This window comes from Gymnodraco acuticeps, unplaced genomic scaffold (assembly GCF_902827175.1).
Source record: "Gymnodraco acuticeps unplaced genomic scaffold, fGymAcu1.1, whole genome shotgun sequence".
NCBI classification, from domain to species: Eukaryota; Metazoa; Chordata; class Actinopteri; order Perciformes; family Bathydraconidae; genus Gymnodraco; species Gymnodraco acuticeps.
The window spans coordinates 3731209-3875387 of record NW_022991154.1 but is presented as its reverse complement, the minus strand read 5'-3'; the positions used below and the strand labels follow the sequence as shown (position 1 = coordinate 3875387).

The following is a 144179-nucleotide window of genomic DNA, read 5'->3' as shown; positions in this document are numbered from 1 at the left end:
TGGAAATGGGGGACCCTGATGTAAACAAGACGAAAGTCTTTCTCTGGTCTGCATCCCCTTAACAATTGTATGTTTTGAGCTGTACTGTACTGTACCCAATATACAAGCTGTTAATAAACTTTTCAATCAATCAATCAAGGGATCCGATCCAGTCCGATCTGCGGCGAGGTGAGGCAGAAACTGTCAAGAGAAGAATAGCTGCCGTCTAGCAGGTAGTCGGCGTATTTATGGGGGAGTGGATTTGGCAACTGGCGAATGAGATCGCTGATTTTCACTGGGTGCCGGTGTGTCAATCAGCAGTGTCTGTGTCTTTGTTGTGACAGTTCGTTGAGGAGGTTAAACAAGCATGCACATAAAAAGAGTGCATCGCTAAATAGCGCACAACATTAAAATCACAACACTATATGTAACATGCAACAATTATATAAAAGGTTTAACCATCCGTCCCACTGTCTAACATACTGACTTTATTCACTTTGTGACACTCCTCCCCCCTTTAACAGTTGTCGTCCCGACAATCTTACTGTCCATACCTGTCTGGAGGCCTACCCCTGTTTTGCATCTGAGACCTTCGTAGGGGTGATGCATTTCTCTCCTCTTGTGGGGCCACAGGGTCCTCTCCTACGGGACCTGTGGGAGGAGCAATTACTATGGGCACAAGGGTCAAAGGCAACAACAGGGGCCTGGGAAGTAGCGAATTGGGGAAGATTGAGTTTGTTTCAATCTCTGGGTTATGATGTGGTACTTCAGGTGGATCGAAAGGGCAAGGCCTAAGATGGTTACGATGGATTGTCTTAATAGGGCCTTCTTTTCCTTCTGGCTTGATCTGGAAAACTGGCAGGCCGGGGCGTAGTTGATCATGAACAACATAGAGTTGGGGCTGCCAGTGGGGCGCCAACTTTCCCTCCCCTCTGCGGCGGAAATTTCGCAACAGCACCCGCTCTCCGGGTAACAAGGGGAGGTGCTTTGCTTTCCGATCGTACCTGTCCTTGTCTCGCAGTCTGTTTACTTTGGTCCTTGCTGCCACTTGTTTGTAGACTCTCTGCAAGGTCAGGTTATGCTGATGTACCCAGCCTACCAGGTCATGTCTCTGGGTCAGTGGTGGTGCTCTCACCGCAGTTTCAACAGGCAGGCGGGCATGCCGGCCAAACATTACAAAATGTGGGGTCATTCCAGTCGTCTCATGAGTGGTATTGTTATACATTTGGAGCAGAGAAGGCAAGTGGTCTGGCCAGTGTACTTGGTCCGCCAAGCTCAATGATCCTAGAAGAGACAACAGAGTCTTGTTAAATCTTTCACAGGCCCCGTTTCCTTGGGGCCTGTAGGGTGTGGTTCGGACCTTCACACACCCATAAAGGCTGCACAGCTGTGCTACCAGGTTTGACTCAAAGGCTCCCCCTTGGTCAGACAGGATACGTTCTGGGCAACCCCATGGCTGGATGAGGTGTCGCCAGAGAACACGAGCTGTGGTGGCTGCCGTCTGGTCTTTTGTAGGGATAGCCCATCCTTACTTTGTGAAAAGGTCAGTCATAACCAATAGATAAGGGTAAGTGTCGCCATGCCGGCCAAGAGACAGGTAGTCGATTGAGACCATTTCCAAAGGGTATGATGTTAGGATAGGAACCAAAGGTGTTCTTACCTCTGGGCCCTTTTTCTGTTGGGTGCAGCTCGCACAATTGGACGCCCATGTCTGTAGGTCAGTTCCCATCCCTACCCAGTAGAAAGTCTTCCTCAGCAGGGCATCGATCTTGGCTATGCCCATGTGTCCTGAGGCTTGGTGATACTTTTCCCACAGCTCCTGTGTCTTGCCAGTGGGCACCACAATTTGGGAGAGGTTCAGCCCAGTATGACACTCTTGGGTTCTCCGCTTCAACACACCTTCCAGGATGTATAACCGGCTCCATTCTCGCAAGAGACGTTTTAATGCAGGCTGACTGGCTTTCCTTTCCTCAGGTAGTGGGAAGTGTCCTCTTGCCACCCACCCTTTCACTTGGACCAGTGCTTGGTCTCCTTCCTGACAATGCTTCCAATGGTCTTCAGTTTCAGGGGTGTCCTCCAATTCCACCACTGCTGTCTCTGCTTGGGTCTGCTGGGTGGGTTCTGCGTCTTGTGGCAACCTGGACAAATGATCAGCATTCTGGTTTGCAGAGCCAGGGCGATATTTCAAGTCAGAGTCAAAGTTTGCCAGCTGGGCTGCCCACCGCTGTTCAGTGGCACCTAAGTGTACTGTGTTCAGGTGGGTTATTGTCTGTAAAAGCAAGGAATTTGTTGCCCCACAAATAGTCTTTGAATTTCTCAGTGACAGCCCACTTGAGGGCCAAAAACTCCAGTTTGAATGAACTGTAATTTTTGTCGTTCCTTTCAGTGGGGTGTAAGCTTCTGCTGGCATAAGCAATAACCCTCTCCCTGCCATCCTGTACTTGTGATAGCACTGCCCCCAATCCTCGTAGGCTAGCATCAGTGTAGAGATGGAATGGCTTTGCGAAGTCGGCAAAGGCCAAAACTGGGGCACTCACCAACGCACTCTTCAGAGCATCGAATGCCACCTGGCAGTCTGCAGTCCAATCCACGGCATTCTTCCCTTGTCGCATGCTAGCAGAACCTACTAGGAGAGCGTGAAGGGGTGCAGCAATTTTGGAGAAGCCCTTCACAAATCTACGGTAATATCCTACAAATCCAAGGAATGACCGTACCTGCTTGATGGTTGAAGGGGTTGCCCAGTTCCTTACAGCTGCGGTCTTTTCAGGGTCTGTGGATACTCCGTCCTTCGAGATGACGTGTCCGAGGTAGGTGACCTTTTTCCGAAACAAGTGGCATTTATGGGGCTACAACTTCAGGCCGTGGGCGGCCAGCTTTTCGAAAACCTGCTCCAGGTGTTCAATGTGGGTGTCAAAATCAGGGGAGTATACTACCACGTCATCCAAATAGATCAGTAGAGACTCCTGGACCTGTCCTCCCAGGCAGCGCTGCATTAGTCTTTAGAAAGTCGCTGGGGCATTACAAAGGCCAAAGGGCATCCTCTGGAACTCGTAGAGGCCCATGGGGGTGGCGAATGCCGTATTCTCCCGATCTTTTGGGTCCATTTCCACCTGCCAAAATCCACTGGCGAGGTCCAGAGTGGAGTACCAAGCAGCTTGTTTGAGACTTGTGAGGGATTCTTCAATTCTTGGCAGGGGGTAGGCATCTTTGTGAGTCAGATAATTGAGCCTTCTGTAATCGACACAGAAGCGCCAGGATCCATCTTTCTACCTTACCAATACGATGGGTGCCGCCCAAGGGCTGGAGCTTTCCTTGATAACATCTGGGTCCAACATGTTTTGGATGAGGCTCCTCAACTCAGGGTAGAGGGTTGGTGGGATTGGCCTGTAGCGCTCCCGGCTAGGTGGTGCAGAGCCTGTGGGGATGGAGTGGAGGACTGCATCAGTTTGACCAAAATCCTCATCCCCTGCTGCAAAGACATCCTGCCATCGCTGCAACAGGGAGTCCATTTTCTGCTGTTGTTCGGTCAACAATCCCTCCCCTTTTAGCAGGTTGACTGGATGCTGGCCTTCAACGGTGACCCGGTTCACCTGGACATCCACCTCTACTACACCTGGGTCTGAGGCTTTCAGTACAAGGTCCTTTTCTCCCGAATCTGGCTTGGTTCAACCTGGAAGACATTAGCAAGCGGGCGCCGTTGGGGTATTGTGACTGGGTAAGGATTTGGGTTACATACCCTTATGGGGAGCCGTCCTTTCACCACCCAGGCGACGGTGCGGGCTACCTGCCACTCGTCATCTCTTTCTGGTCCTTCCACCAGGGCACAAAAATCTGACTTGGTCTCCGTCCCATACAGCTGTGTCCAGAGCACCATCTCGCTGTTTGGAGGCACAACCACTGATTCCTGGCGGGTCAACCTGGCCACTCCCACCGGTCCATCCGAGGAATCGATTTGTGACACCTTTTGGCAGACAGCAAAGGCACGTTCCCACTCTCCTTTGGCTTGTTGGGACATGGTGGCTCCGAATGCAGTCAGCCCGGGGTGGACACCCTGAAACAGTTCTTTCCAGCAGTGTGAAATCACATTCATCCCTAGTATACCTCTTTCCGCCTTCAGACACTCATCTTTGACAATGATGACTCCTTTTCCTGGCACAGTGACTCCTCCCACTGAGAAATACAGGATGGCGTAGGGGATCTTTAGTCCATTGGCTGCCTTGAGCGTTAGCCAGTGCAGATCTTATGGGTTTCTTTTCTGTTCTCCACTCAACCATTTCTGAAAGAAATTGAACTTTGGGATCCATGGGACACCCATAAACCAAGGCATCATCATTGCATTTACCACAGGCTGACTATTTTCTAGCCTGCCCCCATTTTCTGATGACCCACTGGGCCTTGCGGCTACATATTCTTCATCTGCCATTCTGCACTGTATGGTGTGGAAAAGGAATCCTGCCGACAACGCCACTAATGTAACAGCCTAGTGAGGCCTGTTAACATCACATTTATATTAAAAGATTCGGATTCCCGGCCACACCAATACAGCGAGAAGGACAGCACAATAAGTGTAAAATGGTTTATTTGTACAAAGTTACTTTAAAAACACTCCTTTGATAAATACTTAAAATAACGTAAGGTTAAAATAATGTTCAATAAATATAAACCAGTTACTTAAGAATTACAGTTCTAGCAGGGGTTGATAAAATCCTGTCCACTTGGAAGCTAACTCAACTCCGGGTTTTTGCCAGGCAGAAGTGCAAGGTTCAAGTCCCTTCCAGGAAATCCAGTGCCAGGATTTCCACGTTGCCGGCCCGCCGCACTCTGTCCATCAGCCTCTGGTCGCGGAGCCCTCGGTAAACAACAAAAGGAGACTCAGGGGAGGGGACAACAATGTAACTTTCGTGACGTAAAACTAGACTCCCAAAAGCAGGAGAAATAGCCACTTCCCTTTATCTGGAGTTTGTTTGAGCGTTGAATCCGATGGTTAGAGGAGGGTCTGGTCCAGCCGACAGGAAGAGGAACTGCAGGGGTCCGTTCTTTGCGAGGAGCAGGAAGGATCCGGTCCGGTCCGATTTGCTGCGAGGTGAGGAGGAGGGATCCGATCCGGTCCGATTTGCTGCGAGGTGAGGAGGAGCAGGAGGAGGGATCCGATCCGGTCCGATCTGCGGCGAGGTGAGGCAGCAACTGTCAAGAGAAGAATAGCTGACGTCTATTGATTGATTGATTGAAAAGTTTATTAACAGCTTGTATATTGGGTACAGTACAGTACAGCTCAAAACATACAATTGTTAAGGGGATGCAGACCAGAGAAAGACTTTCGTCTTTCAGGGTCCCCCATTTCCAATTCATCATGTCTTTCCAATTCATCATGTCAAACTCGGTCTAGCAGGTAGTCGGCGTATTTATGGGGGAGTGGATTTGGCAACTGGCGAATGAGATCGCTGATTTTCACTGGGTGCCGGTGTGTCAATGAGCAGTGTCTGTGTCTTTGTTGTGACAGTTTGTTGAGGAGGTTAAACAAGCATGCAAATAAAAAGAGTTCATCGCTAAATAGCGCACAACATTAAAATCACAACACTATATGTAACGTGCAACAATTATTTAAAAGGTTTAACCATCCGTCCCACTGTCTAACATACTGACTTTATTCACTTTGTGACATACACAGACATCTAAAGAGCAGGTACACAAATGATAGATTTCTGCAAAAACATATTACACATCAAAAACAGCATAATTCTTGAAAGCAGAAATACAGAATGGTTGTCAAAGAAAAGGTCATCCCTGACCCATTGCAAAGAACTTCCACCGTTCTAGCGTTCCAATACGTTCTGTACAATATAACATCAATCAATCAATGTTTATTTATATAGCCCAATATCACATGTTACATTTGTCTCAGTGGACTTCACAATTTGTACAAAAATATCAGTATGACAATACGACACCCTCTGTCCTTAGACCCTCACATCGTACAAGGAAAAACTTCCGAAGAAAACCTACAGTTTTAAAGGGGAAAATGGGAGAAACCTCAGGGAGAGCAACAGAGGAGGGATCCCTCTCCCAGGACGGACAGACGTGCAATAGATGCCGTGTGTAAATTGAAAAGATAATACATTTGCAACATAGGTAGTCCAAATGTTTGGAAATGCTTGTGTGTATAATAGGAAGATGAATCCACGAGGATATCCATCCAGGACCTATGATCCAGGACCACAGCCACGACTCAAGATCCAGGGCTCGCGATGCAGGACACAGGACCGCAGGATCATCCATGACTCCGGATCCCAGCGTACATAGACACCAAAAAGAAAGACATTTGGGGAAGCTGGGTTAATCGGAACATGAGAGTACACAGGTATAGACAGAGAGAAGGAAGAAGTAAGATGTCCCCCGACAAACTAAGCCTATATCAGCAAAACTAGGGGCTGAATCTAATCAGCCCTAACTATAAGCTTTATCAAAAAGGAAGGTCTTAAGCGCACTCTTAAAAACGGATAGGGTGTCTGCCGCCCGAACACAAACTGGAAGCTGATTCCACAAATGTGGAACTTGATAAGAAAAGGCTCTGGCTCCCATTGTACTTTTAGAGACTCTAGGAACAACCAACAACCCTGCATTCTTGGAACGCAATGCCCTAGTAGGACAGTAGGGTATAATGAGTTATTTAAGGTAAGATGGTGCCTGCCCATTAAGGGCTTTGTAGGCGAGAAGAAGAATTTTAAATTATATCCTGTGTTCTATAGGGAGCCAGTGTAAGGCAGCCAGAACAGGAGTAATGTGGTCCCTTTTCCTAACTCTGGTTAGTACACGAGCTGCAGCATTTTGAATCAGCTGAAGCGACTTGACTGACTTCTTGGTACACCCTGATAATAAAGAGTTACAATAATCCAGCCTTGAAGTAACAAATGCATGGACTAGTTTCTTTGCATCGTTTTGAGGCAAGATATGCCTAATTTTTGCAATGTTACGTAGATGGAAGTAGGCGGTCCTTGAAATTGATTTTATGTGGGCGTTAAAGGATAAATCCTGATCAAATATAACACCAAGATTCCTTACAGTCTCACTGGAGGCCAAATTAATGCCATCCATAGTTAGTATATCTTTAGATAATTTGTTTCATAGATTCTTCGGGCCAAGTACAATAACTTCAGTTTTGGTCGTGTTTAACATCAAAAAGTTTAAGGTCATCCACGTTTTTAAGTCCTTGAGGCAGTCTTGAATTTTATTTAGATGATTAATTTCATCAGGCTTGATTGATAAATATAGTTGAGTATCATCCGCATAACAATGAAAGTTTACAGAATGATTCCTTATAATATTGCCTAACGGAAGCATATATAATGTGAACAAAATAGGTCCGAGCACTGAGCCCTGTGGCACTCCATGGCTAACTTTGGTTTGCGTGGAAGATTCATCATTGACACGTACAAACTGAGAGCGTTCAGATAGATAGGACCTAAACCAGCCTAAAGCAGTTCCCTGTATGCCAACTAAGTGCTCTAGTCTTTGCAATAAGATATCATGGTCGATAGTATCAAATGCAGCACTGAGATCGAGCAAAACAAGAATAGAGACAAGTCCCTTGTCAGAGGCTATTAGAATGTCATTTGTGACTTTAACCAGAGCTGTCTCTGTGCTATGATGTGTTCTAAAGCCAGACTGAAAATCTTCAAATAAATCATTGTTTTTTAAGTAATCACACAGCTGTTTTGCGACTGCTTTCTCAAGAATTTTTGAGAGGAACGGAAGATTAGAAATAGGTCTATAATTGGCTAAAACCTCTGGATCGAGGTTGTGCTTTTTAAGAAGCGGTTTTATCACTGCTACTTTGAATGATTGTGGAACATAGCCTGATAATAAAGACATATTCATAATATTTAATAAAGAAGTGCTAATTAATGGGAAAACTTCCTTCAACAGCTTAGTTGGAATTGGGTCTAACATACACGTTGATGGTTTAGAAGAGAGAATCATTGAATTTAATTGTTCAAGGTTTATGACTGAAAAGCATTCTAGTTTACTATCTAGTGTAATATTAGAACTCACGCTTCCGGGAGCCGTTGATAACACTATACTGGTCAAAGGCAAGAGGTCATTAATTTTGTTTCTAAGAGTAACAATTTTATCGTTAAAAAAGCACATAAAATCATTACTACTGAGTGCTATGGGAATAGAAGGCTCAATCGAGCTATGGCTCTCTGTCAGCCTGGCTACAGTGCTGAAAAGAAATCTTGCATTATTCTTATTCTCATCTATTAATGAAGAGTAGTAGGCTGCTCTCGCTTTACGCAGTGCTTTCTTATATTCATTGAGAGTAATATGCCAAATTAAACGAGATTCTTCAAGTTTAGTGGAACGCCATATCCTTTCAAGTTGTCTCGACTTTTGCTTTATTTTGCGGGTTTCGGCATTATGCCATGGAGCTAATCTATGTTGTTTTATTTTCTTCTTTTTCAAAGGAGCAACAGTCTAATTTTATTCGCACCGCATCTGTAGCACTATCAACAACATGATCAATTTGGGGTGGTGTACATTTTGTATAAGTTTCCTCCCCTACATGCAGACATGCTATCGAGTTAAGTATTGGTGGAATCTCTTCCTTAAAATTGGCTATAGCACTAACAGAAAGGTTTCTGCTGCAGGAGCTTTTGACTAATGCTTTGTAGTCTAGTAACAGTACTTCAAAAGTTACTAAGAAATGGTCGGATAAAGCAGGATTATGCGGTTCGACTAATAGTTGCTCAATTTCAATACCATAAGTCAGAACAAGGTCGAGAGTGTGATTATAGCAGTGGGTTGGTTTATTTACACTCTGACAAAAACCAACAGAATCTAATATAGAGTTAAATGCAACAGTAAGGCTATTTTTATCATCGTCAACATGAATATTAAAGTCACCTACGATAATTACTTATCTGTTTTAAGTACCAAAGTTGATAAAAACTCAGAGAATTCTGATAAGAATTCTGAATAAGGACCTGGTGCACGGTACACTGTAACAAATAAGATTGGCTGCAAAGTTTTCCAGGTCGGATGCGTAAGACTAAAAACGAGACTTTCAAAGGAGGTATAATTTAATTTTGGTTTAGTATTGATAAGTAAACTTGAGTCAAAGATTGCTGCAACTCCACCTCCTCGGCCCACGCCTCGGGCAATATGAGTATTGATATGGCTGGGTGGAGTGGCCTCATTTATGCTGACATATTCTTCATGTCTCAACCAAGTTTCAGTGAGACAGCATATATCAATATTGTACAACATGTACTGTATATCTAGATTGCTCAGATTTATGTGGAAATGTTTGCATGAAACTATTGGTACACAGCAGAGGCGGATTTAGGATTGTAGGAGATCCGGGGCTTAGCCCAGGAGTCGTTGGGTTGGGGGGGGTGTGTGGGGGGTGCAGGGGTACAGTGCTATTTTTTATAAGTGGGGGGTGGACCGAACATCCTTTAGGGGGGTCGTCGCCTCCTCTCGGGGGGTCCGGGGGCATGCTTCCCCGGGAAGATTTGTTTTTAAATATTGAAGTTGAAAGCATCAATCTGGTGCACTTTGAGAGCAACATTAACCCTACCTTAATAATACCTTAAAGCGGACAAAAGGCACTGGAGAACACTCATTAACACCCTTTAATGAAGCAAACTAATGCCTTAACTCACTCAAATAGTCGTTTACTTATTAAGGTGTAACGAATGTGCGTAGAGTTTTAAAGGATGCGGATAGTCTCACCTTGATTCTGGCGCATTCTTTATCGTTTTATAGATCTATTCTCATCCACCATCTTTGTTTGTGACGTAAAGAGTGTAAGAGTCACGTTTCTGAATCGGACACTCTGAGTGGATGCAGTCACAGCCAATCGGAGTCTGATTCAGAGGGTTGCCTGTCAGTTCTGTTGTTATGTGTACTGAAACGAGAGCAGGTATAATTCCACGCGTGAAAACAAAATAAAAATTGGAATACGTTATTTTAGTGTCTTAAAAGTAGACTGAGTTATAAAGGGTTAACGTTACATTTTAGGATAATTTTTAGTCATGTTCTGTATACATACTAACATATAAGGGTATACTTAGTGTGGTTACTCCATGTTTACTAGCTATAACATTAATGTTACATCACTCTTTTTCACTTCTTACTCAGTCAGCCAGAGTGCAGATATCACCATTAGATTAACAAACCTGAAACATCATCCATTTCTTGACTGCTGGTGATGACATTGTTGTCAGCTGCTGATACTGCTGAAGCTTGTGGCCTGCTTCGATGACAATAACTTTCTAATATCCATATTCTGTATAGCAGTGGCGTAGCTGTGGGTGGGCCCGGGTGGGCCTGGGCCCACCCACATGCACGTCTGGCCCCACCCACATGCACGTCTGGCCCACCCACAGCCAATCAGCGCTTCATAGCGCAGAGCCGGGAAGCCCAGAAGGAAGTGCCACAAACTGCAGTTCATCTAGTGGCCGCCGGATGGATGCAAAAAGGAGCAATTCCCATAGAGCCCCATGTTAAAATGCCCAACTTTACAGCAGAAATAAACATGTTTCTAGCCTGGATCCAATAAAACTTATTCTGGATATAGTTAGATTCCACCTTCATGACAATGGAATAGGGAGTGCATTTTTTTACCGTGAGTTTTTATAGTAAGTAAAGTAACTTTTGCCGTGAGTGAATGAGCGAGGGGGCGGGGCAGTTTACACACACGCAGCTGCTACTGTACATGCAGCAACACACACACACACGGAGGAGATGGCGGAGAGAACGCGCTCCGAGGTGTGGTTAAACTATAGCCGTGTCGATGTGGACAATACTCGTTACCAAAAGAGCAATAAGAGTTCAGCACGTAAGGACGGTAACACGAGCAATTTATTTAAACATTTAGCAAAAGTGCACCACATTCAGACGGAGAAATGCACCGGGTTCGACTGTCTTTCTAGTAGCTCTGTAGCCCCATCCACGAGTAACGTTTCCACGTCAGGTATGTTATGTATGCTAGCAGTAACACACAGAGTTAACTACATTATACAAACATGGGTTAATGATTAGAGGTAACTGAGTTATTTATTTTGTTAAAGTTTCAGCTATTCTGTTTACAATTCTGTCATCACATTATTTAATACGATTTGTTAAAGCATTGTTGTTTATTTTGATGTGAAATATTATGTATTTAATTGAAATAAAAAGCAATGTTAGTTTTGTTCACAATTTGGTTAGTTTACTTTATCCAAAAGAACCGATAAAAGTAATGTTAAAGGACCGGATCGATAAGACATAGACATACTTTATTGTCATTTCAACAAGACACAGAGTGTACTATTAAAACGAAATGTCGTTGTACTGGCTTACAGGAACAGGACAATATAAAAACTTGCTAAAATTGTACATATACATAAATAATAGTGACGTGGTGCTGATAAAATTAAAGATAAAGTGTGTGTTTAAAATATAAAGACTTACTATACATATAAATAAAATAGACATACTATATAAAAAATATGTGCTCTTTACACAGCGTAATGTAATCTCTGTGTTACTGGTCTACTTGCTGTTCAGCAGTCTGATGGCATGGGGGAAAAAGCTATTGCAGAATCTGGCTGTTTTGCTCTTAATGCTGCAGAACCTCTTCCCGGAGCGCAGCAGGGAGAACAGAGCATGGTGAGGAAGAGTGGGGTCTTTCAAAATGTTCTGGGCTTTTGTCAGGCAGCGTTTCTGAGCGGTGTCTCTGATGGGAGGGAGAGAAACTCCGATGATCTTCTCTGCTGTCCTGACCACTCTCTGCAGAGACTTCCAGTCTTTGGCGTTGCAGTCTCTCGACCAGATGGAGATGTCAGCACGCTCTCTATGGTTCCTCTGTAGAACGTGGTGAGGATGGGAGGGGGGAGCTGTACTCTTCTCAACCTGCGCAGGAAGTGTAGGCGCTGCTGTGCCTTCTTAAATAGTGATGTAGTGTGAGTGGACCAGGTCAGACTGCTTGTGATATGCACCCCCAGGAACTTGGTGCTGTCTGTAGTCTTCACTGTTGTGCCGTTGATGTGGAGTGGTGAGTGACAGTGCTTTTTGTTCCTGAAGTCGACAATTATCTCTTTTGTTTTATCGACATTCAGGATCAGGTTGTTGGTGTTACACCAGTCTGTCAGATGTTTCACCTCCTCCCTGTAGGCCTGTTCGTTGTTGTCCCTGATGAGTCCCACCACTGTTGTATGGTCCGCGTACTTTATGATGTGGTTGGTACTGAACCTGGAGCATAAGCATAAGCGCTATCGATAAAAGTAGTAGTACCGTTGTGTACCCTATGTGGATGTCAGTTTTACACACATTCTGAGGCCGCCGTGCCTATGTTTTTTGTTTTCACTGCTAATGTATGCTTATGTTCTATTAGTGCATTAAAAAATCATTAAAATCATTAATGAAGTTTCAGCTCAGACCCCACGCTTAATATGTCTCCCCCTGGCCCACCTACATTTCTCCAGGCCCACCCACACAATAATTCCTGGCTACGCCACTGCAGTATAGGCTATTAGCTTAAAACTCGTCAGGCACTAGGAAGGATCACTTCTTCTTCAGGGCAGGCTACGCAGTACGCAGGCTAATGTCCCACAGTGGCTGCCTCTCTGGTGGACTCCGGTACTGCACATTACTCCCGCGACGTTATAAAAAAAAAAAAAAAGTAAATTAATTTTTATTTTATTTTTTTAAGTGAAACATCCGGGGCTTTTCAGAAAACATCCGGGGCTTGAGCCCAAGTAGCCACCCCCTAGCGCCGCCACTGGTACACAGCATGATTAGTGATAGACATGAAACGTCAGCATTGATTTGCTTTTTAACCTGTTGAACCCCATCCCTGTTTTTCAGGTCTCAGGCTTGAAAATGACATTTCCAGAACAAATGACCATAACTACACTTCTAAAAGGGGAAAATTAATAATCTTTTTTCTCAAAGTAATGATAAACCTGTGAGTTAGATGTAGAAGAGTCAGAATCAATATAGATGTTTTTTATTTTAAAGAAAATGCAGATAGAATATAGTAAAAAACTGTAAATTATAGTGTTCGTCCAAAATTTATTTTTTACTTATAGTGAAAACCAGTGCTGGAATTGGGCCGGTACTCACCGGTACGCAGTACCGGCACTTCTGGTTCTGACCCATGGAGTACCGGCACTTCTTGCTCAGTACCGGCATGCTGGCGGTACTCCGGTACTCATGCACCGTGCCAGTACTCAACACTCTCCCGCCGTTCTTATTATACATCCATATATATATATACAGCCGCCCGGTACTCAGTAGATGCGTCATGAGGTGCCGAACGGACATTCTCATCGCTCTAACCGCTGGAGTTTCACAGCGGCTGTCACCTGTTTACTCCTGTCATTCAAACAGAACGTGCTGGAAAGGGGGCGGGGCTTATCTTCTCCATGTAAATACTGTGGTGGAAACGACTATGTCAAAATTAACCTATTTGACCGTGATTTAATAGTAATACACGTTTCAAAATAATAATAATAATAATGCCGAAGTAACAACATACTGAAAACTGTTAGTAAAACCATGTTTTAATGCTTTACAATTTACATACCTAGATGCACGTGTGTTGTGTTTATGCAGTGCAACTCCCACCCAGTGGGTGGCTATGTAGAGTGATAGAACAGAGCAGGCACGCCCCCGAGAGAAGGAAAGCAAGTCACGTCACAAATTAGCATTTCTAAAATGTTAGCGTGGATTAATAAAAGTGCAAAAAGACAGTGGTTGTCGCCGGAAGAAACTTCAAATACAGAGAATGCTGTGCCTGTGTTGGAAATGGTGTCTGATGGGGAGCTTTCTTTGGTTGATCCTCCAGCTCCAAGTTCTAGTGCATTAGCATTAGCACTAGCTCCGCGGCCTCCTCCAGAGCCTCTAACGTTAGCTGCTGCTGGCGCAACTGCCACCACCAACACCGGGCAAAGCGATGCACCTGACTGCTGGACAACGGACCAGGTGCAATATTTTTGCAAGACCAATGCATGGCTCCTTCTTAAAGATAAGAAGCTAGGATGTCGGATATGCAGAGATGTCAAATCTTTGGGAATACACACTGGACAAGGACTGAAACTGTCAACTGGATGGGGTGAGTGTGCAGTGTCTCATTTCGGTGTTGACAAGGGCAAACAACAAGCTAGCCTGAGAAAAAAAATCAAAGAACATAAAGAATCATAAGCCCATGTAAAAGCTGCTGACATCCTTACATCTGCTTCACGTGAAACTATTCAACATCAAGTGCAGTCTATGCATACATCTGAATTAGACACCACTATCAGAGTTTTTCGAACGGCATATAAAATTGGCAAACATAGCCGGCCATTCACAGACATGCCAATTGATTTGAATGTACAGAAACTGAATGGGCTGAACGTGGGCAGGGTTTTGCACTCCAATAAAACCTGTGGCGAAATCATCGACCACATAGCTCATGAGCTGAAGAAAAAAATGGCAAAAGACATTACAGAAAACCAAAGAAAACTCTGTGTTTTGGTCGATGAATCTACCACTATTAGTGGTAAAACGGTGCTTGTTGTGTGTCTACGCTCAGCATTAGCTGATGCTGAGCCCGAAACGTTTTTTTTGGGAGCTGATCGAGTTGGATGGAACAACGGCTGATCACAAAGGCGTTAATGGAGTGTCTTGGAAGAGATTTTAACGAGGACTTTTTAGGTCAGTGTTTCGTTTCTTTTGCATGTGATGGGGCTTCAGTCATGCTAGGGAAGAGAACAGGCGTTGCTACCCAGTTGTGTAGTAAATTCCCAAGCCTGTTTGTGTGGCACTGCTCCAATCATCGTCTAGAGCTGGCAGTTGGGGATGTGGTCAAGGAGGTCTCAGGGCTCAATCATTTCCAGATCTTTTTTGACAAACTCTATTCCTTGTTCCATGCCTCCCCCAAAAATCAGAGGCAGTTAGCGCAGTGTGCGCAAGCAGTCGGACAGCGTCTCCTGGTGATAGGGCGTGTTTTGTCCATCCGCTGGGTGGCTTCAAGTGAAAGGAGCGTCAGAGCAGTCTGGGAAAACTACCGAGTGCTTCATGATTACTTCACAAATGCTGCAAACGACACGAGCAGGGATTCCAGAGACAGAGCAAAGTACAAGGGCCTGGATGATGTGCTCACATCTGCAACGTTTGTCAGCAATCTGGGACTGATGTACGATGCGCTCACAGAGCTCAGCGACCTCTCTCGGCAACTCCAAAAAAGAGAGATGACACTGCCTACAGCAGATAGGCTCTTAACTTGAGAAATACGAGTTTTTGAATCCATGGTCACCATGCCTGGCCCACACATGACTACAGTTCATACAGCTCTAGCTGAGAAGTCCTTCAAGGGTGTTGCCCTGCGTGAGAATGGCAGGCTTGTACAGATTCATGCAGGTCAGTTTTTCCGCAGTATGGTAGAGAATCTGAGACACAGAATGACTTCCACAACCTCCTCTCATGTCAGCACAAGAGAAATCCCATTACATGGCCGGGAGGCCCGGGACAATCAGCTAATCCAGGACATGAAAGTTATCCATCCTGGAAGTTGGCCTGAAGAGGAGTTAGACGTACAGTATGGGGACGTAGAGGTGCTACGTTTGTGCGAAGTGCTGAAAGTGGACAGAAGAGAGACTGTTCAGGGCTTTCGCGAATACAAGGAAACCAGGGCATCCCGTACACCTGCTGCCATGGAGCCTCTACTGAAAGCAGTCCGAACCATCGCTGTCTCCACTAGTGAGTGTGAGCGGGCATTCAGCTGCATGAACGATATCCTTACTGCAAAAAGGAATGCTCTCTCTGTCAGCCGACTGTCCAGCCTGGTTTTCATTAAATGTAATGGACCATCACTAGGACAGTTCAATCCGGAACAGTATGTGAGGTCCTGGCTGGCAAAGGGAAGGAGAAAGTGCTGATGAAAGAGCCTGTCCAGCTCCAGCCCCTGATACTGATGTCCCCAAGGCCTTCTGGAGCCTTTTCTAACAATGTGAAGTATATTGCAAAGCAGCTCACCCAGTGAGAAGACTTTTGGCATAATGTGCCGATTTGTACAGATCCTGGAGATAGAAGGACTTCAGACCAACCAGGGAGTTATCTGATCAGCTTGGTGTTCAATGTAACTCTTTACCATGGCTCAGACTTTGTTACTTGCAGTTACAGTTTCTCATTTTAGATTGTGCAAATTTTGCATTTGTTTTTACATGTTCTTTGTTCATGCTCTTTATCATTTTTCTGAGTTGGAAAGTTAGATTGCATCATAGTTTACTTTATACATATTTGTATTCTTCAGTGGTGAAGTATATTGCAAAGCAGCTCAGCCATGTGAGAAGACTTTTGGCACTTTTTCGTTTTTCGTTTTCTGAGTTGGAAAGTTAGATTGCATTCAAAATGTACAGAAATACTTAATTTTGTTAAAGCTTTTTATAAAAAAATGCTTCTGACCAGAGCTTTGTTTCCTTGTCATTAATGTTGAACACCACCAGAGGGGCTCTCACCTGAAAGGTGTCTGCTTCATGTGTCTTCAGCAGAAGATCTAGACTTTGATTGCTATATTTTCAGTTAATATTGACCTTACTGAGCTTTAGCCATATCCGCTGCCTATCATAAAAAAGGTTAAGTACAGTGAACCTTTCTAAAATATACAGTAGTAAAGAGACAAACCCACCAGCATTATAGTAGCCAAATTCTTGTTTGTGGGCTGTATATATAAAATTGACTTGAAAAAGTTGCTGATTTTAGAGTACTGGCACCTTTTTCATTCCAATTCAAGCACTGGTGAAAACTACCCTTGGATGATGGGTTAGTAGACTAAAAGCTTTAGAAATCCAAAGTACAACATATAATAAGTACCCTGTATCAAGATTGATGCAAAACAAGTAACATTTGACCTTTTTAGAGGGTTTTAGCAAAAAAAACTCCACCTCTGGGGTGATTTGGGTGGAAATGGGCGTTTTTGCCGTTTCTCTGGAACCCATTGGTCGATTTTGGTGAAACTATCTAACTAACCGTTAGAGCCAACATAATGACACTTAATACCCACAAATGCAGTGTTATTGGGAAGGGAAGTGGAAAGGGTTATGGTAGGATTGGAATGATATATTGTGTTTTCGTTTTCTCCCAGGTTTATCTTGTCTGGCCTGATTAAAGGACAACCAACAAAGAGTGGGCGGGAACCATTGCTCATTTAATTTTTCCTTCAGGGCTCATGAGTCCGTGTTTGATGTCAGATTTCTTTCCTTTGTTGTTTGTTTTCTGATGGGTCCAGAAGTCTTGTTTTATATCTCTTAGTATTAGTATTAATGTTGGCTACAGATAGAGATCTCTGTGTCTTTCCTACCTAATTTTGGTTCAACCCATCAATCATCGGTTGGTGGATCTTGTTCAGTGTTTGCAAGGTGTTCACTTTTACCTATAAATACATGTAATATCTACTCTCCGATTATTTTAGTACTGTTGGGCCACTTCTGTAAAGAGATATATTTTTGCCTTATAAAAGAGTGCTGAGCACCATTCCTCGAAAATAATATGACCACGGCCAATGGTTCAATGTTTGTTTTCTATTTATATGCTAAATACATGAAAGCAGGGTGATAACGAGGGACAGGTGAAAGGAAGTGAAGTATCTGAAACAAGAGACAAACGAGACGCTATACCAAAATAAAAAAGGAAATGTAAAAGCCCCTGCTCATTATCCAATTGAAGCCTGACTCTTTGCTTCACGTCTCCTCGGCATATGAGAGCAGAGGGATGGCTGCTCTTGATGTTGCCTTTGACTGTTTTCCTGACACACAGGACGTAATAACCATAGGTTACTTACGTAACCCCAGTTCTCAGAGTAACATGAAGTGAGATGTCTCACTATGGGATGCGCCTCAACGCGTATTCAAACAGAAGCATCAATCTCATTACGCCAATCCTGATTGGCTGGTGATCTTGACATCTACGTCAGGGAATCCACCCACCCTTTAAGTAGCTTGCGCTACGTCGCAGCATCATTCAAAATAAGCACCTCTTCTCGCTTCGCCTTAGCAAGAAGGGCCGTCTGGTGAGACATCTCACTTCATGTTACTCTGAGAACTGGGGTTACGTAAGTAACCTATAGTTCACATTAGGGATGCACGATATTGGTTTTTTGAAACCGATACCGATAACTTCCTGCTTCTCAAGACCGATACCGATAACCGATAATAATATAATATATATATATATTAAATGTACCTGTAGGTTTTGCACACCTAGTCGTAAAAAAGAGACTAGTAGTGAGCAAATGACATGAGCATTACTACTATGAACAAATCAAAGCCAAGAACAGTTTTGACTCTTCAAAGTGACCATATTTATTTTCCCAAATAAAGTTCTTGCCTTTTTCAAAAGCCTCGTCGATAGGTAAAAGCCCCGGTGCCTTTGCAGATGGCTTTGGATTCGCCGCTAGTTTAGCAGCGCAGGCGTCTTTGTACGCTTTTAACACACCATCGTAGCGATGGCGATGTTTCAGGTGACTAATCAGGTTGGAAGTATTATAGCTCGTTGCCTTTTTCCCTCCACTTCTGCATTGCATTTGTTAATACAAATAGCAAGCGAACTATCTAACTCTGAAACTTTGAAATAGTCCCATACTACCGACGACATGTTTGTTTACTGTCCTGGCTTCACGGCCGCACACCATTTACGTCACAGCCAGGCATGAGTTAGGGAACGCTGGATTTGTGAAAAACTCCCCTCTTCCTAAACCACTAATACCACAGTACTGGCAAAACGGGAGGAGCCGAGTAAAAAACAAGCGCCCCTCATCCCAATCCACCCACACCGCAGTATTTTTTTCTTTTTTTTTACCCAAAAAATATATTGTATATTATCGGGGCTATTAATACTTTTATCGGGTTTATCGGGATGACGTCATAATTCCTAATATCGGACCGATAATTATCGGGCCGATAATTATCGTGCACCACTAGTTCTCATTCATAACACTCCGTTCGATGTCTCACTATGGGATATTGAAACTCCCGTATTGCTAGACATGCTTATCTCGAAAATCACCAAAACAACCAGAACTTAACAGGTATAACCCTGTCTCAACACGGGGCCCAGTACTGCGCGGGCCACACTTGGAGCAAAGACATCTAGCCTGTAAAAGCGGACAAAAGTGAGCAGTGAGGACCAGCTCGCTGCTGCACAAATGTCTTGGATGGAAACACCCTTGAACAAAGCCCAGGATGTAGCCAGTCCACGAGTAGAATGAGCACGCAGGCCCGTTGGTGCCTGCAAACCCTGACTCGTATAAGCCAGAGCAATCGCTTCCACAATCCAGTGGGAGAGCCATTGCCTGGTAACGGGCTTGCCCTTATGAGGGTTAGCCCAGGATACAAAGAGTTGGTCATTGCATCGAAACTCTTCCTCAGAGGAACACAGTGTCGGAGGAAATGCCTCAATGTTAATGGGGGTACATGAGCCAACCACCTTAGGTACAAAGGCAGGGTTGGGCTTCAGCAACACTCTTGTTTGCCCCGGGGCAAACTGAGTGCATGAAGGATGTACAGAGAGCGCATGAATGTCACTGACTCGCTTGGCAGATGCCAGAGCCAGTAACAACACTGTCTTCAGTGACAGGTGTTTCATGTCAGCTTCTTCCAGGGGTTCAAATGGAGGTCGAGTGAGCCCATCTAAAACCACTGCCAAGTCCCATAAGGGCACCAGTGACCTGGAAACAGGGAGGAGCCTGCGAGCCCCTTTCATAAAACAACAGACCAAGGGATGTTGGCTAGCCGTCTTTCCCTCAAAGCCCACATGGCATGCAGCAATAGCAGCCAGGTACACTTTGATCGTAGAGAAAGCTCTGTGTTTATCAATCAGGTCCTGTAGAAATGATAGAATCACCCTGACAGGACATTGAAAAGAGATGTGTCCTTTTTGAAGGCACCACTCCTCAAACACCCTCCACTTACAGTCATAGAGGGACCTGGTGGAGGAAGCTCTTGCACTCTGAATAGTGTTTATCACCTACTGAGGGAGTCCCACTGTATTCAGGTTATACCACTCACGGGCCAGGCCCATAGTGCCAAGCACTCTGGGTGTGGGTGAAAAATCGTCCCCCCCGCCTGAGACAGTATGTCCCTGCGTAGCGGGAGCTGCCACGGCTGCCCGCACAGCAGCTGATATATCTCCGCCAGCCAGTACATTGTAGGCCAGTGTGGAGCTATTAGGATCAGTGTGTGGCGTTGTTCTCTCACTCTGGCCAGAGTTGGGGGTATCAGAGCCAGGGGTGGGAACGCGTACAGAAGGACCGGAGGCCAAGCGTGCGCGAGCGCGTCCACGCCTAACGGTGCGTTTAAATCGCACATTGAAAAGAACAGCTGACATTGAGCGTTTTCTTTTGATGCGAACAGATCCACCGCGGCCCGGCCGTAACGCACCCACAGCTGACTGACAATTATTGGATGTAGAGTCCAGTCTGCATATAATGGTGCACATCTGGACAGCAGATCTACCCCGAGGTTCATCACTCCTGGTACGTGCGTCGCTCTCAGAGAGAGGAGACGTCTGCCGCTCCATAATTTCAGTTTGCGTACCAGCATGTGTAACTGGAGAGAGCGTAACCCCCTTGGCGGTTTATATACGATATTGTGGTCATGTTGTCTGTCCTCACGAGGACATGATGTCCTCTGAGAAAAGGCAGAAAGCGTTTCAGGGTGAGGAACACCGCTAAAAGCTCCAGATAATTTATGTGTGACCGTTGGAGGTCTCTGCTCCAGAGACCCCTCGCAGGACGACCTTCGTATATACCCCCCCAGCCCGTCAGACATGCGTCTGTGGTGACCACCTTCCGCGATAGGACAGCACCCATAGGCACGCCCCGTACTAGAAAAGTCGGGTGCAGCCAGAGGCGCAGTGCCATTACGCATTTCATAGTGACCATCACTCTCCGCGCGCCATGACGCACGGGGTCCAGTCTGAGGGCAGCTACCCAGCGCTGAAACTTCCTCTTGTGTAAGCGTCCCAGTTGTACCACCAGGATGGCTGACGCCATGAGCCCCAGTAACCGCAGACATGATCTGAAGAGAACATATTTGCGTGGCTGGAAATGAGCGAGGCAAGCCCTGAAGGCTTTCACTCTCTCTGCTGACAAATGGCTGTAAAGGGCTGTAAAGGGCACCGAATTCAGGCGTAGGCCCAGGAAGAATAGTCTGGGCTGGGGACAACATGCTCTTTTCTGTGTTTATTACGAAACCCAGGTCGAGCAGGTGTTTTACGAGGACATTTGTCTGCGTAATAGCCTCTTGCTCCGACTGTGCGAGAAGGAGCCAATCGTCCAGATAAGTTGCCAGGCGAATACCCTGTTGTCTTAACGGGGCTATCGCGGCTTCCGTACACCGTACAAACACTCGTGGGCTGAGAGACAGACCGAAGGGAAGTACTTTGTACTCGTAACAGACACCCTGAAAGGCGAACCTCAGATATTTCCTGTGTGGATAATATACTGGGATGTGGAAATACGAGTCTTTCAGGTCGACTGATGTGAACCAATCGTTTTGGCGCACGAGACGCAACAGAGATGTGTGAGTGAGCATTCTGAATTTGTATCTTTTGAGATATTTGTTCAGAGCCCTCAAATCTAGTATAGGCCGAATCCCGTTCCCTCCCCGTTTGGGAACGAGGAAATACTTGGAATAAAAGCCGCTCTGACTCTGTTTGGAGGGTATTATAGATATAGCCTTTTTGTTTAGTAGCGAGAGGATCTCTTGCTCTAGAATATGGGCCGACTCTCCCCGGGCTTGCGAATGCAGAATGCCCGAAAAGTGAGGGGGGGTGACAGCGAATTGGAGTCTGTAACCCCGTGTTATTGTCTTGAAAACCCAAGCAGATAGTTGTACCATGTTTCAACGACCAACAAAGTCAGGCTCTAAGAAAAGAAGAGAAAGGAGAGAAAGACAAGAGAGAGGGACTAAAGGGCGACAGTATGTCACCCAGTTTTTCACAAGAAAAGGTGGGTGTGGTCCATGAGTGGTGGAAATTAGTCTGTTAACTAATGTTTTTTTGTTTACTAAGCTGACATTAAGTACTGTTAATATCTTTACAGAAAATTCAGAGGTCTTTCATTTCACTGCTCTTTTAGCTGATATTTAAAGCTATGGTAGGTAATTCACTTCAGAAACACTTTTTGTTATATTCCATGGAATGCTCTTAACATCCCGATAGCAATGAATATATTAAATGCTTTGACAATAAATACATACAAAAATGTCATCTGTGGAAGCCGTGGCGCTGGAAAAAGCACGACCAATCATCTGAGCTGGCCCGGCAAAAATGACTGGATGGCCTACCTGCCTGTCAGCTTTCCATCTGTGCACAAGCTTATCTCGTGCTCTCATTGGTCATGTGTGTGTTGGAGGAGGGGCTCTGTAAGGAACTCTGAAGGAAGGGGCAGATTTTTTTCGGCTGTGTACTTTCAAATTCTAGCGCACTCGAGCTGGTTTCTCCATTCTTACCTACCTACCTTTAATAAATGCAGGCACATTTTTAGCGCCTATTCATACTAAATCAGTTGTCCCTCCCCCTGGTGCCAGGACCAACAGATCCATCTTTAGGCTCAGCAGCCCTGTCCCCCCATAAGGCTGAACCTGAACCAGCTTTTCTCCCAACTGAAGGAGGTGAGCAGCATTGTGTTGAATGACATGCCACTTAACATATCTGAAGGGAGACTGGAATACAAAATATATATATATATAACAAAAAGCTAACATCTAATTTAAATTATACATTTCAAACACAGTATTTTCCCACATAGCCAATGATCTATATAAAACAAAAAACTGCTTTTAGTCTATTTAGGATGATGGACAGTTTGAAGCATTGAGTGATCAGTCTGTAAACAAAATGTTAATCACAGACATTTTGGTTATGATATTAATACTAGTGTTATTATATTAAAGCAGGGGTGGGGAACCTTCGAGGTAATTTATAAACAAAGTGGCCGGTGGGGCCCAATGTGATATATTTTCATGGGGCCCAAAATCCCTGGCGGCGCCCCTGGCGCTGCACACTGAGGCAAATGTCCGTGATCGCTGCGATTTCGTCCCAAACGGCAGGCTCAGGTTTGATCGTCATGTCCTCGCAGAGCTCCGCCTGGTAGGCGTCAGCAGCGAGGAGACGTTGAGCGCCCTGGCGGAAAAAGCTGCGGCTTTATAGGCTCGTTCGGTCATTGCTGACTGGAAGCGGTCTGCATTTGCCGGTAGTGTGGGGTTCCTGCTCGGTGCCGAAGCCAGCCGCGGTTGGAGGTGGGCTGCCACCAGCGGTTCCATGGGCAGCATGCGGAGCAGGCCGAGCTTCTCCATGTCGACACAGTCCAAAGAGGAGGCACCCTGGATTGGGGCCTTATTGCTGAAAGGGCGGTCTCTCCACGAGACCGATACCTCGTCCAGCATCTCTGGAAAGACTGGGAGAAGCTGCTTCCTCATCCTCGCTGCTTGGGGCAAGTTCTTCCCCTCATAGCGAGATCTGGAGGTCTCCTTGGCCACTTCAGGCCAGGGGATGTCCAGCCTGGACGCAGCGCGTTGGCACACGGTCTGCAAGTCCATACTGAGGCAGGGCGAAGCTGGTGTGGTTTCGCCCGGGGGAGCGGACATCGCCTCCGGCTTGGTAGCCTGGGCAGATGAAACGAAGATGTCATCTTCGTGCTCATCCGAGTCGGATAAGAGGAGCTCAGAGGCATCCTCTTCATCCTCCTCCATATAATCCAGCTGTAGGACATCCTCCGCGGGTGGAACCACGGTGAGGTCCAGTTGGGAGCCCCAGCTTGACACAGCGCGGGGCTCCGCTCTCGCGGCTCTTGCCGCCACCGGGCCCCAGCCTGACACGGCGCGGGGCTCCGATTCCGCAGCTACCGCCGTTGTTGAGCCCCAGCCTGACACAGTGCGGGGCTCAATCTCCGCGATGGTCGCCACCATGTCCCGATTGCCGGCCGGCGAATCAACGGACATGAAGGGGTCCTGTCCCGACAGGCTAGCTTGGCGCGCTAGCCGTCGGCGGAGGCTCTTGATGGTGAAGTGGGCACAATGCCCGCACGAACCGGGGGTATCGATAGCTTCCTGGGCGTGTTCCAGCCCAAGGCAGGACGAGCAGACCTGGTGTGAGTCTGTGCCCGAGATCCTAAACCCGCAGCCGCAGAGCCGAGCCTCCGACTCCTCCCTCTGGTGTGAGGGAGAGAAGGGTCCATCCTCGTTTGCCGGGGTGTCGGCGCGGAGGGACAAGCTAGTAACAGGTATGTTACCGAAAAAAATACAACCTTATCGTTACTCCTACAACAAATACATCAAACAGATCACAAAGACAGCCTTCTTCCACCTCAAAAACATCGCCCGTCTACGTCCATCCCTCTCTCCCACTGCTGCCGAAACCCTCATCCACGCCTTCATCACCTCCCGTCTGGACTATTGCAACAGCCTCCTCTACGGTTCACCTGCAAAAATCCTCAAAAAACTTCAATATATCCAGAACTCCCCCGCCCGTCTACTCACCCACACCCGAATCCGTGAACACATTACACCCATCCTCATCAAGCTCCACTGGCTCCCCATCCCCCAGAGAATTCAGTACAAGATCCTCCTAATGACATACAAAGCCCTCCATAACCTGGCCCCATCCTACCTGACTGACCTCCTCCACAGACACACTCCCACTTGCTCCCTCCGTTCTGCTACTGCCAACCTCCTGTCCCTCCCCCTCCTGTCCCTCCCCACCCGGACCAACCTCAAGTCCTTGGGCGACAGAGCCTTCTCCGTTGCTGCACCCACCCTCTGGAACTCACTACCCCAATCCATCAGAGATTCTTCCTCCCTCACAACATTCAAAACATCACTCAAAACCCACCTGTTCAACACTGCATTCAACCACTGACCACCCCCCTCCCCCCCTATTTTCTGTTCTGTTTATCTCTTTTTGTATTTCTTTGTTATCTATTTTTTTTCTCTTGTCTCTTTTTCTCCTCTTAATTCTCTGTCAAAGCGTCTTTGAGTTTTATGAAAACCGCTATAAAAGTCCCATGTATTATTATTATTATTCCGAAAGGAAAAAATGACGGGGTAGATTTTTCTTTAAAAAATATTAACTGGTGTGTTAATATCGTTCTTATCTCCGTCTCCTCTGGTGTGAGGGAGAGAAGAGTCCGTCCCCGCTCGCCGTGGTGTCGGTGCGGAGGGATAAACTAGCAACAGGTATGTTACTGTTTGAAGAAAAAAATCAAACCTTACCGTTATTTCGAAAGAAAAAACGGCGGGGCAGATTACAATATTAACTGGTGTGTTAATATTTGTTCAATTCTTCTGCAAAGCAAAAAAAGTAACCGGCAAGCGCCCGTCGACCGAATGTTAGCTTGGGTTCAGTCTGTGGACCGTTAAGCTAGCCCGGCTACTGATATTCGAGATGTACTCTGAAGCGAGAAGAGGTGTTTGAATGATGCTGCGACGTAGCGCAAGCTACTTAAAGGGTGGGTGAGAAAGTGAGACATCGAACGGAGTGTTATGAATGAGCACCTTTAGACTTCTCTCTGAGGGGACATTTTGTAAACATGATTTGAATGATAATACACCGGGAGACATCATAATGCAACATTTCATAATTTATATTGCTGTTAGGCCAGGTTTAAATGACATTTCATACTGGGATGGGAAGGCAATTCAATAATCTTTGACTGTTATCTTATCCTAGGTTTCATTCCTCTTTAAAGGTGGGGTAGGTAAGTTTGAGAAACCGGCTCGAGATAGCTAGAATTTGAAAATACACAACCGGCGAAAATCTGCCACTTCCTTATAGAGCCCCTCCTCCCACACAAACGAACGCGCACATGACCAATGAGGGCACGAGATAAGTTTGTGCCCCGATGGAAGGCTGACAGGCAGGTAGGCCAACCAATCCGTTTAGCCAGGCCGGCTAAACGGATTGGTTGTACTTTTTACAGTATTACGGCTTCCACAGATGACATTTTCTTATGGATTTTTTGTCAAAGCACTTAAGATATTCATTGCTATCGGGATGTTAAGAGCATTCCATGGAATATAACAAAAAGTGTATCTCGAGCCGGTTTCTGAAACTTACCTACCCCACCTTTAAGTTATAAAAATAAAAAGAATATTAAGACTGTGAATAAGAAAACTGTGACAAAAATAACCATTTAACCGCAGTTCTGTGAAGCTTATTGACATTTCCCTGTGTTGTCAATGACATTTTGACAATCAATTAACGTGTTTCTCAATGTGTACTGCAGAGGTTTTATCATGAAATGATCTCAGAGAAGAGTTTTGGCCAAATAGTCAAAGTAAATGTGAGTCTCCTCATTTGTAATTTGTGTTAGACTGCTGTGGGATTTTGATGTGGAGTTGATATGTGGGGAGTGTTTTACGATGGGTCTCATAGAGCATTTGAAGGTCAGATTTAATTGTATCGCAGAGAGTAGTATCCTGCTGGGAAGAGCTTTTATATTTGCACATCTGGCCCAAATGTTTTGGACATAATTGATGGTAGGATGGTCACAAGGGTAATGGAAATAAGTGAACTTTTGTCTGAGTACTACATTTATTTTCTCCCTACATCCAGGAAACCAGACATTTTGTTTAGGTAGAATGTTGCTCAAAGCTTGAGTTGGCATTTTTAAATAAATACAACTTAAATGTCTATATGAGACCTTTGGACATTCCATTTGTTTTTATTGATAAAGTGATAATTGGATCTACAAACGCCTAAATTAATTAATATTATTATCAATTTATTTTTTCCTTACTTGAGTTTAAGAGCTGTGTAGATTAAGAGCCTACAGAGGGTTGCTGCTTTGTATGGCGGAGCTGAAGTTTATCTTCAAAATGGGTGCTAAATCCCTGTTGTCTTAGAATAAATGCAAAGCCTGAATATAATTACAATAACTTGCTCTGTTACACAGAAATACTTTTTGGTTTGTTTATTGGTGAGTCCGCACACAGTTCTCTGCACCAGTCAACCTATCTGTCCTCAAAGCCCTAACCCTAACCACAGTGGAGCTGCTCTTGCAACAACAGCATTGTTAAAAAGGAATACGATCAGCATTATCTTCACAAGGACCGACAACAGCAGCAGCAGAAGGTCTGTCCCTGCTGACTGAGAGGAACCTTTCAGAATAAAAAGTATTTTTTCCCCTCTGAGAAGTCCTGACCGAGGTCAGGAGTCAGGATGTACACAGAAAGCTGAAGAGCAAGTTCAGATTTAGAAGACATTCATTTATATGAAGCTGATTTAAGTTTGACATATAGAAACATATTTTATAATAAATGTAGAGGTCAGATAATATGATGTGAGACTAGAAGCTGTGAAGCCTGTCAGTCATTCCAGCAACATTATTCTTTATGTGTGCATGACACTTAACATTGAAAAAAAGACTGTTAAATTGAACTATATGTTCCATCATTAGAATAAAAGCTCTCCCATATAACTTGACCTCTGTTCATAATTAAAAAAAACTTGCCAAAGCTAGTTCTATACAGCTGACTGTAGAAGGGTTAGCAGTTAACAGTCTAATATATTAACGCTGGATCTGAAACAACATCGATCGTCAGATTTTAAATCTATATATCAGGAATCAGGTAATAAAAAAACCTTCTAAGTTCTCTTACCAGCTTGTCATACATTACAAACAATAATGACCAATTTATTACATTTTTCATTTAAACTGATTAGCTATGTTGGCCCTAAGGACCAAAACACTTCTGAGAGACACCAAACAAACTCCCAGATTTCTTTAAAAAAGTAATATACCAAACCAACCTGAGCCCATCCTTAGTTTAAAACATCTGTATCTTGCATTAAAACCCAATGAAAGGGGAAACAAAATGGTGATTCAGTCACCTAACAAAACAAATGTTATCTTACACAAACTCTTGTTGGTGTAAACACTGTACTGTATAGTCTCCAGCCCTGGCCCGACTTGTAAGCAGCTTTTAATGAGCGCATCAGGTTGGAGACACATACACATACTGTAGCTGGCTCCTAATTATAACCCACTCCAAAGCTTGACTATGAGGGGCCGTGTAGGCCAAAATTCAAACTCACCTCACACACACACTACTGAAAACATCTGGCCTTGCACACACACTACTGAAATACTCTCACATTCACTACTGAACACCTCACACACACACTACTGAACACATCTGGCCTTGCACACACACTACTGAAATACTCTCACATTCACTACTGAACACCTCACACACACACTACTGAAAATTAAGCCTCACACACACACTATTGAAATCCTCTCATATTCACTACTGAACACCTCACACACACTACTGAAAATTAAGCCTCACACACACACTACTGAAAACATCTGGCCTTGCACACACACTACTGAAATCCTCTCACATTCACTACTGAACACCTCACACACACAATACTGAAAATTAACCTCACACACACACTCCTGAAAAACATTTTACTGAAAGGTTCTCAGTAGGGAATGTGCATGTGTTTCACCTATGTGTGTGTGAGGGGATTCTTGCTGTAACGGAAGTCATTCTTGCTGTAACGGAAGTCATTCTAATGTAACGGAAGTCATCTGCTAGTGGTCTCTTTGCTAGCCCCGTTAGCTTCATTAGCTCCAGGCTGCTACTCGGACGTGTTTTTTGTGTTGATGCCTGGTGGAGTATTCTTCATTGAAATATCGCACTTATCTTATGGCTCTGCGGTTCAAACAGACCGTCTATGAATGCAGTTTATTCGGTAAGTGAAATTCAAGCACTTTATTTCTTACTTGTCTTTTTATTCAGCTAACAAGCGAGACGAAGCTACATCTGTGCTAACGATGCTATCCGTAGCATACAAGTTAAAACATAATGGAGAAGTGTAAAACATTAAGAAGGATTATACTGTAAAACATAAGGATTCTCGGTGAGGTTGGTAAAATAAGGTCATGCTTGTACATTAGTTAGTTTGCTAGTTAGGTAACTGTATGCATTGTTATTGTTAATTTAAAATAGCTATGCTCGACGATGCAGACAGCTAGCGTCACATTAGTGTTGAAGAGCAGAGTATGCGATTAACCCATAGATTAACCTCACTATAAGATCTGTGTATCTGAAAAATATGAATCTCACATTTCCAGTTGGTTCCAGAAATAACGTTGACGTAGATATTGCAATATGGATTGTTGAAGCTTACTGGTTAACGTTCATCATATTAAACGAACGAACCCAAACGTTGTTGTTTTTAATAATATTATTACCAATACTTACTTAGCATTTTATTATCATTACACTGGAGAAACCGATTTATTGTGGCAGCAGAACGTGAACATGTAACTTAATGCCTGCATTTGAGGACGAAAAATAGCTCAGTCAATGCTTTAGGGACAAGGAAATGATTTGTTTAAATATTAGATATGACGTTATGTGTGCTTCTGTGACAATGAAGCTTATTCATTGCATTACATTTGTTGAAGTTGTTTGTCTTTTACCCTTACGTGTGTGTTACAAATGAATGTGAATATGGCACAGTACAAATATTTAAATTGACTGTCTCATGAAAAACGATTCTAAAATAAAAAGGACCCCAAAGTGAGTCAGCAAAACTTTCAATAATAATCTAAGGTATTGAGTTTTGGGATGTTACTTGCATACAAATCTATAAATGCCTTAAGGTTTCTAAAACATACAATATGTGGTAAATTCAACAGTGGATCCAGCAAAGATTCACATTTTTGCATGATTTGTTATTGATTTGTTGCTGTTACTTAATTTGAATAAATTCAAGTCAAGCTTAGTTACATATGATGGTAGCTATATGCTCTTACCTGTGTGCCTCCTCCGCAACCAGACTGTATTCAAACTCTTAAGTACCAGTTCTATCTACTTTAAACAATTAAAAAGACAAAATCAACTATATTTATTGATATACCAATCTTTATTTTTGGGGCCTCTTCTTCTTTTAAATTAAACTTTCAGACATGAGATATTGAAATACAGTAATAGTTTTGTCTATTTAAAAAAGAATGAGCCATTCCTTACAGTTAACTTCATATTTCTTATTGTCTAAAGCATTTATGACACACATTTCCCCCTCATATTCACAGTGTGGATCAATTGAGACAGCGTGCAGAGACTTTGGGAGAAACCTCAGCATGACGGATGTCCTGTCTGTGGGTTTGGCTGGAGAGGACTGAGGTGGAGAGGTCTTTCTCTGGGAGGAGGCCCAGGCCTGATGAAGAAACCCCCTAACTGCATCTGTGAGCACATACTGGGCTCAGCTGTCACAAACAAATGATGGTCCTGTTTGACTTTGTGTTCACATTAAAAGTGTAGTTTCTTAGTGAATGTCCTGTATTGGTCTTTAATCTGAAATCAGCTTTTCATTTTCTTCTTGCCCCTCTGAGAAAACGGTGAGGCAGTTGTGTCCTTCAGGTATGTCCTTTCCTAACAGAAATGACAAGAAACATGACATTATTGCAGAGCAAGTGTTTTATTTATGAAAGGTTTGTTTATTTAGCGGCTGTAGAAATAATGTATTTTATTTTTTATTTTAATGTGTTTTTTTAATTCATCACTTTGTACTACAAAGATAATCAGATTATGAATGAACAGTCTGCAGTTAATCAACATTAAAATATCTTATTAAATAATATTCAACTGCTCGGTTGTCTCACTGCAAGAACCACTTTTACCACGTCTTTTACAGACAATATATAGAGACAAATGGTAGCAATTCTCACAATGTAAAATAATAATTGCCTTAAATACATTGAAATGTGAAAGCTGATTATAGTTGTTACTTTATCTATTTAAACCAGAACGTTTCTCGATTCTTTGTACAGTATGAAAGGAGTCTCTGTACCATTGAGTCCATGCTGAAGTTCACTGATGTTAGGAATAGGTCTGTCTCTCGTGGTCAGCATCCTCTGGTCTGTCTGCATCACCTGGAAACTTTAAACAAACAGATGTATATGTAAAGTAACAATGTGTTGGTCACAGACTTTTTTTTACATGCAAATGTCATTTGATAATCTTTTTGTTATCCTTAAAAAAAAGTGCTGGATATCAAAGCCCACACACACGTAAGGGTAAAAGACAAACATCTTCAACAAATGTAATGCAATGAATAAGCTTCATTGTCACAGAAGCACACATAACGTCATATCTAATATTTAAACAAATCATTTCCTTGTCCCTAAAGCATTGACTGAGCTATTTTTCGTCCTCAAATGCAGGCATTAAGTTACATGTTCACGTTCTGCTGCCACAATAAATCGGTTTCTCCAGTGTTATGATAATAAAATGCTAAGTAAGTATTGGTAATAATATTATTAAAAACAACAACGTTTGGGTTCGTTCGTTTAATATGATGAACGTTAACCAGTAAGCTTCAACAATTAACTCCAGCTCAACAAACCATATTGCAATATCTACGTCAACGTTATTTCTGGAACCAACTGGAAATGTGAGATTCATATTTTTCAGATACACAGATCTTATAGTGAGGTTAATCTATGGGTTAATCTCATACCGTACTCTGCTCTTCAACACTAATGTGACGCTAGCTGTCTGCATCGTCGAGCATAGCTATTTTAAATTAACAACAATGCATACAGTTACCTAACTAGCAAACTAACTAATGTACAAGCATGACCTTATTTTACCAACCTCACCGAGAAGCCTTATGTTTTACAGTATAATCCTTCTTAATGTTTTACACTTCTCCATTATGTTTTAACTTGTATGCTACGGATAGCATCGTTAGCACAGATGTAGCTTCGTCTCGCTTGTTAGCTGAATAAAAAGACAAGTAAGAAATAAAGTGCTTGAATTTCACTTACCGAATAAACTGCATTCATGGACGGTCTGTTTGAACTGCAGAGCCATAAGATAAGTGCGATATTTCAATGAAGAATACTCCACCAGGCATCAACACAACAAACACGTCCGAGTAGCAGCCTGGAGCTAATGAAGCTAACGGGGCTAGCAAAGAGACCACTAGCAGATGACTTCCGTTACATTAGAATGACTTCCGTTACATTAGAATGACTTCCGTTACAGCAAGAATCCCCTCACACACACATAGGTGAAACACATGCACATTCCCTACTGAGAACCTTTCAGTAAAATGTTTTTCAGGAGTGTGTGTGTGTGAGGTTAATTTTCAGTAGTGTGTGTGTGAGGTGTTCAGTAATGAATGTGAGAGGATTTCAATAGTGTGTGTATGACGTTCATTTTCAGTAGCGTGTGTGTGAGTTGTTCAGTAGTGAATGTGAGAGTATTTCAGTAGTATGTGTGCAAGGCCAGATGTTTTCAGTAGTGTGTGTGTGTGAGGTGTTCAGTAGAGAATGTGAGAGGATTTCAGTAGTGTGTGTGCAAGGCCAGATGTTTTCAGTAGTGTGTGTGTGAGGTGTTCAGTAGTGAATGTGCAAGGCCAGATGTTTTCAGTAGTGTGTGTGTGAGGTGTTCAGTAGTGAATGTGAGAGTATTTCAGTAGTGTGTGTGCAAGGCGAGATGTTTTCAGTAGTGTGTGTGCGAGGTGAGTTTGAATTTTGGCCTACACGGCCCTTCATACTTGACTCTTCTAACCTTTTAGAGAGGCTCATTGATCTCTCCTGTTTACATGTTGCCACTCTAAATAATGGAGCTCGGTTGCTATAGAGTTTCACAGGACTCTGTTAATCAGATGAACAAGCACAACCGTGCGCATTTCCTTCCTTTTTCTGATGATGTCCCGTAATTGAACACTCGAAACCTCTCATTTGTCATCATTATCTCTGAAGTATACGTAAACATGGTTCGTATTCTTTCCATTAGAGTGGCTGCCTTTCATAGTATGATGTGTTACTTTAAGTGTAGCATCAGATTCAAGAGCATATTGCAACATGTGAATGGGCATTAAAGCTCACCACAGTACAACAGCACTGTATACACTTCTAATGCATTATTCCCTCAAACACATGTATGCTTAATTTGATGTGTTTATGGTGGTTTATTTTTTAGGTACTGTGGCTGATAATCACATTGACCAGGCATTCTTTTCAGTCTGAAATCACACTAATATTTGACAACCATTGAACAGATTTCTATACAAATTTGAGGAAATCTGGGACATGAAAAAATGTATATAATAATAATAAAATATTTATTTTCTATCACATTTACCTTTCTAATTGTTGTTTCATCAATGTTGTTTGATTTAGAGTTGTTAAGATAATTTCAACTCCCAAACTGAAAGGCATTTTCATCATAATGGCACTAGATAAAGATTCAAGCAATCACCAGAAGAACTTATTTTCTGGGGTTAAATACTTGTTACAAAGTTTACGGTAAACCCCTAATAGATATTTTCAGAATATAAATATCAGAATATAAATGTCAGTCATGAGAGTTTTTGCGCAGTTCATAGTAAAGAGATGTTTGTGTGGTTTTGTTATAAAGCCATGAATGGACCTGGAGCCTGCTGAGGATCGATCGGTGGTTTTATCCCTAAAAGCCACGTCTCAATGAGCCATTATTGGCAAACTCATCTCTGTTTATTGTGATGGATTGTGATGCAGTGACAGGGGCACTTTCTCCCTGCAGCATGTCAACAGACAGACATATAATCCATCATTATCATGCTTCATGCAGCCAACTTCTTATGACACTTTCTACAGTTTTCAATCAAACACTTCCTCATTTACATGTTGTCTTTACTCCCGTCACATGTCTCAGTGGTCCTGGGTTTTTGTCTGAAGTATAAAGGAGAAAACAGCAATATGGGAGAATTTGTGAAGCTGCAAATGAGACGGCCTTAACCTTTCCGAGCAGCCAAAACCAGCTGCCCCCTTTGTGAATACTTCCTATGACAGTATGGGAGTAATATGCTCATCATGATGGACGTAGAGCACATTCCCACCGGTCCTGGTGACATACAAATCTCAAATAATATCTAAAGATCACCTTATCCACACTGCCGTGAATTATCCCAGACTCGAGGAAAATGCCAAACAGACCTCTGTAATTGACAACTGTATTAGGCCAGTATGTCTGCTTTAATGACACATTTATGAGCACTAATACTGATAAGTAATCGAAAGAGCATAGGCTATGAAAGTCATAATTCTCACGCGCTTGTGGAGAGGCTGGCAATAAAAGCCTTTCTTCTCACGGGAAGAGGAACTGTTTTAAGAAACAGTAGTGATTAAAAATGGACTCCGAGCAGATTTAAGATGCCAATAAAAACACTAACTCATGCGTGACCTTTAATGTAAATGGGTTATTAAAAGGCAGAAGAAAATTAACAGTTCTAATTTAGGTCAGCAATAATACATTTATAATTAAACTAATTCTTAATAAAGCCTTTAAAAGGATAAAACTGAATAAGAAAGTTGCATTGCAACTTAGTGACAATATCAACCACTCAAACGTCTACAGAAAGAGGTATGTAATTGAACACAAGTTGATGTTTCTTGAAATCCAGTTCAGATCTGTAATGATCTATCAGAATCTGTGTCAGTGATGGTAAAAAGACGTCATCGTGACTTCCAGTCCATCAAGACTGATAGCATTTCTTCCCCTTCCAATTAGAAGCTTCCTGACTGCAAACAGCCAGGATGATTGTGTTCAGATCTGAAATAGATAACAACGACTGACAATGTATTGTAGAGCAGTATATTATACATGTCGGAATCTGTGGTGTGTAAGGTGTAGTTTTTCAACATTTAGTTTTTTGGAAAAATAAACTTCTTTTTTGTTGAATTATCAATTATCCTTTTGCACGGAGGTTTGAAACAAGCCTTGACTTGCTTCTATAACACTTTTTTTCAAGCTCAAAGAAAACTGCTCTTCAAACACAGGAAAGCATGTTAACAAAACAAACAACACAACCGCATGCATATACCTAGATAGAGATCTAGATCAAATTGATGAAGTCATTTGTTTTATAAATAACGAATAATCTATAAATGTGAGGTAAGTAGTGGCAATGTATAGGTGCATTCAAAAACCAAAGAGGTTGGCCTTATGTTGAACTTTGAATGACTTATAAAAGGGCAGCTCTGACAGTTTGTTCTCCCCTGAGCTTCGGCAAAGCCTGAGGCTTGACCAGAATTGAGTGGTCAAGGGATCTGAGTGACCCAGCTGGGTAAAAGGGAATTAAAAAAGGTCAGATGGGTAAGAGGTAGCTAACATATGGAATTATTTAAAGACATATCTAAATCTAAAATTGATCGAAACTGGCAGAGAACAATATACATACATCATGGGGATCTGATAAAAATGTGTTTTGCTCATACTGCAACCATAAGAGTGAAGACAGACTGACTCTCTTGTGCAAAAATCCTCACAAAAGTATTGTGCACATGGTTCGGAAAGGATGAAAATGGGCCAAGCCGACCACAAAGATATCTGTTAGATTTAGGTTGGCCAAAAAGTAGAACCAGGGTTTGGAGACATCCAGTCTGAATGTAGTTTCCTTTAGTTTTTACCTTTGTGTTAAGTCAAGTTTATTTATATAGCACATTTCAAACAACAGGCATTTGCTTCAAAAAAGACCAAAAAGGAAAACATCATACATAACAATTTTTTTAAATGTATGAAACATCAGAGAAAAAAGGTATTGGGTATAAGGGATTGATTCAGGTTTTACATGAACATGATACTGTATTTCAAAGTACCATGGACAGCTTAACTCTACATGTGTGTACATTAAGTGAAAGTTATCTTTTTTGCAAGATTAGAAATGTCCTATTGACTTTGACGTGAAAAAAGGTCTGCTGCAAGGGGCTCTGTGTTTTATTATTCAGACATAATCTTCTTTCAATAAACCCAGGAATAGTTCATCTATACTGCTCAAACAAGCACAACTCTCCCTCTATGTAAACAAACACATGCAGGATGTGTACTTTTAGTTTTTGCATAATGATGAATATGTTTGAACAAGCTGAGTGTGTGGGATGTTGAGTTGCAGGGCCGTAGATTAAACACAAGGCTGCTCCGCTAGCTGTATTCGACTGTTGCCCCCGGGTATATAAAATACCCCACCTCATTGCTGAGCACAGCACAGCGCAGCACTCCTACTGTAGAGGTCATCCACAGAGCTGATCACAGCGAGATGGAGAGGGAAACACGATGGACAGCATGATCAAAAGCATCTCGGAATGAAGACAAACTACCACCGAGGCATTGTTTGAAAAAAGATGAGACGTTAGAGCTGAGAAGACGAAATCTTTAATGTAACAATCTTTGGTGCACATTCACGTCACGTACAATGTAGCACTGATCAAGTTGAGCACACTTGAAAGCTGACAAAGCAGCAGTTTGTTGTACCTTAAGTGTGAGAGACGTTTCACATCCCAGCAAGGTTATAAATGTGACTGCGTGCCTTTTGAAGTGTGTGAGGCAGTTCATTTCCTGCTCGTTTCATGTTCCGCTGCTTTGCTTTAAAAAATGCAGCAGTGAAATGTGTGTTTTCGGCAGTTGAGAATTCACAAACAATGGCGGCAAACCCACAACCGGTCCTTATGTCAGTTTTTTGCGGATATGAGATTGAATATGTTTGAGAACGCACAAAAGACAAGAGATGAGAAGATTTTTGGTTGTGTGACACGAATACATTGAGATTGAAATTATAATTTGCATTAAGTAAGGAGTTCAGGCACTAAACTGACAGCTGTTTTAGAGCATGTTCATTTGCATGTCAATTTATGTAGAGCTGCACAAATTGAGGCATCAAAGGCTGCATTTAATGCATCAATACTAGAAGGAAATGAACAGAGACTGGAGGAAAAGAACAAGAAGAGCTTTGGGTGTGGCTTCTGGGGATAAAAGCCACTATTTCCTAGAGCTTCCTAGACCCCAAGCCTGTTTTTCAGGTCTCAGGCTAGAAAATGACATTTCTAGAACAAATGACCATAACTACACTTCTAAAAGGGGGAAATTAATAATATTTTTTCTCAAAGTAATGATAAACCTGTGAGTTGGATGTAGAAAAGTCAGAATCAATATAGATGTTTTTTATTTGAAAGAAAATTCAGATTGAACATAGTAAAAAACTGTAAATTATAGTGTCCGTCCAAAAATTGTGTTTTACTTATAGTGAAAACTACCCTTGGATGATGGGTTAATAGACTAAAAGCTTTAGGAATCCAAAGTACAATATATAATAAGTACCCTGTATCAAGATTGATGCAAAACAAGTGACATTTGACCTTTTTAGAGAGGTTTAGCAAAAATAACTCCACCTCTGTGGTGATTTGGGTGGAAATGAGCGTTTTTACCATTTCTCTAGAACCCATTGGTCGATTTTGGTGATTGACATCTCTTTCTGACCGTTAGAGCCAATATAATTGAAGGGGAGTTTTCACATAGACACCAACGTTAACACAAAAAGGTGGGGGCTTTGCGCATGTAGTTTTGCATGAGAGTGAAGATATCTCTAGCTCTGACATCTGGAAACGGAAAAGCAGGGTTTATTGCTTATGGATTATCAGAAATAATTTCAAAGGGACACAGACACATTGGATTAACCTATGGATTAACTTCAGCAGCGTTTTTATCGTTTTAATGCCATTGAACACCAGTTTTGACCAGACAACGACCAAGGTAGGCCATGTTAGCGGTTTTTGCTATAGCGCCACATGTTTTGATGTCTGTTCTTGTTATTACCTCCGCGAGTTCTTATCTTATCATAATTTACCAAACGATTTTGTGTTATCTCACGATGCGAATCGATGGGTTGGATGTGCAGAAAAGGGTATCGTTTGAATTTCCACGATTCTGATTCCGATTCTACTTTTCGATTCCGGTTCTTAACGGTTCTCAATTCCGATTCTTTGAGGGGCAGGGTAAACAAATTATACATGCTTCTTCCACCAAAAAAATTACATTTATTCGAGAAACTTTTACACAGGTTAGTTTACAGTAATATTCACATTAATCAGTATGTTTATATTCACTGCTATGTAACTGTAACCTGAGAACCACTGAAGCCCCTCCCATTTAAAAACAGTTCTTGTTGAGAAAAACAAGCATATCTGCCTTCTCAGGGATAGGCTACCGGGAAGAAATGTTTGAACATTTTAAAGTAAAATGCTTCAATCTGATGCACTTTAAGCAGAATTACTAGAGACTAGATCTAGGGGGTACAACTCTAAACACCCATATGAAAAAGATCGGTTTACATTTTAATAATTAAATAAGTATGTGAACATAACCCGTAACCTACCATAGCCAATAACAAATACATGTAACGTATTCTATGTTTGTTGTTCATTCATATCTTATTTTACTATTTTATTTATGCATGTTTTTTTATCTCTCCAGTTTAAAACTATATGTCTGGTTTACTAGTATACATTGGAATTATTTCAAACCTGTTTTATCACAATAATTATAAAGGAGTGCCTTGGAAATATGTGTTTACATAAATTGTGATCAAAACGTTTGAGACCCACTGAGATAACTTAGACCAGGGCTATTCAACTTCATTAGCAAGTGGGCCAAATAGGAAAATCACTGGGGGTTTGTGGGCCACACAATACTTTGTCAAGGAATCACTACAAATAACTCTTGCTTATAGTAGTGTTAATAGATACTAATACATTAAATGAACTAGTCAAGTGCATCCCTTTTTTAACTTTAATTGTATCAACAGAAATCATTACAGAAAGCAACCAGTCCATAAAAAAGTAGGAAAGCTTCGGTTACAAGGCTTGACACAAAAGTGCAAAATGTTGCATCTTTAAAACTAAGGAGACATGAGGTTTTTTGTCCCAACAGTTCCATGTCCACTAATGTACAAAACAAGATGAATATAATAAAACGGTATTCATCACATTAACAGTAAGTAGCCCTGTGTATAATATCCTCAACACTTCCAAGCATACATAAGGTGCATTGAAGACAACACAAGTCCATAAAATGTAATACTAAATGCAAATAGAACATAGTAAAACAATAGCCATCAGACTCACAATAACATTCATATCTTGGAAACATTTTTTAATTTTTTTAAACAGTAAGTAGGCTTGTTTGAATGACCATAAAAACAGATCTGCATACATACCATGCATTATACTTCTGTCATGTTTAGCCTGTTTGAGTCAGTGAGCGAAATTACACTGCCTTGATTTAGCTATTTCAGCATAGTTTGGCTCATAAGTGGTAAGAGCAATCCTGAGACACTCATGCAACTTCTCATTGGTCATGGAGCAACGTGCCCTTGTTTTGATTGCATTCATATGAGAAAAGCTAGACTCACAAGTATAGGTAGATCCAAACATTGTCAGTATAAGCAAGGCCACCTTCCTCATTGTGGGATACTGATACTGGCTAACATGGTTAGACCAAAAGTCCACTACACCCTCAGACTGCAGGAGCTGTTTTAAAGCAAAGGAAGACTGCACATCAACCAGCTCCATCTGAAAGAGGCTCTCATCAATGCAAGATATTACCTCTTTTACTTTTACACAGAAGTCTGCATCAGGCTTGATGGAAAACGGGTCACGAGCAAACTGCAATACCTCAATTGGAATGCTGTCAGTAAAGTTATCAGTCAATTTTGTCATGAAGTCTGTCATGACTGGCGTTATGTTTGCTCCAGGTGATGTGGTCATAAATGCATGGAGTTTTGGGAAGTGCAGCAGTTTTGTCATCATTAGGTCTGTTTTGAAGATCGTTAGCTTTGTCTTGAAGGCACAAAGTCTTTCAACCAAATTAGCGATAGACTTTTCGCGACCCTGCAGTTCGCAATTCAAAGTGTTCAAGTGTCCAAAAACGTCACACAGAAAGTAAACATCTGCCATAAACTGTTCATCTAACATGCGCTCCAAGAGGTCTGTAGCTCGTTTGTGCTTACACGTGCGAAGGAAAGACACAATCTCCTGGCGAACGATCCAGGACCTTTCCTTTGCTGAGCCATCTGACATCGTTATGGACGAGTAAGTCCGTGTGTTCAGCAAACGTGTCAGCAAGCAGCTGACGGAACAGGCGGTGTTGTAGGCTGGAGGTTGAGCGAATGAAATTCACAATGTTCATGACAGTGTCCATGATGTTTTTCAAATCACCACTGAGCTTTGTACACAACACAGATTGATGAATAATACAGTGTAAATACTGCATGTGTGGGGCTATGGCAGATAGACACGCCACCAGCCCCTGCACTCTGCCGATCATAGCTGGAGCGCCATCAGTGACCAACAGGCACACTTTTTTTAAATTCAGTTGACGTTCGTTAAAAAACGAGACTATCTTTTGAAAGATAACCTCACCTGTAGTGTGTCCCTCCAACGGAATAAGCCCCAGAAGTTCTTCCCTAAAGCCCCTGTCACACTGTCCCGAAATTGACACCCGATGGACACATGATAAAGGACATGTTCAAATTCGGCTGTGATCGTAGCAACATCGGGCCATTTGTGAGGGCATCTAAGCCATCGTATGACCGCCGGTGGAGTTTCTCAGGCTCCGGCAGCAACTTTGTGAGCGGCAACTTCGTAAGGCACTCGTGAGGGCATCTTGTCAAATCGTGTCATCTTCGTGTTATCATCGGTGCATTCACCCTCACTCTGATCGGGGCGAATGCCCGATGGCACCGATGATAACAAGATGCCCTCACGATGGCCTTTCGAAGGGCAAAATTGACACACGAATTCAACACCAAAATGAACCTTCGCAAGGTCCTTCGGCAATTTGTTGGCATGCCAAAGATGTTGGCACCGCTCACGAAGTTGCTGCCGGAGCCTGAGAAACTCCACCGGCGGTCATACGATGGCTTAAGATGCCCTCACGAATGGCCCGATGTTGCTACGATCACAGCCGAATTTGAACATTTCCTTTATCGTGTGTCCATCGGGTTGTTTTATTGCACAACAAAATCATGTAAACATATTATGTAAATAACCCAATTTGTGTTCTGTGAAACTAAAAAGGATATAATATATTATTTTGAAGGACAGTTGACAGGAAGTTGTTGTTGTTATGGAAACAACATTACGGAGAAAACGTAATATTTTCTACATATAAAGACGGATAAAGTAAAGAACAAAGTCTGAAGATATCAGTACAGTATCATAGTACTGTAATATAATTGTTTTTGTTACTTTCATTGCAGTTGTATGTCTTAAATGTAATGTAAATGTGGCCTTCGTGTGTGGTTCGGGGCCATCTTCGTGCGAAATTCACAATTCCATATTCGTGTGTCCATCGGGTGTCAATTTCGGGACAGTGTGACAGGGGCTTAAAGCAAACTCCATCGAAAAACCTCACATAGATGCACAGCTGGGCCATATCAGTACAGTCAGTTGATTCGTCCACAGCGATTGATATAAACTCTGCTTTTCGAAGGTTTTCCAAAAGCTTCCCCGACACATCCTTTGCAAGTAGTTTGCGAAGTGTTGTTGTGTCTGAGAGAAATACTTTTTTAATGGCTGAAGTGACGCTGTCTTTTACTTTTTGGTTAATAACCACTTCATCGATGACAGCAAGCATGCACTCTTTAACGGTCTCCGCGTCGGTAAAGGGCCTCTTCTGTCTGGCTAGTGTCCAGGCTACTCGCAGGGATGCTATCGTAGCTCTCTCTTGTTCCGTGCAAAAGCGACTAAAAGCCACTTGACTCCGTTCAAATGATGCTAGCAGTCCCTGTACTTTCCTTGATTGATTGATTGATTGAAAAGTTTATTAACAGCTTGTATATTGGGTACAATACAGTACAGCTCAAAACATACAATTGTTAAGGGGATGCAGACCAGAGAAAGACTTTCGTCTTGTTTACATCAGGGTCCCCCATTTCCAATTCATCATGTCATTTAAGACATATAAGACATATTTGACATACAGATGGCTTATTTACAATTTACATACAGGTGGTTTTTTACATACAGATTGCTTATTTACAATTTTCATTTTAGATTTCGTTCTAATACATCCTAACCGGACATTTAAGACATACCAAGTCTACAGATATACAGTCTAAAATGCGAGTATATACATAGATGGGGGGGGGGGGGGGGAAGCTGTCCATTGAACGACAGGTTGAGATTTGTACCATTACCGGGGCCAGTTTTGCAATGCTCTCCCCCGAAGGTGCTCTTTAAGAGAGGTTTTGAAGGTAAGTATAGTTTTACTTTCCTTTACAGTTGTGGGAAGAGCGTTCCACCTTGATGTGGCATAATTGCGAAACGTGTATTCCCCCTTTTTTGTGCCAAATCTGGGTTTCACATGATTTGTGGAGCTGCCTCTGGTTTTATGATCATGGTATTCCTTGACCTTTGGGAAGAATTTTGACATGTACATGGGTACCATAGAGGTGTAGTGGATCTTGTAGACCAGGCCCATTGCAAGTAGCTGTACTCTGTCGTCTACTCTAAGCCATCCTAGGTTGTCAAAGTGGGCAGAGGTAAGGTGGGTTCTAGATGAAAGGTCAAGCAGTAGTCTGACCAGTTTATTTTGCGATGTTTGAAGTTTTATTTTTAGCGCCTTGGAGGTGCTATGGTACCATGACGTGCAAGCATAGTCATAGTACCCTTGAATGAGTGCTCCTGCCAGAGTTTTCAGGGTGTTTTTGTTTACCAGAGAGGAGATCCGGTATAGGAATCTAGTTCTTTGATTGACTTTTTTTATTACATTGGATGCCATTTTGTCACAGGAGAGGTTTGCCTCAAGAATAGATCCTAGGTATGTAATTTCCTTCTTACTTGTGACAATAATGTCGCCCACTGCAACTGAGAAGTCGTCGGATTTGCTGAGATTATGTTTCGAACCGAAGAGAATGGACTCTGTTTTACCCAGGTGTAATGATAATTTATTATCGGCGAGCCAGGTGCAGATTCTGCCGAGCTCGGAGCTGAGGGTTTTTTCAACCTGCAACCTGTTCCTGTCAGAGACCAGCAGGGCTGAGTCGTCCGCAAACAGGAACAAGTTGCAGTCACATGCTGATGACATGTCATTTACATAAATTAGGAACAGTAACGGACCTAATATGCTTCCTTGTGGAACACCACAGCTCACTGGGATGGGGGGGGACAGAGTACCGTTTACCTCCACCATCTGTTCTCTCCCCTCCAGGTAGGATTGCATCCAGCTCACCGATAGTTTATCAAAACCAATTGCTTTTAGCTTGTCAATCAGAATGGGGTGATTGACAGTGTCGAAAGCCTTTTGTAGGTCCAGCATCACCATGCCGCAGTACTTGCCCTCGTCCACCTCTTGTTTGATGTGGTCGCTCAAATAAAGAAGGCATGTGTCAGTGGAGTGGGATGTTCTAAAGCCAGATTGAAATTCATAGATTAGTTTATTTTCCGCGAGGTACTTTTCGACCTGTTCATATACTATTTTTTCCATGACTTTCGAGATGGAGGTAAGTATAGAGACAGGGCGGTAGTTGCCTGGGTCCAATTTGCTGCCCTTTTTGTGCAGGGGGGTTACTCCTTCTCCGTTCCTCTGAGCCCACGGGAAAACTGGCAGAAAAAGAGCCGTGATTTGAGTTGTAGTGTCGCTTTACGTTGTATTCTTTCATCACGGATATAGTTTCGTTGCACAATAAACACAACGGTTTATTACTTGTTGCGTCTGGCAAAGTAAATACATATTTGTCAGTCCATTCATTCTGGAATTGGCGATTTTCCGAATCAACTTTACGTTTCTTGGGCTTGGAGAGAGACATCTTGAAGCTGTTACTCGCTGGCCCGCGAACCTAGTGTGTAATGTGAGTTTGACTGAGCCAATGACAAGTGCGGAAACAGTGCGTTTTTTTTTTAATGAGCAGAGCGCGGCAGGCAAAATAACGGATTCAAAATAATTCAAATGAATGGAAAAACCAGCGTTTTCGCCGCATCGTTGGATTTAGTGTGATCAGACATTAGTTTTATTTATGCTATTACACATATGCCATTTCAATTTGCAGGCAACCTCTTGTGGGCCTGAACAAAGTTCTGAATGGCCTGATTCGGCCCGTGGGCCGCTAGTTGAATAGGCCTGACTTAGACTAAAGTGAACTATCTAAACACTCAGAGTCCTTTACCTCACTGAGCTGTAGTTATCAGCCACTCAGTCTGACTGGAGAGGACTCTCCCTCCACATCATTGTAGAAACATCTTCTTCTTCCGTTAGAGCAGCTAGCACCAGATGCTAATAACAACAGCGCCCTCCCTTTCTCCCTCGCTCGTTCCCACGCTCACTCGCACTTTGGCTGTGAGCTGCGGGTGCCAGATAAGCCAACATCCCCCATTTTCATCATTTACAGCACCCATCGTACAGGGGAAATGAAAAGTGCAACCGGGATGAAAAGGGTGTTACATTTACTTAAATATGAATGTTGTTACATCAAGGCCGAAAATTAGGATGAGCACTAACGGTCAAAACATTTTATTTCCCTCCCAGAGCTGTCAGCGCGGCGCCTCCACAGATCTGGCGCCCGAGGCGAACATCTATAACGCCAGTGCGACGGGCCGGCCCTGGTCCCAGGTTACGCTGTAGGAAGTGTAGGTACAACGCTACATTTCCCGCCCCGCCACAGTCATACAGTAGGCTACGGAGAGCGGCGAGAAACATTTCCTCAGGCATCGAAAAGCAGAACCGAAATTCACATTTCTAAATGATGACGTTGGAATCTAAATGTTGGAACCGGTACCCAACCCTACTTATGAGTAAGTTTCTGTGCAGTAATCTGTTAGCATTTTTCGCTCGTTGCTAATTCAGAGGCTTTCAGTTAGCATTGTGGGTTTAAAAAAAAAAATATATCAGTTAGCTGAGTTTCTTCCCATTACATGGACATAAAACATTCATAGTTTATTACATCTTAAGAAGCCCTCAGACACTTTTGCTTGCAGATGTTGTGATTTTGGCCCCTGCGGCAGGTCCGTGGGGTTTAAGAGTTAAAGGCTTCTCCCCCATTATAAATTACCTGAATATTTCACTCTTCTCACCTGCCAGTGAAGAGCTATTTTAGGAGGGCTTGATGCCGGCGGACTGACCATCAGGACGTTCGGGACGAATCCCGAAGTGGGCTTCAAGTCACTAGAACCCCCCCCCCCCCCTCCGCATGTTACAGTTACTGGGGCTTGTGCAGCCAGGCGATTGGTTCACCACCATCGATGTGAAAGACGCGTACTGTCATACAGAAATTGCTCTGGAGCACAGAAAGTATGTGGTTCTCCATGGCCCTGAGCGACGACCTGCCCTTGGGGGGGGGGACGCGTTTGCACACGAGCCATGGCCAAGGAAGCTGCTCTACGCCTTTCTGCCGCTGCGTCTCATTCTCCCTCTCCTGGGGAGAGTGAGGCGAGAACGTCTATCAGTCATTCTAGTGGCTCCGGACCACGTTGGGGCGCCGCGGTACTCAGAAATGACACAGATGAAGGTGGGCCAGCCCTGGGCGGTTCCCCAGTTCTGGGGGCGATGTCTCAAGAGGCAGGTGCAAGCGGGGTGTTACCCACTCTCGGCCAACCTCTCCAGGCTTGGCTTATGAGAGGGACAGGCTGAGACAGGGTGGATTGTCTGACAGCGTTATTCAGTCTATCCAGGCAGCTAGAGCTGGATCCACCACAGCCTGTTACAGGCCAAAGTGGCTGGGATTCCAGCGATGGTGTGAAGAGCGGAGAATAGAGCCCCTATCTTGTGAGTTAGGCTCTATTTTATCCTTTTTACAGTTATTGGTGGACAGAGGGCTGGCGCATTCAACAGTGAAGGTGTATGCAGCAGCCATCTCGTCCTGGATTTGATGGCAGGTCAGCCTTTAGTCAACAACTGATGTTGCGATTTTTACAGGGGAGGGTGAGGAGGCTGGACCCAGTAGTGTACGTCTCCACCCCACAGTGGGACCTGCCCCTAGTGCTCGAGGCTCTGTGCGACACTCAGACCGAACCCCTCCTCTGTGCCCAAAAACCTAAGGAGTGCGTTCAGGTCGAGGGCTATTCAGTTAGGGGGTTTTAGTCTTCCCCCCCATGATGGGGCCAGGGAAGCTAAATTGCACCTCCTCTGCCCGGTGTGTGCGCTAGTTGTGTGGAGCGCACGGCTGCCCTTAGACGCACTGAACAGCTGTTCGTGTGCTTCGGGGGCGGTGTGATCGGGAACACTCTGTCCAAGAAACGCCTGGCAGGCTGGCTCTGCGAGTGCATTGCACATGCCTACGGACAGGCGGGGAGAGCCTGCCCCACGGGGATTCGTGCACACTCCACACGGGCTGTAGCTCTGTCAACAGCCTTATTCAACGGTGTGAGTGTGGAGGATATATGCACAGCGACGTCTTGGTCGACGCCAGGCCCCTTCATAAGGTTTTATCTCTTGGACATGTCTGACTCTTTCTCCTCATCTGTGCTTGCTGGGGAAACACAGGATTTGTGAGGGCATTTCTCTGCTTATCACAGTGGGTCTCTCATTGAGGTTTGTGCAGCGTGACAAGCTAGTAAAATCCATTAACATTTATTTTTGTGCTGTAAATGGTCAATTATTCCAAGAAATTACACGTCACCTGCTGCCACAGAGTCGGTGGCAGCGTCGTTTAACTAACAGGACAGTCAACCTCGCAGTCACATTGAGCTTTTGTTCATAAACTTATCCAGAATACAGCTGCTCGTCTGGTCTTCAACCTTCCTAAATTCTCCCACACCACGCCGCTCCTCCGCTCCCTTCACTGGCTTCCGGTAACTGCTAGAATCCACTTCAAGACACTGATACTTGCGTACCATGCTGTGAATGGATCTGGCCCTTCCTACATCCAGGACATGGTTAAACTGTACACCCCAGCACGTGCACTCCGCTCTGCATCAGCCAAACGGCTCGCTTTACCCTCACTGCGAGGGGGACTCAAGTTCCCATCAGCAAAAACACGTCGGTTTGCTATCCTTGTTCCAAAATGGTGGAATGAGCTCCCCATTGACATCAGGACAGCAGAAAGCTTACACACCTTCCTGCGCAGAGTGAAAACTCATCTCTTTCGACTCCACTTCGAGCAATAAAAAAAACGCACTTAGATACTAACTAAGCACTTATATACTAACAAAGGACTGGCATATTGTTGATATCACTTGAAATGGTTTTCTTATTGTAAGTCGCTTTGGATAAAAGTGTCAGCTAAATGAAATGTAATGTTATGTAATGTAATAAACACTATTTGTTTAAATCTTTTTATAATGGCATGTAAAATATTTGGATGTTATTTATTATTCATTAAGATATTTTATCCGTGCTTTTAACATGTGATTGATTGGCTATATCCATTATAAAACAAAAGCTTTTGATTTAACCCTTAGAAGAACAAGTTGGCTTTTCCCTGCCATTTGACATTATACAAAGAGAGAGAAGTAACAAGTTATACCCCCATTACATTTGACAGAAAGCCACAGCATGGATCTGAGGTGCAATTACATCCCGTTTTCCTAATAAGGGAAACAATTCCAACCAAGTAATTTTGAAAGTCAATACGAACACATTTTTCTTCAGAAGTCTTGTCTCCCAGACATGTAATACTGTCAGTGTTTGTAATGTTGCTGATGACAAAAAATCAAAGTTTATGTCTTTAATACACTCCTATGTTTATATAAGTGTGGCTATGGGCAATGTGACTTAGGGGAATATGCACTAAAAGAATAACTAAAAGACAGGGTTCCAATAATAAAGCCTAGGAAGCCCACAATCAACCTTTATAGCATTGCAAATTACTCACTGGCAAATTAAAGAATTACTCACAACAAATTCTAATTAGCTTCAGGTCTTGGACTGTATCCCTGCAGCACTATGAATATGACAGTAAAGATGATGTGGTTGAGTTAGTGCAGTGGTTCTCAAAGTGGGGGGCGCGCCCCCCCTGGGGGGCACAGAGGCATGCCAGGGGGGGAGGGGGGGGTGCGAGAGACCAGGAGTAAAAATGGTTATTAAAAAATAAAATAAAATAAAATATTCATAATTTGAAAAATTATTGATTCGAAAATAATATGATGCAGTACAGTATTATTACGTCTGTGTTTCATTAAAGCTCGGCTCTGTGTGTGTGTGGAACGAGCCATTTTGTGGGCGCGAGCGAGAGAGAGAGAGAGCGCACCGGTACCGGAGATCGTTGTTGTTAGCTTCTGGTGCTAGCGAGCTATGCTAACGGATATAAGGAGTTTTTTCAACAACAAAGTGGAGGAGAGTCCTCTCCTGTCAGACTGAGAGACTCAGTGAACTAAAGGACTCTGAGTGTTATCTCAGTGGGTCTCAAACGTTTTGGTCACCATTAATGTAAACAATTATTTCCGAGGTACACATTTATATGATTATTATAGTTTAAAAAAAATAAGAGAATAAATGAAAAACAGCTATGAAATACTATATGACAGTAAAACAAGAATAAAGTTTAAAAGGGGAGTGATTTGTAAAATATCTATAAAGAAATAGAAAATCTATTTCCAGTTCTGTTTCATATGGGTGTTGAGAGAGGTATCTAGATCTCTTCATTTTGCTCTCAAAGTGCACCAGATTGATGCATTTAACTTCAAGATTGAAAAAAATATCTTCCCGGGGGAGCTTGCCCCCGGACCCCCCTATGTTAGGTCCACACACCACCTATAAAAATAGCACTTGACCCCTGCTTACACCTATATGCCATGAGCTGATTATCGTGCCTTCACTGTAACAGTTGCGGGAACACTGTGTATGCGTGTGGGGAGTGTTGCAGTAGAAAATTCCACTGTGGCGACCGGTACATTAATGGGAAACCCTAAATGTTTGAGCACCCTCTATGAAACGTCAAGCTACCCCACAGCACCCCCAAAAGAAATCTCTGGTGCTGCCACTGAGCCCGACTATTTGTGTTGGGGGGGCCCGACTTTTTTTTTTCTCCAAAGGGGGGGCCTGACAGAAAAAGTTTGAGAACCACTGAGTTAGTGTGAGACATTTGCACCAGCAAAGACAGTCAAAGATGCCATGGTGAATTTCATTAAATCAACAAAACATTAAAAATGATATATTATGCTCATTATAAGGTTCATATTTGTATTTTGTTCTTCTAATGTGATATGTTTAATGTTAAAAAACTGCTGTATTTTTCTCATACTGCCTGTCGTGCAGCACCTCTTTCCATCCTCGGTCTGACTCCAGAGCCCAGTCTGCTCTGATTGGCTAGCCGGTTGGCTCTGTTGTGACTGGTCAACCGCTTAGAGATGTCCTGCCCCTTAGATGTCCCTTAGGGACGGGTGGCGCAGTGGTCTGTGCGTTTGATCATCAGATCAAGGGGGCATTGGGGAACTCCAATTCGAAACCCGCTCCCGCCCCACTGCGTCAGGCCGTTGTGTCCTTGGGCAAGACACTTCACCCGAATTTGCTCCTGTGGGTATTGTCCACAGTAGATGACCATTACATGTATGATCTGTATGTGTAATTTGTAAAAGCGCTTTGAGAGTCTTTCATAAAGCGCTATAATAAATATAAGGATTATTATTATTATTATGTACAATGTATTGGAACGCTAGCCAATAGAAGCGCAAGTTTTACATAGTGATGTCATTATGTTACAGAATTAAATAAAGGTGTCCAACGGAGGCTTTTCAAGCAAGAAATCCTCCAGTGCCAGCGAAATTCTGTAGAGGTTCACATAAATATATACTGTATATAATAACTTCAGAGAACGTTCAGGGACACACAGAGGGAATGTGACGTCATTGTCTTTAGATATTAATACTCTGAGTTTATCATTTAAAACCTTTAAAAAACCTGTAAAGAACCTCCAGGAGTACTTACTATACAGTCCAGGTTTCCTTGTGGCTGTATTATACAGTATATACACATTAAGTCATATTGCTTCTGTGCGACAGTTAAGAAAGATATGCAAGATAAGTTCCATAGCCATTTAATTATCTGTTTTATATGAGAACATCAAAAGAAAATTATTTTTGGTCTTTCTGAAAACCAAAGATATCTAAGCATCTATAAATAGAAACTTAATTTTTGTTTATAACCACATATTTTTAAGGAAACATTAATATCAAAATAAAACCGGTGTTTTCCCAATAGAACTTTAAGTTGCATTTATTAGACCGCCACTCTGAAATCATTATTTGGCTTTCTTCCTTGGTAATCTTTTTCAACCTCTACACTCATTCACTTAACATTTGTCACACACATCAGTGATTTCTAGCAATGCCATGATTTTTTTGTGCAAAAATGATTGAGCAAGCGATGTCAGTTTCTGCTTTATCTTCTTAAAGTATCACAGAAAATATAAATTATTTAAGCCTGACAAAACATTTCCAGAAACCAGGGCAGAACATTCTATATATACACATTTTAAATGATTATGTGTGTACTACCACACATTCATAAAAGAATATCAAACCAATCCACAAATCAAAACCCATTTTTACATTTTGTGCAAAAAGAAAGCTATGGGGTGGCGTCGGCTTAGCGATAGAGACACATGCTGGGGCTCTGATACAGGTACATGTAGGCGTCGCAGAAGAGACGTTTGGCCACACCTTTCATGTCTCGAGGCACCTGATTGGCCAGCTCTGCGATGGACATTTCCAGGTATGTGCCGACCTCGGGGCAGGCGTGAACCTCTGGGATGTTGAAGCCGTCACTTTCTCCTGAACACAAAGCACAAATAAGCCACCGAATACATGTGTAAATGTTGTAAAAGTCATGGGCCATTTATCCAAACAGACGGCTCACCTTGTCTGTCTGCCATGCTGTCGAAGAAGATCCAGTCGTTGCTGTTGGGTCCGTGTTTGATGAAGGACACGTAGTGGCTGGTCTCGATGCAGAGCACAGCGAACAGCTCCAGCTTGTCTCTGATCAGAGTATGAGGTTTGCTGCTGGCCAGGTAAGCCTTGGGAATATCCAGTGCGGTGGGTTGATGGGACCTGCGCTGAGGGTGAGAGTGCACCTAAGGAAAGAAACACATGCAGTTAGCGTGCAGCTGATTTTTTTCATAGTATATCAAAAGAAGATTTGGTATATTTACTGAAAGGGATCATCTGGATTTTGTTTTACAGTATGAGATACTTATCCAAGGTTAAGGAAACAATATTATCATAACAAAATTACATATATTTATTAGTACAGTATATAGTATGTATTCTACTGTATAGTTACAATCATATTCTGTTTATCTTATTCTACACTTATTGCTGTAATTTAATTGCATCGTTCGGAGTATTGCACCATTTTATTACAAATTGGTATGTCTTTTTCCTTTCATGTTGAATATATGTTGCATTGTTGCAGGAGTCTCAGACTTAAAGTGAACCTGTTATGCTCATTTACAGGTTAATAATTGTATTTTGTGCCTTTACTAGACATGTTTACATGCTTTAAGGTTCAAACTTTTTTTTCTCACACTGCCTGTTCTGCAGCACTTCCTTTCCCCCTCTGTGTGAATCCAGAGCCCAGTCTGCTCTGATTGGTTAGCTATCTTATAATGTGTTGGAACACCAGCCAATAGAAGCGCGAGTGTTACTTAGAGATGTCACTTTGTTACGGAAAACAAAGTGTCCAATTGAGCGGTTTCAGGGGAGGAGGGTAATGTGGGAGAGAAACTTTGGGATTTGAGCCTTTGCAGACCATTTAAGAACCCATATAACACACTACAGGAAAAGGGAAACCGCCAAAAGCATAACAGGGCATTTTCATAGCCAATAACCACGCAGAAGATGTTGTGCATAGGACAATAAAAGTATTTAAATCTACTGAATAAAATAAATGCTAAATATATTTTAGCCAGGTACACTATATTTAGAATATTTTCACCAATTTCCCGATTATCTCTTCTTTTTTCAAAGCCAACAGACTCCATTGACAAAAAAATGGATTTTGCATTGCAGAACATTGAAGGTCTACCGCTGCTTTCATTTGATTTTTTTGTGAATTTATTGTCCCTTGAGTTAAAAATAACTTCAACTGTTTCTTCCAAAGAAGTCTGCTGACTTCGAATAAAGCATATATAAAAGCTCCAGTTCCCCATCAGAAATGGCTGTGTGACTCGGAGAAAATATACTAAATATAGTGCGCAATTAAACTGACATATTGACTGACTGACATTCTGACATCCATGTTTTTGGAATGGAAGTTTTGCTGATGACCCTAGCTATTGCTTTCTTCCATGCATACTGCCATTTAATACACTGACTGTGGATAAGTACCTTGTACCACCCCACTTAAAGACATCAGAACTATCCTTTTAATTGAAAGTATTTTAGCACTACATGCTTTACTAAGCTACGTACAGTATCAATAGAGGATATGCATGTCATGTTGTTCTATGCAAAATCTTGACCAAATATGTCGAAAACACTTTTTACCTAAAAAACGGAGTAATATAAACAGATTCAGAAATACCTTAGCTACATATATATTTTAACAGAGCTGGTGTTAATGGCAGACAATGATACAAAGCGCACCTGAGTTGAACACTTCCCGCAGAATATTTTGAATCCTGTGTGGCTGAAAAGGGACTCTTTGAAACAGTCGGAGCACTCGAGCTCGGCCAAGTCTCCGCACAGCATGCACTGCTGAAGACCTGTAACACATGCAACATGTTGAGTCCATTTTTATTAAATCATGTCAGTCTATGTGTTGTGTGTGTGTTTACTGGTACCTTCACAGAGGAGGTCAGTAATGTCCAGCTCCAAAGAGGGAATGATCTTGTCAAACATCTTGAATTTCTTCCCAAAGCGAGGCATCTGGAGGATGAGGCAGGATGGTGCCTGCAGTCAATATAAAAATTAAATAATGAAGATTACACACACAAATGTACTTGTTCCAGGAGATGAGAATATCTGACCAACAGAGACATCTACTGGAGAACCAAAGGAAACATCAGTTTCCCTGACGAAAGAAGATGAAGAATACGTATGTTATTTATATTTTTTATTCAGGAATTGAGCTGTCATAGTATCATAAACACAATAAATAATATTTATCTTAAAACAAATAGTTGCTTAATTGGTTACACTATAAGTTATTGTTCGACAAAAGTATCAATACCCAAAATAATTAGGCTATTACAGCTTTTACCACTCAAATAAACCCTAAGCTACAATTGTTGTTGGTTTAAAAAGTGACCAAAAGTCAGACTATGTCCAGATTTACTAACTAACAACTGATGATTACTTCGAGAAAAATGGATGGTGAAAATGATCCCTACCATTTCCCTTGTTTTAATATAAACATGATTAATTGAAACAGGCTGAAAATAATGACAGGGATGTAGGTAAATCACAATACAAATTGCTAAAGTCGTACTTTTGTTAATAAAAATGCATTTAAACCACTAACTAAGCTCTTCAGTGAAGTGGTGCAGGAATGAGTCTTGGCGAATTTTCCCACTACAGCGCGGAGCACGGTTTAAGCGTGCCGTGCCCGGCCCGTTTTTGGTTGCGTTTCCACTAGGCGTAGTTCCGGCTAGCGGGTACTTTTTCTGGCTCTCCAAAATCGAGGTTCTTTCCGGGCCAACAACCGGGCTGAGTATGCTAAGCTAGTGAGAGAATCGCTTGCAACTACAACAAAATGAACATATTTGACCGTGATTTAATTGTAATACACGTTTCAAAATGATGCAGAAGTAACAACCATGAATTAATGCTTTGACAAGTCTGCAGACAGACGGCAGGCGAAAAACCTTTTAAAATGCGTGTTTTCTGAATGGATATCGGCTAAGCTAACGCAGTATATGCTCCGACCGTCCATACTCACAACAACGGCCTACAGACATAAATAAAGCAGCGACTGTATTCACCATGACACAGACAGTCTGTGGTTTGTACTTGTTTAACTTTTGTCTAGTTTGTGAACAGATATGAGGACAGACCCGGTGCTAGAACAGATCTACAGAGAGGGCCGGCCAGTGTCAACGCCGGATATTTTCTTTTGGGGGTGCTGTGGGGTAGCTTGACGTTTCATAGAGGGTGCTCAAACATGTAGGGTTTCCCATTAATGTACCGGCGCTACAGTGGAATGTTCTACTGCAACACTCCCCACACGCACACACACACAGTACACCCTCGACTGTTACAATGAAGGCTCGATAATCAGCTCACAGCATATACTGTATGTGTAAGCAGGAGTAAAGTGCTATTTTATTTAAGTGGGGGGCGGACCTAACCTCCTCTAGGGGGGTCTGGGGGCATGCTCCCCTGGGAAGATTTTTTTTTAAATATTGAAGTTAAAAGCATCAATCTGGTGCACTTTGAGAGCAACATGAAGTGATCTATGAATACATCTCTCAACACCCAGATGAAACAGAATTACTTTTTCTTCATGGATATTTTACAAATCACTCTCCTTTTAAACTCTATTCTTGTTTTGCTGTGATATAGTATTTCATACCTGTTTTTCATTTATTACTCTTATATTACTATCTGACATCACATACATCGTAGCATTAAAGTTCACAGTTTATTTATAATAAAAAATATTTTAATATTTTAATTTTTATAACATATTATAAAAGTGGTGTTAATATGTGGAGATTATCCTGCTATCCTAAATGTGTGTTTAACACAGATCTTATTTCCTGCCATAATCCAAAACCCAATAAAAAAAAAATCCCATTGATTTTTTTGTCAAGGGTGCCTTTGCGATGCTAACTTCCGGGTTGGCCTACAAAAAAGATGTCACTACTGCACGACTCCATACTGTGGACATGTGTGGACAGTTTACCTCTGCCAGCTTGAGAGCTGCAGTGTGGAAGGAATGCTCCAGTAGCTGCTGCACGGTGGGCAGCAACAGGCGGTTCTGGTCCAAGAAGATCTGATAGCAGTAACTCTCCTGCACTTTACCTCCTGTTGAGCTAAATGTGAGAGGGAGGAAAATGTAAAAAATCGATTGTAACTTTATTTAAAAGTTGAATTGTATTCAAGCTATGCAAATGTGGTGTAACTGTACAGTTTGAGTAGAGGATCCAGAGCAAGAATGTGGTGCATGATGACAGTAAGGAACTCCTCTGGATCTGAAAGACAAAAGCAAAGTCACGTTAGAAAAAACAAATCAGGTATTTAAAAGCTTCCAGATCAAACTGACCCTTCTCATCCGTGGTGAAGGAGTGACTGTAGCCATGTTTCTGCAGCTGCTGCCGGAGCTTCATGATGTGACGCCCTTCCACAAAGCCCTTACTGCAAAGAACACAACAACAGAATTGATACATTAATGAATAACCGTAAAGAGCATTCACTGCTCTGCTAAACAAATGCAAACACACACCTGCGGAGGGGATTAACAATGTCCTGGAGCAGTGTTCTTTGAATCGGGGCGTCTTGAGGTTCTGTTGATTTAAACAGCATGGAGTCCAACACAGAGGAGCAGGAAAACAAGCTGAGAGCACACACAGAAAAAGGGTTTTTTATATTTAAGTATGTATAAAAACATGTTTAAATACATAAAAGGTACTCTTGGAGAGATCTGAAACTAACTTGAGAATGGTTATAAAGGACAGTAAACAATACTGTACATGATTTGAAACGGCAGAGGTAAACAAACAAATGTGTCGCAGGGTTGTTTTATTTTTTAAATAGAATTATTGGCTTTCATGACTCACAAATTATGTTGAAAATCAAGGTTTTTTGCAAGGACTATATTCCAAGTTCAAGCATACTGTACGAGTAACTTCGAACACATAAAGGAATAAGAAATAAGATGAACCCAGCTGAATTTCCCATAAAGACCATACAATTATTTATTCTTTTACTGTCTTGTTTTCATGGTCCTGACCTAAAGAGCGCAGCGTCCATGTAGCAGGAGTTGCAGTGGCCTTGGATCCCCTTCATCCGTCCAATCAGAATGTGCTTAACCTGCTCTGTGCTGATAGGAGGGACAGTCTCCAGCTTCCCTGCACTGTGCTCCGTCTCTCTCTCTGAAAACACACACACACACACACACACACACACACACACACACACACACACACACACACACACACACACACACACACACACACACACACAACACACACACACACACACACACACACACACACACACCCACACACACACACACACACACACACACACACACACACACACCACACACACACACACACACACACACACACACACACACACACACACACACACACAACACACACACACACACACACAGACACACACACACACACACACACACACACACACACACAGTGTTGACTTTTCACTTGTGAAACGTAATGGAAAAATCTAAAACACAAACATGAGAACAGATAACCAGCGCTTGAATGCTGCTGCAGTGTTTCTAAATGTATATGTTCCGTCTGCCTAGACTGATTTAAATATTAACATTATTTGGTGGTATTTATTTTTTATCTAAAATGCATTCTATTTTAATATTAATGGTATCTTATATGCCATTCTATTCCTGTTTTTATGTTTATTTGAGGTTTAAAAGATATATTGTAAAGCTCTTTGAGCTGGATTTTATGTATACAAGGTGCTATACAAATAGGGTTATTTTTTAATTTTTTAATTAGTATAATAATCATAATGGGTGTGGACTATGCAGGTTTTTTTATTTTACATTCTAAAATGATTATTTATCTGAAATGATTGAATGTAGTTCTATTAGATATGTAATAAAATCTAAATCAAATAAATACTATTTAAAAAACAACCAAAATATTCCAGTTATGTGGGACTGGAAATAAAACATAAAAATATAATTGTTTTCTGTCACTCGGTCACAGCATCAATGTGTCCACAAGGGGGCACTGCCGACTTATAATCGTACTTTAGAGAAATACATGGATTTTCATAAAACAACAACATAACACCACTCTAAGCAAGGACATGCTCAAAACTGAACTAAAATCACTTCATCTGTGTTGTTCTGACCTGTTTCTTCAAGTTTTGGCATCTTGTTGCAGGGATCTGCAGATGCGCTCTGAAATCGTGAGTCAGGACGGCAGGACTGCAGCTTCACAAACAGAGCTCTCTTGTTGGGACAACGGAAGAAACGTTCACTAAAGATAGTACCATCACTCACTCCTTTGTCTTCCTCCTGGAGACAGATACACATAAGAGTTGTCTTAATACACACACAATGAAATGGAAAGCAGTAACATGCATTAGAACCTTTACAAACTGTCCCAGAAAGGTCAGCCTTTAACTTTTGATTGGAGATTATTTCAATATAATATTATGAGTTTCCTTTACTTGAACAGATGGCACATTTCAAATAGAATTGGGGCCTAAAATAAGAATAATATTGTTTATCGCAGATATTTCTGTGACAATATATCTTCCAACAAAACATTTTAAAGCGAAAGGCCTGGGTATAAATATTACCAGCTCTAGTCCAGCCATGATTTCCTGTCGACCCAGCGGAGTGCCGATCCAGCGGATGATTCCGTAGGAGTTGCGATCACCCAGAGTCACCTCCACCACAGAGTTCACGCTGAGATCCGTATACAGATCCTCAGTGTCTGGTTCCTCTGGAGGTGAATCAACAACCATACTCTCTGGCTCTGCGGTGAAACATACATTTGGGTCAGAGGTTTGACAAATGTGTGTAATAGTTTCAAAGTTGATCATATAAGGAGTGGCTCGAACCTGCAGGCACCTCCCCCTTAACAACCTCATGCAGTGGAACTTCTACTTCGCCCCCTCTCTTTCCAGACTCATCTTTGTCCTGAAAAAACACAAAATGGTAAATGTAATGCAAATTGCTCACTTTGTACTTAAGGAAGTGACACTTTTCTTTTTTATTAGCATCCCCTTTACAGTATACACAAAGAACCAGGAAGCTACAGTGCTATGAGGATCCCTGGTGATAATAAGATCAACTATATACATATTGATATAATATGAACACATATTAGGAATAAGTCAGCGTGACTGGTGTCTTTTATTCACCAGACGAGTAGAGCACTAAGGAATGGCTGCATTTTTAAACAACATTTTAAAAAGCAGCAAAAACATATCACATATTTAAAGGGGCCCTATTGTGCTTATTTTTCAAATGTGTATGTTGTGCCTCTACTGTGACATGTTTACATGCTTTAATGTTAAAAAAGGTCTTTATTTTTCACTATTTGTTCACCCTCTGTCTGAAACGAGTGCCTAGTCTGCTCTGATTGGTTAACTGGCCGGCTCTGTTGTGGTTGGTCAACTGCTTAGCGTTGTCCCGCCCCATAGCTAATCACGTACAGTGTGTTGGAGTGCTAGCAATAGAAGCGCATTTGATACATAGTGATGTCACTAAGCTACAAAAGTTAAAAAAAGGAATGCTATATTACTTACTGTAGAGATCTTAACAGAATCTCCCTGCAGATACAGCACCATTCCATGTCGACATTTCTCATCGATGAAGTAGGTGACTCTATCCCCCACGTTTAGCCCTTCTGCTTCAGTTTGTGCAGAGTGCTTTGGGACGGAGGGTGACAAGGAGCTGGGAACCGCAGGTCTGACTCTGGAGAATGCGGCAAAAATGCCTGAATATTTCTCACAGGGGAAGAAGGTTGTGTTTCTGTAGGACACATCAGTGTGCCCATTCCCTCTGTCTTCCCCCTGGGGAGAAAGAAGCATAGCAGCACTGCTTAATAGTATACCTTACATTTTCAAATTCAATACATCTATAAATGGATCTGTACATTTGACTGTTAATGATTGATAAACTATATACAAGTTCAACCAAAAACATCCACTAGTGGTATCAGCCATTAATCTTTATCTCTGACATAATCTAAGGTGCAAAATCACCATATGTAATCACTTGTTTTTCTTTGCATGTAACACATCCAATTCCATTGACCTCCATTGTTGAGTTGATGCTTTTAATATGAAAAGTATATATCTAACCTAAAATACAATTGTATGAAAATGGGTATTTCAGCCAGGGACAGCAGGAAAGAAAATACATGATCTGGTTGAACAGACATCCTTAAAGTCCCACCTGCAGTTCAATGCCAAAGAACTTTCCTGAAATGAGATCCAATGGGGTCTCTGTAATCGGTCCAATGTAGCGAATGATGCCTCTGAGCTTCTCTCCTCCTTCCTCCACAATCACAGGACTTCCCAGTGTGAGTCCCAGAGCTGTTTGAAGAGCTTCTCTCTCTCTGAACCAGGTCAGCCTCTCTTCGTCCTCAGGGAGGGCCAGAAGCAGCTCCACTTCCTGTGCACTCAGCCTATCCATGTTACTCACCTCTATTTCATAATCTAAGCTTGAAATTGAACCAAGAAGGAAGACGGGCAACTTTGCAGAAGATGGAGACCTTTCTCTGACTGTTTTTTTTTTATTGTAGATTGATTCCTTGATGTAGCATATTTGGCCAGCATTGATGTGTCCTGGGAATTGAGGTTTTGTCTTTACGATGAAGTACAGGTAATTTGTTGACGTCATGGTGATGAGCAGGGTACTGTAAACACACACACACACACACACACACACACACACACACACACACACACACACACACACACACACACACACACACACACACACACACACACACACACACACACACACACACACACACACACACACACACACACACACACACACACACACACACACACACACACACACACACACACACACACACACACACACACACACACACACACACACACACACACACACACACGTCACTACAATGACAGTACTTTTAATATGAATTGTGTCGACAACAACAGTCAAGCTAGCTCTCTAACTGACGTTAGCAACAACACTGAACTAGCTGTCGGAATCAAATACACGTTTAGGGGTGCGTCACAAATGATATCTATACTACTTTCTCTCTTAGTCTCCCTGTCGAAACGCCACCACCACAAATGGGTTTAACACATTTGCCCAAAACGGAGTCCAAAACAAAGAAAAACGAATACAAAATAAACCATATTGGTCAAATATTAGCATTAAGTATGTGAGCAATTACGGACTATTTTCGTACTTTCAGGAGAAATATTGGCAAAGTAGGCCTTACCTTCACTTCTCAAGCAACTTTAAGCCTTGCTTTCTCTTCTATCTACGCTCTTTTTGGTTTATGTCCAAACCAGCAGCTTTAACTTTCACTTCCCGTTTCATTTCACTTCAGTCGTCATCAGCGTTTTACCCTCATCGATAAGAATGTTGAATTGTACTTGAACAACCTTTTGGCAATAACGAAGTTCTACGAAAGATATAATTAATGTCAGAAATAAAATAATAGTGACGCCGTTGTTTTGAAATCATTTGACAGCCAGTTTACACAAGTCGTTTACAAATGATGATTGGACTATAGAGCCCCCAGTACGGTCTTACAGACAAATAACCATTCACGTGGTGCAGTGTGTAAATCGGTTATATAAAGTCTCGCACAATTGCGTGTCTGTAAATGCAGGGAGAGGGATCCCTAACCATTCTCTCTCCCGGAAGTTTCTTCAATTTGTTCCCACTTTCATTTTTTTGGGGGGGGTTAGGGTTAGTTAGGGTTCTGTTTCTGTTGGAATTGTATTCTCATAACAGTCCTGCTTACTGGATTCTTATTATTTTTGCGTACAGTTTTAAACATTTTACAAAACAAACGTATCTTTTTAGAATTACTGTATTGCCTCAATCACACTGAATAATCCACTGGCAGATATGAGAACAGTTTTCACTTGAACAATCTTCTGTGGAAAAAGTTCCACTAGCTAGGTCTGTGATATTTTTCTTAACAAGACCAGAACGACACTTACGCAACTTACGTTGCATTTCAGCAAATGCTGTGGACCTATAAATACACTCCATAACTTCAAGATAACTTCTTATTTCTGTTAGTATTGGTAAATTAATTGGCTGTCACTTTACAATGCATCTAGTCTAAATTACTGTGGTTTTGATTGACTGACAACTCATATTTAATGACACAATGAAACATTGAAAATAATAATACAAATACACTTTAAAATGCCTTCTGTTCATTTGAAGGTTTTGTGTTGCTTTAACTACAATATCAAAGTAAATTCCCCAAACAATTCTATTAACCATATCAAATAAAATCGCAGACAATTACAGGGCACTTTGGCAACAATCTTACCTGTAAGACAAGACAAAGGGCTGGTAAAAAAACAGTATCCGCTCTGAAGGCGTTCTGTGATTGGGCGGTTTAACTGACATCATCCAGAAGTGCCTGTTTTTGTCGTAGGTTGATGACGAAGACATCCAGTAGTAAACATGGAGGAGAAAGAAGCACTGAAGAGGGAAATTGAACTTTTACAAAGTAAATTCCTCGTTTTAAACGTTAACAGTTTGTGACAAGGCGGGTTAGGAAACAGGTTTCAATTGTTGTCTTCTTTAAATTCAGAGCTGTCTTGTGAATGTTGCGCGTTTTTAAGCATTTAAGAATGAAAGTTTATCGTTAGCTTAGCATCCAGTTCGAAACGCACATTCGTCTTAAGACGACACGTTGGTGCTTTTTATCATGTTATTATCTTATAAACAACATTCAATGATTTAACATCCGTAATATACTGCACGTGAAAATATGTAGCATTAGTTAGCTAACTAGGGTATTAGAGTTTGATGTTAATAATGTGTCAACAGGTTAGTTTAGCCAAATCTTCAGATGCAAAGCTTTACGGTAAACGGTCGGTTCACTTAACTGATGAACGCTACAGGAAAAAAACCAGCTTTGTTTTAATTAACGTTACATTTTACAGTATGACATATTGTTTTGGTGCTTCGTTTTTTCCCTTTTATCTACAAACTAAATCCTATCACTATAAAGAAAAAACAAATGTTGTGTATAAATCCAACTCTTTACAAGGTCTCTGTTTTCTTTTTCTTTTTTTATAAATCTGTAATCTGATTGTACAACTGAATAACTTATTTTCTCATTCTCAGATCTCATCAATACTCACAAGAGTGTCCATGGAGACGCTCCATTTGCAAGAGATGAGCATAGGCGTCCAGAAGCTCCAACATCCGCCCGGGGAAGAGGTCACAGCACATCTGTCCATCATCATGACAGCTCCAGAGGGAGACAGTTAGCTCCTCACAGCCGTGGAAGTTGGAGGAAAACATACTCCCTGAGCAACAAGAACCCCCAGTCCTCTGTAGTACACACATCAGCTTCTACCTCCTCTGTTGGACAGTCCCAAAGTGTATCTCACAGCACCTCACTGCCCAGTCACAGCAGAGGAGAGAAGAGTGATACAATCACAACTGCCGCTTCATCATTAGGGGAAGTTACAACAGAGAAAAAACACAGTGATACTCTTAGAAAAACCGGTGCAGCTGTTTATCAGCACGAAGATGAAAAAGGCACTAGTGTTCAACACGAAAAGCTTCAGGGACGGACGCCAGCAATTCAGGATAGGACCGAAACCAGGCGTGTTCTCCTGCCTAAAGAGAAAAATAATGCTTCTGCCGAAGTGGCGCCTTCAGTTGAGTCGAACACCCTGACCAGTTTGCAGAGCAACCCTCAAGCACAGATCAAACCCTCCCTGACGAGCAAAACCAGCACTGGGACTAAACTGACTGCTACTACGATAAAACTAGCAACTCTTACAACTGCTAATGCCATACCACCTCTCTCTGGGCTTTCAGAAGTATCAAAACAACCGTCTGTCAACCCCACAAATCAATCCAGCAAGGGCCAGGCGGGTGCATCTTTTACGGAAAATTCCAAATTCACTTGGATCAAAAGCCAGACGGAGAAAGAAGTGGAGCCCAAACAAGCTAGCTCCATTCCGTCACCCAAAGGCAAATCTGTGACTGTTGCCCCGCCATCAATTTCAAAAGCTGGGGTCGCAGGTGCAAGCCCCCCCATTTTGGCAATCAGTAAGAAAACGCCTACTAAGAAGTTACCTCGAAAGATAAGCTCCGCCAATATAACCCCAAAGACTTCCAAGTACAAATGGGTGTCCTCCTCGGCTGGAGCCCAGGCTAGAATCCCTCGAAAGTCACTATCGCCAAAATCCATGTTTGTAGCACAGAGAGCCGTGGAGAAGGGAGAGACGACCAAGAAACCCAGAGCAGCCTCCAATCCCTCTCCTAAGATCAAAAAGGGAATTGCGGGCTCCTCTCCCAACTCCTCACTGAGCAGCCGTTATCGCTGGAAGGCTGGAGGCTGGAGTTCCTCTGCTGCAGCGACTGGAGTGGCGGCAGTAGCCCGTCGTAGATCTGCCTTCCACTGGACGTCTGAAAAAAACAACAAAGGTGTGAAAGGAGGGCTCGTTGTCTCCCCGTCTGTAACCCAACGCACCTCCCTGATGCCCTCCTCCTCACCTGCTGGGTTCAAGCTCCGCAGCAGGATGAAAATCATTCGGAGGTCTGCTACTGGGTAAGTTATAGTAACGTGTGTCTTAGCTCTGCACCAAGACCAAATGAGACCTATCCTGGTTAAATAAAGGTCAATGAAAAATAAAATGTTTAAGAATAACTGTCTTAGGGCTGCACATTTTGGAATAAATAACTAATTGCAATTATTCAGATTGGTATTGCGATTTGATTCACATTATTGGAGGGATCATTTAGAAATATTATCATTGAAAAATATATAAAAATGATCATGGGGTGATTTAATATTTTAAGATAATCTCTACCAATCAAATATATTTGTTTTATTTCTCCCCAGCTCCTTAAAACTTGATTCAAAATGGTTTATTAACACACATATTGCCTTAAAGACATATTGTGGTTTCTGCTATTGGAAAATTGCACTTGTCCATATTGCATTTTTCAATACATTTTATTTATTTATCATGCAACCCTAAGTCTTTAGCCAGATGGAGGTAGTAAAGTATGGCATATACTTTAAAGGGGACCCATCATCAGCAAAATGCACCTTTTGATGTCTTTTATACATGAATATGTGTCTCCGTCCGGTGTGTCAGGGAACTCACAAAGTGTCAGAAAACACAACCCTCTCTCTTTTCCTCCATACCCACATCTCTAAAAACGGGGGTACAACGGAGCCGATCCAGATTCGATAGGTCCGAAATGAGTTAATATCGTAAATGTGGACCCACGGCACTGTCAGAAACGTTGCTATCAGAAACATTGCCTGACTGTTTTGGAAGTAATATGGTATTATCAAGCATCGCTAACACTCAGAGCTAAGCTGGAGAGAGTATGTGTAAAAGTGCAGGAAATTAAAAAGGAGCTCACCTTGTGGTAAACCCACAAGAGAAAAAGCATTTGAGCTCCATACTGTTTCAGAAATAATCCTTGATGTGGTTTGGAACATGATATGGCGTTTAATCACGGCAGCATTTAGCTGAGTATCTCGTAGAATTCTGAGCAGGCATTTGCTCCCCCTCCTCTTTTTTTTTTTTCTCAAGCTAAGGACCCAGATCAGCACTTCTCTAACAGGGCTAAACCAGAGGGATATGAGGGGTGTCTAAAATGCTTGATCTGTTTGGTATTTTGTGCAAAACACATCATAGATATGTTTTTTATATATCTGAGACACATAATATATGCTTAAAAATAGACCTTTAATTAATTGTATTTTATTCAACTTAACTTGGATAAAAGTAGCTTCTGATGTTTTATTGATCACATGTTTCTCTTCTGCCCTCTGTCCTGTAACTACAGTGGAGCTGGTTCAGAGAAGGGGGGCAGCCCGTCAGCGGTGAAGTACTCCCCCCGCGGTCGGACGCACAGCTACGCCAGGAGTCCCACAGGAGGACGGAGGACGCCCTCCAGGGAGCTGGTGTCTTTTGGTAGGCACAAGTTGAGGCGGCTCTCCCCCACATCAACAAAGACAGGTAGGAATCAGACACCTATGGTTACAATCAGTCAGGTTCATTGGGAATATTTAGACATTTATTTTGTTATATAATAGTTTTTTTACCTATAAAGACGGGACAATTCACTTGAATTGACACTTGGTTACATAACTTAATGTAATGTGCCAGATTTAGCTTGCAGGTTGATGGTATTAAAACAAAGTATAAAGGAGCACATAATAAAGAAAAATCCTCCACATAAGCACAATAACAGCACGTAAGCAGTCAGCGCACACAACAACACACAATCACAGCACATATTAAAGCAGATGCACCATTAAAAGCACATTCATCCAAATCCTTTAAAACACAACAACTGCAAAAGCAAGCACGGATAAAAGCTAATAAGCATAGAAAATAAATCAAATACAAGGAATTTGCTTTTGTTTGTAATGGTCCACGCAAAAACACATTAAGAGTAATAAGGTTGTAAAAAAAAATTGCTACAATGTAGCAATTTTACAACTATGAAAAATAACCATAAACAAATACTATAAAAAATGTAAAGAATAAGAAGAAATGTTTACAATGAAAATAAATAAACAAATAAAATAAGGACGTTATGACAAATAACTTGTGCAGTAAATAGGAATGTGCAATGTTAACAGTATTGACAGTATTGAGTGTTATTAAGTATAGTTCTGCTCATTTCATTAGGTTGTTTTTTAATGGACAGTTTTCCCTGTTATGAGTTGCCAACCATATGCTCCTATATTGCAAATCACATTACATAGTTTGAGGTTACAATTGTGTGCAATATTTGATAGAAATGTAAGAACCATATTAGGCGCTTTCACACCAAGTACTTTGCCGTACTTAGTTCCCAGTACTTAGTTCTGATGAACTAAAGAGCAGATCGCGTTCACACCGGAATAAATCCCTGAGGGAGGATTAGGCAAATGAAGCCGCTGACGTCACTTGTTCTTCTTCTGCTTTGGGTTTACTGGCAGGCCGCAAACAACTTCACGGCGTATACTGCCGCCCAAAGTCCCCGGCCAGAAGTCCCTGGAGTTGGGGACTGGCTTCAGTAGAAGCTGCTGGGAGTCCCAGCAGCTTCTACTGAAGCCTTCCGAGTAAATCACCAGAACACCGACACCTCCTCATCTCCACCGCTCCCATGTTTTCTTTTGTGTTGCCATAAGTTGGTCTCTCTCTGTTGGTGCGCTGGGCTAATGCTAATGCTAATAATGCTAATGCGAGGATAATAAAATGGTGGCTTCACAAAACATTTTGGGAGTTTTACGGGGCGTGGTTTGCAATCCGCCCAGCCAATCAGACATAGGAACCTTTTTCTCCCACGAAAGTCACTGCTCTCTAGCAGGGACGGAAAAGGGGGTGAAAATGGTTCTGATGAACTAATTTTAGTTCCGGCTCTTTTTGGTGTGAACGTGACATTTCGGAACTATATCGGAACTAAAGTGTGAAAAGTACTGCGGTGCAGTGGCGTTTTCTCCCGGAGGCCAGGGGAAGCCAGGCATCCCCTGTTTTTTCGGATTGTAGTTATAATTTAAATAAATAAATAAAAACACTTTGTTTTGTTTCGATAATTCTCCTTTGCTGTGTGTTGCTGCCGGCCCGTCTCTCCCCCATTCTCATTGAGTATTTTACAAAGAGTGAAACAAACAGCGCCCCTCTAGATGTTATGGTGAAACAGTAGATTGCACTCACTGTTGCGAGAGGAGGCCAGCCGAATCTGGCTTCCCTTGGTGAATTTTTTTGGAGGGATTGACCAATCAGATGAGGCTCACGTCATGCCCCTGCCAACCTGTGATTGGTCAGGGCCATGCCAAGGGAAGCCAGAGGCGGCTGGCTTCCCTTGCCTCACAATCCAATCAAATCGCATCAACTTAGTGTTGCAGTGACGCATCCTAAAATCCGGAAGTAAACTGCGCTCGGTTTCCCTCAACAAAAAAGCCATGGGAATTCTCCATAGGAAAATAGCTCGAAATAAGGTCAGTGGAAAACGAACCTGTTAGATAAATGCAAGTTTTGTTCAGTCGGATAATATCCACATGTCTATCCTCAGAATCATAAATCTAATCGATAGAAGATAGATAGCGTCACTGCATCACTCTCACCGCCGTTAGAAAGTAGCAAGCAACTGAAGCAAGTGCAATTATGGAGGGTGGAGATGTGGAGTATTTCATCAAAAATAATTGTACTAAACTTTTGCTACAGCAGCAACAACAAATACAATCTGATGACAGGCCGATGCCCAAACTGGAGCTGTGTACAGCGAGGAAAAAAGGAGCGAATCGGACGTAAAACGTTAAAGGTCTCCTGATTTAGTTTGTGAATGAATGCTTATTAGAGTTTGGGCTGGAGAGTGCGTGCGGACATGTCGGTTAGATAACAGGCGTGTGTAAGTCCTGCATCTGTATGATACAAATGTGTGTAAAATGATACCGGGTGCTGTAATCACTCATCTGGTTACGTTATTACATTGACCACCAGACCCCCGACCCAAAAGAAAGGACGTATTATTGGCTTCCCCTAATTTTTTCCCCACGCCACGCTACTGCTGCGGTGTGAATGCGGCTATTGTTATTTTTTTATTCTTTTAAAAAAATATATTCCTTCTTTTCTCCCTCACTCACAAGCATGGGGAGCGCAGCAACCATACAGTAAGACCCACAGCAACATAACTTTGTATATAATGTTGATTTCCCACCCACTCTTTAGTTTAGAGTTACACTGGATGGCCAGTTGGTGGTGCTATTGCAACTTGTTTTAGCCAATAACTCACCAACTGTCCATCAACCACTCAACCACTCCTGACATTAGGACCAAATGAGTGATTATTGAGATAATTATTAGTTTTAGGATTTGATAATATTATGTTTTGTTTCACTGGTAATGGTTCTTTTGCAGAATACTGCATACTTGTAGAACGTATTCTGTATTTACCAATATGCTTATTGTCGTAGTACATTGTTTTTGCAGTTAGTTTCCAAAAACCCCTGTATTCCACCAGAAAGATTTTCTTAAGATTAAGGCTGATATAAATATGTTTTAAAAAATATTCATGGATGGATGGAAGAATGGATGAACGGACAAATCCCAATTAGGAACAATATTTTGTTGCCGGTTATCAAAACATTGCAAAGGAGTTTAAAATAAAATAAAAGATAAACAATTTAATAATGCAAAAAAAATAACATTAATACAGGCATGCAAAGTAGGTGCAGTTTTTTAATTTACTTTAAATGTAATGCAATGAGATAGGGTTAGTCTAATATATGCAAATTGCGCAGCGTTATCAAAAGAGCAAAACAGTGGAGTCTAGTATTTACCGATTTATACTTGTTCCGCTGTGAACACACCACATACTCATCACTTGATTATAAGCTATGTCTTATTGAATTGAGAGACAACTAATTGGCCCTTCAGCCATTATTCCAGCTGTCTCCAGTAGAGGGCAACAGCTCACATCCGAGTATTCCTCCTTGTCTGGGCTTTGTGTATCTGGCTGTCACTAGAGAGGCTCACAGGCACTCTCTAAGAGGAGGTGAAGGGGGGGGGGTTAATTGATTGCCCAATTCAGCCGTGATGGCGAACAAGTGCCGATAGCGGGTAATTTGCAGAGGTGGAGGCAGGCAGCGCCACCGCTATCAAGCCCTGGCACCGCTCTCCTTCCAGTAGATAAAAAGGAGCTAATGCATAATTATCCTTTTGCAAATTGGATTGTTTTAACGAACTGTAGAATATAGGCCTAACCTGATGGAAAGCAATCATTGTTTTTACAGTCCTCCCTCCCTTCTCCGTCTCTCTCCCCTCCTCCCTCCCCCTCCTCTTGCCCCTCCAACCCTCCGGTCGTTCTGCGTGTACCCTACACGCCTCATGCCCATCTTGGTGTAATCTCCCATACTCAATGAAGTCAGAAGACATTAGAAAAAGCCATCACTATTAACATTAGGCTTTATTCGTCCCCATGGCTCTGTGTCTATCACTCTGCCTTTCCTTTTCTGATTCTGTAACTTTTGTGCACGTCCTTTCCCCCCTTCCTTTCCTCTCCATCATTTCTCCGTGTCATGTGGACACCTTGAACGGCTTACAGCAGGAACACATGCGTCTCTAATTAAAGAAGGGGATTCAGAATCAAGAGGGTGGAGTGCAGAGGAAGATGGAGTGAGGAAAGCTGCCCACCGTGGCCCGTCTGTGCCTCCGATAAGAGCTGCTAATAAAGCGCAAATTGAATTACTAATGATGGGAAGCAGAGTCCCTATAGATGAGCCCGTTAAAAAGCAACCTTATGACCACTCACACATGCATGATAATACACTCCCAAACAATGTTTCTTAATTTCCTCCTCAATGGCCAGCTTTAGCCTCTCCTCCCTTCTGTTTTCCCGTGGTTATCTGTGGTTTAATTTAAAGAGGGCATAAACCTAAAGTAAGCAGTTAGTGCTGTAATGAATCGAGAGGTGCGCGTGAATGTATGTATCTGCATGTGCGTGGGCCAGCATGAGCCATGTAGCCCAGATAATCTAATAAAGCAGATAAATGTCAGGAGCAGACAGACCTACAAGAGGAAGTGCTGAGCAGTGCGACTTCAGGCCCCATGTGACGGGCTTCGGGAGCGTTTTAGGTCTCTATCTCACTCCGGTTTTTCTTTCCTCTCTCACGCAGTCTCACTCAGTCTTTTTCCTCTCTGTAGCTGTCTTCACCGTTCTGCTAATATGCCTTGTGACTTTTTAAGCCCACTACTGCATATCACTTTGCACACTGCAGCCATTTTCTTCATAATCTTATTTCCAGGTCTGAAGTTTAATGTCAAAAGAGTTCTTCTGAATTTTTAAATCACTTTATGGAAAATTCAATCGAAACAGCTAATCAAAATCATCACACGATTGATTTTTTTTTTTTTAACAAGGTATTCAAATGTTACAGTTCGTCAAGTTATATAACTCCTGGCTGCAAAATAACAATATTGTTATTTGAAAATGTCGGCAAAAAATGTCCCTGTTTCCGGTTGTCTTTTTATTTTATTTTTTACCAACAGTGCAACATGTGTACAGCTCTTGGAAATATTAAGAGACCAATACAGCATTATCAGCTTCTCTGGTTTTTACTATTTTATAGGTATGTGTTTGAGTAAAATGTTTTTATTTGTTACCTATTTATTTGTATCCTTGCCAATTTCTCTTGTTGTTAATTGATTAACCAATTTGCAGTTTCAATAGGGATTACGCAGCGTCCACACAGCAGCGTGCGTTGAAGCTTGCCGGTGAGCTTGTCTGAAACTCGACCAACAACCAATCACATGAATCTCCCGCCCCGGACACACAAGCACGCGGTTTGATTAGCTAGAGCTTGTACTGGCATATGATTTGATTGGCTGACGCTTCCGCCGAAGCTTCAAAAGTTGAACATTGCTCAACTTTTGAAGCGAGAAAAGCGAGCAACGCGAGAAAAGCGAAGCGACGCTCCCACAATGCAGTTTGGCAAAGCGTGATGTCACCCAATTCAAAGTGAATGGGCAGAAGCGTTGAATCTTCAACGCGCGCCGCCGTGTGGACGGGCCGTTAGTGACAGCTTTCGGCAGATATGCAATTATTTGAAAAATACGACTAAACAGACTTTAAATATAGATAGAGGTATATGATATTGTAAATATACATATTATAACACTGTATTTTGGTTTCCATTAGTTTCAATCTGGTAGACTATTCTTTTATTTTTACGTCACCTTGTAGTCCTGTAACTGGCTTTGCCGGAAAAAATGGCAATGGTTCTGAAACGTACAAAAATATCTTTTGTCATTCGTAGGTAGAGTGGAAAGAGGGTTCAGGGTCAAGTTCACATGCAAAAACCGTAGTACTACATATTCTGTGTCAGTATGGACTCCCATTGATTTACAATGGGAAAGTAAATGAGTGGATCATTTGTTTTGAGGTAAATCTACCCACTTCAGCAGCCTGTATAAAGATCAGCAGGTTCTAAAAGTTGTAAAATGAGCTAAAAGACAAATGTATAGTTATTTTCCCTAACCATTTATTTGACTGAGCTGATACTGGCCGTATCGGAGTGAATTGGAGGCGGTGCTTAAGAGCGCATGTTTTATGAACCTAAGTCTCCATACTTGTTGTTCCTAAATTCAGGCCCTTTCTGCTATCCTGCACCACTGAGCAACTTTCTTAGGAATAAACAGGCCCGACTCACACGCTGAATCCAGTTCTCTTTATACATCCATGCTCTGTAAGGCCTCTCTTTGCTGGAGGGTTTACGTTGCTTGCCAGTCATGTTTCAAAGACTGCTTTTGCGAAGATAAGGGTCTGCATTTGTAAATGACAGCAATTTGCTATTCTGACTGAATGTAACTCGCCCCGCCAGTAGAGGAATGTTAAACACCTAGTGAAAAACTGTTCACAGATACAGACATTTTAAGGGACATAAATGTGAGTAAAACAATTTGAATGGAGGGAATATTTGACTTTTTATATTGTGACTATCAAGACTGAGGGAGAAATCCTTTTTGGTGTAAAATAGTGTCTCATACATCTTATAGATTTATCACTAAATCAGGTCCTGTTATGTATCGTTTGTCTTCAGGTACCAATGCAGACTACTTTTGTACTTATAGTGCAGGGCAGGTCTTAACTGTAGCATGACTCTATCTTCTTACTGAGTTAGTATTTAGAAGCGGATTCTCCCATTGGCTATTCGAGTTTTACTGCTCAGCTGTAAACACACACACACACACACTTTTACAGTGGCAGTGATGCCACCTTTGCTCTCCGCATCAGCTTACCAACATGCTGCCCCCCCACCCCCAGATACCATGGAACCATTACAATCACAAAAGAATCCCACCTTCCTCACCCCCCCCCTTCGGGGATCCCGTTACTGTGCCTACAGTGACCCCATTTCTTTCTCCACAAATCATACGTGCTGCTTTGCATCAGGGTCCTGCTGTCTCGACATTTCCCACTTTCTCCAGTGACATGTACGTGCACACTACTGTATGGACAGACATGCAAACACACATGAAACAAACAAGCAGCTGTATGATAATGAAGGGACATCATAAACCATTCGATGGGGGCAGAATGTTTCTCACTCCGATTTCAGTAAACCATAAATAAGTGACACTTAAAGAATATGTGGTTGCCTGCTTTAAAACCTTTTTTTATAAGAAAATGTGTTTTCTCTAAAAGAAAGACAGAGCAGTGATGTGTTATACTGAAGAGCAACGCAACATCTAAACTCCTGCATCCAGTTGTTCTAGTTGTTGTGCAGGTTATTGTTCTTCATTAATGAACTGTTAGCCTTTGCAGACCATGTGCATGCACAAACAAATGATACAACGCACTACAGGAAAGGAAACTCCTTAAAAGCACAATAGGGCCTTTTAACTTAAATTGTCATTAAAGACTGACCCTAGGTAGACACTACTGAAGCAGTGCATTATTGAACATATAGGAAAGTAATGGTTTATCCCAACCTTTCACTTTTAGGAATTTTGGATGTAAAATCCTTTTAATGAACAGTTAACAAAGTCATTTCAAATGTTAAAGACATTCAAATGTTGATATTATGTATGCTTCAGTTCATATAAAGCAAAGAATCACACAGCCAACAGTTTGTCTTTGGACCGTAATCCTACCCTTCGGTGATTTCTTGTCTTGGCACGACACACGTGTGTTTATTTTTGATAGTTTCTTTGCATCACTCTCTGGTTCACACTTGCTCCAGTTTCTCCCACTTTTCCTTGACACCGCAGACACTTGTCCGCTGCTCCCTTCTCACTGACACACACACGCATGCAGAGGCAGCATATAGACAATGTTAACTCACTGTTGTTTGTTTTGGATACACAGCACAACATGGGTGTTGCTATGTGTATACGTCACTCTATATCTATTGTGTATTTTGACATTATCTGAACTTTTTATTGGTCAAAGGACTTTTATTGGATTGTTTGTCAGTGTGTGTGCATGAGTGTGCTTCTCCCATCAGCTGCTTTTCCACATACCGTTCTCTGAATTCCATTCTCCAGTGCCACCATAGTATTATCAGTTGGGCAACACACACACATTTGCATCATGTGGACCTTAACCTAATACACACACACACACACACACACACACACACACAAACACACTCTTTCACCAAGTGGACCTTAACCCAATGCATGCACACACACATACACACTGGCATTCTGCTCATTCCTAGGCACTTTCTCAGGCTCTCTGTGTCAAACAGGTGGACCTCTGTCTTCTTCTGTCTGAGTTCCTTTTCTTCCTTTCTCTTTAAATCTGTCACCATTTGTCTGTGACACGTGCGCCCACACACATGCAATGAATGACACATCCAGAGTTGTTGCATTTACCATAATAATTTAGGCAGAAGAGCATTTAGGAGGAAAAGTAGCTTGCCTTTACACGCATGTATCGTTGTGCCTGCTATTAACAGTGTGCCTATTTGGTTACGTGAATGATTTAGTTTCTCCTGTTAGGTGGTGTCTTGTGCAGGACCGGCCCAGTATAGCTCTCTGCCGCGGTGCACGGTAACATTTGGCATTTTGATTAACCTCTGTGGACCTTGGGAGCCGTGCAGGGCTGTGACCAGACCCCTGTATCTACAGTACGTCCACATGAGTTACTCCTACCCATTCGTGTTGTAAGACCCCTCCTCATTCCAAGTACGCTCATAAAACTGTCAACTGGCCATCATTAATTTCTGACTCGTTGGAGATGAACATGCAGATGGACCTTGCGTGGCCTCGAGGACACCAGGGAGTAGTGAACTCTGCTCAAATGACTTGAGAAGGTCTGTACAACAAGATTCAGATTGCTACAAAAGGTTATACTAACTCCAGGCTAGGTTGCACTAATCATTTAATTTAGGATTATTTGAACCCAAATTTAGCAACATGTAAATATGAATAAATCGGCAGAGATAAACATTTTTCTCTTTGAAAGAAAAATTATCTGATTTTTAAAGGAGCAACGTCAACTGCTTTTGGGTTGAATCCGTCCCATAACTTTTGTGAAGGAACATGATTATTTTACTCAATCGATATCAAAATGTCAGCCATTTAAAAAGTAAAACCTCCTCAAGTGTACGGCTATAATCACAATTGATGAATTAATGAATCCAATCCCAGCCTTATGTTCCAGCAGTCTTTAGTGTTGTTTTGATGGATCTCTAAGAATAGCTCAGAGTGGTGTTTGACACTGTGCGGGCCATTATTTGTATCCTACACATTTATGAGGAGGGGGTCTGAGCGGCATGTGTTGAAATGTGTCATCATGAGTCCCGAAACTTTAGCCTGCGATTACTGTGACTCCTTCCCAGTTAAGGAGGTAAATGTTTTCTTGGTATCCAGAGGAGTGGTCAATGTGCCAGCCTGTCTAAATAAATCAGAAACCCTAACAGCCTTACTAATTATTTGAGAACACATGGCAGGCAGTGTGTCATTAATTGGTAAATGGCTTGTGGGGGGCGTTGTCATCTTTAACTTAGGGATATGAATCCTGATGATAATCAATCTTTTCAGTATTTAAGAAGGTGCATGCCAATTCCCCAAAAGTGTTATTTATTCTGTTCAAGTTTTGATTACAATTATGAATATTCCCCACTGGAAAAAAAAAAAAACCCAATAGCCATGATGCAAAATCTCACCTCAGTATTATTATTTTTTTGGTTTTCGTGATGGTTGCCCAAATTAAGAATAAAATAAAAGTTAAAGTGGACCTATTATGCTATATTGGAAAAATATATTGTAGGGCCATACCTATACAAAACATGTCTGTGAAGTGTTTTGCTTAAAATACCAAACAGATCCCCCATTGTAGCCATGCCTCATACTGCTCATACCCCACTTTTGCAGCCCTGTTAGAGAAACACAGATTTTTGGGTCCTTAGCTTGAAAAAAGGGAGGCGGGGCTAATGCCTGATCAGAATTATACTGGAGATAAAGTTAAATTCTGCTGTGATAAAACGCCATCCTGTTCTAAACCACATCAAAGACCATTTCTGAAACAGTATGGAGCTCAAATGCTTTTTCTCTTGCGGGTTTATCACAAGGTGAGTTCCTTTTTTTATTTCCTGCTTTTTAAACACATGTGCTCTTCAGTACAGGTTAGCTCTGAGTGTTAGCGAGGCTTGCTAATGTAAACAAAGACGAGATTACGTCCAAAACACGTCAGACATTGTTTCTGATAACAACTTTCTGTGGGTCCGCTGCCGATTTGACGTCATATCGGCAGCAAATCTGTATCCGCTCGTTGTTTCCCCGTTTTTGGGTACGGAGGAAAAGAGAAAGGGTTTTATTTTCTGACGCTGCGTGAGTTCCCCGACGCACCGGGGAGGGGACACATATTTATGTATAAAAGACATCACAAAGTGCATGTTGCATGATAGGTCCCCTTTAAATAACAAAATTGGACAATCATTTTTTTAATTAGATGAATTGAAATAAAATAAATATATTTATATATAAACTAGGGCCGGGACTTTAACGCGTTAATTAAGATTAATTAATTACACAAAAATTAACGCGGTAAAAAAATTAACGCATTTTAATCGCACTTATTTTTGCACCGCGGAACGTTTCTCACTGGATGAGTTTCAGGCGTACCGATTATACTGGAGCACCAACTAACGTTCATGACTTCAGACAACAACAAACCACAGTGAACAACAGTGGGAAATGTTGTTTTAAAAAACGGACGGATGGAAGCGTCGATAAGAGCACGGTTGTGTGCAAATTATGCAAAAAGGAATTCGCATATCACCGCAGCACATCAAGCCTCAAGTATCACCTCAATGCAAAACATATAGCAGCTAGCGTGGAAGTTAGCCTCTTTTATCGCATTCACACCAAAAAGAGCCGGTACTAAAATGAGTTCATGAGAACCTTTTTACCCCCACGAAAGTCCCTGCTAGAGAGCAGAGAGCTGCTAGAGAGCAGGGACTTTCGTACGGCTCTCTTGTGAGAAAAGAGCTATATGTCTGATTGGCTGGGCGGATTGCAAAGCACGCCCCGTAAAACTCCCAAAAAGTTTTGTGAAGCCGCCATTTTATTATCCTCGCATTAGCATTATTAGCATTAGCATTATTAGCATTAGCCCAGCGCAGAAACGCAGAGAGACTAACTTATGGCGACACAAAATAAAACATGGGAGCGGTGGAGATGAGGAGGTGTCGGCGTTCTGGCGATTTACTCGGAAGGCTTCAGTAGAAGCTGCTGGGAGTCCCAGCAGCTTCTACTGAAGCCAGTCCCTAACTCCGGGGACTTCCGGCCGGGGACTTTGGGCGGCAGTATACGCCGTTTGCGGCCTGCCAGTAAACCCAAAGCAGAAGAAGAAGTGACGTCAGCGGCTTCATTTGCCTAATCCACCCCCAGGTTCAAAGAGTTCTCATGAACTAAGTTCCCATGAACCTTTGTGGGAAAAGTACTGCGGTGTGAATGCGCCTAATGGTATACTAAAATCCATGTGAAAAAAATTGCTTCTCACTGTTCTCAGGTCAAATATTTATGTGATTAAAAATGCGATTAATTTCGATTAATTAATTACAAAGCCTCTAATTAATTAGATTAATTTTTTTAATCGAGTCCCGGCCCTAATATAAACATAAAGTAACATTTATTCACAATAACATAGCGTAAACCTTTTTCACCTTTCGTCAGCTGGAGAACATGCTGGTATCATTGCCTAGTCCCTCAGCCTGCTGTACCCCCGTCCCAATGACAGTAACCCTATATCTACACCCCCCCCCCCCCCCCCCCCCAGCTCTTCTCCATATGTCTGCACACACTGACGTGATACCATAATAATCATTGGGGGTTTTGCCGTTTACGTGGGAAGACGAGCACAGAGCCTGAAGAGCGCTCGGCATGTTAATTATGTCCCACACACACACATGCGGACATGGACACATGGTAGAGACCGGGGCAGGGGGTGGTGATACTGGTCGTTGGTCATTAAGGCCTCGGCAGGGTTATCTGGGCACTGGGCACGGCTGTTGACACGAAGGATGCTTTATGATCTAAGAGTTGTGTTGAGCATTTCTAGGAGCTTTATAAATTATTCTGTTTAATCACGTAATGCAATCTTCTTTTTAAGGGGTTCACTTAGGGACTTCCTATAAAGGCTTTACAGAGCCAGAGTTTAACTGGATTAATCTCAAACAGTATTCAGAGAAGAACCCTCCTCGTTTTCCCTTTTTGGTAGGTGGTTTCATTTTGAGTTTAGAAAAAAACCTTTTTGTATTGACTGTACTCTAGTCAACTTTAGACGGGTATTTTAAAGGCCATGTAAGAAACTACATTGAATTGGTGCTATTAGTTCCTACACAAACACAAGCTTTCTTGCAGTCTTGGTTGTTTCACATGAGATTTTTCTGAACAATTGTTTGTTTTCTAGATTTTCCCGCTTATCAATCCACACCCACAGAATACCCTGCAAAAGCATTTTTCTTGCTTATAGCAAAAAACGAGTAATACTGTAGGTGTCTTGGTGTGGACAGTGGAGCCTTTGTGTTGTGGTTTCATATCCCTCGTCTATACCACAGTCTATGGTTTGAAAATGTCCGCAGAATGTCATTGGTATAGATGCCGTTATTTGCAGTTGAAAAGCTCAGAAGAATGTACCTCATTCCAAACGAAAAATAATCCCCCTTCCCCAATTATATTCGTGCTCCGTTTGAAAGTATTATGAGGAAAACGGCTGTTTAAAAAAAAAATTGTTTTAGGATTAAAGAAAACAAATTCCCCGCACGTAAAGGATTTAATTGAAAACATTTGTATTAATGTAAGGAGTTTTCTCAACTTTTTCCAAACATGTCACGCTGATAAATATCCCTTTGCGTGTAAGCCAAATGCAAATGCTTCAAAACTTTAAGCCTACGATGATAATAGTAAATAATAATAGCTATAAATAAAATTCTAGACAATCTGTAACTCTTGCACAATTATATGGATCCATCACTTAACTATGCTTTCGCTGCCAAAATTGCCTCAAGTGTGATCATCTTATTTTGTAGACCAAGTATTTGGACCGTTGTCTAAAGGGGTCAGGGGTGTCCAGGCATTAGATATATGTTGTTGTGCCAGCACTGCAGAGCTCACACTGGCCACACACACTCCGACACTGCACAAGCAGTTCTCAATGCGATTCCTCTTTCTGGTCTTCTATCTGCAGTCACTCACAGTGTGTGATTGCTCACCAGCACCATCACTCTATTTCTTTACCTCCTCCCTGCCCACCGCTAATAAACGTATTCCCCTAATTAATGTCTTGGCTGCAAGTCTCAGTGTGCCGGTGGAGCCAAGTAGGGGCCAAGACCCATATTCCTGTAATGCTAGTGAATTCTGTATGGCCATGTGAACTGGATCATCCCTTCTAGCTCCGTACTCAGCTTTTACGACCATAAGCTCTTATCTTTTATACTTCCATCTTTCTATTTCACTTTCAATCTAATGCCCCCCAAAAAAGGCTCCACCTGGCTCTCCATCCTAACTTGAGAGCCTGGGTCTGGGCCCCATGCGAAGGAGTAACATGATCCCTTATCTTCTTGACGTTTTTCTTTTTTTCATTTTTCTTTTTTTCAGCCATTCCAACTTTCCATTTCAATCATACTGGCCTGGACACCCGAACCCCCAAAAGTCTATTCCGGTCTTGTTGAGTTATTTAGTGACTCCTTACTATCTCCCCCCACCATTCCCAAGTACTCCTTTTCCCTCCCAACTAAGTACTTCCTTTCCTTTATCCCCCCTTTGCATCTGTGTCCCTCTCATGGGGGAAGTTCAGTTTTGTCCACTCTCCCAATCCCCCATGGGTATTTGACTTTGTGTCTCCAGCCATGATTGGCATGCATACCTCTGAGCTCGCAATGCCCAGACTTTCCCTTCTGTCCCTGACCTCCCTGCTTGCAGACAGAGGGTATGCTTCTTAATCCCACCACAACCTCTCTACAGGTGTTGCCCAGATTTAACCATTAGGAATAATGTTGTTGTTGATGGGAACAAATGTGGAGCAGATTCTTCAGCGGAGACATGACAGACAGGTGTAAACTGAATGATAGATTGGACCTGTCAGCCACTCTCCACTTCAGAAGGATAATTAAAATATTACTAAAGGATATTTCTCCCTCAAAATAAAGTGTTTTTGAAGTTGAATTCCAGTTTATAAAATCTTGGGTCTTATTTTTAGTTTGTAGCCGGCCAGATGTTAATCGTTTTTTGTATTGGAAGAAGCACAACTATAGATTTGAAACATAATGCAGTGGACATTGAAATTGTTAAATTGTGAAATCATATTAAGTTAAACTCCTACAGAGTCTTATTGCATGGCTCATATGCCTTTTTAAATGCTCATATATTTATTCATTTGGTAAAAAGGACCTTATCAAAACAATTAGATTTGCATCTGTAAAAACCTCTAAGAAGGCAATTCTTCCTTTCTGGCAAAAGCAATTGGACGAGCGTTGCTTGTGCCAGAAAACGATTATGGAGCACATTTGTTCCCTAATGGTTTAAACACATTCCAAGGTTAACCAATTTTAATATGAAAAAAACAGAGATTGAATCAACAGACAAATGATCACACAAACTGCTTGTTCACAGTTTTGCAGACTGACTTTGACCAAGTTTACTTACTAAAGTTTAATATCAAATGTTTCTTATGCGTTTGTTTATTTAAGATGTACCTCTAAATTTATAGTGATGTGTATAATGAAGATACACTGAATTTTTGTACAGAAACTCTTTAAACTTAGATTAACAAAAGATGGCCAAAAACTAGGAAAAGATCTAAGTTGTAAGCATTTATTTGACCTTTTCTTTCCATTTAATTCACCTGTTAATCTCTGTCGCTAACTGCCCCTCCTCTTATACCCTCAGTGTTTTCATGTGTCCCTCCCAGTTTTGGTATTTAATAATGGATGCTTGTTTGTGTTTGTCAGTCAGCACGCTCTCGTTAAAACACTTTAAGATAACTGCTAATTCCAGCAGGCCGGTATTGATTAGCCGCGCTGGGTGTGGATTGTTTTATAGCCTGAGAAGAGCGCCGCATCCCCCCTCCATCACCCTTCCTATGCTCCCCCAGTACCCTCTCCCTCACCCCCCTCCCCTCGTCAAGGGTCTCTCTCTCTCTTTGGTTGAATAATTAATGCTTAACCTATTTAATTAGTGAGATCTGCTCTGAACAGAAGCAGAGTAATTGAGTCTTTGACTGCATTTGGGAGGAAGTGTGTTTGTGTTTAACTGTGTCCGTCACACGTACTGCGATTGCAGCAAGTGGCTCACTTCCTCGTATGATTTACAGCAGCAACGTGGCTTCGTCGTGGCTGTCAGAGAGTTGGCATTAGCAGAGGTGTGACCGATTTGGTATGGCAACTCCAGTGCTGGTCCTTTTTAAGCAGCTGTTCTGCCAGTGGGGTTGGCATGGAGAGCAATGGGGGGTTAGCATCGAAAGGTGGAGAGCTCTGACTATGAGCTCTAGTGGGGATATTAAAGAAGTAGGATTTGTTAATCATCTTTGGTCAGTGTTTCCCCTACCATTGTCTTGGCGGGGCGCTGCGAGGCTCAAGGTGTTTTTTTATTTATTTTTTATATAAAAATTATATATATATATATATATATATATATATATATATATATATATATATATATATATAGCACCAAATTGCAACTGAAGTAATCTATCTACGGTCACTTTTCACATTGAACATGTTATGAACATGAATTGAATTATGTTATTTATCCAATGTATGTGCATGTTTCAGTGTCCACTGCTTTGCGTATTCACATTCTCCCTCCGCTCTGTTTCTGAAGGGAACACACACACACGAATGCACACACTCACAATCAGAGACAAGAGCGGAGGAAAGGAGGAGAACAACAAAGTATAAAAAAGTCAAACAAATCTGCATTATTGCCCCGAGCTCTGCTGTCTGCCCGTTTGTGTGTCTCTCCCCCCCCCCCCAGTTTCAAATTTGTTTATTATTATTTTTTAACCTCAAGCCGTTATCGTCACGGGAGAAGTACACACAGCCTGCCCAGGTGGACGCGCGCGAACGCGACAACGAACGTAGCGTGTGCATTCTAATAATAGCTCACAGATGGTGAGCAGGTACCGCGGTTTTGAACCAGCGGCGCCGGATTCATTTCAGAAGTGGGGGGGCCAAAAAGTGCGTGTGTATGTGACAGCCTACTTGCCAACCCTCCCGATTTTCACGGGAGACTCTCGTTTTCCTCCCGGGGTCATATTTATCCCGCATTTCTCCCGATTTCTGACTAAATCTGATTTGTTTCATTCTAACATAACGCACCAAATGTTACTGTTTCCACTCAGACTTCAATACAGCTACACCATTGTTTGGTTTCCATGGTAACGTGTCTCTTTAGTAGCGCAAGCAAATTAAAGTCTGAGAGGGTCTTCAGGAGGAAGATAGTCAGAGAAAACAGAACAAGAATGGACAACTCAACCCTCTGCTCACTCCTTTCCTGTAAATTAAACTATACAGACCAGCCCACACATATGACAGCGCAGTTGCTCATTTCATATCTTCTTTTTTCCTGCTACGCTCTTGTTTGACAAGCTGAATGTTGACTGGTGTTTGACTGAAGTAAGCTCTGTGAAAAGTTCCAGTTATTAACTCGGTATTTACAAAGCTGTCATCTCCATATTTGGAGAAAGTTACAAGCCGTTTGACAGCAGCACATCTGCATATTTCACAGAAGGCTCGTTTTGCAAATAAATAACCACTCTCTGTTTTTGTACCATTCTGCATTGAAGTACCTTCTCTTTGCCCAAATAAGCTTTTATTTGCCCGTCACAATGTCCCGACAACAAACCTCCATGCAGTCGGAACCAGCCTGTTTCGGTTCAACGATGCCGGCGGCGGCGGTTTTGACAGCCTCTGCGGCCGCAGAGCTGCTGCTGGGGTTCATCTGGTTGCGCTGGTTCTATGGTTGAAGGGCCAGGCTCCGGAGCTGGTTCTATGGTTGAAGGGCCAGGCTCCGGAGGTGCCGATGTCAGGGATGTGACATTCAAGTTGTTGAATTTCAGTTTAGTTTGACAGTATTCAGTTTTCTTATGCGCCGGTTCTTCTGACATGTTTGCAAGTTTATCTATCTAGGTTAACGGCTGACACACACAGAACAACGTAACAAATAAAGTAAACAACGTAACAAATAAACACATCTAAGCTTTGTTATTGGTTGTAATTTCCATAGATACATTTGAATGGTGTGACAATGTCCTATTTGATTGGGTTAAAATGTACATATTCTTCCTGTTATGTCTGCCTGCTGTATTTTACCTAATGCAAAGTGACCTGCTCCATCGAAATCAGTCGCATTGATCGGAAGACACATTTTGAGTTGTATACACTGTTGGAAAGAGGAGATTCCTAGCTTTCTAATGATATCTGGATTGTTGTTGTACTCCAAATATTAAGCAAAAAATGTCACATTATATAATGACTGTTACAGAGTCATCATTTTGAGAAAAAGGCCTTCAAAGTTTTCTCTTCTCTGGATCGATCTGATTGATTATTAGCAAATGATCAAAATACTAGTGTGTGTGTGTGTGTGTGTGTGTGTGTGTGTGTGTGTGTGTGTGTGTGTGTGTGTGTGTGTGTGTGTGTGTGTGTGTGTGTGTGTGTGTGTGTGTGGTGTGTGTGTGTGTGTGTGTGTGTGTGTGTGTGTGTGTGTGTGTGTGTGTGTGTGTGTGTGTGTGTGTGTTGTGTGTGTGTGTGTGTGTGTGTGTGTGTGTGTGTGTGTGTGTGTGTGTGTGTGGTGTGTGTGTGTGTGTGTGTGTGTGTGTGTGTGTGTGTGTGTGTGTGTGTGTGTGTGTGTGTGTGTGTGTGTGTGTGTGTGTGTGTGTGTGTGTGTGTGTGTGTGTGTGTGTGTGTGTTGCTTGCTGTGATGTCAAGTTACTCCGTTCTCCGCTTGTGATTATGCCGTTAAAAGCTTCAAAGCTGTATTTATCATCTGAATTTTCCGAAACAAGTTTAATATTCTGAAAGCCAAGACTTTGTTTATTTGAAATCAGATGAAAACAAACTGTAACGGACCCTGTGGTGTTATCTATGATTACTATACCTTACATTCATAATGTCAGCGGAGGGAGGGGAAGCGGCGCTGTAGAAGAGCAGAGTGGAGTGAGAGGCGAGCTGTGTTCTTCCCTTTACAAGCTTCAAACATGCCTGTAGCTAATGAGATTGAATATAACAATCAGCAATAACAAAATATACACAGCTAGATCAGATGGCGTTTTAGATGCGACTTTAGAGTAGAGGGGAATTATTGAAACTGATTTGTACAGTGTTCCGCGGCATCTGCCGCTGCGAAAATTTGGGGCAGGCCTCAAAGTTGGGGGGGCCAATGGCCCCCTAGCCCCCCCGCTTCCGGCGCCCTTGTTTTGAACTGTATTGAATTTGACTGAAAACAACAATGAAACGCCAGCAAAAGAATTGTCTAATGAGTTGGGTGAAAAAAAAAGACAGGAGATGTGAGTCGGTTTATTCAGTAAATTAGCTCAGGATAATTAGATGTTCTGTCTACACCTGTTGATGTGAGGCTAATGCAGGATTTGCTAGCTTGATGCTACCGGCATTTAGCGGCAGTGACTCAACAAATTGCCTCTTAAAATGTATCGTCAGGAATGTATGACAAGCAGACTGCTTGTTTAATGTTAGACTCACACCAATAGCTCAATAGGATCATAACACGATTGCTTTCATATCAGAGATCAGATGAGGTGGAGCTGCCTCCAGCAATAGATGAGTCGGAGAGAAGCAGCAGCACAGGGTTGCAGCAGGTATGTTATATGCTGTAGTCAGGTGATTTAAATGTATCAATGAAAGGAAGAAGTGTAGGCTACATGATAAGAAGGCAATACAGTTTGAATAAAAGTAATACAGTACAGTGTAACACTGTAGCCTACTTTTTACTTTTTAATGTACAAATACTTTGTTACTGTACGATATCAATAACAATAATCCACTGCTCCTCTCTCTGCTCCAGAGGATCAAAAAAATGCAACATTTAAAAAAAATGCTCGTTGGGGGAGGGGGGGCCGAGCAGCACCCTGCCAAGGCAGTAAACCTATGGGAAACACTGGTCTTGTAATTGACGCTCAACACTTTGACCCTGCGTTCTGATCAAATGGACTGTTTGAAACCCTGATCTTTTCCCTTCAGCACATGATTTTTTAGATTTTTGCGTCTTTCATGCTTTTATTGACCTTTTGGCGTGCTCTAACAACAATGTTGTAATGGGGAACACAATGTTTTCTAGTATCCGAAGTAGACCTCTACAAATAACTTGCCTAGCTGTCCACAACCCAGAGATATTGAATTGGAAATTATATAATTGGAGAAAAGCACTTTCAGGCTTTTTGTGTGGCGTTTATAATCTCTACAGGAGCTGATTGGCTCCAGCCCTCCTGCGACCCTCTATACATGAGCGGTCACACGTGATTGATGGATACATTAGGAGAGAAAATCATATTTTCACAATTTTGAAACTAAAACCTTACCCCCCCCCCCCCCCCCCATTTTCGACTCATTTAATACTGAGTATATGGCGTTATATTAAGTTGTCTTTTTTTATAGTTGTTGGTGTTTCATTTTCTTTTTTGATACTAATACTTGTAACTATATTAATTACAACATGTTTTGATAATTAGTTGGGCTGTTGGTAATTTAAAGCCTGGCTCATGGTTGGTTATTAGTGGTAAGAGTGTGCTGGCAGTGAAAAGTATCTGACGGTGATCCCACATTGCGCGACAGCACTATGCTCTGAGCTCAGAGATGGTTTTGATTCCATCACGGCTTCCAGCAGAGATTTGGCAGGAAAACCAAGAATCAGGAGGCAGTACTATTTATACTCACCTGTTAGATCAGGGTGTTCAGCCAGATTTTGGACTCACACACGGATACGTGAACGCACACCTGCCTACTTGGGCACACGTGCATGGGCACCAGCAGAACCTGCTTCTGCATTTCTGACAGTGAGCTGCAGAGGGGGCTCTGCACATGTGTAGTGCTGGCTCAGCAACCTGAGCAACTGGTGAACTCCTGTCCAGGTTCACAACGTCACATTAACACAACATTCAGAATTCAGAGGTTTACTTCCTCTATGCATACACACGTTTCCAGAGATATGCTTTCGTGTCAAATATAATCATTGGCAACCTTGTCAACTTTCAGAAATCTGTAAGGCATTTAAGGAAGTTGAGGGTGATGACGAAGGAGCAACGCTATTTTTAAGGCAATGGAAATACAGAATTGTTTTCAGCGGTTTAAAGTGATGCATTCCCCCATTCTGTTGGTTCGGTTTCAGTTAGCGATATTTTGAGGTTTTTTACTTTGTCACTGACAAAAGATTAAGAAAAACATGTAAAAAGCAATCATAATATATAGGAGGTAAGAAAACAAAACTATTACAAACTTACAATAAAAGCAAACACTTTGAACTGGCGCACACTGCTTCAGTCTAACCTTATTAAATAATGGGACCCTGTATCTCGATGTGATGGTAACAATTCATATTCACTGTTCAAGACATGGTTGGGGTCAGAGATTATTTTGTTGGCCAGCCATACTATGTTATCATAGGTTGATTCATCTCTCAAAAGCTTGACCTACAATCTTCGAGCAGATTTTCAATTTGTGGAGCACAGTTGTTAAACCCAGAAGAAGAATTTGTCTACTCGCCCGGAAGACCTAAGGCAACAAAAAATTCACATTTACGGCAGGTTAAATACAAAATATTATACATGGACAAAGTTGTAGTTCAAAGTATTACCAAGTAATTTGGAGTATTGCTATGATCTACACAATTGAGTTGCAGTGTCTTTATATCCCTCTGTGTGGTTGTTTTTTTATATGTGGCCATGTTGCTCCAGGTAAATTGGTTTATTCATGGCAGCAGTGATGTTGAGTTGCAGCGTTTAAAGCAGGTTGAGCTTAAACTTAAAATGACAGATAACCAGGCTGTGTTATGAATGTATTCATACTAGAATGGTGTTACGTGCTATACCTGCATCTTTATCAGCGCCCAGGATTCTCACTTTAAATACTAGGGTTAGGGCAGTGGTTCTCAAACTTTTCAAGCCCCACCTGTTCCTCATCGCTCCAATAAAATGGTAGGCCACGCTTAAAATGGTCAAATGTATCGTTCTACAACAGGGGTCTCCAACCTTTTTTAGGATGAGAGCTACTTTCAAAAAATAAAACAAGTCGTGAGCTACTTTTACTCCTCTTTTTCTGTTTTTTTGCAGTGTATATATTTAGCACATTTAAACATTATTATATGCTTACCTTTAACCTTTGTGTGCTGTTTGGGTCTGTGGGACCCGTTTGCAGTGTTTACTAAAAACAAATGTATGCAATTTAATTATTTTAACCTGCTTTATTTGGGGGTGGACCTCACCTCCTCTAGGGGGGTCCTCACCTCCTCCAGGGGGGTCCGGGGGCATGCACCCCCGGGAAGATATTTTTTTAAATGTTATAGTTAAATGCATCAATCTGGTGCACTTTGAGGACAACATGAATTTCTGGTTACAGCTCTTAACACTCAGATGAAAGGGAGATGTATACTTTTCAATAATCCAAATATCTTTAGAATACGATCACAACCAATAACAAATCATTTAAACTTGTTTATTCTTATCTTATGTTACCTAGTTAGCATTCTTTCTTTTTATTTATGCATATTTTACTAATTACTCCCTTTTTATTTTTTTAATGATGGAATGGAATGATTTCTTACTTTATTTTTTACATCTATATTAAATGGATAAAGGTGTACTCTCTCCCTCTCGCTCATAGAGGCTGTGTGCTCCTCCGTGGCGATGACGGCTTGCGTTAAAAAATAATAATAATAGGCCTATTTGTAAAGTGGGGGGGGACCCAAACGGGATTTCGAAAAGTGTCACTGTTAAACTCCTTAAGAAGTGGTGAGGTGCCGCCCCACATTGCTTTTCTTCGTCTGTGTGTGTGTGATTTTTACATTTGTCTGTAAATTATTTTGGTTTCAGTTGTGTGTGTGTGTATGTGAGCAGGCTCGGATTGGCCATCGGGAGATTTGGGACTTTTCCCGGTAGGCTGCTGCCATCGGTGGGCCGCTGGCTCTGGCATAGGTGGGACGTGGACTTTCACAGCGCTGGTACCGCATCCGCTGCCGCAAACACCCGGCGGGTCCGGCGCAGCGGCGCTGTGAAAGTCCACCGCCGTTGCGAGTCTCCGGCTGTAACAGTCCACTACCGCCCGCGAGGACCCAGGTTTGATTCTGGCCTGACGTCCAAAAAATGTATTTAAATAAAACATTTTAAAAAATCTCTCGTTCATCGCGTCCGTTTGCGACCCACCTATTACATCCCTGCGCGCCCCACACTTTGAGAAACGCTGCGTTAGGGTTAGAATAAGTGTAAAAGAACAAGTGTTTACATAAGTATAAAAACTTAATGCATGTAACCATTTAATACTGAAATTCTGATTCAAACCTAAAATTGTCTTTTTCACAGATACACAGCAATGTGGGGCCATTGCTGTGTATCTGTGTGGGAGAGCAGAGCGACTGTGTGAGAGAGAGAGTATAGTATTGATCTGGGGCAGTTCATTTTCTGCTGTCCCCGGTGAGTTGCTCTGGGGGAAATGGCCAGTTTGTCTCCTGTCATTGTAGCTTCAGAGTTAAAGAGGAGTACAAAAAAGAAAGAGCTGGGGGAAGAAAGCCACTTGTCTAACAGGGACAAGAGCATCACAACCATAAAGACTTCCTCCGTCACAGAGGAAAACCACAATCAAACTCTCCTCATATGGTCCTAAAAGCTTGTGTTTAAACAAAATTGACATACCTGCACACGTTAGTGTATGTTTTGCTCATGTATTTGTGTTAAATGTATCTACGTGTGGGGCTAATATTGTGTGGGCGCTCCTGAAGAAAGCGATATTGATCATTTGCCATTTACTGTCCCCTGCTCCCTTGTGAATTGCTCTGTGTGAAGTGGTTAATTTGTCTCCTGTCTGGGGAGCTCTTTCATATGTGTGTGTCCGCCACTAGTGTGTGTGTGTGTGTGTGTGTGTGTGTGTGTGTGTGTGTGTGTGTGTGTGTGTGTGTGTGTGTGTGTGTGTGTGTGTGTGTGTGTGTGTGTGTGTGTGTGTGTGTGTGTGTGTGTGTGTGTGGTTAATTTGTGTCCTGTCTTTGGGGGGCTTAGCTGTTAAATACTTCCCTCTGTCTCTGTGGAGACACTCACTGATATCATTGACTGTCTTGTTGGATGACAGTAATGCTGGACTGATTGACAAATTGCCACCATTCTACATAAACTCTTATGTGAACGCAGAATTGTAATAATGATGTAGACTTCAAAAACACAATAGAGATCTTATGTATTTATACCTTTTTTATATAGTATTACCAAAGTTAACCTGTCCACCGTCAGGTATTTGCATTTTACCCACCAACAAGCACATTTTAAAGAAACAAAGTTAAATGACATCTGTCATCCCCTCATCACTTTGCAGTACAGCCCATAGAAAGTCAAACCACAGAAGCATGTTTACAGGGACAGACCAAGACAAATAAACGCATAAATCTACTACAAGAGACCTATGCCAAAGCCAATGATGCAATCACATGCTCCTCTGATGGTCCCATTTTCGAGATGGCTCTATGGACAGAAAATAGAACGCTTAAACAACTTGTTGAAATCTGTTTCCGGGTTGTTGTTCTGACTTGTTCACATGTCACGTTTCCCATTCAGAAACCAATTTAATTCTAATGACACATTAATGCAGCACACATCTGGCAATATTAACGGAACATGCCCTATGATTTTGATCTGCTCCATAATTTAATTGGTTAAGTATTATGATAATCCAAACTGTAGTTCTTCCTTAATCTTATTTTGCTGACAAAAGAACGATAACATACATTCCTTGGCAGTGAATAAAAGTACTTAATTACTTACTTATGTATTAATACTATTAATAATATATTTATTAATAATCAGATATTTATATAATATATTTGTATCTGATATAGCGTTTGAGAGAACAGTAAATGTTTGCCGATTTGATAAGAACATAATGTTTTAAATAGCCTCGGAGTTGTCCACGTGGGCAAAAATCCATTACATGCTATATACCTACTGCACCAACTGTAAAGTCTAACGCCTTTATGTCAGAATTATACTCCTTGACCATGACATAATACTTCGACCTGACTGAAAGGTCATGTCATATAGTAAAATATAGAAGTTGCATACTTCCATCCTGTTTCTGTCTACGGTTCTTGCACAGAGACATCAGATCCTGCTAACACCTCCTGTTTACAGCTGTCCATTTTGGGACACTCTATAGTGTGTACTTGAGGTTTATGACCCATGGTGTATTTTCGAAAGGATTACCATACTGCTATTTAATCACTAATACTTCACACTGGCTCATCTGTCAGTGTGTTCTAGCTTTAATGAGTTTGTAGATATACATAACAACATGGGTTGAATTACCACAATGATTTTACATACTCCCCTAATATGAGTTATGTCAAGAGATGATAAACTCATCAATGATATTGCCACCATTTTGGGAAGTTGCAGTTATTTGAATAATTCTGTTACATTAGCTCAGTTACAATTCCGAGTCGAAGTATGCAATTGTATTACATTTGTTCCCATTCCGGCTTCCTTGACTATCTTCTGTCTGTGCGATTTGTTCAGTATGTGCTACTGGTTTCAAATGACACGGCATAAAACAACACAGGAGGTTACACTTAGTTTGCTTACCTACTGGCTAATAATATGACACCACCCAGCAGGCAATCCTTATTTATTCAACTAGGCTAGAACAAACTGCGAATTATTGGCAGGTCAGAATATACTAGCTAAACCTGGAATCATTCTTGTGAGAGAAAAACATGTGATGGAATGTCTTTAATGTCATTTTCACATTCATTATTTTGTAGTCAAGCAATGTTCACTTTATGCATATTTTCAGGAAGTCGTTTATTTTTTCTTCAGAAAGCTAATTCGGCAACTAACATAGGACATTAGGATGATTTCAGACTTTATGTAGGAAATGATATGACTGTCGTAAATCAAATCTCAATGTAATTGACCATAGGCTTTCAGCTCCAGTGACTTTGAAGGACCTTTTATCTACATATGCTTCTGTGTATATGTTTTTGTGCGGACCACGCCAGTGGTTCAGCAGCGGTGTGCGCCCCGAGCAGATGCCCGCTCCTCCTGGTTGCGATCAGCAATTTAGCGGGCCGCTGCCAGTTCTCTTCTGGCCCAGAGGGACCAATTAGGGCCTGGCAGCTGCACCCAGAATGCCACCATGGAATGAGGGGGCTGTGGGTGGGTGAGGATGCTGCACAAGAGAAGGGCAGACACAGCTAAGGACACGCTAGTATTACAGAAAGGGTCCGCAACTGAGACTGAGAGAAGACAGTTTGTGAGCAGAAAGCAAGCCATTTTTGTATTGCGGTTGATAAAGAAGAGAAAGTTGCAAAGTAGTTGGTAGGACAGTTTGTTTCTTTTGGAGGATGTTTTCTCTAGAGCACCTGCTGTACTTCTAAAGGATCAGAAAGAGGAAAGTGGATGGCCTTTGACCCCCTGCCCTTACTAAATTAGCACCCAAGTGCCATCACGCCATCGTCCCCCTTTCTCCCACCTGACCTTTAGTCCCTGAATCCTCACTTTTCACCCCGGTAAATACAGTGCCATGTCAAGAGCTGGGCCCCCCTGTTACTGAGATGAGCATGGCCCCTGACAAATATAAACAGTAAGACACAAGTTCTGTAGCAAGTCCAGTAGGCAATTTTCATGACATCCAAACTCAAAGGTTAAATCTATAGGTCATCTGCAAGTATACTCTATACATTATTTGACGCAGAAACCTTTACAGTTATTCAAGAAAGCCCCCCCTCCCGTTAGCTCCCGGTTAGCTCACACTGCAGCGGCCGCTCTAAAGTATTCACTGTCCGACTCACACAAGCAGCTGATACATATCCCCAGTTCCCCTTAGCCTAAGTGAATGTGTGTCAGTCTGAGTTGACGCTGTTTGGTATCACAACGCTGTTATGAAAGTTTCTCTGGTACAAAATGGGTGATGTTAGCATAGCAACCGAAGCTAAACTGACTACTTGCTATTGCTATCCTATTGCGGCATAAACCGTTTTCTACAGGCACATTTTACCGGCGTATTTGTATTATGATTCTACTTGTGATAGTCGGACACGACAACCTGTGCAGCCCATGTATTGATTCCATCCGATAGCTGCTATAATAAAAAACAAAACGTCTGCCTCTCTCCACAATGATTAATAACTGAACGGATGGTCAAAGTAAGGTACAAATAAACAGAATCACACGAAGCCTGGTTAGTGTTGCCTGACTTTATAAAGTGTGTTTATAATTACTACTGCTTGTAGGCAGGCATGACAGTCGACCCATGTTCAGGGGAGGTGGGTTTAGTTTCCTGCACGCCTCGACGTAAGAGAGACGTAAGCGACGCCACCTCTTAGCTCCGAAGCTCTTGCCTCTAGACCGACCATTTTTTGGAGCTGGAAGTGAACCGGATTCCGGAGCTAAGAGCCGGCGCCGCTGCGGTGTGAACAGGACAAAACGGCACTTTTCAGGATCCAGCGCCGAGCCGGAGCTGAAAACGCGTTGGTGTGAAAGGGGCAATAGAGGGCTGTCAATGTTGTAAAGGGAGTAGAGAAAAAACAACTGCCTGGTAGATGGCATGTTTTGTTTGAAAGCCCTTTTCCAGAAAGTTTCCAATGATGGCTAGCTCGGGGTTTTAGATAAGAAAACAAAGCATTCTTAAATAAACCAAATGAGTACAACAATTGACTGTGTGGGTAAATTATTCTCTGAAAAGGAGCTGTAAACATAAAAGCTATAGCTTTCCAATTCCCTTATAGGCTATAGAGACCAATAAAAAAAAGAGGCTGATCAGAGCGCTTAAGTGAGTGATGTGCACTGTGTTTAACGATGAATATATCTAAAATGCCTCACCTCAAAAGTATGTGGACATTCAAACATTATTTATGTGATTAGACATGCTATGGCAAAAACCATGCATCTGCCTTTTCCTTTTAAGGAACACTGTGCCCAAGGTTTTGTTGTAAATTGTGTAGGATTAATTAAAATAATCAACACATCTAATCAACATTTTCCCTGTTGCAAAATCAGATGGTACTTAAAATGCAAAGATTAATTACAATTTAAGACACATACAGTGGGGCAAAAAAGTATTTAGTCATCCAACAATTGTGCAAGTTCTCCCACTTAAAAAGATGAGAGAGGCATGTAATTTTCATCCTAGGTACACTTCAACTATGAGAGACAGAATGGGGGGAAAGAATCCAGGAAATCACATTGTAGGATTTTTAATGAATTAATTGGTAAATTCCTCTGTAAAATAAGTATTTGGTCACCTACAAGCAAACAAGATTTCTGGCTCTCACAGACCTGTAACTTCTTTAAGAGCCTCCTCTGTCCTCCACTCGTTAACTGTATTAATGGCACCTGTTTGAACTCGTTATCAGTATAAAAGACACCTGTCCACAACCTCAAACAGTCACACTCCAAACTCCACTATGGCCAAGACCAAAGAGCTGTCAAAGGACACCAGAAACAAAATTGTAGACCTGCACCAGGCTGGGACGACTGAATCTGCAATAGGTAAGCAGCTTGGTGTGAAGAAATCAACTGTGGGAGCAATTATTAGAAAATGGAAAACATACAAGACCACTGATAATCTCCCTCGATCTGGGGCTCCACGCATGATCTCACCCTGTGGGGTCAAAATGATCACAAGAACGGTGAGCAAAAATCCCAGAACCACACGGGGGGACTTAGTCAATGACCTGCAGAGAGCTGGGACCAAAGTAACAAAGGCTACCATCAGTAACACACTACGCCGCCAGGGACTCAAATCCTGCAGTGCCAGACGTGTGCCCCTGCTTAAGCCAGTACATGTCCAGGCCTGTCTGAAGTTTGCTAGAGAGCATTTAGATGATCCAGAAGAGGATTGAGAGAATGTCATATGGTCAGATGAAACCAAAATAGAACTTTTTTGGTAAAAACTCAACTAGACGTGTTTGGAGGAGAAAGAATGCTGAGTTGCATCCAAAGAACACCATACCTACTGTGAAACATGGGGGTGGAAACATCATGCTTTGGGGCTGTTTTTCTGCAAAGGGACCAGGACGACTGATCCGTGTAAATGAAAGAATGAATGGGGCCATGTATCGTGAGATTTTGAGTGACAACCTCCTTCCATCAGCAAGGGCATTGAAGATGAAACGTGGCTGGGTCTTTCAGCATGACAATGATCCCAAACACACCGCCCGGGCAACGAAGGAGTGGCTTCGTAAGAAGCATTTCAAGGTCCTGGAGTGGCCTAGCCAGTCTCCAGATCTCAACCCCATAGAAAATCTTTGGAGGGAGTTGAAAGTCTGTGTTGCCCAGCGACAGCCCCAAAACATCACTGCTCTAGAGGAGATCTGCATGGAGGAATGGGCCAAAATACCAGCAACAGTGTGTGACAACCTTGTGAAGACTTACAGAAAACGTTTGACCTCTGTCATGTCATGTGATCTGTTTACAGTCAAGTGTAAAGAACACCCATAGACTCCGTATGAGCAGCGCCGTCGTCCTGTGTTTCCTCCCCACACTCCCATTCCCCCGTTCTCCTCGACAAGTGCTTGGATTCTCTCTTACCACTCGGACACATTTGTGATGCTTGTGTGTGTCCCGCCGGCGGGCTTGTACACCACCTCCTTGTCTCTCACTCAGTGGCTGAAACAGAAGTAAAGGGGCCGCCGTTCGACCGTCTGACTCTGGTCCATCACTCACAGGCCCAAAAGAATCAGCCGCATGATGGATGGAGTACCGCGCTGGTATTTGCAACCAGAACCTCCGTCCTGGTTTAAATCTACACCACTGAGACCATCTCTGCTCCCTGTGTGTTTGTGGTGACTGACGCACAGTCTTGTAAGGTCCTGCATGTGTCCTAAACCCATCACTCAGTATGATGAAACAAAGTCAACCAGCTCCTCTTTCTCAATATTACTTTAATCCAATTCAAGAATGTTGTCAACGAAGACATCCAAGACACAAAGTATTTCCGGGTGTAACAACAACGCTCCTCTACAAAACACTAAGTCAGTTCAGAGAAGTGCAAGTCTGTTGACCTGAAACAAGAGGAGCTCAACCAAAAAATATTTGTTCCTGATATCTGATATCATTAAAAAAAAGATTATACCTGCTAATATTGTTTTAGTGAAAATCACGTATCAACACTTTTGACAAGGACTACCTGCATTTGGATTATAAATAACTGGAATAAAGTTAAGGTATGCATGTAAAGTGGAACAGCTAATAATATTGGTCATGTTGAGGCTCTAGATAGTGAAAGCTAAATAAATGAATACATCATTTACTTGTAACTAAGTACTAAAAAAGTGTAAAGTAAGCAGTGAGGTTAACATTATTTTGCTACTACAAATACATTACTACAATAAAAATCATACATTTTGACAATAGTTTTGTCATTAACACTTCCATTTATAATTTGGAAGTCCGGAGAGCACAAGGCCAATGGTGCATTCACATGCTTCTCAAATTGGCCTTTTTTCTGTTTTCATGAACTTAATTGTCAAATCTGGTTGTTTGTCACTTAAATGAGAATATAGCTGGTCCACCTTAGAGGTCAGTCCACCTTTGTTGTTGCTAGCATTATCCCCTCCATGTTAATCAGCAGGTAGTTGGCAAGACACGGGAGTTGAGAAGTTTTATTCTTTATTCACGGACAAATACGCTTTTTACACAACGCACACCCACCAACGTTACACAAAAAGCAAGGCTATCTGAGTGTGCTATTAACGATTGCAAACCAGCAATATGTCTTGATGATTTCGCTTTGAATCATTGATCATTGTATTGATATATTGATCCAGATTGATGGGTTTTTGCCCCCTTAGTGTCCTCCCGGTAATTCATATCCAAAATTCAATGGGTTCTACTTTAGCCCATGCTTCACCCTTCTGCCAAGATTTGTTAAAACTGGACCAATGCTCTAAGGTAAAAAATCTAAATCAGAACATTTTAATGTAAATGAATGTCTTCAGACCCGTTGACAAGCTACTTTTTGTCCAAATGTCTTTCCCTTCTTTCTTTTCTCTTCCTCACTCAGTCTGCCTTCTCTCTGCTACCCCCCCACCCCCCTGCAAGCTTACTTGCTTGGGGGTCTTGACGTGTATCAGTCAGAGCAGAGGTTCACATCCCTTGTGGAATCTTGTGTTGCCCTTAAGGGATGCACTCACTTAACCTTCAAGTGCCCCAGTCACACTTGGAAAATGTTTTTATGACCCACGCTTACCCACCAAGCTTTTCCCCTCTTGCAAGGACACACACACACCTGCACTTTCTACACTTCCAAACAAATGCACATATAATATGTAATAATGGCAGTTCTTAAGTGGACAAAGCCCCAGGCTCTTTCTATTGATGCGTCTAATGGGATCTGCTGATTGACAGCCACAGTCATCCATTTGACCAAACACGACACTGTTTGTTTGACACACACGTCATGGGACACACATGATGGATTCCTGATCACAGCTACATATTTTGTCAGCTCTCTGGGGTCAGGGTCAAGGTGGAGTTCACAGGAAATGCATGTTTTCAAATGTCTTATTTACGTTATTGATGCATGTATACGGCTCAAGCGCATATGGCTACTCTGGAAAAACACACATAGGCGCTATGATCATTCAATTATTCATCAAGGATGTTGTCATGTCTCCTTGCATATTATTCAACATTAGGAAAAATACTTTCCTGTCCAGATTGTGCTCTTGATATGTGGAATAATTGTATCCAGATTCTGCAGTCTTTAAAAACATATAGATTGATATTTTTATATAAACTTGAATATAATTACATCTGGTCATTGGTAAAGAATGGTAATGTGTGGCCCCTAAAATAAACGAGTGACCTTTCTAAACCTGAGGTACGCTAGGTCAGCTGGTGTATGTCACAGCTGATGGCTCTACTGATGATAGACGAGGCCACAGGCTTGTCGCCCCCCCCCCCCATCACTACCACCACAACACTCTCCTTCCTAAAACCCACTCTTCCTCTTGAACAAACCTCTCTGTGGTGACATCACCACCACACAGGCTGACAGCTGGTGTCATGCACCAGGGGCCCCCTGTATCAGTATGTGGCCCCACACAGCCATCAGCCTGTCAGTCTGCAACTATTCATCCACATATTGGAAATACTTTTTTAAATATAATAATGTTTATTCTCTTGCATGTTACTTGAAGCTAAGTGTTAATTTGGTCACGACACAGACCAGAACTGAAGAGTGATTTATTAATGTTAAGCCATATGTCTGTCATCACACTAACAGTTATACCAGTTCTCTGAAAGAAGTTCTGTTTTTAGTCATATATAAACGTCATGTGCAGTTACACTTTAAAGGATGCATGTACTGTATCAAAGTATAACTACATGTTTTTTTTCTTGTAGTGATGAACCCATGAGAATGACCTCAGACTCTGCAGCATTGCAACACTTTTTAGCCTCTTTGACTAAGATATATGCTGAGCATGACATTTTACATTGAAGAACGACCTTATCAGCATCCTTTGGTGGAAAATTACGTAATCATCAATGTTTGAGGAAAATGTGTCCTAAATTGAATTCCCGAGTGGCATTAAAAACTCTTCTAAATCTAACTTTCTTTTAAATACTTGGAAAACTAGATAAGTTAAACTCAACTGATTTTGAAACACATTTGATTTAATACTGCAGTTCTAAATTAAACTATAGACATACAATTAACTCGACAAATCTTCCTAGCAATGCAAATCTGTGACTTTAGTGACATCGCTAGCATTTGGGATTGATATTATTTAAGTGTTTTAAACATGTAATGATATCTGTCATCAATCTCCCCAAAGCAAGTTGTTTTACTGTTCTACATGCAAAATGTACTTCTTACAAAGCACACACTATAATCATTATCTAAGAGTACATGACATACTCCAATGCATTCACAAGATGCTGAATTTTTAAGGCATTTCAATGCACTTCTCTGAAGGCAGGGTGGGCCATCAAACTGTTGACATCTCTGGGTAGCGTCAGAAAATATCACTGGGTGTCAAACTCACAGAGATCGTATTATCATAACCAACACTGGCTTACAGCGGGTTATTAAATTGTGGTAACTTCCTTGTTAAATCTGATGTTAGCATGGCACCGCTGTCTTCCTTAAGAGCGAAGGAGCAGTGGGAGTCAGAAGATGAGCCCCAGGGGACGGGAACATGGGCTGGCAGGGGGAACAGGCCCTGTCAATAATAAGATGTATTATCCATCGGGTCGTCACAGGGAGGGGGCAGATGGGGGACTGCTGTTCCCTGGAATTAGCCGTCAGGTATGGAGGGTGATCACTGGGGGATCCCTAAGAGGATGGAGGAGGTGCAGTGGCCTGTCAGTAGCCCCAGTCAGAGGGCTAAGGCTAGAGAGAGATAGAACATGGAAGTATGAAAGCTCTGAAGTAGCAGCCAACTTTACTCAAAGTCTAGTCCATGCTTTAAATGAAGCTCAGTCATCTTAGGGATGGGAATCTAGTTAAACACTTCCAGATCCACTTATGTGATGGTACATCTGCCACTTTATGTTGAATAAGCAGCATCTACATTAGTGATCTGTCAAAAGTTTTGAGCGGATTCCTCAGTTGGACTAACAGAAGAGGATCAGACCTGATCTGTGTTACGGAGAGGATAAGGGTGGGAAAAAAACAGATTTTGGTTTACCCTTCTGACATTTGGTAATGTTTAGCAATGCAGATCGTGGTGGTTTTATTTGTATCTGCTTCCACCTTTATTACAACTGAGATGAATGTAAACCTACACAGGTCGTAAACAAAAAATCAATTCATTCAGAAAATGTGAACCATTTATATTAAAGCAAATACAAATGGTTTATATCTAAAATGTGAGTAAAGGTCCCTATATTCACAGGAAAACTGTGATCTGTGATGATTACAGTTTATCATTTAGAAAATAATTTAAAGCTTTGCCTTTGTTTGAGCCCTAAAATTACATTTAAAGATCTGACTGAATGGGGTTCTTATCTTGTAAAGTTTCTGCGTTCTCAGTAGGGGTGTAACGGTTCACAAACATTACCTCGGTTTTTAGGTCACGGTTCGGTACGTTTTCGGTACAGCAGAAAAAATTATCACAAAACATCAAATATTTGTTGTTTTGTTTTTTTAAATTATTATTAAACTGTGAGTAATGTATTCACTCAAATACAAAATAAAATAATAATATAATATGTGCGGGTAGCGGGGCGGGTTCGGTATTGCACGTCGCGGGTGCGGGGCGGGAGCGGGTCTTGAAAATCAGACCCGTGCAGGACTCTGACCTAAGCAGCCAGTTTGACATTAGGACTTGCTTGTCATTGTATTTTCATGTTTTTTTAAAGAAAAATTAACTTGTCCACATTGCTTGCCGAAAGGGCAGATCTGCTGGCACTAACAATGTCTCCTGCTGTGGAGAACACCCTCTCGCTAGGGACAGAGGTAGCCGATACAGCCAGGTAGCGCTTTGCTAACATGGTAACATAAGGATATGTGGCGTTTGTAATAGCGTTGGCTCGGTCTAAACTTTTTGCGAGTGGTGGAGGCTTAAATGCTAGTGGGAGTTGGGTTTGCACTTCAGCCTTTTTTCTTTTGGTTCCGGGGATATTCATGTTCGGGTGATGCCTTTTCAAATGAGTGTGCAAGTTTGATGTATTGCCAGCCGCGTAACCAATGTTAGTTGAACAATGGCGACAAACAGCTTTGGTTCGGTCCACCTGTCTTTGTCCGTCAACCTTGTACGTAACTGCGAAACCAAAATGTTCCCAAACCGGAGACTTCAATGATGCTGGAGGATTTTCGAGCTCAACTTTATCTGCGTTCGCCATTTCCTCATATTACTGACTACATTTGAATGCATCCCTCTGACCAGCTCTCATAGTATGCCTCTCGTCCAATGAAATGACTTGGTCGCTCTATGACCCGTTGAACCCAATGTGAGCAAATTACTCTGAATGCTGTGACGCAACACCTGAGATTACTTCCAAAAAGTTGTTCACGTTCTCAATTTGTTACGTTTAACGTTATATTCGTTCGGTACACTTCGGTACACTTCAGTACACACGTGTACCGAACCGAAGGGCCCTACTAGGGCTGAACGATATACCGTGTCATGGCGATAACCGCGATATGCGCATGCGCGATATTCACACCGCAGGGACGTGCGGTTTTATTCTTTTTTTTTTTTTTAAATACTAACGCACTTTAGCACAGAATTCAAAATAAAGATACCCTTATTACTTATCGAAACTGCACATACAATATATCCGATAAAAGCTGAGACTCCACAGATTATTTAGGTATATAGTATCATCACTGAGCGATCCGATCTCGCGACAGGGGAAGCAAACACAGACATCACAACACGTACCTTTTACGGAGCTTTTACGGGAGATTGTCTCACTGTAGCTGTCAATCTGATCAAAATACGTGTTCAATGGCATTAAAACGAGAAAAAACGCGGCTGAATCGGTTGATCCATAGGTTAATAATGTATCTGTGGCTTTGAAGCAATTGTTTATAATCCATAATTCCATTTTCATGTAAAAATCGGACACAAAAGTTAGCTGCTAATGGTAGCCACCAGAGTGCTTCCGGTTTTGGCTCCGCGTCACTCTCACTCCTTATTTGGTAATGTGTGTATTAGACTGCCGCATTTCCAAGACCGGAAGCAGCAGCCACTCTGGTAGCTACCATTAGCAGCTAACTTTTGCTCTGCGATTTGACATAAAAATGGAATTATGGATTAAAAATGAAATAATGTTTTTATACAGAGACGTTAAAAACCTATGGATTAACCGATTCAGCCGCGTTTTTTCTCGTTGTAATGCCATTGAACACGTCTTTTGATCAGATTGACAGCTATGGTGAGACGATCTCCCCTAGAAGCTCCGTAAAGGTACGTGTTGTGATGTCTGTATTTGCTTCCCCTGTCACGAGTTCGGATGACTCAGTGATGATACTATATACCTAAATAATCTGTGGAACCTCAGCTTTAATCGGATATCTTGTATGTGCAGCTACGATAAGTAATAAGGGTACTTTTATCTTGAGTTCTGTGCCAATGTCCGTTAGCATTTTTCGCTAAGGGGTCATTTAGATGCTTCTTATGAGACTTGTGTTTTGTTTTGGTAAAAATGGTTTGTATCGTCAGTTAGCTGAGATTATTTCCGTTAATCTGGTATAACACATTAATAGGTTCTTAAATATTAAGATCCCCTGAGACACAGTGTCGTGGAAAAAAAAAGTAAAGTACCCGCCGGGACTTTGGGGCTTAACAGGTTAAAAAAACGCAATATATATTGCAGGGGAACAAAAAACCGCAATGTTAGTTTTTTTCAATATCGTGCAGCCCTAGCCCGTACCGAATAATTTCAGTACGTATACCGTTACACCCCTAGTTCTCAGCTCATAGCATTAAAGATTATACCAACAAAGATTATCATAAATAGGATGTTTATTCCTTCTGACATCTGTTGGTAGAATTTTGCAATGTCATATTTTTAAAGGGTGTCCATGTGGATGCACCAGTCCAGTCCAACCTTTTCTCTTCTGATATTATATACCAATCAGATATATTATACCAATGCTCTCTTTTTTTCATAAAAATGTGTAGCTACCTCCTGAGAAATCGAAGGGTTCATGAAGAAAGGGAATGCTGCGATACTAAAAGCTGATACAAACACTAAGGAATATAGTAATTTAAGCTGAAACAACAAGTCAATTAAAGCTCAATTAACAGAAAACAATTGATTAATAAAAAGTAGTTTAGTCCGCTTTTTTAGGCAGTTTGTTGATCTTTTAAATGAATGTTAATATGTTCTGATTAGTGAATCCATAGGCATGATTATCACAAACAAACTCACCCTCTTGTATTGTATTGTATTGGTTGCCCATATCTTAGAAATGGATGTCTCACTACTTGATCCAAACATGGTCAAAACTCTCTCTATGGATGAGACTCTGAGGCTAACAAGCACTCTACTTGCAGAAGGAGCGTAGTGTTCTGCGCGTGGCGACTAGAGTAGATTATCTGTGGATTCACAGTGGCGAGTCAGAAAGATGGATGGATGGCGTGCGAGCTGCATGCGTCTACAAACGGTGTCTTCGCCTCACAAAGCGCCACTTGGCTCGCTCCCCCCACATTGCAAGGCAGGCCACTGTCAAAGGACTATTAAGGGAAGATTGAGACCCCAGGTGTATATGTGTGTGAGTGTGTGTGCTTACATGCTCATTGGTCATGGTCCTGTAGTGGAAGATTGAGACCCCATTGCTCCCAGAGCCACTCAAGCCACACAACCTGCAGTGGTTTACAATCAGAGCAACACCGTCCATCCATCCCTGCTGACACACACACGCACGCACGCACACACTGAGGGAAACACACCAACAGTACAGCTCACTATAGATGTCATTAAACACAAGGTGGAACAGCTGTGTGACATCGTCATGGACATTGCGGGTGTCATGATGTTGGACCGAGGGATTTTTAGAGGCAGATTGAGGTGCAGGTTAGGTGGATGTTGGGGTGGGGGCAGGTTTGTGAGGGGGGTGTTTGAGCTTGCAGGGTGGGAATCGAGGCAACTCCTTTGACAAGCCCTATTTGTCAAATGCCATGACGCCCAAATAACTCTGACTACAATACGGATGGATTGTGGGAGAAAAAGTGACTACAAGCCAGGCAACTAATCCTGTACAAACCCCCCTCCCCACCACCTTTACCCATATATTCTCTGTTGTTCTTGTGCTGTCTCTCTTTCTTTCATAACACAACATACACCCCTTTTCACCCACATAACTAGTAATATGGATGATATCAGTAACGGAACAAAAATACCGTTTTATATAACCATTGACCTTGGGCTTTATGATCATCCCAGTTAATCATAGCCTGTCTCTTATTTTTGGCCATCATTCCTATCAGCTTTGAAAACATTATTGGAGTGCGGTAACATTGCTAAAAGGAACAATCAGAACAAAGCAAAACAACAAGTTAAGCCGTTGACTTCAAATGCAAAGTGAATATGCATAACACATGAGGCACATTCACACCGCAGTACTTTTCCCACAAAGGTTCATGAGAACTCTTTAGTTCTCATGAACTAAGTACAGATCGAGTTCACACTGGAATAAGTCCCTGGGGGTGGATTAGGCAAATGAAGCCGCTGACGTCACTTCTTCTTCTGCTTTGGGTTTACTGGCAGGCCGCAAACCACTTCACGGCGTATACTGCCGCCCAAAGTCCCCGGAGTTGGGGACTGGCTTCAGTAGAAGCTGCTGAGACTCCCAGCAGCTTCTACTGAAGCTTTCCGAGTAAATCGCCAGAACGCCGACACCTCCTCATCTCCACCGCTCCCATGTTTTATTTTGTGTTGCCATAAGTTAGTCTCTGCGTTTCTGCGCTATGCTAATGCTAATAATGCTAATGCGAGGATAATAAAATGGCGGCTTCACAAAACTTTTTGGGAGTTTTACGGGCGTGGTATGCAATCCGCCCAGCCAATCAGACATAGGAACCTTTTTCTCCCACGAAAGTCCCTGCTCTCTAGCAGGGACAGAAAAGGGAGTGAAAAGGTTCTCATGAACACATTTTAGTTCCGGCTCTTTTTGGTGTGAACGCAACATTTCGGAACTATATCGGAACTAAAGTGGGAAAAGTACAGCGGTGTGAACGCGCCTATTGGTAATAATCGCCCCTAGTCACCTTTTGCATAGAAAACTTTTCAGTGCACAATAAAGCAGATTGATCAAGGATGATGCCCTAAGAATGGCATCGTTGAAACACTTTTTTGAAGTTATTTTAGAGATTGCCTTTGTGTTCTTTGTCTTATAAATTTAGTAATCCCGCGGTTTGTTTAAAACACAACTGATCGTCTGATAGCTCTTGTTCCTTGCTCTGTTTTTCTTTTAAGAATGATATTGTGTTCTCAGGTCCTAGATTGTTGATTTGCGGGTAATATATTATTGTACCCAATTAAATAATGATCAATCCTGCAGAGCCAAAGTAAATAATAATGTAATAATACATTCATTTGGAAAGCGCAATACAATAAATAACAAAGTAATACACAAATAAAGAATGGGATAATATTTATAACACAGGATTTTATTTTCAAAATAAAATTAAGTGTGTTTTGTTGAATGACCCTTCTACCCAATCAGAATGGTATAGCCATAACCTATAATTCTAACTCGATGTAAACCCTTCATACATTACATTACATTATATTACATTGCATTTAGCTGACGCTTTTATCCAAAGCGACTTACAATAAGTGCGTTCGACCAACAAAATACAAACTTGAAGAAAACAGAATCATATAAGTACATCAGGTTTCATAGAGCAAAAACATTTCAAGTGCTACTCAACTGGCTTTAGGTAAGCCAGTCCTTTATTAGTATATAAGTGCTTTGTTAATAGTTCTATCGCTCGAAGTGGAGTCGAAAGAGATGAGTTTTCAGTCTGCGCCGGGTGTACGGTTTAACCATGTCCTGGATGTAGGAAGGGCCAGATCCATTCGCAGCATGGTACGCAAGTACCATTGTCTTGAAGTGGATTCTAGCAGTTACCGGAAGCCAGCCATACACATTTGTATGCAGGAGCAAAGCCCAGTGTGTGTGTTTTAAATCTATGTGTGTGTTCTCAACAGTGATTTGTTCAACAGTAAATGTTTGTCTGAGATGAATTCGCCATCTGATCCAGGGCTGCATCCTGGCTGACAAATTAAACGAGTGAGGGGGGGAGGAGGAAGAGTGAGGGGGTAGGAGTGGGGAGAGAAGCTGGAATGTGTAGAAGTGGAAATCGAATCATTTTATTGTTTGTCACCGCGACCCTCGTGGTCACGGTCTGTTATTGGACGCTAATTAAAACGGCAACAATCCTGACAATTGGCAATTAAAGACTTGTGAAAGAGGTGATAGGAAATGAGCTCCTCATCGGGTGCATAAACTCATTCTTTATCCCTCTTTCACACCTCTCTTCCCTCTGTCTTTTCTCTACTCATTAGGAAGACAGAGTGCTGTCACTGACCACCATAGTAAATGATTGGGAGAAAGGGAAGAGGTAGTACAGATAATTACATGCAAGTGTTTTTTTTGGGGGGGGTGGAATAATTTAAATGAATGCGGGGAGCAACTGATTCATGTTGCATTATGTTTTTTCAGGCTGTGGTAGTGGAAGGCTTTTTACATTTTCATGCAGCGACATGAGGCTTGTGGCAAATATAATTTCTAAAGGCTTTTTCACAAAGCTTTTTACCCAGGTTTCTAAAGCTCGGTGAGGAGTATATTTCTAGTTTACTACATCTTGGTACCATAAGGCGTATTCACACCACAGTACTTTTCCCACTTTAGTTCCGATATAGTTCAGAAATGTCGCGTTCACACCAAAAAGAGCCGGAACTAAAATATGTTCATGAGAACCCTGCTAGAGAGCAGGTACTTTCGTGGGAGAAAAAGGTTCCTCTGTCTGATTGGCTGGGCGGAATGCAAACCACGCCCCGTAAAACTCCCAAAAAGTTTTGTGAAGCCGCCATTTTATTATCCTCGCATTAGCATTAGCCCAGCGCACAAACGGAGAGAGACTAACTTATGGCAACACAAAAGAAAACATGGGAGCGGTGGAGTGATGCGGAGGTGTCTCTTTAGTTCTCATGAACTAAGTTCTCATGAACCTTTGTGGGAAAAGTACTGCGGTGTGAAAGTGCCTATAGTCTTTATATAAGAAGTGGGCGTAGCCATGGTGATGTCACACATTGGTTTATGGGCAACTGTTTTAAATCCATGCATTTTTTGGCCATCTTGATCTTTGTGTTTCGGAGCCAGAAATGACAAGGCCAGGTTGCAATGCACATTTTAGTTAACGATAGATAGCTTACTTGGTAAGCAAGGTGCATCCAATGGTAATATTTTTTTGAATGCTAATATTGATAAGCGGGAAAGCAAACTTCTCCTTTGGGTTTCTCTTGGCACAACTGGATAGCTAACAGTTCTATATAATCGGACTCTGATTTGTGTCAGTTTGGCCACTATGTCAGTTGGTAATACTATTAGGCCAGGGGTGGGCAAACTTTTTAGCTCGGGGGCCACTATGAGTTTTAAAATTTGAAAGACGGTTCGGGCCAGTAGCAGATCGGTGAAAAAATATGTAGCTGTCCACTCATTAAACACTCAATGTCGACTTTTATTTTCTTCCACTCATTGTTACAGATGCAGGTTCAAAGGTGAATTAGGTTCAAAGGTGAATTATTGCGTCATGACGTAACCGTTTACGTGCCTTCTTATTACCCACACAGCATTTTACGTCACTGATTTTCTCCGCAACACCGCTCACAACATCAATAGAGGACTGTGTCGGGTAGTTTTTAATCATACGAAGCAAGATTAAATTAAAGAACTACTTCTCCAACCTAATACCTTTCTCCAGAGTGTCATTGTGCATTGTTTATTAATGTGGTTCAGCTGCATTACCGACCGCTGGAGCATTGCTCGTCCACCAGAGTTTAATCTACTGTTAACTCACGGCAGCAGCCGCTGTAAAGTCTTCACTGTCCGACTGTCACACAAGCAGCTGATAAATATCCCCAATTCCCCCATCAGTGAATGTGTTTGTCTGAATTGACGCTGTTTGGCATCACAACGCTGTTATGAAGGTTTCTCTGGCATTCTACAGGTGATGTTAGCATAGCAACCGAAGCTAATCAGACTATCTTGACTACTTGTTGCTATCATATTGTGGCATAAGCCGTATATGGCCCGCAGGCCTTAGTTTACCCAAGCCTGTATTAGGCGCTTTCACACCGCAGTACTTTTCCCACTAATCAGAACTTAGTTCATGAGAACTCTTTAGTTGGGCACTGGCTTCAGTAGAAGCTGCTGGGACTCCCAGCAGCTTCTACTGAAGCCTTCCGAGTAAATCGCCAGAACGCCGACACCTCCTCATCTCCACCGCTCCCATGTTTTATTTTGTGTTGCCATAAGTTAGTCTCTCTGCGTTTATGCGCTGGGCTAATGCCAATGCGAGTATAATAAAATGATGGCTTCACAAAACCTTTTGGGAGTTTTACGGGGCGTGATTTGTAATCCGCCCAGCCAATCAGAAATAGGAACCTTTTTTTCCCACGAAAAGGCGGTAAAAAAGTTCTCTAACTAATTTTTGTTCCGGATTTTTTTGGTGTGAACGCAATATTTCGGAACTAAAGTGGGAAAAGTACTGCGGTGTGAACGCGCCTATTGTTCACACAAAGATCAGTTTTAAGAAGTGGGACCGTTGTGACATCCTTCAACAAAGTCAGATGCTTCAGACAGGTCATAGGTATAGGAAAAGTTGATTTGTGGAATTTTTCATTGTCTTTAACCAAATCAGGATTTCAATTTTACAAAGGTTGTTATTATGCAATGAGTCATAGGAATATTGCTTACAGACGTTGTGGCAAATTTTGATTGGTTGAAGAAAAACAAACTCACCTCAATTGAGTTATTTTGATCTTGTTCTCAACTTAATTTGTAATAGATACAAACCTCTACAATTACCCACATTGGGCTTACGAACCGATGTGAACAGGGACTTAGACGGCTCACAATGCAAATGCTTCTTTGTGCGAGTAAGTCAGCCGGCATAGGACATCATAAAACAACATGATGGATACACAGCCATTGAAATAAATAAATAAAAACACTTTGTCCTCTTTTTTTTAAAATTCCGATCTCTCTACACTTTCGCCTCTTCTCTGATGGATCTGTAAAATGATATAACGAATGAGACTTAAAGTGAGAAGGAGGGAGGGAGGGAGGAAGGCCAGGCAGGAGGGATGAAGGCAGCGAGTGAAGAGACAGAGCATATGATTTATTAGGCTCATAAAAATTCTGCCTTTGTTATTCCCCCTCATTTTTATCTGTGAAGCTTATTAAAGAGCACACCTGCCAGAGTCCTCAGAAAAATGTGTGCGAGCTTAACGCATTCATAAGATGTATATTTGTTCCCGCACTGACTGGATGTTAAACAATTTCTTTCGTTTCTGTGTGCTATCAGATTTTAATTTGCAGACTTTCATACTGATCTGCCAATTTTGCTACTCCCAGGTCCCGCCTCCTCCTCTCACCGTAGCCCCGCCTCTACTCGGGTGTTCAGGACACGCTACAAGATGGTGACCCGTCCGGGCTCCGCCAGCACGGCACACACCCTCCACTACAACCCCGCCCTGTCTTGGAGAGCTAAGAGGATCCAGTCTGCCAGGTAATCCACATTCACAAATACACACACACCTCCCGCAGGTCCGGGTTTAATGTGTCTCAGTGGCTAATATCCCTCAGTGCAGAGCAGCGCCCTGTCTTTAATGTCAGTGTCACGTGCGGCATGAGTGGAAGAGGTCGGGAATTTATAGCGCTCATTTTTACACAGTAGATAACCCAGAGAATAAACCATTTACAACAGCGTGCTCCTCACATTAATTTACAGCAGAAGCGCCTTACACCAGAAGGATATAGAGGGAGGGCGGGTGGGTGGATCTGTTTCTTATGTCATTACAACTCCTATCTCCTCTTTCTCCCAACCCCCCTTCATTCATCTAACTTCCATCTCCCACAGCCCCTCTATTATTCTAGCATTCTCACACAAGGTTTAATCCACCAATGAGTCTCAAATACACAGTGAATAAAACGTGTCAAATGGGCATGCAAGTAATGACTAACTTAATTTAAGGTTAGTCTTTATTATTCTTTTTTTTCACAAATGTAGTCCATACATAAGATAATAATTTGTCATCTAAAGCTCAACATTGAGTTTTGAAATTGCTTGTAGTTTCTAAATCAAAAATACAAATGCAAGCATTTTAAGATTAAATAAAACAAAATCCAAAAATCACAAATTTGAGACACTGGAAGAAAATGTGTAAAAGAAAATTGTGCACAATAAATTATTACAACACTAGCCTGTAAAGGAATCTGAAATCTCATATTCACTTGCATATTTAGTTGTGCATAAACTCCCTTGCTGTGTAATATGCCAGGTTGTGGTGATGATGTCCTTTCCGAGTAACCTTTCACGTTAAATGTGTTGGAGTGCTAGACAGAAGCGTAAGTTACATTACCCTTCATACATTACATTACATTACATTTAGCTGACGCTTTTATCCGAAGCGACTTACAATAAGTGCATTTGACCAACAAGATACAAACTTGAAGAAAACAGAATCATATAAGTACATCAGGTTTCATAGAGCAAAAACATTTTGTGCTACTCAACTGGCTTTAGATAAGCCAGTCCTTAGTATATAAGTGCTTTGTTAGTATGTAAGTGCTTAGTTAGTATGTAAGTGCTCTTTATTTTGTTTTGGTGTTTTTGGGTTTTTTTTTCATTTTATTGCTCGAAGTGGAGTCGAAAGAGATGAGTTTTCAGTCTGCGCCGGAAGGTGTGTAAGCTATCTGCTGTCCTGATTTCAATGGGGAGCTCATTCCACTATTTTGGAGCCAGGATAGCAAACCTATGTGTTTTTGCTGATCGGAACTTGGGTCCCCTTCGCAGCGAGGGTGCAGCGAGCCGTTTGGCTGATGCAGAGCGGAGTGCACGTGCTGGGGTGTACGGTTTAACCATGTCCTGGATGTAGGAAGGGCCAGATCCATTCACAGCATGGTACGCAAGTACCATTGTCTTGAAGTGGATTCTAGCAGTTACTGGAAGCCAGTGAAGGGAGCGGAGGAGCGGCGTGGTGTGGGAGAATTTAGGAAGGTTGAAGACCAGACGAGCTGCAGAGGTCGGATTGTAAGTGTTACGTAGTGATGTGACTCCCTCTGGAGGGAACTTTGGGATTTTAGCCTGCAGACCATTTACATGCACAGAAACCTATAACACACTACAGGGAAGGAAACCCCCCAAAAAGCATAATAGGGCCCCTTTAATTCATCTTTATGAGGAGGTTATTATTGGGTGGAAAATGTCAAAGGTCACCTATCATGCTTTTAGGCAATAGCATAGGTCTCAGATATATAAAAAAATGTCAATGAAGTGTTTTGCTCAAAATACCAAACGGATCACCCATTCTAGCCATGCCTCATACCTCTCTGTTTCAGCCCTGTTACTAAAGTGCTGATTCTGGGTATAAAGCTTTAAAAAAAAAAAAAAAGAGGTGGTGGAGCTTATGCCTGCTCATACGGGAGATTCTACCGGCAGATTGTCAGCTAAATGCTGCCGTGATTAAACGCCATATCATGTTCCAAACCACATCAAGGATTATTTCTGAAACAGTATGGAGCTCAAATGCTTTTTCTCTTGTGGGTTTACCACAAGGTGAGTTCCTTTTTATTTCCTGCTTCTTACACATGCTCTCTCCAGTACAGGTTAGCTCTGAGTGTTAGCGATGCTTGATAATGTAAACAAAGACCATATTACTTTCACAACAGTCGGGCATTGTTTCTGATAGCAACGTTTCTGATAGGGCCGTTGGTGTAAAGCCAGCCCACGTCTCAGATATTAGGTCATATCGGCAGCAAATCTGGATCAGCTCTGTTGTTCCCCCGTTTTTAGAGATTTGGGTACGGAGGAACCGAGAGAGGGTTGTATTTCACTTTGTGAGTTCCCTGATACACCGGGGACACATATCTATGTATTAAAGACATAAAAGTACCTTTAAGTAAAGGCCTTGATCCTAGCTTTGTCATTAAGAAAAGACGTGGTGTTGAGCTTGTTTTCTCCTTCAGTTGCATGCTGTTTGAAGTTTGCGATAGCTCAGAACAGTTGTCCTGGTTGGTATTAGATGATCTGTTAATCTGTAGAGTAATAATAAGCATCCTGTTATAAAAATAACAGGATGCTCTTCCTGTAAACTGTATGTGGTATGACTACACTGTAACTGACACTCTGAAACACACACACACACACACACACACACACACACACACACACACACACACAAGAACTGAGTTCTGATAAACATGAAACTGATTGTAATATAAAGGAATTGGAGCTGCTCTAAAACTTTATTGTGTCCGGTCTAGGAATTAACACAAAACAAATTGAGTTCTTGCAATTTAAGTTCAGTTCACAGAGGCATGATTGTGGTCGTTGAGGGAGAGCAATCAAAGGTAGATTCACAGTACTGAGTGTGTTTTGATACTACGTTTTTAGAGACTAGAAACACCTCATTTTGGTTTTGTCCTCCTGGCCGCCAGGAGACAGCTCCTAAAACTACAAAACCTCAGCATATGTATCTGCTGTGTTTTCTTTTTAGTTGGGCTGAAGTTACATTAGTCTTTTGGTTGTGTCTGTTGTGGAAGCCTGTTTATGAGTGAAAGAGTTTTGGGCTTGTTTTGTGTGTGTGTTGCTTCATTTGTGATATCCAGATTTGGTTAGACAGAGGGGCCGGACTGTGGCCGGACTCAGCCTCTGGTGACTTATTACTATTCATTTAGCTGCTGCAGTAAATATTGATTCATCAAGGGATTTTCAATTTGAGCCCCGTGACATCTTGTGAAATATCACCATGTGTGTAGAAGTGAGGAAAGAGATAGGGAGAGGAGGGGAACAGGTCGGGTCCCCAGGGATGGTGGATTACCCCCCCTCACCCCCACCCATGCGCTCCTTTCTCATGCTTATCTTTCTGTTTAACTCCAAAGACCCTCCACTTTTATCAGTTTGAAGCTATTGAGTGGAGCATGAGCTCATATTCTCTGCTCTTAACTACTGAGTGCTGCTCTTCATCTTTGGCCTATCAGACCCACTGATCCCTGTCCTCATACGTTCTCTGCTCTTATCTCTGTGCCTGTTCATAGCTGAAATCCACACCCGGGGCCACGCTTTAGGGAAATAAATACAAAAAACAGCCTTGCATGGTGGTCCAAGGGTTCCCAAATTCTGGCAGGTAATAAGCAGATATTTTAGGATTATTAACGCCAACTGAGAAAGCACTGGGGGGCTTTTTGTGCTTCAGTTTCTTCATTTAGTGGGCCCGATTATGCTTTTTTTTTTTCTCTCCCCTACACTACCAGCCTGAAATGCCTCCATTGGACTCCTTTGTCTACTTCTGCGACATAGTGACATCAGTACATAACACTCACGCTTCTATTGGCTAGTGCCCTAACTGTCTGATTGGGCAAGTTTATTTGTATAACACTTTCCAATTACAGAAGCTATACAAACTGCAAAAAAATAAATAAAATGTCCTTAAACAACATTTAAAAGCACACATTTAAAGACGTACTGAATATTGATAAATTCAATTAAACATTGAGATTAAAAAATACCTTCACTAACACCACAATTCATCATTTACCATTCCAAAGGAAGAGATGTTTCCCTACCCAGCATGGCATGCTCTTACCTGTTTCCATCCATAACAAGCGTAGCCGGTGATTTAGTGCCGGACGGTCGTTTAAAGGGGCGAGGGAATCGTCTACAGTATTTCAACCCAAGCCACCAGAAAATAGATATAATCTCAACATTAACTCCATTAATAGTAACAGGAGTTGAATTAAGAAAGCCGTAAAGCATGCACACTGACGGATAAATTACAGCCCAACCCTCCCCCTTATCCCTGTCGAACCCTCCATATTTTTCTCCCTTGTAGTCTCTTATTTTCTATACCCGTGCATTTGCTCTGTTGCTTTCTTTTTCTTTTCTGTCTTTTTATTCCTTATTTTATTGTCAAATACAAATCAATTCATACTTATTTTTAATCCAAATGTCTTGGCTTCTACTTGCGTCTTTTTCTAACTTGCCCCTAACATGGCAGGACCCCCAAATAAGTAGACAACTTTTGACTGTATATATCTTCACACACATACACACACGGTCCAGGCGCTCATCTCCTTTAGTGCTTCAGTATCGATCAGTACAGGATGTAAGAGACTGGGCAATAAAGTGAAGCAGCGCTCCCTCTTCTTCACTTCTCTCCTCCTTTTCCCCGCATTCACTCCCTCATTCATCCCCTTTTATACCCCAATTCATTCATTTACTCATTACTTATCACATAAGTCATCTATCCGTCACCTACAGCCGAATGTTGTGATCTTCCTCGGCTGCTGTTCACACTGTAATCCACACCAACACTCTTTAGGCTGCTTTTTAATGTGTTACCCACCATAAGAGAGGATTCTGCTCATTACATCGGCTCTCTTTAAGTTGGATTTGATAGGATCGTGATTGCGTAACGACATCACTTTGGTTTCCTTTAAGTGCCCGAAGAATAGCAGCAGTCCTTACTGTTGGAATTAGCCAGATGACTGTTTTTGCTGTGCTCTGTTTCAAGGGTAACTGTTTCCCAATATGAGCTTACTAATGCTTGGGTTGCAGACAAATAGACAAGGGCAGCATTATTCGGAGCAGTCGCGCGACCCTCCAAATTCTTCCCTGTCACTAAAACAAAAGTCGGATCATTCATCAACAGCGGCGGTAGTGCTGAATTGCGCTCTCCTTTATCCGTACATCGCATGGTCAGAGCAGTGCGCAAACACGCACACAACCACCTTTAGTATACGCATGCAGACTAGTCACAGGGGAGTTTCTGCATGCCCTTGCACCCTCCTTCATTTCTTCCTTTTCTCAATATTTGTACCTTTCTTTTTCTTTTTGGAGAGTCAATGTTCTTTTGTACCGCGACCTTTTATTTATTTATTTAATCGTTTATTTGGCAGGGACAATGCACAGTAATGAACACTTAAAACATTCAAATGTATCAAGCGTAACAGTGCCAGATTTAGCTTTGAGCTAATTTCCATCCGCATTGCCTCACATAAAACATTTAAGAAATGTACATTTTACAAACATAGCAAAAACAAAATACATGATGTGCAAAAAGTGCAAAAGAGCAAGAGCAGCATACACAAGTATTTATGACATGGTAATACATTCAGGGTTTCCCACACATAGACTATACTTGGGCGGGCCGCCCAGGTATATTAACGGCCGCCCAAGTATATTTCGCGACCCATTTAGGTTTTCTTAGGTTTTAGGATTCAGTTCCTAAAACGATATTTTCGTAGGAAAGCCGAGAGGATGTTTCTGACTCGCTATCATCACTGGATACCTCGTACAATCCTTCTTCTTTGTCTGGTATATTTGCCCTTCCACGTTCATTCTGCATAGACGCCATGGTTTGTTATCGTATCGTCTTCCTAAGTTTTCGTCACTTCCGGTTTGGCTGAATCGAACATTTCGTTTCTAAAAAACTTCGGGGAAGCTGCAATAAAGTGCTTCTAACATGCGTAAGGCAATTATTATATTTTTTTAATCAGGTGTGATTGTTTTGGTACGTAATTATGCTTGTATATAAGTTAAAACGAAACTATTTGAGGTTCCATTTCCACTATCCCTTTAAGGACTCTGAGTGTTTAGATAGTTAACTTAGTCTAAATTCTCAGTGGGTCTAAAACGGTGTGGTCATCATTTATGTAAACACATATTTCCATTTGAGAGGGTGATTGGTCTAATGGATAGTTAGGTCGGCTGAAGATCGGAAGGCTGTGAGTTCAAATCCCGCCAGGAACACCACCACTAGTGTGCCCTTGAGTAAGGCACTTAGCCCTTAGTTACTCCAGGGAGAATGTCCCTGTAATCCAGTGCTTCTCAAAGTGTGGTCCGCGGACCACTGGTGGTCCGTGAGCGCCCCCTAGTGGTCCGTGAGTATATTGGTAAAATTTCACATTTTTAATTAATTAATTAATTTAAGTTTTCCGCACTCTCGCGGGAATATCTCCGCAATAGAGCGAGCTTAAGTTTCACTTTCGATTGCATGATATAACCCAGATAAACACCTTCATCACACATGTTGCCACTTGTTTGTACAATTTTCAGGCGATTTGTAAAAAACTGTGTTTTTGGATATTTGTGGAGTTAGGTGGTCCTCGAGTGTTTTTTTATTGGTTAAGTGGTTCTTGGTATGAAAAAGTTTGAGAAACACTGCTGTAATCGGTCATGATAAGTCGCTTTGGATAAAAGCGTCAGCTAAATGAAATGTAATGTGATTAGTAAAATATGCATGAATAAATAAATAAAAAGTTAACTAGGTGAAAAAAGGTAAGATACACTTTTAAAACTTGTTGAGAGAAAACTAGTCTTTGCTGCTGCCTCAAAGAGGAGCAGGGGGGAGAGGAGGGAGACAGGAGAGGCTGATTCAGGAGCACAGACACACTCACAACTATAAATGAACCAAAAATAAATTAATAAACAAGTTTCAGTGTTTTTTTCATATTGGAAATGGTATGTTATTGGTTATGGCCATGATTTTATGAGTATTTAAATGTATACAGTTCTGTTTAATATAGGTGTTTCCATAGATCTAGTCTCTTTATTTCCCCCTCAAAGTTTAACTCCAAAATAAAATCTTAACGGGGGGGCATGCCCCTGGACCCCCCCTAGAGGATTTGAGGTCGACCCCCACTAAAAATCACATGGATAGGTTCCTAAATACATTGATAAATACATTTATTTTTAAAATAGTAACCCATTTCCATATGGTCATGTGTGGGTAGTAGATTTAAACTATAGGGCTATCACTATGGGCCCTGCCTGTACCTGTTCGCTCTGCCATCGCGTGAAGGGTCTGCTAACAAGCGACCAACAGAAAGGTTAATGTTGTTGCACGTCACCTCAACCCCCCCCCCCCCGCTACCACCATCCCCCCAAGTATATTTCAGATCTGTGGGTAACACTGATTATATAATACAATCGAGAAGCTACGACATATAAAGTGCAAGAGAAGATACAAGAGCTGACTAAAGTGCAAGAGGAGATACCCCTGTGTTAAAGTGCATTTAGCGGTGATCGCACGTCTGTTTGTTTCTCATCCATTCTTTGAGTTGACCTTTGAAGCTATTGAGAGTGGGACAATCCCGTATCTCAGTTGGGAGGCTATTCCAGAATGAGTTGCCCTTAATTGAGAGTACATTTTGTCCAAAAGTGGTCCGTCTACGGTGGACCTCACAGTCTCCTCTGGTTTCTGACCTAGTGCAGCGTCCAGTGTGTTCTTTGTGGATGAATTCCCCTAAGGGGGGGGGGGGGGGCAGTCCATGTAAACATTTATAAATAAAACACATACTTTTAAAAGACTTAAAATTGTCAAAGCTCAATAAATTGTGTTTTTCAAGGATGGTACAGTGGTGGTATGAATTTGGCTTTCTGTCAAGCACCTTGATAGCTCTCTTGTACAGCTGTTCTATTGGTTTCAGGTTTGTGGCACAAGCAAACGACCAGTTTGTAAAACAGTATTCAATGTGGGATAGAGTCATACAGTGGCGGTATGACTTTGCAGCATTGACAGTTAAGAAGGGTCTAATGGCGCATTTCCACTACAGCGCGGAGCTAGCTTTAAGCGTGCCGTGCCCGGTAGGGGTTTCACAACTACCAATATTTACTAGTCGACGCGTTTTTCAAAATAGCAGTCGACTAGTCGGTACGTCATAATAAAGACACACAAAGAGAGGTGTACAACTGTATTTTATATTGGAACTCATACAGTTACATTAAACACTGCATTTTAATTTGTGTTACATGGCTGAGTAAATAACAAACAGTAACTGGACTTAGTAAATAACAAACAGTAACTGGACTCACCAAAATCGACAGCAAAAAACTCTGTTTACTGAAATGCCACGTAAATCCAGTGCGCAACAGCGCATTGCGCAACACTTTACTCGCTATCCTCCACGATAACGTCCACCTTTCCAGGTTTTTGGTTTGCGTTGAGGAACACCAACGCATCGACATGTGAGGGAAGGAGGCTTGACCGCTTTCGGGTGACAGCGTTGCCTGCCAGGGAAAAAACCCTCTCACTCGGGGTGTCTGTGGCTGGAATAGCCAGGTAGCTCCTCGAAAGCTTGGCTAAACGGGGGACGCGGTGCGCGTTTTCTGCCCACCACTCCAGTGGGTTATTCATTGTGGGGATATGCAGTGTCCGCTGGCAGTAAACCCTAGCTCATCATCCGCATCACTGTTGACCCGTTTTTTCTTGCTGCTCGTCTGCCTCTGTCCTGTGCTGACGCCGGTCCGTTGCTCACTGGTGCTAGCATTACTGCTAGTGCTAGCTGTCGGCAGCGGGTGTCTCATCTTCAGATGGTTGCGCATAGCAGATGTATTTTTGTTGTACTTCAGTACAGCTGTACACAACTGACACTTCACTGTGGAGTTGGTTACATCTTTGTTGAAGTACTGCCATACATAAGAATGTCAGACGTGTTTTGAAGCATTTTGCAGCACCTCGTTTACCTCCATTTTTCACACGACTAGTTGACTAGGGCCTACAGCGCCGACTAGTGGTAAAGGTAGTCGACTAGTCGATTAGTTGGTGAAACCCCTAGTGCCCGGACCGTTTTTGGTTGCGTTTCCACTTGGCGTAGTTCCGGCTAGCGGGTACTATTTCACAGTTTTTCTGGCCCCATAAAATCGAGGTTCTTTCCTGGCCAACAACCAGGCTGAGTCGGGCTGAGTATGCTAAACTAGTGAGAGAATCGCTGGCAAGGGGGCTACAACTACAACAAGATGAACATATTTGACCGTGATTTAATCGTAATACACGTTTCAAAATGATGCCGAAGTAACAACATACTGATACCGGTTAGTAAAAACCATGAATTAATGCTTTGACAAGTCTGCAGACAGACGGCAGGTGAAAAACCTTTTAAAATGCGTGTTTTCTAACTGGAGATCGGCTAAGCTAACGCAGTATATGCTCCGACCGTCCACACTCACAACAACGACCTATACAGACATACATAAACCAGCGACTGTATTCGCCATGACACAGGCAGTCTGTGGTTTGTACTTGTTTAACTTTTGTCTAGTTTCTGAACAGATATGAGGAGCTGTGAGCTTGAGTGCTAACAGCTAACGGCTGATGTTGTTTTTCTCGGGTGCTCATTGAAGATGACGTCACTGCTCCGCCTACACTGCGTTACTATAGTTACTGCCCCAGCTACTAAACTGTAATGGAAACGCAGCATAAAGTGAGCCAGTCCTAACAAGGCCTAGCCATACCGAGCGAGGCCCTGTAGTGGAAATGCGCCATAATTTAGCTCAAGTCTTTGTCTTCGTCTCACAACACAACTAAGTGAATGTGAAATACAGATGTGGTTGAAAGCAATTTGAATGGCAAGACATTTGATTTATCATCATTCGCCAAGTAAAAATATCTTTCTTTGGAACTTTTCATAATGTAGTTTCACCTTCAACTAACTACTCTGTTTTGTTTCATCGTAATTTGCGGGTCAATTACTTGTGGTTAGAGCATAAGGCATTTAAAGATGCAGCTTGGGGCTACAAAGGAAGACATAGTCTTTTAGATCAATTGATAATTAACTTGATTTCGCCAAGGCCAGATGTCCAATTTTGCAATGTTATCAAAAGTGTCAAAATACATTGAGTCTGACCTTTGAATGGTGTACGATGTGAGGGGTCTAAGGACAGAGGGTGTCGTATTGTCATACTGATATTCTGTACAAACTGTGAAGTCCACTGAGACAAATGTAACATTTGTGATATTGGGCTATATAAATACACATTGATTGATTGATTGATCCACTCCAACATTGAATCGATTCTTCCTTGGCTAAGGCAACACCTATTTACCAAATTTGATGAAAATCGGGCCAATAGTTTATAAGGGAAAAAGCCAAACCGCTTGTTTTGGCGGCAGACTGAACCGTACAGTAAATTGACCTTAAAAATAAAACCAAGAGTTATAAGAGGTTAAAAACGGTTGCTAGTTTCACATGGGCTCATCACAGTAAGTGAAACATTTTACTTACGCCTACATTTTGTGATTGTATCTTTATAAATACTGATGAGTGCAGCTTTAAATAGTCAAGCAAGTTGTATGATGACTGTATAGATTTGATACTCAGGCCTTGTAGCAGAAAAATAGACATCACCATTGAAGTGGTCCTTGGTTGTCAGCTGAGGAGGATTTGTGCATCAGATGGGCCTGGTGGGTATCTGATAACAGATATTACTCCAGGGGTCAAGGGCATCACTGGGAACAGGCCAAGGAGAGTCAGGAGACAGATAAAAACACCTGCTCTATTTTAAAGGGTATTCTGCTGTCCGTTTATTTTCTTCTACATTCTCTCGCTTTTTAATTAGAGATATATTACCCTATTGTAAAGGTAATGTGCTCCCACAGAGGCTGTTTGCACTAATATTGCTCGGCCTGCGGGGGTAACTCATTCACATGGCTGTATGTACAGTTTCGCAAAGGTCTGAGAACTTAATTTGTGAAGAAATGAGCTTCAGACAAATAAAGAAAAACACTAATATGTTCGTGGTTGGTTCAACTGTGCTTACTGCCTTCTGCAATGAAGTTATGTTCTCTTGTCAGTCTGTCCTCTTGTTTCTGTCAGCAGCATTTGGAAGAACTACTGGCCTCATTGTTGTTGACATAAGTCGGAAGATCGACTTCACAAATGAAATGAAACAATTCATGGAGCATGTAAATGCACCTTTGTTCTTAGCAAAGGTCTGCTCTCTGCAAATATTCTCTATAGGAAATATATCTCCCTTTTTAACTGATGCTCCATATAGAGAAACAAAACTTTTAATTATTGCACTATGCACACAATGAGAACCATCGTTTGGGTGTTTTTTGGCCCAGAACCCTACGCCTATCTGATGCTGCTTGGAAAATTGTAAGAGCTATGTCGTGTTTTTCCTCACAAAAAAATAAAATAAACTGCACTTTGTCCGAGAACAGCACTTTGAGCGGTATTTTGTCTAGTAATTCAGGTAACATTTAATGTGTGAGCCTTTCATCAAAAAATCTCTATGATGTTTGGACTCTCACAGTGAGAAAGCACCCTAACAGACTGGTTGTTACACCCCCCCCAACATCACTTTAGACCTGTGTCAGGGTTAAGCGACGTCTGTGTTAACCGTTCATGTCATATCCCCATTAACCTCCATTGTGGCTCTCGAGGCCACCCGGTCCTTGTTTAAGCCTCCCTTGGTGGCAGTCAGCGCTCCAACATTAGCCTCCATTACAGCTCCCCTGGCTGCAGTTGCCCTGTGTAGGGCAGCCACTGATCTTGTATCAGTGAAACTGAGTGTCTGTGCCGCTGAGTTATGACGCGCGGTCAGGTAGAGCGTGGTACGTGAACGCATCTTATAGTTGATATTGGCTCCGTTTTTTTCTTCTTTGCAGCAGTGCAGCAGCTCTCCGCCGGCTGCAGCGCGTTAAGCTTCCGTGTCAGTTGTTTTGTGCGCAGCGTGCATTCGGGGTAACCCTCTCTTTTCTCTGTAATGGGGAGGCATGAACTCTCGCTCTAAACCCATTTCCAGCCCATCTGAAATACGGCAGCAAATTACCTCCAGCGGCACCCTGCACACCAGCCCCAATCCGCCCCAAATAGAAGTGACAGGACAGCGCAATTTATCGCCATAACCCCTGCACCGCCCCACCACCACACCACCCAGAAGCCCCGCACACACTGCCGGCTCGCACGTACGCAAGTCTACTGAGTGACTTCTGAATGCGGGAGCATGCGAGTGTGGAGGCCTGTGATTGTGTGTACTGTATATACTGTAGCAGGAGTGTGTTGTGATACCGTGTGTGTGTATGTGTGCGTGTGCGTGTGTGGTCTCTTCGCTCCAGTGTAGGGGCCAACCTCGCTGCTCTGGCCCCCTGCCCTGCCTATTATCTCATTGATTTCCTCCTCTCCTCTTTTCAATTCTCTCCATTTCCACACTGCCGTCCTTTCCATTAGAGGAGCAATTTAACAGAGTGCTGTGACATGGGAGAGAGAAAGGGAGGGAGGAGAGACTGGAGGATGGGAAACATAAAGTGAGGAGGGGAGATATAGGGGAAGAGCTAAGAGAAGACAGGCAAAAGAGGGCTGGAACTGAGGGAGTGGATGGTATCCTCCCACCTCAGAGAATGACTGTTTTGAAACTGATCGTAATGGATAATTATATTAACCATTGCAATAAAACAGAATAATCCTTTAAATTAATATATAACTTTCAGGGTATTTTCCAAATGTTTTTCTTATCTCTAATTTCATCTTTCTTTCTGTTTTTCTTCCTCTGTCCCTTGTCCTTTCAGGAGTTTCCTACAGAATAGAATGCGAGCCCCCCACGACAGACAACCGTCACCCAACCAGCACTGGAGAGGAAGCAGCATGTGCTGGATTCGTGGTTCCCTGTACCGGGTGTCAGCCAATAAGCTGTCCCGCACCGTGGGATCCAACATGTCCATCAACCGAACAGGTACTATCACGGTCACTATAATGGTCATTGACAAAAGTGATGACAGATTTCATGCAGTCCCACAATTTACTTCATGTGCCACTGACATCTCTCCTCATTCCACGGTGATAATTACACGACTCTGATCATTTATAGCTCACATATACATTTAGATACTCCTTGAAAGAAACATATTTAATCTGCAAATCAAGTTTGTATAGAGCCCCAAACATACCGGGTGGATTTTCTCTGAAATCCTTTTGTGTCCTGCAAAACCCATTGTATCCTCTTTGATACATACATGTATATATTGGGATGGGATGCATATATTATATTGTTATATATTATGTAGTTTACATCAACTGGTTATAACCACAGTGTGTGTGAGGGTACCATCAGCTGTTCTTGGCTTAAGTATGATGTTTTCTGAATGTTTTCATTTAAAAACTGTGTTGTCATTTATTGGCTACACCATTTAATTTCAGTTTAATATAACTAACACAATGTGTGAAAAGGGATTCTCAATGTATTATTTATTCTCGCATTGTACTGAAGTCTAGGAACATTTTAATCTGGTAATATACAGTATGTAAAATGTGTCTTAAAAAGCACACCTTATCAAGGGGTTCTGAGCTTATTAATATTAGGTGTTTCAAACACATCAATTTGAAGTTTGTTTGATTTTCTTTTTTGCCAATACTTTATACTACCCGGTACGTTACCAACTCTTGTCCTTTTTTTATTTTACAAATTCCTTAATTCCTAACCCTTACCTTAACCCCCTACATTAATTCCTTCTTTAATTTAACAAAACATCTTGAATATCCTCTACACACAAGCAGCTAGACAAGAACATTGCCTGGACAAAACGCAACATCACTTTGGCAAAAATCTAAATCTAAATCTAAATCAAGCCAACACAAGTATGAACTGGTCCTGTAATTAATACCAGCGTTAAAGAGTGCTACAGACACATTTCAGTCGTTACCAAAAATGTCCCGAGGTTTGATACCCAGCCCTATTCTGGACATGGGTTTAAGTAGTGTGTGTGTGTGTGTGTGTGTGTGTGTGTGTGTGTGTGTGTGTGTGTGTGTGTGTGTGTGTGTGGTGTGTGTGTGTGTGTTGTGTGTGTGTGTGTGTGTGTGTGTGTTGTGTGTGGTGTGTGTGTGTGTGTGTGTGTGTGTGTGTGTGTGTGTGTGTGTGTGTGTGTGTGTGTGTGTGTGTGTGTGTGTGTTGTGTGTGTGTGTGTGTGTGTGTGTGTGTGTGGTGTGTGTGTGTGTGTGTGTGTGTGTGTGTGTGTGTGTGTGTGTGTGTGTGGTGTGTGTGTGTGTGTGGTGTGTGTGTGTGTGTGTGTGTGGTGTGTGTGTGTGTGTGTGTGTGTGTGTGTGTGTGGTGTGTGGTGTGTGTGTGTGTGTGTGTGTGTGTGTGTGTGTGTGTGTGTGTGTGTGTGTGGTGTTTATTCATGTTTGTGGCTGCAGCTCTGCCCACATGCTCTCTAATAGACTTACGGGAGCTGGCTGGATTTGCCATCTGAAATAATAAAATTGTCATCTGTCAGAGCAGAGAGGGGGAGGGTCTGGAGAACTGGACGGTGCAGATTAAAGCCCGGATCTGCCTCCACCTCCTACGCACTTCTCTCCTATACAGTACACATTCTGTAGCAACTACACCTGCAGGCCAAATTGAAGAGTTCCATTCTGTTCAACTCGTGACCGGCATCCCAACACACTGATCCTGCCTCCTCCAGAAACACACCTCAGGAGCCTTCCCAGCAGAACTTTTTGTTTCACATCCTTCCCCAGGGGAGCTTTTTGGTCTGGATCCACCAGCCTGTAATTCTGCTCTTCTTGAATCCCAACAGGGTGCACTCTTAATACTCTTGAGAGTATTAACAGCCAAGAAAAAATATCCAGAATGAGTGTTCGGTTTAAGGTGCTGCACTTCGTCGTCACCCCTCCGTACACAAACACCTTTCCCACCGGTGTTGTTGAGTGCATTGGGTACATAGAGTTTATGATGTTCTCAGACCGAGCTGGATGTCACGTTTGGCTTTGGCACCAATGTGTCAAACCACCACAATATAAAGAACCAGGCACATATCAGACTGCTATTGCATCTGACTAAAAAACACACTCGGACAGCTACACTTTGGTCATACCTTAATAATTCTAATAGTGTTTTTAAAAAATTTCAATTAGGATAAAGCAATGGCATGCAAGATAAAAAAAATAAATGAAAAGCACTTTTAAATATTTACCTATCTCTTTGTCACAAATGAATTCCTTTTTAATATTGTTGTAACATTTCACAGCATGTCATGTTTTTTTTTCTTCCACGCTCATCAGCTCAAGGAGCATTCAAGTATTTGAAAGATTTTTATATGGTAGTGTTTATATAAAAAAATGTAATTATTAAAATAGGCTACACATACTGTCAACACTTTAGTAACATTGCCCAACAACAAGTGACAATAACTTATTCAACATAAGGAGGGAGGCTGTGGCGCAGTGGGCTGGTGCGTTGATGTTCGGATCAGGGGTCACAGGTTCAAACCCCACTGCAGTCAGCATGTCGTTGTGTCCCTGGGACTTCACCCCAAATGGCTCCTGTGGGGATTGGCCACAGTATTGAGTATGTAAGTCGCTTTGGATAAAAGCGTCTAACATGTAATGTAAGTAACATGTATTTAAAATCTAGGTTTAATTTCTCCATACAACAATATTGGATCTGCAAAGAAAACCAACTTGAACATTTAAAAAATATAGTAAAGAGTTTTTCAATCCATCTGTAATTTCAAAACTTAAATATAAATGTAACCAGAAAAATATATGTGTATATAGGACAGAAATAATTTCTTCAAAAACAAATATAATATCTAATAATTTCGAATGGTCAAATTGTTCAACAAAGACGGGAACATTCATATAAAAGAAGAAAAACATAATATTGATATATTTTACAGAACAAACCACATTTTGTAGGAGTTTCAATCAATCAACCAACTTAACCAATTCATATAGCCCAATATCACAAATGTTACATTTGTCTCAGTGGACTTTACAGTTTCTACAGAATATCAATATCATGGGTTTAAGTTTACGTTGGATTGTACCAAAATGTCGCCCTCATTGTTTGGGGTGTTTTTACATGATTTGAATCTGGACAATAACATGAAATGGCATGGACTTCATCTCTCCACTACTGCTGTTGACTTCCTGTGGAAACATAACACCTTTTGAAATATCTCCCTCTGTCCACATGTAGGAAGGTCCTTCAGCCCTGCCCAGGTCCCATTAACGAGTCCAGCTTTCAACAGACCCTACAGTTCTCGTAATTTAGCCAGGTAAGGTTAAAACACTGCCAACGTGTTTCATCTGTTCTCATGAGAAGCATTTTTGCATACATATCCATTTTTTTTCTTTAACAGTTGTATGTGAGCTATCCTTCTGGCTCTCTTCATTAAACAGCACTATTTTGAAATCAAATCCAGCCAAGACTTTTGGATTTGATCCTCCTCTAACATTAACTGCCTTTCATCAGTGTCACTGAGTGCTGTAAAGCCAGAAGTCATCTCATAAAATTAAAATTAGCATACGGTGGAAACCTTAACCCGAAGCTCCTCACATGGTTGTGAGTTGAAACTTTATTCCTGGCACACTATTGTCTTCTTTAGTTACCACAAGCGGTTTGTTATTGATTTGTGGATCCTAATGGTCTGTCTGTGTTTTCTGAAACAAGCCGTGCTGTCCAGCGCAGCATTGCCATAATCAGAAATGCTCGTCAGAAGAAGCAGCCGAAGCAGTACTGCATGTACTACAACCGCTTCGGCAAGTGTAACCGTGGCAACAGCTGTCCCTACATCCACGACCCAGACAAGGTTGCCGTCTGCACCAGGTAAAGAACAGTTGACACACAAGATCATGACCTTTTTTAATACATAAGGCTCAGGGGGAAGAGATGAGTCTTGGGATTTTTGGTCATCTGTCAACCCAATAGAGTTGCAAAGTAAAAGTTGTTATTTTTCGGCTTCAAGGTTTAAGGAAGTAAAAGTGGTTTCATTGCTCAGTGTTATGCTGTGTCTGGATTCGGACACTTCACGGTGTACACTGTGAACACTAGCGCAGTGTGTGAATTTCAACCAGGTAATGTTGTCTCAAATGGCAAACTGCTGTACCCTCACATGAAGTGACAATTGCCACTGTTGGCTAGCAACTAACTAGCTAATTAACATTCCTTTCTAGCTATCAAGCAACATTATGTTTCGCGGCAGCAAATCATTATACACAGCTGAATTAACCCAATAAAATGTGTGCTTTTTTTAATCACCAGACTAGTTGAACTTCAATGAAAAAGTGAAAGAAAAACACATTTTATTTGTGAGACGCATAGGGGCATTTGTTAAGTGAGGGTTGGGAAGTGTAACTCAAATGTTTGCCCATTATGAATGTACCACACTCTCATCCAACTGCAATGTCCCATGGTTGGCTAGGAATATTTGTTGTCAATCATTCCCCATATATCTACCTATTAACGTCCCGTCACATCCTCAACTGTCACTTTCTAATAAAAGCATAACAAATCATCTTCAACTTAACTATGGTGGGCTTGCTGCTTTTAGACTCATTCATAATAGCAAACTGAGGCAGAAGTTGTATTTTTTGTAAAATAAATCTGAATAGTTACATCTGATGGCGATAACATATATCTACTGTTACATTTTCCCTGATATGCTGTGTTTCCCTGTTGAGTTCAATTAAGGATATCTTAAAAAGAAGCTTGTAACAACTTCCAGAAACAGCAGCTCTTCTTACTTTGCATCTCTATTAGCCTGTGCGTTTTCCCACCTGTTTCTGTGGTTTATGTACAGGTTTCTCCGGGGGACGTGCAAACTGGCAGACGGCTCCTGCCCATTCTCCCATAAGGTGGCAAAGGAGAAGGTAACGTGCTTCCACACATAACCTAAGCGGTTAATAACAGTTGTATTGGTTTTTATTGCAAAGGCCATGGTTGTGTACATGTGTTGGTATAAGATGACACCATTGGGTACAGTCATCAAGGATCGTATTTGTGCTCTTGGAACATCTCCATTTTCCATGACATGGGAAGGAGCAAGGAAGACTTAACCCAATGGGGGGGGGGGGGGCTTTTGGGTATGGGAACATCCTAAAGGTTAGAGCTTGTCATTTTTTGGGATCTACACCCCAGCAGGATGCATAATTGCTTGTTCTGCCTCGTCAACTCCTTTTTATCAAAGAGTGTATAACTATGAGTGAGCATTGCTGAAAACAAAAACAAAGTGGCAAAAGTGTAAGTTACCACAGATCGGTCTCGCTCTGGTTTGCACATAAATCAACATGGAACATTATCTTCAGCGCAGACCTGTGGTAGAATCAGCAACTCAGTCAATGTTAGGTGACATGGCTGCATTTAAATATGACGACATTTATTCAGTAGATAAAAAGATTCATTTTGATTGCAAATTCAAACTTCCACAAGATTTGTTAATTTTGGAAATGTCTACTTGGGCTCTGGAAATAATGATTCACATTTTCGACAAGCTAATGTACGATTATTAATTAAATTGCCATAATAATAAACAATGATAATATTTGTAAGTTGGAATACTTAAATTATTAATACCATTTCACCGTGACCCTGATCTGTTTATCATTTGAACTTCTTCTTTTTACAATATCAAACCACTGAAGTGCATGCTTATTGTGTGCGTCTAACACTTCTGAAGCAGATTTCTAAAATGAAAAACATATTAAATGTTATGATCTATGTACTTTAAAAAAATTGGCAATCATTTTGGTACTTAAGATTTGACCATCTAAACTGTTATACTGTAATAAACTGGTGCAGGCTGACTTAAAAGATGGGTACCAAACAAGTGACTTTGGAAATAGTTTACAGCTATTGAACAGACAATACAAAAAGAAAAACAGTCAAACAGTAAGGGTTTACGTGACACTTCCTACCTTTTGGTTGTGCTCTTTCGACAGCAGTGTTCTCTAATTCTCTCAATGTGCATACTTCTGTAATAACATATGCTAATTTGATATTCATAATCATTCATAAATGTGTCCCAATGGGAAGCATGGCAAAATGCACACATAACATTTAAAAAGAGCTTTTTGTGGAATCCTGGACACTTCCCACACTCAACAACTGTTATATTTGTTATGTAGCTGACACATGTTTGAATTGTTCTTATTATAATATATATATATACACACATACATACACACACACACACTGTTTAAAAAAAGGGGGACCCTACCCGCCTACCGGAAATATTGGACAACTGGTCACCCAAGGGTAGATGAAAGTGTAGCTACTCAAAAAGGGAAAGCTCTCTTTAACTTCTTTACCCCCTTAAGACAAACAACCCTACAACAGATGCTCTGCCTCACCCTCCACACACACTCACAATGCCCTGCACCTGTGTTGGCTGTCACACACTGCGGCCTGTAAGTGCTGAGAGCCCAGCTGTCTGTTTGTAATGCCACCTCTCCTACAGCGCCCCCCTACCCCTCACCCTTTGGCCCATCCCCCCAGAGGATACTCCCGCTCTTATTACATGTGGACCCCTTAAACAGGACTGTATGGGGTTCCTAGGCAGAAGTGAGGTGAACTCAAAGGGGGGGGGGGGTGCGAGGTTATGCACCCATGCACCCGGCAGCCCTACGAACCCGATCTGGGCACTAGTGTGGATAGGTGAGCCCGAATGTTGAATCCTGCACCCCCCCCCCCCCCTCCACTCTCTGGGACCACTTGCCCAGTCTGTGCACACATCGAGAGCACATAAACACATCATGAGAGAGCCTGGATACATATTTCTGTTGCAGTTAATTAGGTTAAACTGATCCCATCCCACCAAGGTGGAGTCCCTCTCACACTCCGCCTCCCTAAGTCCCCCCCCCCCCCCCCAAACTCCCCAACACCCCCTTCCTTCTTCACCGAATCCCCTTCAGAGGTATATTTAGACCGGCATCCACTAGGCTCGCCCTTGCACACCAACAAGTAGATATCTCTGCCCACACACACGCACACACACACACACACACACACACACACACACACACACACACACACACACACACTGCGCACATGCTGTCAAGACACACATTCACTCTGATTCTGCTGCTGTCAACTGCAATTAAGGTCATTTAACTGCTCAGCTTGATATATTGCTTGGCACACGGGACATGTCTGAACTCTACATGACGGGGTTTTTAGAACAGCATGTCTGTTAACAAACTTGTATAATCCCATGTCACATTTAACACTGCTCTCTGTGGGTTATTTGTATTTATATCGGCTACTTTCTAATTTGACAAATTAAGGAAGACGATCATGAAGGATAAAAGTCAAATGGAAAATTGAAGATTAAAAAGAAGCAAAAAAATAGCAACAATGTATTTTACTGATGTATTTGTGTACGCTTCTCTATGATACAAAACCATTTTAACCTTTTTCTTTATTGGCCCAACTTTGGATGTCAGACTTTTTACCAGGAAACTTTCTTAATCTCAATGTAATGTCTGATGTTTTTGAGGAAGAATGCTCAGGATCAATAGTACTTGATTCTGTCTGATCCAGATTGATGCCCACATTTTAATTTATTCGACATTTTGCCAATAATCTGGAAGACACTTCAGCCCCTCCATATAACAGATCAGTCATTTTATTTTTGACATATCTAAAGAAGAATCTACTCATATTCCCCCATGTTCGTCTCTGTGTTGGTCTATGTTATTATTTAAAGATTCATATAGTAGAATGTTTGTAATTGTTGATAGAATACCTCTTTTCACACTCTCTTGGTCAAGTAATATGAAACATTTTCCAGCCTTAGATTGCTTACATAAATGTGTTTGACTCTCCAGATGCCGGTGTGTTCCTACTTCCTGAAGGGAATCTGTAACAACAGCGACTGTCCCTACAGCCACGTCTATGTGTCCCGAAAAGCCGAAGTGTGTGAGGACTTTGTGAAAGGCTACTGTCCTGAAGGAGAGAAGGTAGCACACAACACACCAGAAATATTCCATCTGAGGCAGGCTCAATGTGACATTACTTTATGAGCATTTCTTTATCCAGGCATGACCAGAGCAAAAAACTTACAATCAACCAATTATATCAATTGTTTTGTTGTGAGTTTGTGGGTGAAGTTTGTTACAAAGAAAAAAGTCCCTCTTTTAAACTGCTCAATAACAATCTAGTTCCATTATGTAGTATAACCCATTCATATGAGAAAGATGTCACAGGGTACCCTCCTGTTGTCACATGTGTCAATGTAGAAGATGCTCTGCTAACAAAAAAGCAAGTTCAAAGCACCACATAAAGAAGGCTTTCACTTTCACAGCTCCCTCTATTCCAAGTACACACACCTGTTCACCATCTGACCGGCGCTCAGTCCAGGTCACAGCGGGGTCTTGGACACTGGTCAGCTGACACGTGTTGAACCAGTTAGACTGTCGTCACCTGTATCACTGTGGTATAATGAAATACACGTGACTGCTTCCGCTCTCGTTATACAATGTCTATTGGTTTGACCTCACTAGGATTTTAGTGAACACTTTCTGTTACGCCCATGTTCACAATGCATTTTGTTCCATTTATAGAACTATATAATTACAGTTAAAGACACTGGTGATGAACACATTATAATCATAAATATTCATATTGACTGTATAAAGGTTAAGTGAGGTGACGGTGACGTTTTATGATATTTTGCAGCACTTTTTCTGCAGTGTGCAGAACACACAAAAGTGAAATTATTTTATGATCACTTAAAAAGCGACTTATAAAACACACTTCAATGCATCATTGTAATTATTAAAATACATTATAAAGGGATTATATTGTATTTATTTTTGTATAATTCACTATGTTGCTTGCAAAAACATATCCGTGTGACCAGAAATTGTGGAGTATAATGATACTTTAAATTGTTGTCATAAAGCATATATTACATATATTAGTTCTCAAAACTAGTATTAAACAGTTCTAAATCCAGATTATAAAACATTATGGGTATGTCTCTGATGCATTATATTCATGGGTTTCATAGAAAGTGTTTCCGAGCTGTATTTAGCGCTGCGTAGATGCCAACACTTAAAGTACAATTATTCATCTAAGCTGTCTTCATTTGAACGTATAATTATATTGTACAACACGTATACAGTTCCACTGAAGTTTAACTGAGGCTTAGGTAAACAAGTGGTTTGGTAACCAATCCTCCCCACACACACACACAAGCACACACACATGTACACAGGCAGCAACAGCTGCAGAGGGTGGTGGTCCATAATGGCATAACTGTAGTGTCTGAGTGACACATTGTGGGCCTGATGGGTAACAGAGAACCACCTACACATGACCCCCCCTGACACACACAAACACACTGTCCCTGTGGCCACCTCAAACACACACTCCACTCCTCCCCCTCTTGGGTTTTCACCTCCCTTTGTCTCCCCCCTTTCCCCGCTTGTTTTTGGAGCGCGGAGTGTGAAACAGATGCTTTTTCACACTGTCAGACCTCATTTAAATAGTGCATGGGGAAATGAGGGTATCGAAAACAAAAGGGATATTAATATTTATTCTATTAGCTGAAGTGCTTAGGTCTGTGATTTTCCCCCCTGTGTGTGTGTATGTTTGCGTGTGTGTTTATGGAGCGCTGTGCTGTGAGGCTCTGGTGGCTCTATGATGGATAGCAGGCAGTAATTATAGATGGGAAAACTGCTGAGGATGGCACTATGGGCCAGGCAGACACTCCGGCAGCTCAGGGGTTAAGTCTGCTCCTCGCCTCCATCCTCCCCTGGCTTTGTCTCACGCTCACCCTCCACCTCCCGGGATCCATCTCTGGTATCCTAATTGTCCCTTTTTTCTTTTTCTTTTTTACTTCACAGCATACATTTTCATGCTGTTTTTTAATTATTTCCAATTTTCCAATTTACTCAAATGGGGCTTCGGTATCAGGTCCATTTTCTCTTATAGTTTTTGACACGATAAGCCGACAGTCAGCCATCAAAGAGCGTCTGTGGCCAACTGCCATCCATAGTTTTGGCCATAGTCATCTCTTAATGGATTTTATCAATGGCCATTCGACTGATTCAGCATGTTGAACCAGGAATAGAGAGCTGTCAGATTGGCTGTTTAGCCAAATGAATCTGTAGTTTTCACCCTTCTTAAAGCAGTTTATCTTAATTGGACCCCTCAAATAGAAATGTCACAGGGCCTTCTTAATTTTTTGAAATACATATTTTCAATTGTAGGCAGTTTGACAATAAAGAACCTTGTTTAAACTAAATATTGTTCTGTAAGTGCACATGCATGACTGAGAGTTACTCCAGCCATTCATATTGTCCCTGTTATTTGAAAGCCCGCTAATTTCTATGATACACAGCTCTGGATAATTAAGAGACCACTGCAAAATGATCAGGTTTGACTATTTATAGGTATGTCCTTGAGTATAATGTACATTTTTCTATTTTATTCTATGAACTACTAACATAATTTCTCTGTTTTGAAATTCCACAAACACTGGATTGTTATGGATGCCATACATGTAGAGATTGAGATTTAAGAAACATTTGGAGTGGTCTCTTCATTTCCAGGGCTGTACTTAAACATCCTTTTCACATTCACATACAGGAAACAATATACCCGCTTCCTATTCCCCTTACATTTAAACCAACTAACCTCACATCATCATTACCCTTCTTTTTATTTTCTTTCACTATGTGTACAATTATTTAGATTTACTATGTAGGCGAGTCAACTTTGTCCAACAATGACATAAGTAGGCTGTATTACAATTTCAGTTACATGTTCAATGAATATTAAGTACATTACAATAGATGTTTATAGATAATTGCCGCAAAAGCTATTTTACGGTCATCAATGAAAAAAGAACACTGATCATTGAGCCCAACGCAAAGCCTATTACGCGGCCACATACTAAATACTCCAATGTCTTGACTCACAATATTGATTAAAAAGGATTTTATTGACTTAGAAATGATTGTATTAAAAAAGAGTCCATTCCGCCGCGTGCCAACTGCTTGAACTGCGGCGACAGCAATGTCATTTAAAATGACGGCATCACTGATGGAAGTTTTCTGTTGCAGTCCAAGTCTGCTCACATTTTCTGTTCCATTAACCAGTCTTTAGACAACACCAGAGCCCATACTGTGTTCCTTTAGTGTTTACTTCCTGTCTGTCTTCTTCTGTCGATTTCTCTGACATCCAACGCTCTGTCTTTTCACCTCTTTCCTTCTCTTGCACTGATTTTTCTTTTCTGTTTTGTGTACAGTTTAGCCATCATGAATCCAAAAGTTTGGTGCTCAAATATAAAAATGATGTTAAATCGACAACTTATTTTTGTGGAATGATATGACTACAAGAATTCCCTTGATCCTCCTTAGCCACGGTCATGTTATCCTAAGCAGCGTTGCGTTGGCAAGTATTTACAACCTCTGACTAAGAACAAAAAACAGACTGCTAAAGGTCGGAATTGTTTACGGGTCTCTGATTTATAATCCACCCTCGTCCCCAATTCTGGCTACCTGAAGTAAAACTTTGTTGGGTTCGGGAAGATTTTACACAACTCTGGTGCTAATAATTCACCAGCGGCATCTGTGTCCATTCCCCATGCATCAATAGCTGTCTCATTGAAATGAATGAGGATGCTGCCTTTTTTGATGCAATGCTAATATCAGTCTGAACACGACCTAAGATCTACTGACAGTGTGAACTTTCATTTTCTTAACATTACCATCTCTTTGTTGCTGCTCTAGCAACCTGAACTCATGTATTGTTCTATTGAACCCACTGGAAGTTGCTTCAGACGAGAGTGTCGGCTTAATGCCCAAGATGTAAATGCATGTGATGTCAATTTTTTATGTTACTGTCTTTTCTATCTCCCTCCCTCCCTCCTTCCCTCTTCCTTTCTTGCTTCTTTTGCTCATTCTCTGTCTCGTTGTAAATGTGCTGACTCCTCCTGGTTTTGGCACAGCAGAGAGCTCTCTAATAGGCCCCAGAGACATCCCAGCATTCTTTAAATCAAGTGGAAAATTGTTAACTTGGTGTGGGATAAAGATGTTCTGTCCACTTTAGCTTTTTCTTCCCATTTCCCAGCTCTCTCTCTTTTTATGAAAATGAGGATGAATGGAGGTGTAGGGAGAGGACTGAGCTTTTACAGTCAATTTCTCTTCCAATTTGTTTATCACACTCAAAGTGCTTCAGCTTTGTGAACTCCTGTTCCCTTATCTGTTGAATAGAACGCATACATCTTTTAAAGTAAAAAATGTAAAGGTGCACATCAACATTAAAGTGAATATTTTAGGTTTCCGCATAGCAGCAGCTTTCAAAGTATTCTCTGCACGATTTTTTGATGAATAAGTATGATACGCACTCCTGTTGTTGCTAATCATAACAGTCAGTTTTAAGATTTGCAAAGTTGCTTTCAGAATTGTGAGGTTGTACCGCGACACATTGGACTGCATGGTTATCAGAATAATGAGAAGCGCAATACTGAGATCCCAGTTTGTATTCACTACAAGACATCCATCTTTGAAAGTGTGCAATTTTATAAAAACAGCAACACGTGTTAATATTCATTGATTTATCTTAAAGCCATACATGACTTAAAGATGATTTTATAATAATGTGAAGGACACAGCTTGCAATTAATAAATTAAATGAATATAGAGTTTTTGATCACAGAATCAGTTGGAATATTTAGATTTTTCATTAATTGTACCTGGGGCCAGTAAATGCTTTTTTTAATTGCACCTCAGTGGAGGCAAAGCATCAGTATCAGCAGATCAAGTTGTACAGGTCGCTTGTGAGTAAAAGCCAGGATCACATTTATCCTATATGGAAGTGACACAGGAACTGTAACTTTAAACAACAGTAATGAACAGTTAACAGAACTCATCGGATATCGCACTTACGTCACTGTCGCCCATTGCCATTTGCACTCCATACACTGAAGCCATACACTCCAGCATGTGCACATGCTCTGAATCAACTCAACTCACTGTTTGCTTTCTGGGCTTCAAAGACAGCCAAAGAATACACATCTTTTGTCAGAGACTCAAACCCCACTAAATTAAAACTAAATAAGTTGTCGTATATACTTGGATGATTTTTTTGGAACATGCACCAGGACTTAAAATAGTTTGGCTTATTTGAAGCTTATGTACATGCAGGTTTCTTGCTGTTCTGACTTTGTATCTTTATGACTTTTGAGTCAAATCTAATGTTATGTTATTACGCTACTAAATGTTACTGTTAAGATGAATCCTATTTACGATTTATTTGGTTTCAGAATGATATTGGTGTTGGCAGATATCCAAAGACGGATCGCAGTATCGGATCAGAATTTTGGCTTCTTTGAAAACTATCTTTTTATATATTAAGTAAAATATGATGATTAATACAGGAAAATAATAAACATTAGCGTATTTCTTAGCCCTGTGTTGGCCTGACAGGCTCAGTAGCGATGTCAGACATCAAATATAAAATCGACACCGGCATGAGGTCTGATTTAAGGAGCGAAATGTAGTGTCAAAACCGCAGCCCTATAAGATGATCCAGAGAAACATTTGGCCACGAGCTGACCCTGGGCCTTCCTGGCACCCAGGGGTGCAGAAACACAGGTGTGAGGACCCTGAGAGGGGCTCTGGTGGCAGCGAGTCAGGGCTGCTGGGCCCCAGAGAGAGTTTACTAAGAGTCCACGGTGTCCCAGAAAATCGATCTCCAGATCCTTTAAACACGCACACATCCCCCGATACACACTCTATTTCAGGACCAATCTGCTCCCCAGTACCACACTCCTCACCCCTGCACACACACAGACACACACACATACACACACTCCTCGCAGCCTGCACCCCAGAGTGAATATAATTAGCTTTTCTGACAGATGGGAGGGATCGGATCTCGTGGAGAATGAAGCTACCAATTTACACCCGTATTACACTGTCATACACTCAAGTTGCAAACATGCATGTGAAAGCTCAATCGCTCATGCACAATACTCGCCAGAATGACGCTAACAGTGACCCGCTTTGCTCAATGTGCATGTTAAAGGACAGGGTGACTGAAAGAGTATCTTTTGAAAGTAGAAACTTACAAAAGAATGGATGGAATACGAGGGAACCAAATCTCAAATACCTAATCAGGTTATGTCCTTCGTTTCCAAAAACAGTCACACAAGTGGGAAACTTAGTGGGATGAGATCATTGGTAGAAAACCTCTTTGAGGGAATGTTTTTTATGGTCAAGAACATCGTTCTAAAAGGTTGGGTCGGGCGTTGTTAAAACTTTTAAACCAACCATTGCCCTGAGTTTCACGTGGGTGTGTGTGAAATATTCATACCATTTTTCATCTTTAACAAAAAAAATACAACTGTACACCAATGACTAGCTTAAATGTTAATGCATCATAGAATACGCCACAAAGTGTTAAATTATTTGGATTAGTCCTTCCCTGTTTCCCAAGAATTCCCAACGTTTTCTCCGGGCGAAACCCTTAATTCAACAATTTTTGTATTTAAAGATGTGACGGCTCTACTCCCTGTTTTTCCCTGGTTTCTCCGTCTTCTGTTGCCTTCCTCTTTGTAGAACAGGCATAGTTTCACGTAGCCAGACCTTTCGCCACACTCTGTTTGACTTCTGGGCCAGCTGACGTAAAGCAGTTAACTCATTCTTTAGAGTCACACCATTAAATTAGCACGGGAAAGTGCTCAAAATCACCCCAAGACAACAGTACCATATCATTGTCCAATCGCCCAACGTCTGTATCTTTTATTTAGTGTTTAGATCTGTGACTTAAAAGTGCTGCACTCCATCCTTGTTCTGATGAAACCAATGATGTTATTATATCACAAAGGGGCATGAAGGGTGGCTGTTGCTCAGGAAGTAGAGCAGTTGTCAACCAAACAGAATTTGGTGGTTCTACCCCTAGCCCAAGTCTCCTTAGGCAAGATGCTTCACTCCAAGTTGCTCCCAATGGCATGGCCAACTTGTGTGAGTTTTAGAGAAAGTGTCTAGAGGTGACACAAACTGGAAGGCCATTATATAAATGCAATCTATTTATGTGTTATGATTATAAGAGCACACTTGTTCTGTTGGTTGCAAATGGTCTTGGGAAAAAAGGTTATTAACTTGGCACAAGCAGCTTCCAGCCATACGTTTGAGTATTAGCTGAAACAAGACTAACCTGTGGCTTTGTGTCTAAATGTGCCCGTCTCTAACCCCCAGTGTAAGAAGAAACACACTCTGGTGTGTCCGGACTTCTCTAAGTCGGGATCCTGCCCTCGAGGAGCCCGCTGCAAACTGCAGCACCGCCAACGAGCCAAGAGAAGTGCCAGCAACACCTCCAGCACCGCGGCCAAGAGAGGCCGGAACAAGGAGCCGGCTAAGAGGTGAGGGAGGCAGAGATTACAGATATCACTCATAATTGGCGAGAATTACAATTGAAATGAATTGAATACGTTTAAGGTGAAGCGCTGGAGGAGAATAGGGTAAACACTTTATTTACAAGATACCACCATTAAACGTATTCAGTTGTTTACTTACCTAAAGACAATAATGTTGTTTTGTTACAAGTTTTGCAAATGAGGCATTGCTTTTATTGTTAGAATAGAAATGCAAACATTGGATGGCTCAGAGTACGAGAAAAATACTGTTTTTGAACAAATGTTCCTGAAAGATAAGTATTATAACATTTTGCAGGTCGAAACGGGTAAGAATAAAGAACTATTATATACCAGCCTAAAACATACTTACATTTGGAGAAATTACACATTCTCTGAAATGTTAAAATGTACAAATGACGCATTATCTAATTCTTACTAAGTACATTTAAGAACATTCTACAGTGGCAACTAAACAAAGTGTCATAAAATAAACACTCAAGTATGTATTGCGGATGTTTCTTTTCCCTAGTCTAAATTATCGATTGAAATTGGCCAGCGGTAGTATCTTTTTTATCTATTTTTTCATTCAGTTTCATTATACATACATGTTCACATTTTGGTCAACAGTTTTTCCATTTTCATTTAGCTGTATCTACATAGCCAACATAAGAGAAGAAGAAAAGTACAAAAAGAGATCAATACAAATATCTTTAGTATCTTTTAACATCCTGTTTAATTAGTTGTTTTCTTTTGTTTTTGTTTTTCCCTAGGCCCCGCCTGTCTGTGGTCATCCCTCAGGACTCTCAGGGAGATCCAGGGACGCCCACCAAAGGTCCTCTGGCACTGCCCTCTTTCATCTCCCTCTCCAGCTCTCCAGAGGATGCTGATGCCCCGGTCACGCTGCTGTCTGAGACCTCACAGGTTAAAGGTGACCGAAACACATGACCCCACAAACCATAGACCACCTCAGATTGTCCCAAGGTGTACGCAAAAACAATCAGGCCAACTTTGACATTTTTTTTGTTAAATGAATTCAACTTTATCCTACCCTACATACAATTGTTGTTCACACAGTGTGCGAAAAAGCACACGTCCCACCGTCCGGGACGTGTTATTTACGATATCGGACAAGTAGATCTTTCAATTGACTTGTCCGGTGGAAAAGTGACGTTTTTCGCCGTTATTTATTGACAAATTATTGATAAATTCTGTTTACAAAAGGCAGAATTCATTCGCAAATTGTCCGTGTCCGCCATTGTTCGTTTAGAAATGTTAGTTTCGGGTTCTGCTTGTCGATTCCTAAGGAAATGCATCTCGCCGCTTTCTGTACTGTTAGACGGGGGCGGGGCGGGACCATGGATGTATAATGAGAACGACGACGTGTAGCACAGTGGCAGAGTTGGGAAGCAAAACTCGGTTCCGAGTAAGAACAAATAACAATTGTCCAGTACCGGGATTAATAAGAGTTGTGAGGACAGGAGGCGAGGCCGAGCCCCGCGGACCGCAGCTCTCTCTCTCTATGCTCCGTATCAGCTGATCGCTGCACGGTGCAGCTCAGCGTCTCTCTCTCTCTCTTTCTACACACAGCGGATCCGCTGCCCGTTTAACAGTCTCATCTTTGTCAAACTTTCTTATGTTCTTTCTCTAACACGTAATGAAGTTTATTAAGCGTTTTAACTCCTATGTTGTTAATATTGACCACCATTTCCTTTATGAAGTGAAGCCTCCCTGTCTGTGTCCTCGCGCTGTCCTCACATCCCCGGACCCCCAGACTCGGAGGAGCACAGGGATGTCAGTATTGTTTATGAAGCAAGGTATAGAAAGTATCTACATTATTTAAATGAAAATACTATTTATTTACTTTTACAAACAGTGGGCAGCTGCAGCATGTGTATTGCAGGACATGTGTAAGCGTGCAAGCGTCTTCTAGTTGTAGAAAAGTGCTAGGCCTATGAATCTAATGTATTATTATTATTAGGCCTATGTGTTGGACATGTGTGGTTGGACTCTGTCTCACAGGCAGGTTGCAGTGTAACATCAGAGGAGACTGGGCCAATTGTATATTCTCAAACTGCACCACTTAGAACTAACTAAACAATGCATAGATTATTTTTATATATTTTATTCAATAACCGTAAGAAATTAAACAGTATGAAGTGATTTGTAAATAGGAATACAGATTTGACTTAATGTTTTCATAAATATATTTTTCTCCCAGTTTGTCATGGGACTTATTTTTACCCTCTCAAAGAACCGGAATCGAGAACCGAAAATAACCGGAATCGAAAAGCATAACCGGAATCGTTAAAATCCAAACGATACCCAACCCTTTGTGTGATGCAGTAAAAGCTTACCGCTCACTTACGTTAGCGGTGTCGTAAAAAACGTGGAAAAATACGATGGCAAAGAAGAAGATTCCAGTGGCCCCCAATTTTTGTCCATTCTGGACAAGTGAAAAATGTATTCGGACAAGTAAATTGCCAAACTCACTTGTCCATGGACAAGTACTCTCTAAAAACGTTTTCTCACACTGTCACACATGTATTTCCTGTGCAGTGGGGATTATTACTGATATTACAAAAGCACTCAATTCCATCTTCTTTACCAGATTTTGTTAATCAGAAATATTTAGGGTTTGTTTATGACATCAGCGACTAATAGTTCTGAGAAACATCCCTCTCAACTCGATTAAAAGGAATAGAATAGTTGAGATTAATAAAAACTGCCAATTCTGACCATGTTTGAATTTTACATTTACAGAATTGGCAAATACATTTTTTGAATTGATAGGAATTATGAATTATGATGTCAACAAATGGGATGTTCCTTAAGAGGACTAACTGCTTCACTCAGTGTAAGAGTGCTGAGTGTGGAGTGTAATTGTCCGGAGACGTTTTGTGGAAGGATCATGTTTGTCCTGAAAGCCCCAGGATCATTCCCAGAGTCCATGAGAATGGGGAGTGGTGATTCGTCTGCGCTGCAGACAGATAATGATGATCAGAGCCGCGCTGTGGAGTGTGATGATGCTCAGGGGAGGAGTAATAATGCTCAGAGGACAGAGGTAATAATATTTAGGTTTTAGGCTGGCCCGAGGCACAGCTGAGCTCTCTGTTGACAGACATGACATATAGAGGATTAGGAGAAAGGGAACCCTCCCCTCTTCAAACCTCTTCCTCCCCCAACCCCCCTCATCCTCCCACCAGGCACGACCATCCACCTGCCCCTGATTGCTGGACACATGCACACACTGACATATATATATACACACATGCTGGCTCGCAAGGAAAAATGGTATCCCTTTCACATGAATGTAACCGGTTATACCACGCACTACTTTACCAAACACTTCAGTTATCAATATTGTAATATTACTTCCTTAGAAAATGTTTTTCTTCAGTTGCTTTTGTAGGATTTGCTCAAATAAATAAGGTTTATTGCGGAATGTGGTCAAGCTGAAGGAGTAATAATATTATATTTTATCTCGGGGGAAAAAAAGACAACAGATGTGTTTTTATTTGAAGAATACAATTAAAATGTCCCAAGAGACACGGTAGATTTGTAAATGCCTTTGTGGAAAGCTGGAGGAGGATCATCAATCTCATCTCAACTGCAGTTAGTTATGAGATTTGGACAGTTAATAAGTTAATGAGTAAATTAATTGTTCTATATTTCATTATTGTCTTAACATACACAGGTATTTCCAAACCTTATCAGCTTCTAAATGAGGACACTAAGAATTTAAAGAAGAAAAACCTTTAGGGGAAATCATCTTTAAAAAGTTTTTTAAAGATTTGTCACTCTTACTTTTCCATTCCTAGATAATCCTCCTTCTCTTTCATGATTTTATATTTAGTCTCTTCTGCTTGGAAACGAGCAGGAGCTTTGACCTGGCCCGAATCATCTTGACCTCCGACTTTCCCCAGTCACACACACAGTGCACACACACAGTGCACACACACAGTGCACACACACAGTGCACACACACACCAATATAATCATATTATGGTGGTAAATGTGTCTCTCTTGTGTCCTCAGAGGTTTTTAGTTTATGTTTTTGCATTTAAGTGTGTATGCTTCATTTCGCTATCCAGTGAGTTTGGAAGGATGTCCTGCTCACATCTAAGTTTTTTGCAGCTGCTCGTGTCTCTTGGCGTGGTTCTAACACATCCTTGGAAATTGCTAACTAACTTTTCAGGAATGGAAAGCATTTATTATATACGTATATAAGTTACCAGTTAAATTACATTACATTGCATTTAGCTGACGCTTTTGTCCAAAGCGACTTACAATAAGTACATTCGACCAGGAAGACACAACCTTGAAGAAAACAGAATCATATAAGTACATCAGGTTTCATAGAGCCAAACATTTCAAGTGCTACTCAACTGGCTTTAGGTAAGCCAGTCCTTTATTAGTATATAAGTGCTTTGTTAATAAATCTATCGCTCGAAGTGGAGTCGAAAGAGATGAGTTTTCAGTTTGCGCCGGAAGATGTGCAAGCTATCTGCCGTCCTGATGTCAATGGGGAGCTCATTCCACCATCTTGGAGCCAGGATAGCAAACCCACGTGTTTTTGCTGATGGGAACTTGGGTCCCCCTCGCAGCGAGGGCACAACGAGTCGTTTGGCTGATGCAGAGCGTAGTGCACGCGCTGGGGTGTACGGTTTAACCATGTCCTGGATGTAGGAAGGGCCAGATCCATTCGCAGCATGGTAAGCAAGTACCAGTGTCTTGAAGTGGATTCTGGCAGTTACCGGAAGCCAGTGAAGGGAGCGGAGGAGCGGAGTGGTGTGGGAGAATTTAGGAAGGTTGAAGACCAGACGAGCCGCTGCATTCTGGATGAGACGCAGAGGTCGGATGGCACATGCAGGTAGACCAGCCAGGAGGGAGTTGCGTCGCTTTCTGAGTCAGCTGGGGACGTATCTTCCTGATGTTGTAAAGCGTGTATCTGCAGCAACGGGTTGTAGCAGCGATGTTTGCAGTGAAGGACAGGTTGTTATCTAGGGTCACACCCAGATTCCTTGCAGTCTGAGTCGGGGAAACAACTGAGGTGCCGATGTTGATTGTTTAGGTCAAGAGTGGGACAATCTTTTCCCGGAAGGATGAGCAGCTCAGTCTTGTCAAGGTTGAGCTTGAGGTGGTGAGCAGACATCCACTGAGAGATGTCAGCTAGACAAGCAGAGATGCGTGCGACGACCTGGGTCTCTGAGCGGGGAAAGGACAGATTAATTGGGTGTCGTCAGCGTAGCAGTGGTAAGAAAAACCATGCGGGCTAATGACTGATCCGAGCAAGTTTGTGTACAAGGAGAAGAGGAGGGGACCAAGAACAGAGCCCTGAGGGACCCCTGTAGTTAATTGACAAGGGTCGGACTCAGACCCTCTCCAAGTCACCCTGTAGGTACGGTCTTTCAGGTATGAGGTGAGGAGGGAAAGTGCAGAGCCTGAAACTCCAAGTTTTTGGAGAGTGCGAAGGAGGATCTGATGATTCACCGTGTCGAATGCAGCAGACAGGTCCAACAGGATGATGACAGAGGAGAGGGAGGCTGCTTTAGCAGTGTGCAGTTCCTCCGTGACAGCAATGAGAGCAGTTTCTGTGGAGTGACCTGCCTTGAAACCAGACTGGTGCGGATCCAGAAGGTTGTTCTGATTGAGATAACAGGAGAGTTGTTTAAAGACAGCGCGTTCAAGTGATTTAGACAGGAACGGGAGGAGAGAGACAGGCCTGTAGTTTATAACATCAGACGGGTTGAGAGTGGGTTTCTTTAGGAGAGGGTTTACTCTTGCCTCCTTGAGACTGTTTGGAAAGTGACCAGAAGTTAGAGAAGTGTTGATGAAATGGGTGAGAAACGGTAGAATATCAGGAGCGATAGTCTGAAGGAGGTTTGAAGGGATAGGGTCCAGAGGACAGGTGGTAGGACGGGCAGAGGTAAGTGATACTTGTGATACTTGTGTTATTTACTTAGTGTAGATGTAAGAAGCAGCAAAGAGCTAACGGATGGCAGCGTCAAACATAGTGTTAGACTTGTATGTTTTATTAATATATTTTATTTATATTTTAAGGACTTTAAAAACCAGGAGTGTATTTGTCCTGCAATGAATATGTACGTCATTATTCCTTTTCTAAACTGTTTTTGTCATTAACACCTTCCTGCAGAATGCAATTATTATGAGTCAGAAAAGGTGTCAACATCGCTGATCATGGGATTATTTTGAACATCTCAGTCTAACTAATCCAGTCTAGCTCAAAAAGTCGCAACAATATTGCATGTTGCCAAAGGAACACTGTCAGCATCATCGTGTTTTAGTCATGGAAAATAATATATATTTTAAAGAGGGCGTATTATGCTAATGTTCAGGCTTAATTTGGGGATTTTATTCCTCTATTGTGACAAGTTTACATCCTTTGATGTTCAAAGCAGTCCTTATTCTTATCATACTGCAGCTCCTCTTTTCACCCTCTGTCTGAAACCAGAGCCCAGTCTGCTCTGATTGGTTAGCTTGCCTGCTCTGTTGTGATTGGTCAACCGCATAGAGATGTCCCGCCACTTAGCCTACAATTGGTTGGAGTGCTAGCCAATAGAAGCGAGTGTTACATACATAGTGATGTCATTATGTAACGGAAGTAAACAAAAGAGTCCAATGAAGGCGTTTCAGGCAGGGGGGCGGGAGTGTTTGGGAGAAAACTCCCTCTGGAGAGAACTTTTGTATTTTAGCCTTTGCAGACCATTTACATGCACAAAAACCTATATAACACTACAGGTAAGTGAAAAGTATAAAACGGCCCCTTTAAGTCGTGGCTTTAACGATATGAACTGGTCTAAATGGACTTATCTGGCGGGCTGCAGCATGTCTTCATGTTTACTTTACATGCTCTCCCTGTGACACACACAGGTATGATCATTTTGTCGTCCCTCCTCTCAGTCTGTCTGCATAGTTTGAGCTCTTAAGTAATACTGATGACACTCTGCTGCTTCACTTACACACTGCGCCGCCCAGAGCCTCATTAAAGGTGGAACTCAGCCAAACAAGCTCCTCTTCACTTTGCATAAATTAGCTTAGGCGCAATGTATCACTGCCAGATTGCGACCTCACACGCAGACACACATATCCTGTACACACACCTCCATACACCTCTTCCTCATTTACTCATCAGCTGAGATGTCATCACTCAGGGTTTCAGCAGGATTCAACACACAGAAGATAAGAGTCGGATACACACATCTTGTATCTTCCTGCCATTACTCATTTCCTGTTTTTCCTCCGCAGAGAAAAGGCTGCAGATCAAGCCTCGGCTGTGAGAAAAAGAGAAAAGACGCACCAGAGGTAAAATAAAGACTCAGCAATGATTTCTGTGCTCCAGGTTTGTCCTGACAGGTGTATCTGTGTCTCTGTCCTATGAATTCACTCAGGGCCTGAACGTTTTTTTTTAATATATATCTATCTGTTTTACATATCAATTTGGGTGTTTTACAGTGCAGATTTTATTGATCAAGTTTTGTACATTTCAAAAAAGACAAAATAAAAGGTGAACTCGTAACTGTGTGGTGTTTCCCAGACTCTTTTTGACATGTGAAGTCAGCGCTGTGAGTGTTTATAGGCTGCGAGGGTCTTTCTGTTTGGGAGCGGCCGCGTCGTCACATGACCCGAGCGTGTTTGTGAGCGGTTTCCTTTGGAAGGTGGTGACAGAAGCAGCAGTGCCCCTCACTTTAAAGCCTGGAGGAGCGGACGGTGACTTAATCCGCACCATGCTGTGAGTGTGTGTGATTTAAGAGGATGCGTGCTCACACTGAAACAAGTCTCTTTTTCTGCATTGTATCAAAAATACCATCAATCACATGCAGTATATTTAAAACCTTATTTGATGGTAGTTACATCATAAAGGGATGTATTATAAATCATTGTTCGGGACAGCACCTTAACCATAGCAACATATTATAATGTTCCCCATGTGTTCCCTTATGGGCTTCCATGATGCATGTGATTAGCAGAAATATTCAAGTCTTCTTCAATTTTGCACAAAATGTAAAGATACTGAAACTAAACTGACAACATATAAAGGTAGGACAAGCAGGTATTCATGCAAAAGAATCAGAATACCAGATAAGGTTTAAAGTCCTAAAACTTCAATATAATTTAGCATTGTTATACTTGCGGTCCTTGTCTCAAAGTTATTATTATAATTGTTTTATTAATGTATTGTTTAAACACCAGAATCAGGGTCTCGGTTTGACAAATGTTTAAGGAGATTAAAAGTTGTTGAAAATGGCAGTAAATAACCCCCACAGCTTTTATTAAAAAAGGCAGTCGCTAAAAACGTGGCAAAAGAGATTTAACATCCCTAGCTTTGTGTTCCCAAACAAATTCTCAAACTTGTAGAATTATCAATATATATATATATAGAATTCCAATCCTTTTTTAGATCGATTGATGCAAACTCCACTTACAAGTTGGTGGGCATGGGAAGTCATGCAACCGCCATGTAGTTAGTCTATAGCCCAACCATAGTTTTACACTTCTGGCAATAGCATTTACGCTTAAAAAAAACGATTGAAGTGGTATTCGATTGTAAAGATTATCTTGCTGTACAAGATGTTTAAACATCATAAATGTTTTATTTGCAATTTACCTTATTTTCTGCAATGATACAATATCTGACAAAAAAAAGCAACCCTTGTATATCTGCCCGGTTCGCCTATAGAAAAATGTCACCCCTGCATCACGCTATACTGAAATGTAAGCCCCAGACGGAATTAAAATCACTAACCAGCACATGTAATATTACAATTGCTCATCACCTTATGATGCATTGGAACATCAGTTACTGAAACTGATGGGTCTTTTTAAACTAACACCAATTCTGTCCCATCAATTATAAAA

At 41.9% G+C, this 144179-nt stretch overlaps 2 protein-coding genes across 3 annotated transcripts; one reads left to right on the top strand and one right to left on the bottom strand.

The window, feature by feature from the left end:
• Nucleotides 1–49902: 49902 nt before the first annotated feature.
• On the bottom strand, nt 49903–60193 carry cyldl (cylindromatosis (turban tumor syndrome), like). The gene is made up of 15 exons (XM_034237518.1): nt 59809–60193; nt 58779–59241; nt 58127–58393; nt 57437–57515; nt 57173–57351; nt 56720–56885; nt 55608–55749; nt 55101–55211; nt 54921–55012; nt 54786–54849; nt 54561–54690; nt 52498–52606; nt 52301–52419; nt 50574–50787; nt 49903–50488 (listed from the first exon to the last, which is right to left on the bottom strand). The coding sequence occupies exons 2-15, from the start codon at nt 59223–59225 to the stop codon at nt 50304–50306; spliced, it is 2304 nt and encodes a 767-aa protein (XP_034093409.1). The 5' UTR covers nt 59226–59241; nt 59809–60193; the 3' UTR covers nt 49903–50303.
• A 779-nt stretch (nt 60194–60972) lies between these two features.
• On the top strand, nt 60973–142839 carry zc3h3 (zinc finger CCCH-type containing 3). 2 transcript variants are annotated; one of them, XM_034237463.1, is made up of 13 exons: nt 60973–61065; nt 61689–63129; nt 64386–64558; nt 106789–106942; nt 119727–119890; nt 123134–123212; nt 123410–123499; nt 123608–123763; nt 124737–124806; nt 127762–127893; nt 135145–135308; nt 136073–136230; nt 142569–142839. In XM_034237463.1, exons 1-13 carry the CDS (start codon nt 61020–61022, stop codon nt 142598–142600), a joined length of 2859 nt encoding a protein of 952 aa, XP_034093354.1. In that variant the 5' UTR covers nt 60973–61019; the 3' UTR covers nt 142601–142839. The 2 variants fall into 2 exon arrangements, with proteins under 2 accessions (XP_034093354.1, XP_034093355.1); XM_034237464.1 differs by lacking the exon at nt 123410–123499.
• The last annotated feature ends 1340 nt before the right edge of the window (nt 142840–144179 follow it).

Coding starts and splice junctions, on each gene's coding strand:
- zc3h3 (XM_034237463.1), top strand. CDS start 61,020: ATGGAGGAGAAAGAAGCACTGAAGAGGGAAATTGAACTTTTACAAA. Junction 123,500..123,607: donor CCGAAGCTCCTCACATGGTT/GTGAGTTGAAAC, acceptor TTCTGAAACAAG/CCGTGCTGTCCAGCGCAGCA. Junction 124,807..127,761: donor ATAAGGTGGCAAAGGAGAAG/GTAACGTGCTTC, acceptor TTGACTCTCCAG/ATGCCGGTGTGTTCCTACTT.
- cyldl (XM_034237518.1), bottom strand. CDS start 59,225: ATGACGTCAACAAATTACCTGTACTTCATCGTAAAGACAAAACCTCAA. Junction 56,886..57,172: donor TCATGGCTGGACTAGAGCTG/GTAATATTTATA, acceptor ATCTGTCTCCAG/GAGGAAGACAAAGGAGTGAG. Junction 54,850..54,920: donor CTTCACCACGGATGAGAAGG/GTCAGTTTGATC, acceptor TTTGTCTTTCAG/ATCCAGAGGAGTTCCTTACT.